Raw genomic sequence first — 144,179 nt, 5'->3', positions numbered from 1 at the left:
GGTCACGGTTTCCAGCGTTTTCCAGCTGCCATACTTTGTTGGATCAGAACTAACCACTCTTTATCAAATGCTGTTACATTAATGGTAAGAAACAAATGCCAAGTGATTGGTTAACAAGTTGCGATCATTTTCATAAAAGTCATGGTTAAAATTTAGCTTTTAGTGCTAACAACTCAAACATGAATTCGGTGACCACCATTTTTTATCATTGAGTTATGTTCGGCATGTCATGATACGTCTTTTTGCAAATTTAAAATTTTTTCTCATAGAGGTTCAGAGCCACCTTAAATTTTGAAAGTGCTGGAAACCATTTACAGCCACCTATAAACGCGCGCGACTCGTCAAGACGTGGGCTCCGTTTTAAGTGCGCGTCCCTGACGGAAAAACCGTAATAGAAGGCTGACATTCGTGTCGACGTGTGACAGTCACAGGCAATACAGAGTGCACCATGGCAAATTCCTATTCATGATTAGACTGTGCTGAGTGCGAACAGTCTCTCTTTTTGCTTTAAAATTCGTAGAACGAACGCAAAAGTAGCGAGCGAGATCGAGCGCGAAGTTCGAGCGGCGAGCCACGAGCCGCGAGTAGCGCGGGCTTCGCCGCTCGCCACTCGAACTTCGCGCTCGATCTCGCTCGCTAATTTCGCTAATTTCTCCCGAATTTGTCATTGTTATATGTTGATACTGCAAGGAAAAAATTGGAAATGAATATTATTGGGAATTACAGAAAATCGTACCCCGGACAGTCCTAAGTCCCCCCACTTTCCTCCCGAAAGCGCCGTGAAGTAAGAGCTAGAACTAAAGAGAATATTTTTTGCGAGCTGTTTTAGCTATAAGTCGTGATAAGCTACAACTTTATGAAGGTCGAGTTATGAAAAAGGCATTTTAAATTATAGATTTTGGCCTGGGGAGGGGTCCTACGCAGTTGGTGTGTGTGTGTGTGGGGGGGGGGGAGGGGGGAAGGGGCGCATATGAGCTATGAAAGTGGATTCCAAAGGATATGATTTGAGCGACGATTTACTTTTGAACCGTAATGGGTTACCTGTTTTTTAGCCAACCACGCAACCTGAGTGTTAGGCCTTCCTGAAAGGAGAGGAGGCTTTCTTTTACACCATCCGCGGTCCCAACCCGCCCGGGAGAGTTATCACAAAAATCAGCAAATCCATTGATCGGACTATTTATATCGTGCTAGTCAGTCTTCTATTAAAGATCTAGAAAGATAAGTATGTACTGTACCGTTGCTTCACAGACGCAAGGGGCAGTGAGGTCTTAAAACGGGCATGCATGGACAAAACGGCGTATTTTGGACGAAATAAAAAACCAGGATTTGGAAACCATCAGGGCCTGACCCAACGAGACAATTTTACTACAGGTGTCGGAACACCTGTGCGATTTAAAACCTTATTTTTAAACGCTAAGAAAAACGTAGCCTTTCGTATACGCAAGCTAAATTTTAAACTTCAGGAAATTTTAGGGATGGAGAAATTATTACCCGAATTTTATACGAGCCACTGTTGCCTTCTCGAAAATCGTAGCTGGCCTCTTTTCGTACCCAAAAGGACATTTTTTCTCTCTCCGAAAACAACAGGCATAACTTTCCCCATGTCACGATAGTTTGAGGTGAAGAAATCTCCACTTTTTCATTACACTTTAATCCGAAAATCGCAGGCGATTATAGGTCTTCCGGACAGATATTCACCGAAACGGTCTGTTGGGTGCCCCTGACCCATGCGACAACGGTTATAATTAGTACGGACAACGGACACTTTTTCGTGACCAAAATGCCCCCTTTTATACAAAGGTATAGTAATACAGTATCAGGATTACTTGTCACGCTTGACAACTGTCTTTCTTCCGGTGTTTGACAGGCACTACACCAAAGTGCGAGACATTTGAATCAGTAAATGAGCGTAAGGTTTCTTCGGTGAACTTCCGGGTGAACTTAAGTTAAGTACAAAGTTGCAATTAAATCCTATGTTTTAGTTTTTGATAAAACATAGTTCATTGGTTTATTCTCATAGCCCACTTACACTCTTTTTATTTCATAAGAATATAGTTCATAAGAATATCAAGGCTGAAATTTGCGAATTCTATTTTAAGAATAAATCAGGGCTGAGATTTTGAAAAGAATATCATAATTTTGAGTGGAAAATTGTTAAATATGAACCGTATAAAACGATATTTCTAGAAATAGCTGACACTAGGCTGCCCCCGAAGTTTCGACGATGTTTATCGGTTTTTCTCTGCTGTTCATCCATTTCTACAATTAATTCAGACATTTTATTAGAAATTAATTTTCTATTTTGGATGATTATTAACTATGATACGGTAAATCATTTAATTACAAGAACGCAACAGCATCTTGACATCATTTTGTCATGTTTTGCTGTGGTGGGGGATCTCAGCTAGACTCAAGCTAGACTTTAGAAAAAGTCCGTCGTCTTTATTAATTTAACACGGTCGACCTATCGCGACTTGCGTGGCTCGTTTTCGCGACTTCGTCGCTTTGAATGGGCCGCTTTGCGGGCTCGAATCTAACACGCCCGCCGCGAGTTTTAAATAATCACAATGCATCTCGAGATCTCTTTTGAATTTCTTTTCTTGATGCCGCATAAGTTTTCGCCCCACAGAAGCAGGGCCCCTTCGTCCCCCCGCCCCAAAAAAAGGCATAAAAAAAATACACAAAACACAAAAAATGGCCCTGTATTCTATAGTTTTGCTAAGTTTTCTCCATTCAAGTAGGTTGTGCCTGGTAAATCACGGTCAGTTGGACAAAGGCTTTCTTATCGTAAATCACGCTTCATGACAACGATCAGCTTTTTAAAAGGAAAGGATACCGAAAGAATTTCTCACCTTTGACAATGAAAACGCTTGACTTTCTAAAAGTCGCTCGCTTCTGGTTTCCGGTTTCGCCTGCCGCGAGTCTTAAACAATTATCTCGAGATCTTTTTTTTAAGTTTCTTGTAAATCTCGTCCGGAGATAGACTGATCAAGGCTTTTCTCCGTTCAAGTAGTTTGCGCTTGGTAAATCGCGGTTTTGGACTAAGGCTTGCTTATCGTAAATCGCAGACAAATTTGAAGATATGGCTTGATATGTTCGTACGTGTTCCTAGACATATTTCTTCTTTGGCCACTCAGATGCAAAAAATGTGGATTTTCTTACTTCTCTGCGAGTTACTTAGTTAATTATCGCGAAGTCTTTTCAACAATTGCATTGCTTTCGGCTTTTAGACATTGTGAAATGAATAGGCCTCGAATAAAACCTCAAATTATCTTTTTCAAAATTCTGCCCAACTGCAATCAACGTTTACAAGCGTCGTTTGTTTGCTTGTTGTCATCCGTGCACGTGCTCATGCTTGGGCTGTCATCATTACCCAATCATCGTTTACTTGCGTCATCATTGACCAATCACCGTATGTCGGCATTTTACAACTCCCGATACCTACTTGCGGGCTTTCAGCTTGTCGGCATTTTACAACTCCCGAGACTATTTGCGGGCAAAAATTGATCACATCGAGATTTTTCCCAGTATATACTATATATATACTCTATATTCGCGCGGATTACAATGATGCCTCCTCGGGTTTTGGCCTCTGGGCCAAAACCCTGCGAGGGCAAAAAGGCGATAAAACACGTACAAAATGTAACACGATAACTGATACCCAAATATATGACATGCTAAAACGGAAATGTCAAACAGTATTATCTAAGAATATTTTCAGTCTAAAATCGGCAGAAAAATACGAATATTCAGCCTGGGTCGGCCTTATAAAATAAAAAGAGTGTATTTAATACGGACTATTAAAAGTTCAAGCAAGCAAACCGTGTACGATCTCCTACCGGTATACGTTGGATCAACTGAGTGATCTAATCGGTTTGACACATAGAAAACTGAAATTGAAGAAGCAGAGACCGATACAACGTAGAATGAGAGAGTTAGTCTTGTACTATATTTCGGCTGGCCAAACCAGCCTTCTTCAGGTACAATGAAGTTTACATTGGCTATGTTTAAATTTATATGGTGATAATGATATCTTACGAAATACCGGAAATACGTAAAACTAAATACAGGAAATATGTAAACAGTGTGCTAGTATAAAACAGAAAATTTAAAATATGCTAAGCTTAAAAAATGACAACATAATAATATAAGTAAACAAACTAATAGGTTTCTTCGCGTATGTTAAGGCCATCGGGAACAAGTGTTCTGCCTTTTAGAATTAAAAAAGCTTCCCTGGCCTTACGGATTGAGTCTATTAGTTTGTTTACTTATATTATTATGTTGTCAATTTTTAAGCTTAGCATATTTTAAATTTTCTGTTTTATACTAGCACACTGTTTACATATTTCCTGTATTTAGTTTTACGTATTTCCGGTATTTCGTAAGGTATCATTATCACCATATAAATTTAAACATAGCCAATGTAAACTTCATTGTACCTGAAGAAGGCTGGTTTGGCCAGCCGAAATATAGTACAAGACTAACTCTCTCATTCTACGTTGTATCGGTCTCTGCTTCTTCAATTTCAGTTAATACGGACACTCGGATTAACTTTTGCATGTCCCTTTGGTGTCAAGGACGTGCGGGGAGTCATCCAGTCTCCCCCACGCTCTATTTTAACCGCAGCGCATGCGAAGAAGAGAGGGAGACCATGGTGTTGCTTTTCGCGCTCAATGAAAGAAAGCTAACGAAATCAAACGTAACATTACGTTTTTGTCACTTTTTTTTTTCTACTCCAAAACATGCTGAATTTATTTCGAAATAACAGAAAGCTCGAGACATTTTGTTTCATAGAACATTGTTAGTTTGTGACCGTAATATCGAAGTGTGTGTGACCTTTGTTTGCTCCCCGGCCGGATGACATTCTATCGATAGATATGATCCAATGCCCTTAGATCACGTACGGGAAATGATTGTGAAATCAGTACGGTACATGACAGAGTTGATTCGTTTCATTAGTACGTGCGTTTAATGCAGAGACAATTTTGCAAGCCCGGCTGAAAAGCACATATTGGCGGTATGGCAAATTCACCTTGGTTAATATGGAATTTGTTTAATTGGTTGTTAAAATTTAACATGTGTGAGCCCATAAGCTGATACGCCATTGTTTTCATAAAGCCAAAGGTCTTGGCAAACATGAATTTGGTACAAAATGCCATCTTCTGCACAAAAACCAAGCTTGGTATTCTAGCAGTTTTGGTAATCTTGGTAACGATAATTCTAGCAATCTCGCTCAGTGCCAAGGACAAAGCGGCAGAAGAAAATCTAAAGTTTGCTGACGAAAAGCTCGATTTTCCAACGCGCTACCGCGCTGTTCGAGCATTGGACTCGTATACAGAAACAATATATTTTTCAACTGATGGGGAAAGGATTGGCCACGTCCAGAAATGCATTTCATGCGAAGCGACCTGGACTAACTATTTGCTTAACAAGAAGAACGAGATTGCAGTGGTTGTAAAGAAAGAAACTTGGCCCTGGGGTGATATGTACGACATTGAAGAACAATGGAAAATCAACGCAACAAGCTACAAGATAGAATACGATTGGAGTGGGATAGGAGTAGCTGAAGAGATTTACGTGATCAAGAATTCGAACGGCGATGAAATTGCTCGCAGCGATCGTTTTCTTCTCGGAGCTAGCAAAACAATAACATTGAACGATACGAAGAGCAAAACTTTGGGAATCATCGAACGACCAGCTTTTGAGTTGTTTCCCACGTGGGAAATATCTGTAAGCAAAACAGATGTCGTGCCAACTTATTTGTACGGTGTCCTTGCGACAATAACAACAATGAAAGAGATTGATAACGATGATGACGATTAGAGTCGCGAGACGTGACTCGTGACAGGTGTTGCGTTACTCTATCGCGTTACGCGGTGTGTGGAACCAAAATCAATGTCTTCGAACAGTTCCATCGGGGGAATCAAACTAAACAGCCTGGTTTTTCTGTCTTGTTTTTAGACCCGCGTGCGCGACAGAATTATTCATTTAAAAGGGAAAGAAAATACCGAATCAAAAATATGGGAAACAATTGAATTTCTTATCAGTTTGACAAAATGTTTCTGTTCATTAAAGAAATAAACATGCGCTGAAGTAAGACAGTGTAAATTGCGCAAAATTAAGCAAATATTTTGAGATCAATCGAATAAATTTGCTTTAATCTCGACAATTTATTTGTTTAGTGTGGTTTACTAATCATTTCCTAAATGACCATAGCTATGCCCAATTTGTTTAATTCTACAATGGGAGTCGAACAGGAGAAGTGGGATGGGAGATCGAGCTTATTAACAATAAAGATATGTGAGGAACGATATTCTGTATTTTAATGATTTTTTTAAAGAAATTGTAGACAGTTCCACTTGCGCTGGCGCGGTTGTTGTTTATAGTGATAACGTTTTTATGTCACAAACTCGGCATGGATCGACAACTTTTTGTGCGGGATCAGGGATCAAAGATAACCATCGCTTTTGGGACCAAGGCTTAAAATTGTGGGTAAAAAAATGAGACAAGTTGTTTAAAATATACCTCGTTACGACCCTGATTTATTTTATTAAACAGCGTCTTCTCTAGCTTCCTACTTAGTGCTTACTTAGTACTTGTTTTGAGCGAAACGAGCTAAAGGCGGATGTTCGTCGTGGAAAACGCTTACTTAAAATGATACAATTTCATTTTTGATTTCCTTGGATTTTTCGTTTACTTAGTCCAGGAAGGGACTGCGCAGCATATTTTCGATTGGGGTAAAGGGAGGGAGGGATGGAGGGTGGAGGGGCTCAGTATTTCTCGCGCGCGTCGCAGGCGCAATCTGGCGGGGCCCGGTGGCATGCTCTCCCGGGGAATTTTTTCCGTCGCTCTCAGATTCATATTCTGTTTATAATATTCTGCGAATAATTCTAACTTGCGAAGATTGTCGGAAAATGTCCGAAGATTTCATGACGATTTCTGAATGTTGTCCAAGCCGAGCAGAGTAAAACTATACGATAAGCGAGTTTGTTGCGTTGTGCCCAACCGGTATTCCTGCCAACTCAGTCATTCTGAGAACAGATGAGTGAGATTTTTGAGTATCCGGAATTGCGAAGGTGTTTCTGACGGTTTTTTTTTATATTCTGAGATGTTCGAAGATGTTCGGTATACGACGTACAGATGTTGCCGAAGAGAAGCTTTCCGATTTATTCCGAAGTGAGAGTACCCGGAATTCCGAAGATGTTTCCGACGTTTTCCGAATATATTCTGAGTTGTACGGTTAGCGATGAACGGAAGCTGCCGAAGCTCCGCTTCACAAACAAGTTCCCAGTCCCAGAATTGGTGTGGACTAGCTGGTTAACGTTTGTAGGATTCGCTTTTTTTAGAATTTATTTTCTCGAAATTGAATCGAATAAACAAACATGCTTGGTGAGCTAGTAGTTTGGGTTTGTAAGACAGGCGTTGGGAGTTGACTTGTGCAAGTGTGATAGCGCGAGTGCAATAATTGTTTTATAAAAACAAAGTTAGTTATGACTTAAACAATGAAACCCATTGTGGCTTTGTAGCTCAGGTTGTAGAGCAGTGCACCTGAAGGTCGTGGATTAGAATCCCAGCACATAAGCCACTGTTTCTTTAGTGGTCAGGATCTACATTGTCTTTTAGTTTAGCATCATCCTCAGGCATATAAATAAGTGAATCAACTGAGAATCACTCTCGCGCACAGGCGTACGGGCACCTTCGGACCTGGGAGAGCGGAGACCTTATTGCCCGAAAAAAAAAATAACATGCATTGAAAGCTGAATAAAGAGGAATATAAAATGGACAACAAAACGTACATTGAAACAGTCGTGTATATAACCTTGCCTACTTGCTTAAAGAAAACGATAGTACTTAAATTAGTTTCGTGGCGTTGCCCACAGGTGTCAATGCACTGAATCCTTTTTCTTCAGGCGGAAATATTTTATTCATTCGCTCTAGTTCAACAAAACTTAAAGTATTTTAAGGAGCCAATTTATATTGCTTTTTTCCCCACTTGAAAGTTTAAAAGCGTGTGAGACATTCAGGGATAAATGGGTTAAAACATTTCGTTGAAAGCAAGCTAGCCCTGAGAACTTAACATTTAAGTCAAAAACATCAAAGCTGGATCCAGCGCGCGCAAACGCTCAAGCTATGGAAAAGCGGATTGCGACTGAATCAAACTGAGGGGCCACGCTGAATTTGCGAGAAACCTCGAACATGATTATAGCAAATTGCGAGAGGAAACGAAAGCAAATGAATGAGAAATTTGGATTTTTGAACCACAAAGTTCGCTATATTTCCAATACTTTTTCTGTTGATGTAATTCATTTTGAACGTAATGTTGAGAATTGTCGGCTTCTTTTCTTTTCTTTTCTTTTCTTTTCTTCAGGCTTGTTGCCCGAATTCTAAGCATTTTGCCCGAAAAAATTCGGCACTGCAACCCGATGGTTGTGGGTTCGAATCCCATCCTTTTTCTCACGCCAAAAAGTACAAACCGTTCTCGAAATGATCCCAAAATTGCAAACAAAATCGATCCGATCTCATCTTTATATGTTAGTTAGTCATATCAAGTATATATTTTATATTTAATTTTGATACTTTAGGCAAACTGACATGAATGACAGTTCGTTCTCTGACCAAATGGACACAGGCACACGCTCAGGTTCTTGCACTAGCACTGGCATGGAAGCATCACACAGTGGCTGTCATTCTGGCACTGGCTCTGTGCCATGAGGTCAGACGGAAGAAACGGCAAAATGCCGCGATATTTAAGAGGAAGCCACATCAGCCGTAGCTGGTTTTCATGCGGGCACCCTATCAAGATTAAATTGAAATTTGACTGATGTTTTTTTTTTTCAGAAGAGAGGAAAACCGGAGACCACTGAAACTACCTATCCATTTATATTCATACTTTACCTCACATAACAGTCTGGCGGGAAGCCACGGTCTTCTTCCTGTCTAATTTAATTCAGAACTAGCAAGTTAGTATACTCAACAATTATTGGCCACAAACGCGCAAATTGTTGAATATGAGATGGCCAGCTATGGTCGTTTCATAGCCAACAACATGCGTGAGTGGAATAATTGCTGTACTTATTTAAAACATCAATTCATAGCTATGCAATTTCCCTTGTTTGTATTGTTTTGTTTAGTTTAGAATCATCCACAGGCCTATATTAACAAGAACATTGAGAAGCTTGAGAAGCTTAAAATCGGGCGCTTTGCCTTGAAAAGGCAGGGTTCAGTACAGCAGAAACCACGAAGCAGTTACTTAAGTAGCACTCAGTCCGACTGTGTTTGTGTAAGTCACAGGGCTTGCATGAGCTGTATTAGTGTGCATAATATAATATCTAGAACGTTGTCGAGATTGCATTATTACTTAATGACATGATGGTTTCAATTTATAAATGTATTTCACACAATACAAATAAACGATTGAAGTAGACGACTAGAAAATGTAAAGTTTTAAGACTTAGCAAAGTGCAGTGTATTGGTAATACTGTAAGGTGCGGTTTCACCTGAAGGTCGTGTGCTTTTCGGTATTTTCCAGGCATTGCACTTTGATGGGACAGTACTACAACTGTTTACCGGGGAACTACTATTGTCAAGAAAATGATCACAACTTGTTGATGAATGATTGAACATTTGTTTCATACCATTACTGTAATAGCAATTGATGAAGGCTTTTAGTCCTGAACAAGTATAAGGACTGGGAAATACTGAAACCCATTATCAGCCACCTTAAACGGAAATATCTTGTTGGTGTTTCAAGGAATCAAAAGAAACTTCACTCATCCCATGTATCTATGTATTGCGGTATTTTGTAATTTTTTGAGTGATTTTTCGGGATGTTTGGCAGGTGATAGTTTTTTAAAAGAATTAGTAAAATTTAGACAACTAAGAAATATTGAAAATTTAATGTGAATTTAACATTGGAATTTGAAGTTAGAAATTGGCAGACGGACACCAAACAGTCCCGTTACATCCTGGAGTGTTTTTGCACGGGGGTCAACTGTGTGATGATGTTTCCATTTTTTTCTTCAATCCCCACTGATAAAGAACTGTTGTTGGTGTTATGTTGGTGTTATCACATGTCAAGCCTTTAACAAGGTATGAAAGAGCACAAGGATTTAAATTATTCTGGTGCTCAATTTTTGCGTAACTAAAATTAATGTTACTCAAATTCCTGATGGATTCTGTCTTAAACTGTTACGAGCTTAGTATTTCCAAATTATTGCATGTCAATGTAAGGCAAGACAAGACATGCCTTGGTTCTTATGTAATTCTCTTAAAAACATATAAGATATTGACTATAATTTTGTCTGTGCTATGGCAATTCACAGTGGGGTGGTCTTGATGTGTCTTTAACTTGTGGACTGGACTGGACTAGTAAAACGCGGACTAGTAAAACGCGGACTTGTAAAACGCCTCTAGACACTTCTTTGGCCACAATCATCTTACGGCTCTCTTCAATACATAATGTCTCAAAAAAACAGTAACCTCAGAAAGAAGTCAGAAGCAAATAAGGTCGAAATACCGAATTTGAACATATAACGGCAAATGTTCTAATGTCACGAACGTAGGATTCGTGTAGGCCCGTTGCCTTTATTTACCACATACTGCCCCTAAATTAAAACAGTACCCTCAGAAAGAAGTCAGAAGCAAATCAGGTCGAAAGACCGAATTTAAATATTTAACGGCAAATATTCTAATGTCACGAACGTAGGAGTCGTGTAAGCCCGTCACCTTTATTTACCATTGACTGTTGATTCCTGGACGGGCCCCGTTCTACCTCGTGCGAGCAATACAAACGAGTGCACTCAACAGACATCAAGTAGTGAAAAGAAAGAAACATATGCACACAACTCATAGCATCAATCTCGTTGTTTTAGTAGGGGTTTGCAGAACGAACATGTACTATACTGCAAAAACATCTCCACGCTAAAACAGACCATAGAGTGCTCAAAAAAGCTAGAAATATGCCGTCGAAGAAACACACAAGAGCTTCAAACACAAATTGTTTCGCTCGCTAAACCGTTTAGTTTTATCCGATTTACAAGCGCTTGTTTTACAAGTCCACGTTCTACAAGTCTGTGCTTAACAAGCCCTCCTTTTACAAGTCCGCGTTTTACAAGTCCGCGTTTTACTAGTCCGCGTTTTACAAGTCCGCGTTTTACTAGTCCGCGTTTTACTAGTCCTCCTTTTACAAGTCCGCGTTTTATCTGAGTCCGCGTTTTACTAGTCCAGTCCAGTCCTCGAAATACAGTATCCCAAAACTCCCCGCCCTCTAAAGATAAGTCCTTCACGGTTCTTGTCGTTTTTCGGTGCCTATTCATCTTCGGCATCTTTCTCATCCACCTCTCGTTCTGTCCTGTGTCTGTCATCACACGAAAGAAAAGCTGATTCTCAAAAAATCTGCCACAAAAGGAAATTGACAAAAACAATATGAAAACCATATATCGAAAGTTTCTTATTCTAAAATTTTATCATACGTCTTAATTCAGAGCTACAAAGAAGTTCCTCCTTTTGAGTTATTGATACTGTTCTTACAGTACCTCTTTCCACTAGCGAAATTTTACAAAATTCCTTCGCGGCGAAAAGGTAGCGCGAATCCAGAACAGACTCCAATCGAGAGTGGGTTAATTCTAGATTACTATTAATTAACTATTACAACATTCATTTTTAAAATAGTTTCCCAAGCCGACTAAGCTAACTTAACGTCGAGTGTATCTTTCAGTACAAAACATGCCGTTATGACGCCGGAAATCCAGCTCACGCATACTATACCCCGTGACTCACGCAAACCTCCGACTTACGTGCTACTACAGTCATTCCTTTCTAAACATTTTTTTTTTGACCACCACCGTACCTTTCTACCCAAAAAACTCATGAAACCGCCCGGTTTTAACCTGTTTTAACCTTTCAAAAATTAGAGCGTTCGAAACTAAATAAGATCCGTAATCACAAACAACATACAGCCGTTTACCAGCACTCTTTAAAACTCCTGAAACCCTTCAAAATCAGGCAAAATAAATCTTTGAAATAACCTTTATCAATGTTTGTTATTTTTTATTCAGTTCTATAAAATGCCTTTCGTACACTACTGTCAAACAAAAATTTCAATTTCCTCAAAGTTTCAAGACAAAAGAATAACAAATATTTCGTGCACAATGTAATTTGATTAAGCCAATATATCACGTCTAAAAATACTTCAAGCAATTCAGTGAAAACCCGTTTTATTTTCGTATCAACGAAAACCAGTTTCGAATAATCAATACATGAAAATAACAATAAGATCAAAAGGAAGAAAGGAACCTTTCTAATTATTTGAAGACTTTCAAAGCCGTGATATTATGCATCCAATCCGCGATAAAATTTAATTACAACAAAATCCAAGTTCTCATTTTGAAGTCCATTTTTTTCAGTTGATACCTTTATCCAACTTGTGAAAAATTCCATTCAAGTTCCTATTAATACTGTACATTCCCAATGTTTTGCTCGGGTCTTCAGAAGCGTCTTACTAACCAAATCTAAAATAATTCCAAAACATGCTGTACAAACATTCTACTCTTTGTGACAAACAACTTGACGACCAATTGTTCAGAAATGAAAATCGACACAGTTCTTCCTAAATAAAAAAAAAGTTTTACGGCGGAATCAGGCTCAAAAAATATACCGCAAGATCACACCCCCATTCATAGTCAGAAACCAGCAAACCATCTAGTTTGCTAAAAAAAAAACACTGCGTGACATCAATGACGTTACCTTTTTCATTTACAAAAATAACTTTCACTTGTCAAAGTAAGTGCAATTTCACAATGGTGAATATCAGTACAGTATGGGACCCAGTTCTCGGCCGGATCCAGTTCTCGGCCACTTTGTGTTTAACGCGTTTTTTCACACTCCAGTTGAATTAAAAGAAAAAGGTAATTCCTTCAAACGATAGACTGATTCATGTGCTTTAAGTATCTTGAGTTTGATCGTTCAATTCGATATAGAAAGCTCACACGTCGAGTTTACGCGGAGGTAGGTGAATTTGCATTCCCGAAAAATTTGTTTGTTTACGGCTCCTTAAAATTCATGGATGTAGTTAAATTCGTATTTTATCCAAAAGCCCCCACCATACCAGCTAATTTTTGGCATGTGAAACGTAGAATAATTCAGCTTTCTGCTTTAGTTAACTTTTCGTTGAACCGTTGTATTTTTTGGTCTTAATTTACTTCGAAATTTTTTCTTGCGACGTTTGCGTATTTGCCAGTTCTCGGCCACCCTGCTCGCTATCACAGCTTAGCGCTTGGTTTTTAATATAATTTCATCTGCTGCTGCCAGAATGAACGAAATAAATGTTTTAAAAATAAAGTTCAATCTTATCTCTAAGTTTTAAGCTGACTCTTGTCTTGTCTATTATTTCTACAACACTTAAATCTTTCAAGACCTTTTCACTGCAAAATAAACCATCTAAATGCACGGGTCACACAATGCGGTTTTGCCAGAACCTGCACATAAGCAACTAGGCGCGTTGAAATCCTTCTTTTCTAAAGTAAAACAAAGCCTCATAAAAATAATTTGCGATCGATATAACATAAATAGGTTTACAGAGTGATTTTATGACTATGAAAATTAATTGAGCATTTTTTTTACAGATAATTACGCACAAGCTTTTTAGTGGCCGAGAACTGGGCCAAGGTGGCCGAGAACTGCGCCCACAAATGGAGCTTTTATTTTTATTATTGCTCGGGCAAATTAATTTTTGACCGGTCGATAGCTTTACACCAAAAAGCTGAATAATGTAGCTAGCTCTGGGAGAAATTTCAAGTTCCTGCGGTTCTTCTGAGGTAAGAAATACAAGTTTACGTCAAAAATGGCCGAGAACTGGGCCAAGGTGGCCGAGAACTGGGCCCACAAATGGAGCGTTTATTTTTATTATTGCTCGGGCAAATTAATTTTTGACCGGTCGATAGCTTTACACCAAAAAGCTGAATAATGTAGCTAGCTCTAGGAGAAATTTCAAGTTCCTGCGGTTCTTCTGAGGTAAGAAATACAAGTTTACGTCAAAAGTGGCCGAGAACTGGGCCCCATACTGTACTTTGCCCATGGATGTAGTTAAATTCGTATTTTATCCAAAAGCCCCCACCATACCAGCTAATTTTTGGCATGTGAAACGTAGAATAATTCATCTTTCTGCTTTAGTTAACTTTTCGTTGAACCGTTGTATTTTTTGGTCTTAATTTACTTCGAAATTTTTTCTTGCGACGTTTGCGTATTTGCCAGTTCTCGGCCACCCTGCTCGCTATCACAGCTTAGCGCTTGGTTTTTAATATAATTTCATCTGCTGCTGCCAGAATGAAAGAAATAAATGTTTTAAAAATAAAGTTCAATCTTATCTCTAAGTTTTGAGCTGACTCTTGTCTTGTCTATTATTTCTACAACACCTAAATCTTTCAAGACCTTTTCACTGCAAAATAAACCGTCTAAATGCACGGGTCACACAATGCGGTTTTGCCAGAACCTGCACATAGGCAACTAGGCGCGTTAAAATCCTTCTTTTCTAAAGTAAAACAAAGCCTCATAAAAATAATTTGGGATCGATATAACATAAATAGGTTTACAGAGTGATTTTATGACTATGAAAATTAATTGAGCATTTTTTTACAGATAATTACGCACAAGCTTTTTAGTGGCCGAGAACTGGACCAAGGTGGCCGAGAACTGCGCCCACAAATGGAGCTTTTATTTTTATTATTGCTCGGGCAAATTAATTTTTGACCGGTCGATAGCTTTACACCAAAAAGCTGAATAATGTAGCTAGCTCTGGGAGAAATTTCAAGTTCCTGCGGTTCTTCTGAGGTAAGAAAAACAAGTTTACGTCAAAAGTGGCCGAGAACTGGGCCAAGGTGGCCGAGAACTGGGCCCACAAATGGAGCTTTTATTTTTATTATTGCTCGGGCAAATTAATTTTTGACCGGTCGATAGCTTTACACCAAAAAGCTGAATAATGTAGCTAGCTCTGGGAGAAATTTCAAGTTCCTGCGGTTCTTCTGAGGTAAGAAATACAAGTTTACGTCAAAAGTGGCCGAGAACTGGGCCCCATACTGTACTTTGCACCGTAAGCTTTTTTCTCTGTCCTTCCGCCGAAGCAAAAAAACACAACCTGATTACACATTAACCCAAAAGTCGACCAAGTGTGCCTGCAACGATTTCCTGTCAAAACTAAAATGAAAACCATTGCGGTATGCGTCACCCGTAGCGGTTTTGTAGCAACCCCGAGCTATCCCCGTCTTTTTGGCCGCGCCAGGAGACTACGCTCTAGGACGACCAAAGGGTAAACCTTAAATCGGCCACGCCCGATTAATGAGTGAATCAACTGGGATTCACTCACGCGCTGTTCCCATCATGGCTCTGAAGCTCAGATGGTAGAGCAGTAGACCTGTTACCCGAAGGTTGTGGGTTTGAATCCCAACTTAGCTCCTGTTTTGTATTTATTAGTGGTCAGGATTAACAGTGTATTTTAGTTGAGAATAATCCCCAGGCACATAAATGAGTGAATCAACAAGGAATCACTCATGCGCTGTTCCCATCATGGCTATGTAGCTCAGATGGTAGAGCAGTGGACCTGTAATCCGAAGGTTGTGGGTTTGAATCCCACCTAAGCCTCTGTTTTGTTTTAGTTGTCAGAATGTTTATGGGTATCTTAGTTTAGAATAATCCTCAGGCACATAAATCGAATTTTTCCGCGTTTTTGAAAAATTAGCGGAAAAATATTCTCTCGTCGGTATGAACTGTCTAGGGATTTGGTAGAGTATTTTAGGAGTCGTTGTATGCTAATTTCTTCATCTTGGTGTTCTTCTCTGGAGGCGACTTTATTCGTGTTGGTAGTTAGTTTTAGTCTTCGTTGATCGTATGGGAGAACAAGAAGGAGCTAGTGCCTCTATTTCGCCGGAACTAAGTGCCATTTTAGATGCACAGAGAAATGCGATATTAACGGCAGTCAACACTCAAATTCAAGGTCTTCAGACCAATTTGCTTATAGCACAGTCCGATTTAGCGGTCCAGATTGCGTCGGATCTTCAACCGGACAATTACGTCTTTAAGAAGAAAGGGAACGAGCAGCAGTTCAGCTTTAATCGCAAAGTTGTCAAGACAAGCAATTCAGCCTTGAAAGCCCTTGAAGGTGGAAATGTTCCGAAAGCCAAGGAAGAGCTGAATAGAGGTATTTCTTTGATTAATAATAGACAGAAGATTATTAAATTGGCGGATAAATCTGAATTCGGTTGGGCGACAGTCCAAGAATATGTCAACGATGATTTGGCCGACGACGAGGCCGACGCCTCAAAGATTAAAAAGGCGGAAAAAAGAGCTGGTGTTAAGATTAAATCATTGCAAGAAAAGAAGAGGAAAACCAGCCCAAAAGTTTCCTCTACTGCGCCTTCGACCTTTAGCGCTCCCAGATTTGGCGGTCCGTCTGGCTCTCCTTCAGCTTCTAATTATTTTCGCCCCCAAGGTCGATACTCCTATAACTCAATAAGAGCCTTCGACTTGTGTTATCGATGCGGGAAACGAGGGCATTGGGCCAATATGTGCAACACCAAAGATAAACCTTCGTCTTCAGGAGCAAAATCTTGATTTATTGGAGCAATCAGAATTTGAACAGGGCGTCGAAGGATCCAGCTTTTCACAGGGAAAGTTGCATGCTAACTTTTCATTTTGGCGTGATTCAGTCAAGGCCTCTGACTTTGTTCTAGACATTATTCAAAACGGTTACAAGATTATTTTCAAGGAATCTCCTTTGCCATTTTCGATTGAAAACAGATCATCAGCCCTTCGTCAGGACACCTTTGTTCGAGAAGCAATTTCAGAACTTATGGAACGTGGTTGTATACGAGAGGTCAGATACTACCCGCAATTTTTTAATCCCCTTCATGTCGCGGTTCAATCATCTGGGAAACTGCGTCTCATTTTAGATTTGTCTCATCTAAATAAGTTTATTGTTAAGAAGTCCATCAAATATGAAGACTTAAGAACTGTTCTTCAAATGTTTTCGCCTGGAATGTTTGTCTTCTCTTTCGATCTTAAATCGGCTTACCATCACATTGACATTTGTGAAGAGCATATTAAGTTTCTGTCGTTCAAATGGCCTTCGATAGACGGCCTAATGAAATTCTACGAGTTTAAGGTGTTGCCTTTTGGCCTAACTTCAGCACCTTATATTTTTACCAAAGTGATGCGCCAGTTAGTTAAGTTTTGGAGGGGTCGCGGTCATTTGGCTTTGATGTATCTCGATGATGGCATCGGGGGAAATTTGTCTTTTCAAAGTGCCAAAAACATCAGTGTTCAAGTCCGCAACGATCTTTCTTCGGCTGGTTTTACACCTAATGATGAAAAATCGAATTGGGAGCTCGTTCAGAAGTTAGTTTTTCTGGGTTCAGTTCTGGACTTTGAAACGGGTTTGATTCTTATTCCTAAAGAGCGAATACACAAACTGAAATCTTCCATTGATGTTTGCCTTCAAAGTAACAATATTTCAGCCAGAGGTCTTGCTTCTATTACAGGGCAAATTATATCGATGTCGTGTGCTGTTGGTAACATTACGAGATTGTTGACCAGAAATTGTTATGCCGCCATTGAGCAAAGAGCCTCTTGGGATCAACCTTTGTACGTGTCCCCTGAGATTCGCAATGAACTTTTATTTTGGCAAAACAATATCGACTTTATTAATGGGAAGCCTATGTCACCTAAGTCTAGTGCTGTTGGCGTTGTTTATTCTGATGCAAGTGACACTGGTTTTGGTGGTTATTTCGTTCAATGCGGTCAGGATTTAGTTTCGGGTACGTGGTCCGACAAGGAAATGCGCACGAGTTCCACTATGCGGGAGATTTTGGCTGTTAAATTTGTTCTTTTATCCTTGCTAGACCAGTTGTCGGGCTTGACTGTTAAATGGTTCACGGACAACCAGAACGTTCCTAGGATCATTTCATCTGGCAGTAGTAAAGGTCATTTGCAGTCCGAAGCTTTGTCTAGTTTTAACATTTGCTGTTCTCGCGGTATTTCGATCGAGATGGAATGGATCGGCCCAAGATCTCAGAACGACAAAGCTGATTTTCTCAGCCGCATTTATGATTCCGATGACTGGGGTCTTTCGTGGAATACATTTCAAAACATTGATTTAGTTTGGGGCCCACACTCTATCGATCGTTTTGCTAATTATTTAAATGCTAAGCTTTCTAGATTTAATTCTAGATTTTGGAATCCGGGTTCAGAAGGTATTGATTCATTTGTTATGGACTGGGCGGGGGAGAACAATTATGCGTGTCCCCCTATTTGCCTTATTCCGCGAGTGTTACTACATATGCGCAACTGCCAAGCGTCTGGGACACTTATTGTTCCTTTGTGGCATTCTGCTCCGTTCTGGCCGATGATTAGTGCCGGTGGTGATAATTTTTCTGACTTTGTTGTTGACTGGATGGACTTACCAACTGCTAAAGAAGCTTTCATTCCTGGAAGATGTAATAGTATGTTTGGTAACGAGAATTTGAATTTCAGAATGCTTGCTTTAAGAATTCATTTTGCATGCTAGGTTTTCTTCTTTTAGTATTTTGTATTTTCGTAGGTTTTTTTTTTTGTCATCCATTTCTTTCTTTGTACTCTTGGGCCGTGCGGCCTCCAGTGAGCACACAATAGCAATTAAAGTTGTGTTTATGGTTTTTTGTTTTGTGCTGTTGCGCACGGGTGGATTATATTTAGTGAATTTAGACGAGAGTGAGTGTTAACTGGGAATCACTCACGCGCGGTTCCCATCATGGCTTTGTAGCTCAGATGGTAGAGCAGTGGACCTGCATGTAGCCCGAAGGTTGTTTGCTTAAATCCCACCTAAGCCTCTGGTTTGTTTTAGTTGTCAGAATTTTTAGTGTATCTAGTAGTTTAGAATATTCCTCAGGCACATAAATGAGTGGATCAACTGGGAACCACTCACGCGCTGTTCCCATCATGGCTCTGAAGCTCAGATGGTAGAGCAGTGGACCTGCATGTAGCCCGAAGGTTGTGGGTTTGAATCCCACCCGTTCCATACACTAGGAATTACAACCCGCTCTAATTAACCCTAGATCATTTTTTAGATATTTGATTGTAGAAGATGTAATCCCCGCTTGAATACAGGCAGTCCTCTGGGGGTTAGAGCCGGTCAATTCTGCGGTAAGTACTACCTGCTGGTAGGAGACCCACCCTACTCAACATTCAGAACACATGATCAGTCCTGATTTGACTCGTATGGTACTCATGATACCTACGTGCAATATTTGAAAAATAGGGAGTGGAACCAGACAAGTACATAGTATCGAGTCCGTGCCGACTGTACCGTTCCTCGGGAGCGAGGAAGTAGACAAGCACCAAGTGGAACGCGCGAAACCCTCCACCCGGCTTGGGATTACGTAAATATCGATAGTCTGTTTTGGTAATTAATGATTCAGGATTTTTACAAGGGTGAGTTGTTACCTGAGCAGCAGAAAATATCCACGCAGTCGGACTGATGTCAGGATAAATCAGTTTTGCATCTGACGCAGAAAACGGACTTGACTCTTTTTGAATGCCACGCCTCTCGAAGGATTTCTATCTCGAGCTTTCTGTTCCTCCAGCTGCAGTATTGATGGATTTCTTTATTGTGAATCTTTTAGCTATGGTGCGGTACCAAGATACATGTAGTAAACTGTTCTGCAACCAGTTTTTCTTAAATGTTCTGATGTAAAGAAAATAATCGTCATTTAAATGCGTAAATCGCAAAGGAAAACGGTCTTATAGGTCTTGACGTTGCTTGCCACAATTTTCTTTCATAAAAGTAGAATACTTTTCTCGAATTTTAATACAAGGCCGTGAAGTGCGCGAAACTCATTTCCCGGGATACCTAAAATAGTCGTCCATCAAATTAGATTTTTTTCGAATATTTCACCATTGCCGTTTAACTGTATTGTTCTCTAACTGTCGATAACTGAGAAAAGACCAGGTTTCTACTGAATTATTTAGCTAATTTTTTACTTCTTAATTTACTGTACATAGTTTCGTTGTTTGCAATACTGCAAACTGTTATCGTGGTTAAATAAAGGTATTCATTCATTACTGCAGAGTTTTTTTTTAGCTATACCGAGTTATTTTAGCTTATTTTTATACACGTAAAAATGTTCAGAAACAGTCCTGTTCTAAAGTCTCAAAATAAAATTTACTTTTTGGTGATTATATGAGACAAGCTGAGACAAGGGTACTAAACATTTAAAATTGCCATTATAAGGCGGGCATTTTCTATTGCCTTTCCTGTCTTATCTGTGGCCACATACTTGAACTTGGTGACTGTATCCAAAGATCTTCTAAAAAAAATAAGAGAAATGTCTGTTATCCGCCAAATTTTTCGGCTAACAATAAGGATTCGTGCAGTTCAGTAGCAGTGAAATGCTGATGATTCTGAGAACCACTCGAAATGACGCCCTAAAGGGCAGAAAGATTGGGTTTTTGCTTGCATGCGCTTTGAATTACTGTCGAGCCCTAGTTACTACTCTCAGATTAGCTTTTTGAAATACAATTGACTATTAAAAATGATATAAGCAAAATTAAACTGACTACGACGTTTCGAAGTCATCTTGAGTCCATTAGAAAGATCAACGGTTGCAATTTCCAGTTTAAATACAAAGGAAGGTGACAGAGTATATTAGAATACTAAGTGTTTCGTGGTCATTAGCGTTCAAACAGTCATTAAAAATTATGTTCATAAATAGTCCTGTTTTAAAGCAAATAAAACAATTTATCTGGTGATTATCAGTATAATACAAGAATTGCAAATTTAGCTCTTAAGTTAATAATACCTCTATAGGAGGTGGGCATTTAGAGTCTTCAGTATTCCCTGCCTTTCCTGTCTTGCACACATACTTGAACTTGGTGACTACCCCAAAGATCTTCTGAAAAAATAAAAGAAATTTATATTGTTCTTCAAAGTTTGTCGGCTACCACTTAGGAATAGTGCAGGTCAGTAGTTGAAATGCTGACAGCCTGAGAAGTTCTCTTACCTGTCAAGCAGAGTTTCAGTTTCATGTCAGTAAAAGTGGACAACTTTTAAGTGGCAGTTTCTCTTAAAGCGGTCCATCGCATTTCGGGTCGGAAAAACGTTTTCCCTCAAACTTTGCCCAGTTAACTATCTTAGGTTGCAAGTAAATGCAACGACTTTAGTTTTTGGAAATACGTCAAAATATATTTTTTAGAGCTCTCAACAGTGAAGGCTGCAAAAGGCCTAATTTTGAGCTTGGCCAGACCGAGAAATTTCATAAGTTGACGAGCTCGCCGCTCAAAAACAACCAAACGCACCAAATTTTTATTATTATTCCTAAGTTAAGTGGTCCTTCAAAGGTTGGAAACGCATGTTAATTTTAATACATTTTGATTTACGGGTCCGTGAAAATTTAAATATCAGCAACCGTTAGATCGCTTTTTGTAAACATGCAAAAGTATGGTGTCTTCGCCGGCCTTTATTTCACGAGTCCAGACCAGACCATTCTAAATTCCAACTGAATCCTACTAAACAGATGTTAAGAAGCATAGAAATATAAAAATACCTTGCACTTTTTATATTCCTTTGCCACAGCGACTTCGAACATTTCGTGCTTATGTGAGTAAGTAAGCTCATTTGCATAATATGTATGAAATACTCGCGTACGCACGAAATGTTCGAAGTCGCTGTGGCCAAGGAAGATAAAAAGTGCAAGGTATTTTTATATTTCTATGCTTCCTAGCATCTGTTTAGTAGGATTCAGTTGGAATTTAGAATGGTCTGGTCTGGACTCGTGAAATAAAGGCCGGCGAAGACACCATACTTTTGCATGTTTACAAAAAGCGATCTAACGGTTGCTGATATTTAAATTTTCACGGACCCGTAAATCAAAATGTATCAAAATTAACATGCGTTTCCAACCTTTGAAGGACCACTTAACTTAGAAATAATAATAAAAATTTGGTGCGTTTGGTTGTTTTTGAGCGGCGAGCTCGTCAACTTATGAAATTTCTCGTTCTGGCCAAACTCAAAATTAGGCCTTTTGCAGCCTTCACTGTTGAGAGCTCTAAAAAATATATTTTAACGTATTTCCAAAAACTAAAGTCGTTGCATTTACTTACAACCTAAGATAGTTCACTGAGCAAAGTTTAAGGGAAAACCGTTTTTCCGACCCGAAATGCGATGGACCGCTTTAAGAGAAACTGCCACTTAAGAAGCTTGTTCCTGAAAGCGGAGTTCTCGTTTAATGTCAGCAAAACTCGCTGTATCCTTTAACCGGATTCGTTTACCTGAAGTTGCCGGAAGATCGGTAAACTAACGCAAAAATTAGGATCTAGCTTTGTCCAAATGTTTAATTTCAGTTCAAGCACCGGCACTCAAAGTCGGTTGCGAAATTTGAAATTGCAAGTTGGCTATGGTGTGCATGAATAAAATAGCCTAATTAATTTTGAATTATAATCAATCGTGCAAATTCCGAACGTGCAGCAAAGCAAAATAATACGTTATTACAAAATGCTCACATTGGCGCATGGTTCGACTCTAGTTAAAGTGTTACTTCAAGTGCGGTTACACGGAGCGAATTTTCATTTCCCTGGCGTTGGCAATCTCGAGCCCAGAGTGTCTCCCGGCTCCGCGGTCCGTCAGCGGTTGGTCAGCAGTAGGGTCGCCGGTAGACACTCTGGGAAACTGAAATGTATTTCTCTTTCTCTATTGGCCCTCACAGAACAATAGAAATCAACACGGAAGTCTGAAAATCTTCCCGGAAGTAAACCAAACCGGAAACCCTGGAAAAACATTTTTTTGTTTTCCATGGTCAAATGTTCAGAAGTATCAGCTTAATTTTGTAAAAACACCTAAGAAATCGTGATATGGCTCTAAATAAATGAAATATTTCCTAATTCTTCCCTTCTCTTTGAACGTAAAAGATACCATGAATAAAAAAGGACTTTCTTTAAACGTCGATTCTGAACGGAGTTTTTAAACAACAAACGACGGCGTCACCAAGGACAAGGTCGAATGAAAACTCAATTTATAGTTGACCTACAAATCTCGCTAGAACTACTGTTTTCATTCAAATCTCCGTTCCGGTTGAAAAACTGAATATGGCAGACAGTGCACGATTCAAAATAATTACTAATGACGCAGAATTTGAACAAAACGCGTTGTTGTTTTGCTGAAGAAAATACTTGGCTTCACACTAGAGCTTAAAGTATAGTCTAAGTGCACTTGGAACCTACTTTAAGTGTGAAGGGGTAAAACGTACTAACTTAAACTTTTCTTGGTGACCATGGAAACTTTCGTAGTTCAAAGAAGCCGAAGTACGCCGCCAAGTATGGTCTACACCACACTTGAGAACGCACTTGACCAATAGGAAATGGAAGCCAACTGAAAGCGCGCGCGTGCAGCGTTGTACCGATTCTGAAAAACAACTTGCCAGCTGAAATCAGAAGAAATTCAAAATGGACGGCTGTAGTTCGGAGGAGCAAGAGTCTTTTATGTAAGTTAACAAAGAGAGAAAAGAAAAGTCGATGCATATGGTTAAACCTATAATAAACTTATAATCCTGTTTTAACTTTCTTTTTTTCAGAGACGGCTTTAACCATCGGTTTTCATTTCTACCACAAAATGCGGTTCTTCAAAACCAGCCACACGTGCAGCCACTATTTCAACCTGGCCACTTTTTATTCTTCTTCTTCTTTCTTCTTCTTCGCGCCGACAAAATAAATAGGAAATTACAAAAAAACTATTCTCTTTTGCAAAGGCCTCATGATTTCACAAGCGTGCAATCGTGTTTGTGATAATTATGCGTGACTGATTTTACCCCGCGAAAGATGATTGACAGCTTGTACCTCAAGTAATATACTTAGTCATCAAGTGTGAAGCCAGATTTTGTAAAATACGACTTAAGATTATTAAGTGAACTTGATTCAAGTGCTGACTTGAAACTAACTTAGCTTCTAGTGTGAAGCCAAGTAATGAATTGTACAAAAATTATAACACACGTGTGCACGTGCTAAGTCGCCAAAATGCTAATTACGCCTTTTGAATAGCGTAGACCTGTGTGCGTGTAGGGCTTCCCACAAGTTGCTCGAGATTTTCCAAAAAGTTGCCCGTAATTTCTCAAAAAGTTGCTCAAAAGTTGCTCCAAAAATCCAAAAAAGTTGCTTTTGATACTAAAAGTTGCTCGAAAGTTACTCCAAAAAAATCGAAAACGCTGCTTCTAATCACTAGAATTTCTCTAAATATATCCTAATTTCCCTTTGAGAGTAAGATTTCTAAGCCGTTTTATGCAATTTTACAGCAAAAGAAGTATCTAAATAACATATTAAGGGAAAAATTACTTTAATAACAAGGATTTCTGTAGCTGAAAAAAATCGTGAAGCTATCTATGACGTCATGTTTGCTGTCGAGTTTTGTAATGTTTTAAAGAAAAATGAGCCGAAAGTTGAAATGTCTTCAGATGTTCCTCGAAAGTCTTCGGCAAACTTCGTAAATCTTCGGAAACGTTCGTATTGCCTTTGAACAACACTCGGATAATCTTCGGTCTGAAAAATTGCTCAAAATGCAGCAAGTTGCTCGAGAGGAAAAAAGTTGCTCGAAGGGGAAAAAGTTGCTCGAAGGGGAAAAAGTTGCTGGAATCATGAAAAGTTGCCAAAAAGTTGCCGAGCAACTTGTGGAAAGCCCTATGTGCGTGTGGCCTTCAACGTCTTTATTAATATCACCGCCATTCAACGAGGAAAAAATTGTTTGCTTGAAAACATGCAACCTATCCTGAAAAGATGCGCTGTTAGCGAGAAGCCTTTCCAATATACAAAAGTCGCCAAACAAAAGTATGCGAAAGTTGCCAAACAATTTTTTTTTATGAACAGAACAATAGCTTGTTTGTGCGCTGTGTATTATGTAAATTTCTTAGCTGTCCTCGGCAAAACAACAACGGACACACGCACGCAGTCTTCACGGACGGAATCCTGGAAGGCTAACAACACTATTGATTTTAAAACAAACATAGCAGAATGCTCAAGAAAGAGACTAAAGGAAATCAAAACACCAGACGCAATTTTGTTAACTCTCTCTTTTGTTAACTGCAGGACGTTATTGTTACTTTTGTTGAATCAATAAACACCAGTAATACTGTAGTTCAACTTTTTCGATTTACTTCCGTTCTGGGAAATTTACTTCCGCTTGGAACTACGAGCATGCGCAATAAAAAACGGAAGACCAAGGTTCTTCCTGAAATCGACCTTAAATTGATCTGATCGATTCCAGTTTCCCAGAGTTCATCCCATACCGCTGACCGACTGGATGGACTCTGGGCTCGAGATTGTGGCGTTGGTTCCTTTATATATCGGTATGAATTTTCATCTCTTTTTTCCTCACATATTAATTGCCATTTTGAAAATAAAAAAGTGTTTAAAATGACTCTCATTATAAACTGATTGTAAGGGTTGATACTTCGGCAAAAGGGCAGAATTTATTGGCCAATACAGGAGCCCATAACATTGTTTAAGCAGAGCTAGTCTTCTTCAGGGGCCAAAACGAAAATAAATTTAATTTTGTCTTTTTGCCTTAGTGTTAGTCTTGCATACAATTTGGTTTTATTTTCAATTAGAGTGGCTTCTGCTACGAGCATTTCCTGAGCAAGAGATCTGGTAACAGCCAAGACAGGGTGGTTTATTTATTACCGTTGCGTTTTCGGGTCCTCGGCACGGGACAAAAAGTTCTCGCGGGATCACTCGCGGGATATTTCACGCAATGCAAATGGCTGTCGCTAGTTCCAGTCTTCACTCTTCCATTAGGATGACTCATTCACCGCAAAGCATCATGCTCACATAGTTACAGACGACGCATAGTACAGGGTGAATTTCCACCAAACTTCCTGAATGTTTAGTTTATTAACTGGCTCGTCTGTGGAATTACATGATAGGATTCTCCATAAAAGACGTGCTAATGTACCTGAAGCTTTGATAAGTCAACTACAACCGTCTTGCATCAAAATAACGGCGAGAAAGCTTGTCGTATCAGACAGATTATGAGGCACAAGTTAGCTTGATCGAATTTCTTTTAGATTATTGTAAGAAGACGTACACGTGAAATTATCGTTATCGAGTGGAAAATGCCTCTGGAATCTTTCACCATCGGCAAGGTTATTGGAAAAGGAAGCTACGGGGAGGTTAATCTGGTGAAACATCGAAAGGATAGAAAGCAGGTAAGCTTTAATTTGTAAAATTTCAGCCCTACAAATGGTATTCGATTTCTGCAGATTTCTGTGACTTATACAAGTTTTTCACACCGTTTTGTTGGTTTGTTTACTTGTTAATTATAGTATGTCATGAAAAGAGTCGATCTTTCTAAAGCTTCTTCAAAAGAAAGAAAAGCTGCAGAACAGGAGGTAAAGATAACCTATCTTATTTTATAGTTAGGATAAATGTATGCTATAAAACTGATTACCCGAATTGTGGCTTGTTTTGGCCGTCTGGCTCTGTCTCAGGGGCTAAGCTTGGAGTAAACCAGTCTGGGACAGTAAAAAGCCTTGCATATTTTTTTTTATAATTTAACTGTAAGTTATAAAATTTTACACAAACCTTTTTGTTTAATTCTTTGCCATGCTTCTTCAAATTTAACCCCAATTTACACAACATCCTCCCTTTGTAAATTTTCCCTTTTTGTCGAATCTCTTTCCTCTGCCATACATCTTCCTTGATATTCACGCACAAGAAGCAACAATTGTCCGCACATGTGTGGTAGAAATTTTGGCACGCTGAGGTAGTCAGTGTATGTTAAAATTCGGATGTGCCAGTCCCAAAACAAAATGTGTGTAAATCTATGGAACTATGATAAGGTCAGAAGACATATGGGGACATGCCCTGGGGACTTGATCCAGCAAGGATGTATACACAAGGGAAAAAAATGGAAAGTGTGAAGAAAGAGGTGATTGACCCCCCCTCCTTAAAAGTAACCTTGTGATAAATAATATAACCCCCCCCCCTCTCCCGCAAAACCTTTGGAAATTGTTGTAGTATATGTACAGAACATGTTACAACCCCAAATTCTCAGAGAGTTTACTTCACCATATAAACTACTGCCACTTCCATACCCTGCTAATCTAATCATACATTATTGGCCGTTTTTATACTAGAGACAAGTTACCCGTCTAGATGAGCTTCAGTAAAAATTTTGTTGCTCGTCTGGTTATATGCGTCTCTAGTATAAAGACAGGCACAAATTAAGACATGTTACACGCTTGGACGAGCTTCTTTTTGTTATCTGTCGTTCAAAATGCATTTTGAGTACCGGTAGCTCGTCTAGACGGGTAACTCGTCTTGTGCCCTTCTTTATACTAGAGACGCATAACCAGACGAGCAACAAAATTTTTACTGAAGCTTATCCAGAAGGGTAACTTGTCTCTAGTATAAAAATGGCCATTGTATATATAGAATGGGAAGGCCCAAAATAAGTTAACAATATGAGTTTGCGTCCTTTTGCAGGCCAAGTTATTATCACAGTTGCGTCATCCCAACATTGTGTCATATCGAGAGTCATTCCAAGATGAGAAAGGGTTTCTTTACATTGTAATGAACTTTTGTGAGGGAGGCGACTTATACTCAAAGCTTAAAGAATATTCCAAAGAAGGAAAAATTCTGGAAGAGACACAAGTTGTTGAGTGGTTTGTCCAAATAGCCATGGCATTACAGGTAAACAGTAAATTCAGTGAATTAAATGAAGAAAAAAAGTCTGCCTACTGTAGAAGCTTACAGTAGGAGATGAAGGCTGTAGGTGGCTTATCATTTCAGCACTTAATATTGGTTTTCATAACATTAGGCAACTGATGGCCTAATGGTTAGTGCACTGGACTCCAGGTCGAGCAGTCTGGGTTTAAGCACTGGCTGGGGTCACTACAAATGTTGTGTTCTTGTGCAAGACACTTTACTCTCACAGTGCCTCTCTTCACCCAGGTGTATAAATGACTGCCAGCGAATCTAATGCTGGAGGGGGGGGGGGGGTGAACCCTGCAATAGACTGTTATCCCATCCTTGGTGGAGTAGAAATACTCCTAGCCACTTCATGCTATGCAAACCGGGATAAGCTCCGGTCTGGTCAACAGGTCACTAGACTTGCATGCAGACTTTACATTTACCCCCTTCACTGAATCCTTTTTGGGCAAGAGCTAATGGCCGATTCCCTCTATAGCGCGCGCCTGCAGGGAATCACGGTAGTTGTATTCATCAAACTGTGCGAGAGACTCAGCAACGATGCACGTTGCTGAGTCTCGCGCACGGTTTGATGAATACATCTACCGTGATTCCCTGCAGGCGCGCGCTATAGAGGGAATCGGCCATTAGAAACTTGGTGGATCTCATAAGGTCACAAACCCAGATGGCAAGTACTGTTAAAATTAAGTTTCAATCCCTGAAACGGTACCGTAGAATTCCGGTTATAAGCCCTGGGCTTATACAACTTCGTAAGGGTTTTTGGATAGGCTTATAAGCGGAGGGGCTTATATTCGGGAGGGGTTATAAGCGGAAGGAAAAAAATGTTTCGAAACGAGCCTCGGGAGTGTTGATCGAAATACGTTTTTAAGTTAAAAACGCACAAAAAAACAAACATTTAGCCCTGTTCAGTACTGTCATCCGGTAGAGGGGGGCTTATATCCGGGGGGCTTATAACCGGATGCATTTTTTTGTTTCCAGGTTGATGGGCCTATAACCGGGGGGGGGCTTATAAGCGGGGGGGCTTATAACCGGAATTTTACGGTATTACTAGTTACTGCTCAGGATACACCAAATGCAAATATGGCGGACCACTCGGTCGGTGCCTGGGACAAGCTGCATGAAAGCGAGGCTAGTAAGGCTTTGGTGTTTTGTTTTGACAAATGAATGCTTTCCTACAAAAGTCTTGCTTATTCGTCGATCTGGTGTGTTTCTTTTTGCTGCACCTACGAGTTGCTGTGTTTCTGAATGCCACGAGAAGTGATAGAAGTGTTCACCGTTTGCCTCTAAGGGAAAAAGTGGATCAATGCAATTTGTTGAGACGAAAGAAAGGAGTTCACAATCGCCGTGGGAACTATTGAGGTTTGTTCGCTACATTTCAAGTTAGAAGATCTAAGAAGAGCTTATGTGGTGTCTGGTGGTGTTCTAGCACAAGTTGCATGGCCAGTTCCTTCCCCAAGGTAAAGAAAAGCTGCACTTCCAAGACATCCTCTGTCTCAAAAGAAGTTGTTCATGTCCGGCTTTGTCTGCGTCTGATCCACTCGCACAGAATCGCACAAAACAAATACTAACCACGTGAATGAAATTCAACTGCCCCATGGTTAAAGCTACAAATGTAGTGAAAGCATTGAGACAAATAAGAACGACTTGTAGCTAAATGTGATCGCTCGCACATTTCTTTCGGTGATCGTGAACTCCTTTCCTTCATCTGATTTCCCTTCAGAGGTGAAAGGGGAAACTGGCCTTCAAAAGCATTGTCAATACAAAACATCGAGGCCTAACTAGCCTCGCCTTCATGCAACTCGTCCCAGGCACCGGCTGAGTGGTCCGCCATATTTGCATTCGGTGTATAGGATGCCACATGTTGGCCATCATAGATAACCCCAGCATTTTTGTCCAGTTGCAAAGACAATTTACCAGGTAACCACATACCATATAATCCTGAGCAGAGAGACTGGGACAGGTTGCTCTAGGATAGTCAGATCATTCTAATGTTTCTTGCTATTTTATTGTGCTCTTTCTTTAGGGGAAAAAGGTTGTAAGGCTGTTGGTTAATAGGAGTGGAATCAAGGCTTATCTTACAGTAAATTCAATCTTTTTTAATGTCTTAAATATTCTTTGCAGTATATGCATGAAAGAAATGTTCTTCACAGGGATCTGAAGACCCAGAACATTTTTCTGACAAAAAGCAAGATCATTAAAGTAAGTTATGGTGATGCAGTCAAATCCCACACCTGGATAAGCTCGGATACTTATACCTACCAATTTTCTCAAAGATACTTCATGTACAAGAACTTTTGAAGGTCACCTGAAGATGTTATTTCAACCATTTTGTCCAAACATGTCATGCCTGAAGATGTCAACAAGATTTCACATCTTCCAGTCTGTGACCAGTTCCACAGTTTGTTTTGCGTTCCTGAGTGGGCAAGGTGCCAAAAATGATAATTTTGACACCAATAAACAAGATGTTTTTGGTTTGAATCTTCCCACCCTTTCAGAGACTGCGGTTTAGCTTTACTACTTTGAATTCATTATGACTTATCTCTTCTGTGACTGGTGTCACACAAGACCTCAAGTTTATCTTCATACTTTAAAACTGTTGGTTTTGATATCTCTTTCCCCTCACATCCTCTTCATTATAATTTATACATGTACATACCGGTATGTTTGTTGCCCTGTTAGGTTGGTGATCTTGGTATAGCAAGAGTCCTGGAAAGCTCCTCTGACATGGCTAACACTCTAATAGGGACACCATACTACATGTCTCCAGAGCTCTTTTCTAATAAACCTTACAACCATAAGGTATTATACATGTAATGGCAGTTGAAAGAGAAAAGAGAGATTTGTTTGAAGTGGTGTACTCTCGTTCTCTTTCCATTCTTTTACTACATGTACTGGTACATAAATTTGTTTTCATCATTCTATGTCAGATTTCTTTTATGTAATGTTTAATAAATGAGCAGCAGTGTTTTATCAAGTCTAAAACACGAACTGTGAATTCATTGAACGGCTTAAAAATCTTCTGATTTTGATCAACTCATTCTTGCACTAATATTTAGATTTGGGGTTATTTTGGCCTAGAAAATTGGACGTAAAGTTTAGCCGTGTCTTTATCAGATATAAAGACACTCATTAAACATTAATTTCTTTTGTATTTTCTTTATGAATTATTAATGAGTTTTTTAATTCTAATTTAGTAGTGCTCATATACAAGAACAACTACACTGCTGACTCTGTAATGTTAAACAAAACACTCATTGAACTACTGAAATGGACCTGACCTATAATATCATAAACTGATAAACAACGTTTCACTTGACCCTGAAGATGACTTCTGCTCAGGGTTTTTTTCATGAGTAGCGTCACCTGGACCATCACACCAGGAAAATCAATGTACAGTTCCATTTTTACTGTTTTTTTTTTATTCTCTTGCTTATATTTTCAGTCTGATGTGTGGGCTTTAGGTTGCTGTTTGTATGAGATGTGCACGCTGAGACATGCCTTCAATGCGAAGGATATGAGCTCTTTGGTTTACAAGATTCTTAAAGGAAAGGTACATGAGTATGGATATTCAGTGCATAAATATAACAATTATAATGTTTCAAACATGAAAAAATGCCTACAATAATTATTTATTATAAAATTTGAAACGATCTCTGACTTAAAAACTTTAAAAATACAAGCTTTCGGCTGTTTGAACTACAGCCTTCGACGGGTAAAATGTAAAAAGGTAAAATATGCAGTGTGTGAAGTTGCGAAATAAAAATGCTAATAACTAAGAATATTTTTTAAAAAGAATGCGAAATAAAAATGCTAATAACTAAGAATATTTGTTAAAAAGAATGTTGTACTGTCCAGGTAGAGGACAGGAATTGTTATCCGCATTGGGAGTTAGCTTCGAATGCCACGCTTCCAACGTTTTTCTTGTTCTAAAGCCGCCTTTGTCAATGACAGATGCATTATCAAAGTCAATCGTGTGATTGTTGGACCAGACGTGATTGGCAATTCTTGAACCTTTTGCCGCGGTTTTTACATTTCTCAGGTGTTCTTTTTTCCTGGTGTTGAAGGAAAAAAGAACACCTGAGAAATGTAAAAACCGCGGCAAAAGGTTCAAGAATTGCCAATCACGTCTGGTCCAACAATCACGCGATTGACTTTGATAATGCATCTGTCATTGACAAAGGCGGCTTTAGAACAAGAAAAACGTTGGAAGCGTGGCATTCGAAGCTAACTCCCAATGCGGATAACAATTCCTGTCCTCTACCTGGACAGTACAACATTCTTTTTAACAAATATTCTTAGTTATTAGCATTTTTATTTCGCATTCTTTTTAAAAAATATTCTTAGTTATTAGCATTTTTATTTCGCAACTTCACACACTGCATATTTTACCTTTTTACATTTTACCCGTCGAAGGCTGTAGTTCAAACAGCCGAAAACTTGTATTTTTAAAGTTTTTAAGTCAGAGATCGTTTCAAATTTTATAATATGTTGTATCCTGGCTGCGGTCCTTCAATATTTTCAAATAATTATTTATTGTTGTAAGTTGTTTTTCAATGGGACGCTGGCAACAGTGTTTAGAAACAAAGTTGCACATAACCCAAAACATAACATCACCTTCATTGGTGGAAATCTTTCACCCCTCTTCAAGGATTTTTTGCAAGGGTCCTTGAGGAATTTTTTGGAGAATTACAGTGAAAGTATATTCTCAAGGATCTTGACAGGGTAAAAAACTTCAAAATTCTAGCTCAAGATCTTCAAGGATATTCAAGGATATTGCCAAGGATCTTGAAATTATTTGCCTGAAACAGCTTTATCTGTAACAAGACCTTTAAGGAGACCTTTAAAGTGTATATGACACAAAATCTTTTATTCGCTTTTTTCTTCCGTTGATATGCTTAGATAAAGGATTCATACCGGTAGTTAAAATTTGTCCAAAAATTTTTCCCGTCATTTTTTGCCTCCGAAATGTCGCGCGCTCAGCCATCCGCACCCCGCAATGACAAAAGGTAGACGTCTACTTGTTTGATGAATTTTCAAGATGGCTGAGAGTGTGACATTTCGGAGGCAAAAAATGACGGAAAAAAATTTTTTTGGACAAATTTTAACTATCAATCCTTTATCTAAGCATATCAACGAAAGAAAAAAGCCAATAAAAGATTTTGTGTCATATACACTTTAAGGATCCATTAAATGCTTTAGAACTTTAGATAGGTGTATGTACTGTAGGTGTAGGGGAGATGTAGGTGTCCCCAATTAGTGGTTGTCAGTGCTATTAAAGTTGAATTCCAGTCTGTACTGCGCATTATTATATGACTAGCTCTGTGAGCGGTCAAGATGAAACGAATCCCATGCTCTGATTGGCTACCCGAGCGGTCAAGATGGAGCCATCTTGACCGCTCGGGATCGCCCGCTGTGTTCCCGCAAGCAAAAAAAACTTTTCAGTTCCGTCGACGCTACTACAAAAAGCTTTTCCGTCATAAACTTAAGCTATGAAACCATTTAACGAAACAAAGCAAATATTTTCTGCCTGTTTCTAGTGAAAGAGAGTCCAATTAAAAAGAAATAGGTCTTGAAGCGAACGAGTACAAGCGTAAATTAAACAGCAAATGTTAACGAGTTTCGTGAATTTTATTTGCCACAACAACCAGCTATTAGCTTAAATACAAAAATTAAAACGCAAAGCGACTTAAACACATGATATTGGTTTTGTTCGGCGGAAAAGGGAGAGAAGTCAGTGACATACCTGAAGAATAAACAATTCGGCAAACTTGTCGTTTGTGTAAATCTTGATTGAAATCTTGATGGAAAAAGCGGTCGGCACGGCGAACCATTCATGCACTGTAACCTTTTAAAACATCCTCTCACCGAAGCCTCTAACGCTCACGTCGAAAAAGGTCGTGTCGAACATTTAAATCAATGATGTAGGAAAGTTCAAGCTCTTCCCGTGAATTTATAAGTCCCAAACGCTTTCAACAATCACAATTTCAATATTCAGCTCGTGTCACCGTGTCGGCAGGTTTGCACCACTAAAGCGCCAGAAGCGAGCAAATACTCTGCAAAACGTCCAATTATCAAAAGCTGGCGGCCAGATAGAATGGACATTCTTGTTTTAAGGCTTCAAACTCAACGTCGATTTGCAATTTTAGTATCCTTTTGAGGGTTAAAAAGAGGTGAATTTCGCTGTTGTCGCGTTGTTTTACTTCGTCTCGATTCATTCAAGAATTTGACAGTCAGTCATTAAACTTTTAAACCAATGAAATGATTTTAGCGTGCGCCATTGAATGTGCATGCAACTGGCTTCCTTTTCAGTACTCGAAAAAGTCATATAATAAATCCTTTATTGACCAAGCTTGTTAGGTCAAGATGGCAGGATATTGGCCAAGTTCTTTTTTTGCGTGTTTATGGACCTCGACTTCGTCTTGGTCCATAAACACGCAAAAAAGAACTTGGCCAATATCCTGCCATCTTGACCTCACGATTGGCCAATAACCCATATATCTCGGCTGCAATGTTTATGTGAGCCTCACACGAAGGGAATGTTTACAAGCAAAACTAAAAATTCCTCGACAAACTTACCTTTTTCTTCATTATTAACGCCAGAACCTTGACGCTATTTCAAACCGACGTTTCAGCTCATCGGAAATTCTTGAACGAAACAAACTGTAATGGCGGACTAAAAAACGTCATGTATGCTGTCACCGAAGTGTAACGTTTCAACGAATTCAAAACAAAAACGTAAACAAACCCCGAGTCTGCGCAGTACGGACTGGAAATCAGCTTTAATAAAGTTAATTATAATTATTATTATTATTATTATTATTATTATTATTATTATTAATGTATTTGTGTAATTTATTTTGTAACTGACTTACAGATTCCACCTCTGCCAACACATTACACCAGTGATCTTTGTGGAATTGTGCAAAGTATGTTGGAACTGGAGCCTGAGAAGAGGCCCAGTGCTGCACGACTTCTGCGTCATAACTACATCAAGAAACAGATTTCTCTGTTTCTTGAGGGCACGAAAAACAGGTGAGCTTGATTAAGGTATGACTGGTCAGGGGAGTTGCTTTCAGGGGTATTCTTACAATAAAGACCCTTGAAAGTGCATTGACTGTCCTCTATTTTTCCGTGAAATCGTTGAGGTCGATCGCTGAGTCCGATGAGCCACCATCATGGTTCTTGAACACGAGCAAAAACTGGGGGAGAGTGCAAAAACCCAGGGGTAGGGTTGTGGGGTGTTTATAGCGGGGAATTTTGCACTCTTTCCAGATTTCGCTTGCATTCATAAACCTAGATGGCAGCCCGTCGGACTCAACGATTGACCTCTACGATTTCACAGAAAAATTGGGGACTGTGAACATTCTAGAAAGTGCAATTTGGTAGCCCTAAATTTTGGCATTTTGTTACCGAGATACTGATACTTCTTTTGTTTTTAAACTCTTCAGGCAAAAGCAAAAAAGTTCATCAAAGGGAGAGAGAGTTTCAAGTGCTAAATCAAAGTCTTCAGAATCACGAACGTCCAAGTCAGATTCAGGCTATTCAGGTTCAGGACTAGAGTCTTCCATTGCTACAGTTTCAGCCGTGGATTGTATTTTAGAAGAAGAAAAGCCACCAAAAAAACCATCAAAGCCTTCATCGAGGAATGAACAAGGAAGATCTTCTGTAGATTCCACAAGTTCGTCGAGTGGATCTTCTGAAAAAGGAAAAATTGAGGTGAATGTTAAGAAAACTGAGGAGAAAAAAGCAGTGGACTTAAAACAAAGAGAACTGATTAAGAGACAATTGGCTGAAAGGAAAAAGTCAGCTGGTAGTGAAAAAAGTGGCAATAAACAGGCCGCAAAGCAGAGAGGTGTAGAAGATAACTATTCTGTCAGGAGATCAGCCGAGGATGTGAAAAAAGCTGCGGCTAGTGAGGAAAAGAGACCTAGCTCTGGCAAGTCAAAGACACCCAAGGCAGAGGTAAGAGTCTACCTTTTGTGTTTTTCAACAATTTTCAAGGAGTTTTGGATAGTAGATGAATTTTATTTTATTTTACAGTGTGATAAATGCAACCAAGGCCACCTAAGCAAATTCTTTGCCAGTTTACCAGTAGCATGTTTAGTGTTCAAATGATAAAAATTGTCACACTTTTATTTCTTCTATGATGTGCAGCTTGCTTAGATTGGAGGTCAATTTGTTGGGTGGCTTGGCCTGTCCAGGGTGGGGAGAACAAACTATTTTTTTTAGTATAAAATTGATAATATCAACATAAATTTTTTTTGAGTTTTAAAACTTTTGCTGTATTTTTGTGGGGAAGTTGTTTTCTTTATAACTGGCTGAGTCGTGGCAGTGGTCATTAACTTTTTGCGCATTTTTATCCAAGATAGAATGATCTTTACTCAAGTGTACAATGTATCATTTTGGTTTTGCAATTCCTTGTTCAATAGTGAGTGGTAAAAAAAAAATAAAACTTGCGCCCCTTTCTTAACCAATCAGGAGAAAAACCAAAACCAATTGTGACTAAATTGCTTCCAACATGTGTTTTGCTTTGAGGTTTGATTGGTTCATTTGATTGGGCAGGGTGTTTTACAAACAGTACTTTCGTGTTGGTTTTACGACACTCAGAATCAAATAAATTATCACTTTAAATATGTTTTGTTGTGTCATAATTAACTTAAGTTAATTGTGTCCAGAACATTCATGAAATATTGTAATCTTATTTTTTACAAATACCTACATGTACAGTAAGTACATTGCTTTCTTTCTTTTTAACACCAGTATAATCAACTTCAACGACCTTTACCACAGCCTCCTAAGGGAGGGCTCCCAGGGGGTGATTTGCCTGCATCCAGAAGCCCCAGAGCGAGGCGAAGGTACAAGGTCACGTCCAGTTCACATGCGGCGAGGTCACATCATGCCGAGGAGGAAGAAGAGGAGGAGGAGGAGGATGTGAGTGCTGCAGATTCTGAAACCAGGTATGTAAAAAATTATTGTAGCCTACCAGCTGGCTCAAATTTGGGGCGTCACTCACGAGCAGAGACATTCTCATCCCCAGAGGCGCTTGTTCTTCCTAGCTGGCTGGACCTGTGTATGCATGAGAAACAATTAGCTCTGGGGACACATGATTTGATTGGCTACATTTTAACCAAGCAAGGTTTCAAATCAAGCCAATTAAATCAACCATTTCAAACTCCAGTAAAACAAAGGGATTTTAAAACGGCTGTTTGTCCCCAGAGTAGACACAGTAGTATTAAAAGCCAGAAGCTTGTGGGGCTGTGTATTCCCGATCTAATTGAAATTTGAAGTGTTGTTTTTGAGGAGGGAGAAAAACCCTTGGAGCAAGGACGAGAACCAACAACAAACTCAACTCATGTACATGTTTGACGCCAGGTATGGGATTTGAACCCAGGCCACATTGGTGGCAGGCGAGAGCTCTTATCACCGCACCATCCCGCTCTCCAAAATGATATAACAAATCTCTCCAAACTAAGAAATAATTTGTCCACAGACTTTGGGTTCTGAGAATTTAGCAGTAGATCAAGACAGTGTCCTCTAGTTGATGATTTTCTTAATATTCTCATAACCTACCTGTTTGGAGATGTATTGATATTGTAAAAGAGAAAATTTATGTTGATCCTTTTAAAAGATTATCCCAAATTCTTTCATTTTCTGTTCTCTAGTTGCAAGTCTGTCAGTGAAAACACGCCTGTGGTAAGTATGACGTCACTCCAAACTTCTTGAATTTTTTGAAAAAAATAAAAGTTTCTAGATAGTCTAGGAGACACCCGTACGCTGGCTAGTCTTGAAAGTATAATTTTGAGTCTTCAAATCTTTAAGATGTGTGGTGATTTGTTTTACAGAGTGGTTTATCAGCCCGGGAAAGAAGACGGCTCAAACAACGACAAAAGGGCGACAAAAATGCCGTTCCCACTCCTCCCTCTGTGGCTGTACTCCCCTCCCCTAGTGAAGTGATTGCTGCCAAGGTCAAGAGATCGCAGGAGAGCTACCAAGGAGGTAAGTCAGCCATTTAGTATTTCTTTGTGAGGAATTACCTGCCTAGGGGGAGGGGGACACTCTTTATATTTTTGTGGGGGTGTGCCACCCATTGGGACTTTGAAACCCTTACCCTATACCAGACCATGTCCAGCCGATTTTGCAACCCTATACTAGATTAGACACCAATAATCCCTACCCTATTCCAGAAATGCGTCTGCTCTCGCAGGCTATATCACTATCAGTGTTATTTTTAATGGAAAACCGTCTGTTAACATCATTGCCACAATGATTTTATTTACGTTTAGGAAAGCCTCTTTCTCTTCTGAGTTTCTATTCCTATTCTGAAATTTATTCGTCATACCACAGATCAGTTTTCTGGCAAATGATACCTTATTTATAGACATAGGTGTACGGGCACCTTCGGACCTGGGGGGGCGGAGACCTTGTTGCCCGAAAAAAAAAATGCATGGGCTGAAAGCTGAATAAAGAAGCATGCGAAATGGACAACAGAACGTGCGTTAATACTTGTGTACAAACCTTGCCTGCTTGTTTAAAGGAAACGGTAGTTCTTTAATTAATCTCGTGGCGTTGTCCGAAGATGTCAATGCACTGAATCCTTTTTCTTCGGAAATATTTTATTTATTCACTTTAGTTCAGCAAAAATACAAGTATTTTTGGGAGGCAATTTACATTGTTTTTAGTTCCCCACTTGAAAGTTATTTAAATTGTGTGAAACATTCAGGAATGAATGGGTTGAAACATTTTGTTAAAATTTTTGAGCTCATCTTGAGTCAAAAGCATTAGCTTCATTATATTTGTAACCGTATCGCAGCTTTGTTTCAAGGTCTTAAACTGGGTCCACCGCGCGCAAACGTTCAAGCTATGGAATAGCTGATTGCAGCTGAATCATGCAGAATTTGCGAGAAAAATTGAATATGATCATAGCAATTTGCGAGAGGAAACGAAATGAGAAATTTGGATTTTTTGAACCACAAAGTTCGGTATATTTCCAATACTTTTTCTGTTGACATAATTCGTTTTGATTGTAATGTTGAGATTTGTCTGCTTTAATATTTTCTATTTTTTCTCTGGCTTGTTGCCCGAATTCTTAGTGTTTTGCCCGAAAAATTTTGGCACTGGGGGGGCTGCAGCCCCCCTCGCCCCCCCCCCCCTCGTACGCCTATGATTATAGACCAAAGCTCTCCGTTTTCTATGCCCTATCCCAGTCTAAACTTATTGAAAACCATACCCTTCACAGCACTTCAAAGCGGCACATACCTATATAGCTCAAACGTGGGAGCGCCCCCCCCTCCCCCCGTTCCCAGGATTACATGCCCTTTCCTAATCGTTCTGTGCTTGTTTAGCCACCCCTAGACAGGGATCAGCGGTTGGTGATCCCAGACGTCAGCTGGGCTCTGAGGGATTTGATACCCCGGATGGTGCGCGGCTCATTGTTCGGCAAGAATCAAGTGCTTCCCTCACTTCTAACGCGGTAGGTTTTCACGCTGGATTTAAAGTTACACAAACAAAATTTGACGAGAATTGACGGATAGATTTCAGTTATCATCAGCTATCATCAGTGCAAAGTCAATCGGGCTTAGTAGACATCAAACAATACTGCAACTGCTGATAATACTACGTGAAAAAGTAGACTTTGTGAGACACCAACAAATAGGGCCAGATGGCAGCCGTGGACAGCTGTTTCGTCCTTATTGGGACTCATCAGCACGGTGTAGCGAACTAAATGACGCTGTCGCAGTGATCTTGGCATCCAAAGAGCCAACGCAAATAAATTGCCAAAAAATCCGTACCCTTTATCAAGGTTCGTACTTGGAACACACTTGTCCACCGATTCACGGGCTGCTACATCGCGTGTTTCGGGGAACAAGAAGAACAAAGTGTCACGATGATGTCTCACAAAGCGAAATAACTTAAATGTGGATGGGCACAGCCATTCCAAACATTTAAGCGCATGGACACAACCATGCTTAATGAAAGCACAGCATATCGGATCTGAAAAGACCTACGGTCCAAAAATACGTAAAAGTAAAACGTTCAAACATCATCTGCTGCCGTAAAACGAGCGTTAGTTCTCTTTGACAATCGTAAAAAATGTGACCAGGTTTAAATTCGAAGAGAGTGCATGTGAGACGGCCGTCGAGCAAGAGCGAGAGTTTAAAATGGCGAATGCCGTTTTCGTTTCGTCCCGGCTTGAGAATTTTTCCTGTATTTTGATGGCCCACTAGGTCCGCAGCTACTTTATTGCTACATTGCTTGCTGGTTGCGTTTTTCTAGTTTAAAGTTTTATTTTACTGCAAAAAAAAAAAAGAAATAAATAAATAAAATTGATGAAAAAAAATAAAGGTATCAAAGAAAAGATTCTTTTCATTTGGACCTTGATAATTTCTAGACGCAAAATCCCAAACCACTGGTTGATGTGTTTACTCCTTCGTTACGCAGGAGTCAGTTGAACAGGACAGCGATGAAGATTCAGAATTGGAAGAGATCAGTTTAGATGAACCGTCAGCACAAGTTCAAAGGTGGGTGACAGCAGTTGCTGCAAGTGCGTGGCCAGCTTCTGGCACACATGCGTCTGTGGCCAGCGGCAGTCTGTGTTATGGCGCCACAATGGAGCACGCGAGTTACTGAAAACACGGCTCTGGAAGAAATAAGAAAAAAATCCGGCAGTTTTTCTCAAATTTCCACGAGATAAACTTCAAAATATTCATGTAACAGAGGTGATGCTATTACCGTCGAACCTCTCCGTACGGACACCTCATTATAACGGACAGTTCAGGTTGTATAAGTCTGCCTCTTACTACAGACAGCTTCATATACGACACTCTTCCCTGTCCCTTGGGTGCCTGATGAAAGAGGTTCGACTGTAGTTTAGTTATAAGTACAGTGTTGAACTTACTATTGCTGTAAAGCAGAAATGGAAGTAAGCTTAACTGAATACAAATCGGGCATATGTCTCTTATGGTAAAACTGCTCTTTGTCTTCTTTATCAGAAGAGGTAGAATAGGTATGGTGTAGCAGAAATGGAACGGTTTGGTGCAATGAGCAAAATGAGCGATTAAAATTTTCTGAACTCTCGTTAAAACTAATTCAAAGTTCTTTTGCCTTGGGAGAGTGGACAGCAGAATTTTGGTGACATGCAGCCTTTTCCCGAAAATTATAGGAAATAAAAAGGATAATTTAATTTTAAAAAAAACCTGAAACATAAAATTTGCAAGATTGCGGTGGTGTGACGGCAAGGATTTGCAGACCAGTTTTTTTGATGGGAATAACATGCAACGAACTTTGTCACTATAAAAAGTCATAAAAACTGAGCGTTTTTTGCTAAAATATGCCCCTTTATCATTGTAGAAAACCTCGCAGACAGAGTGACGTCACGTCGCTGATCTCTGCACTGGACACTACATTAAAAATGTCTGATGTCAGCGTTGATAGAGAATCCCCGGATGTGGAAACTGCAGCAGAAAAACACGACGAGGCAGAACCTCTTGACGTGCCTTATTATGGTGAAGAATAAATTTGTGCTTTTCAGGGTCCTCTCCAGTGCAGAATATTTTATTTTGTTATCCAACTCCGCTTAGTGGAGCACAAATAACGTGCTAAATGAATACAAATACCTCACGTTATTATTCAACAAATGCGCGCGCTGCTCATATCTGGTCAAAATGTTGACGTTATCTGTCATCGGTACATAAAAGATATCCTGCGATATACGTTGGTTGCGAAGATTCGTCCGAAGTCTTTTCAAGCGCTGCATAATTTTAGTTTTTCTATCTGCAAAATGTGTTTCATTGACAATTTGTTGAATAATAAAACAATTATTCTGCTCAATCTTGCGAAATATCGTCTGATTTTATTTTAGTATCAGGCGATATTCCGCGCGATTTCGCAGGATAATTATTAGATATCTGTACTCCGCAGACCGGTTTAATAGGTTCCATGTAGTCCGCGCGTAAGATAAAAAAAGGTGGAAAGCAATGATTTTGGTGTAAGAAAAATAAAGCGATAGATAATAATTTATATTATACCATAGCTAAGAAGATTCTCACGGGTCAGCAAGAACAGCCGGGAAGCTCAAGTATTGCAGATCTTTGGGTGTTTGTAAAACAAACAATTAACAACTCCACTCGCGCTTGTTGGATATGAGATAGTTGCAGCCATCGAGGCGCTACTATAACTATCCTATATCCAACGTGCCCTCATGAAAAAAATGTTAAATAGCAGGGAGGGTTGTAGCACCGTCTAAAAAAGTAAAAAAAAAAAAATGCAACGTCTAAAAGAGATGATACACGGACTCCAACGTGCATAGCACTCGATGCATTATGTACAGTTATTGACAATCACTTGTGTTTCAGGTGGATCGCCTACAACATCCGGAAGATTGCGAGACAGAATAGAGCGATTAAGAAGGTATGAGCTTGCCTGTGTACTATGCACACATCATTCTCGGAGGGCCAAATCTACTAGATGATTCGATTCAGCAAAATATTTGTATTATACAGTTTAACAGGAATTCTTGCGCGTATGTTCAAGTCTTTTGCAACTAGCAGCCGCCATTTTTGTTAGTAATAACCCTTTTATCAGTCTTGTGGACCCATAACTTGTTCCTAACTTGCACGTTGCGGGAAACGGGCGAAGTGGAGGGGTGCATCCGGGCGACTGAGAAAAGAAGAGAGGGGGTTGGAACTAGGAATGCCCGCTCTTCCCAGCCTCCTCTCCTTCTTTCGTTCTTGCGCGTTTATTTCGCGCGTTTCCTACAATCTGTGAACCTTGAAGCTGAAGTAAACCGAGCAGGATAGTGGACCAATCAAACTGTAAAATTAAGCGTTTATTTTTGTTCTCTTGACAGGGAATGTACACGAGGTATCGGTGAAGATATGTTGAAAAAAGCCTACAATATTATCGAGAACAAACAGGAGGACTTGGTTGAGGTATGTCATGTCATGACAGGTTGTGTGAAGTTTGCGGGATAAGCTTTGCGTGACAGAAAGAATTTAGCTATTGTCACGCAAAACGTCACGACTTTCAGGATTTCTGTCACGATATTTATGTAAATTTTTTTGATGCAGAAATTTATTTTCAAATTTAAGGAAACCTCAGAACTATATTATGTAAACCTGAGAATAATGTTATGATTATAATAGTTTTCTAAGGCAGAAATAAAAGAACTGAAGAAATAATCATAAACCAAAAAGAAGCATTTATTCTTAAGATCGATTACGAGCCACAAACTTTAGAAAATCATCTCTAGAGTAAAAATAAAAAATAAAAATTCTTATTAGTCTGAATAACATTCGTATTTTTCTATCCGCAGGACGCTCTTGTTCGTCTCATGGGAAGAGAGAACTTTGAGCGATATGGTGGACCGATTTGGCAGCTCAAGTTTATTGAAGATTTTAAAAAGTAGACTAAGCTTAGTTGTTAGGTCCTAAAAACATATTAACTCGTGTAAATATTGTACAATAGAACCTTGATATCGCGGAATTCCCGCTACCTCGATCACAAAATCATTTCCCTTGGATTTGTTTGCATTTTTTCAGTTATTTGCTGTCCGTAAAAATAAACCCGCTAAATCTCGAACTCGGTTATATCGAATTCCCCGCTCTTTCGAACAGCTTGCAGTTTTTCTTTTCCTAATTTAACCTTCGCTATTTGCGATAGTTAATACAGCCGCACTGTACTAGAGACTGCGTGAACTTCGTTTTTATTACATTTTATTTTTGAACTCTGTGATTTTACAGTTTATGTAGTCCTTTTCCTTTTCTTTTCGTTAAGAAGCGAAGTCTGAATAGTCTTTTTCTTTCTCCAGTAAAAATACAAAAACATTAAACAAGACAGCCAGCTGTTAACTTTGTGATGAAAAGTTTATTTTTATTAATACCGTACAAAGAGATTGGGAATTTCATAATACGGCTTGGTATTTTTACTAGTCATATTTTACTTTTTATAGTTTCATGCAAAAAATAAATAAAAAATAAACAAAGAAAAGAAAGAAAGATACTGATCAGTAAAAGTACCAAGCCGTATTATACAAAGTTCTACTCCTTACATCATTCTCTCCAAAATCTATGCTTTGTACAGTTTTTGTCCGTAGCGTAGGGAGGCTATCAGTGAGTGTACTATGCTTTCATATATGTTCTGGTTTTGGTGCGTATGTGCACTTTAAAATACTATTTTACATATTAATTATACAACTAAATGGTTACTTTTGATTTGATGAAAGCAAAAGAAATAATAAATAAATAAGTTATTTCACAGACCTCAGTTTATGTGATAGCCGAGGTAGGCGTGTTTGTTGTGAGTGACAGTTGCACATACCAGTACCGGGTTGTTTGCTGGAATATTTATTAAGCTCCCTACCCCACTCCCCCCGCGCTTCTCCCTTCCTCCCCCTTCTTAAAAGACACCTTGTAAATGTTCACCACCCCCAGGGGTTTAGCTTTTAATGAGCCCGTCCTAAGATGGAAGATCATTACACGTAGAAACAAAAAAAGATGGCAACTTAACGCTTTTAAATCTTTCATCCACGACAATTATTTTTTATTGTTACTATTTTGTAAAAAGATTACTACACAGCACTGGAACACTAAAAAATCCACAATATGTTTTGTTATGCATGCCCGGAATGATTCAGAAGACTAGAGAAGAGTCCAGCTCGACCTGTACGCTGATGAACCTTGGAGTAAAATAAATATAAACTCAATCGGAATCAGGTTGCCTTAAATACTGAAAAAACACATTTGTTTGCGGTAACTCCACTTGCCTTTATCATTTAAGGTTTTTGTTCTTGTCTTTAATACGCATTTGGTGACAAAACAAAAGACCATCCGTTAGTTGTGGGATAAATTATAAAGGCAGGACTGAAATGTGCCATCAGCTGACCAGCTGTTTTGCTGAACATTGAAGGTCTAAATAAAAGCTGTCAAAAATGGATTTAACAAAAACTCTAGAATGCTATAAGCTTGTATTCAAATCCGCTGTTTAGGTAAACTTGAGAATGAAGAAGTTAAAGGCCAAGTAATACGTACAACATTTTTTCAACTTGTCTCGCAACACATTTATTTCGTCAAAAAGTTTGATGATTTTCATTTGCCGTTATTTTTCTTGTTATGTTGTGAACGTTTAAAATCTGCATGCCGAAGATATATCAAAGAATGAATTCCTTGAATTTAATGATTGGTTATAAATAGCGTGGTAATTACTTAAAACACTAAACGATTTGGAAGCAAATTTCATATACTGGCTGTACTGTTACATACACAACAACTGAAATTTTATCAACCATTGGCAATTAAATTTCTTAATCTTCACAGACCCACCGAGCAGTAAATTATGCAGTGCTTCCTCTTTTTCTCTATGTTATTGTCTATTTAAATTGTTTTCACTGAATTTACTTTGTATCATTTTTTACTGATGTTTTAACCGTGGTTAAATAAAGTTTTATTCTATTCTATTCTATAACTTGTATTTGGGTTCTTTTCAACAGAAAGGCCACTTAAGCCCTTTAAAATGACGTCACGCTTGTTGTCTTTTATAACGGACACCTTAGTGACGTAATATGAAAGGACACCCTTAGGTCCGGTCCTTTTTCTGTTTTTTTTTTTTTTAATTTAATTTTTTTTTAAATTTTATTTATTTATTTATTTATCTAGGGGCAACCGCACAAACAAGATAGTGACAATCATTTTTTTGTGATTTTCGTGGTCGGTAATAACATTTAACATTATTTCACTGTTATTGACTCTCCGAGATCATCCGTTTACATGTAGTTAGAAAATACCATGAACGCCACATCCATGAAAGAGGAAAAAGAGGGCGGTACTATTTATTCGGGGAGTGTCACGGAGACAATACGGAGCGGGATATCCTCTTTGAGACGTGTGCCCGTGTAAATGTCAAATTTTGAAAGAAACATCTTCAAACTGATAATGGATACGGAGTGTCCGAAACATGTCACTCTTTGAAATTTAGAAGTGTGTTTATTTTTTCAAATGTTTAATTTCGCTCATACTTTTATGAAATTTCGCTAATATTTAGTTTAATATTAGTCTTTAACTTTTTAAACATGCACGATAGTGGCCCTACACCACTTATATATCAAACAACGTAGCTCTTAGCTTCCTAGTCAGCAAAGGATTCAAATTGTGTACAATTTTTGCTGTACGCACACACTTGGGACATTTGCCCAGCAAAATTAAGATAAAGATATAGGAACGAACATTTCGCTCGCATAGCTTGATTTCTCGGTGGTGTTTTTTTTTCTACACTACAAGCGTTCCAATTCTATTGACATCAGCGGTTGAAGTCTCACTGAAATAGCCGGCGTTCGATCTCAACATATTGAAATATAAAAATTTACCGTTGCGTTTGTTCAGCCTTTAAACTTTTAAATAAAACGGCATACTGACTTTAAAAAAAGAGAAAAATAATGGCTTCCATTTGGATTTGAACCAACGACCAAGGCATACACAACTTCTGTATAAGTGTTTTCTACCAACTGAGCTATCGTAACTTTGTATGGTACATAATAAATTATTTTGTTTTGTATATTTTAACTGATATTATATTTGGACGCGCTTTAAAAAAACATGTTTAATTACTCGGTTATGAGTAAGCAAAACACTAAAAAATTGCTTTGTTTTAGTTTGTCGTACAGAGATAATTTCCACCAAATTTATGCACTGCATGTCGCAATAATATTCAAGCGTAGCGAATGATTTAAATTTATGCAATTACAGAGCAATGTATGGGCGCGTTGCACAGAATTGCTTATTTCTCGACTCTTGAAAGATCCACACCAAAAACAAAAATGTAGGGTTATTAAGAGTCATACACAGATACTTCATGCCAAATTTTAGAATGAAAGGTGTAATATTCGAGCGAGAATTATTTAATCACAGCGATGATTTACATAATTACAGAGCAATGTATAGGTACATCACAGAATCGCAAATTTCTCAACTCTTGAAAGATTTTTGTCAAAAATCAAAACGTAGGGTTATTAAGAGTCAAACAGAGATACTTCGTGCCAAATTTTAGACTGAAAGATGTAATATTCAAGCCGTAGAATTATTTAATGGTACTTATTTCATTATCAATTGCAGAGCAATGTGTGGGCACGTTGCACAGAATCGCAAATTTCTCAACTCTTGAAAGATTTTTATCAAAAATCAAAACGTAGGGTAATTAAGAGTCAAACAGAGATACTTCGTGTCAAATTTTAGACTGAAAGGTGTAATATTCAAGCCGTAGAATTATTTAATGGTACTTATTTCATTATTAATTACAGAGCAATGTATGGGCACGTTGAACAGAATTGCTAATTTCTCGGCTCTCGAAAGATTTTCATCAAAAACAAAAATGTAGGGTTATAAAGAGTCACACAGAGATGCTTCATGCCAAATTTTAGACTGAAAGCTGTAATATTCGAGCCGTAGAATTATTTAATCGTACTTAATTATTTAATTATTTAATTTTATTTATTTTATATCTTGTTTGTGTAATTATTTATTTATTTATTTATTTATTTATTTATTTTTAAACACAATTTTTCGATCGGATTCTCTAATAATCTTTACTTTTCAACTGAATGATTACCCTTTTCAAATGTCTTCCATGTATGGGGCATGTATCAGTTATAATTTACATTCAAATGACTTAATTAAGTGTTTGTTTGTTAAGAGGAATCATGGCCCGAAAGCAAATATCAGGTATTATAAATCTTACGGGAGACAGTTTCGGACCGTAATTGACGACTAAAAACGTCATCATGAGCGCGAATTATATTTAACTTCCTTTGTTTATACAGAAACATGAATACTGGCGACATCTGCTCGATTTCATGGATCGGTTGCTGTTAGTTTTCCGCCGAAGCTTTACAACACGCAATGGAAGACATTTCACTGTGTTCGGAAAAACTCGACATTACAATCGCGCGAAAAGTTTACGATGAAACCTTTTTCACATCAACACATCTCCCCTCAAGTACTGTGAAGTCCGCGAAAGAGAAAGAGTACTTGCAGACTGTTTATCGAAAGCTTCCCTCGTGTAAATGTACTGCGTCTGGTTTGTACTCTCTCCTTAGCCGGCTCGCTCCGATTGTTCGCTGGTTGCCAAAATACAACGTAAAGAAAGACTTGTCGGCTGATATAACTGGAGGAGTAACTGTAGGAATCATGCATATTCCTCAAGGTAATATTAAAAATATTTACTGAGATATAAGCCCATAAATAGTGAAATAAATAGAGACTGGTCACATTTTATTTATTTATTTTTATTTTGTTTAGTTCAACCGTTCATTGAACGTGATTGAACAGAGAACCTTAAAAATTGTAGAATTCGGCTTAGTTTGTCAGAGCTGTAACATTTATAAAAGCGAACTACATATAACAGGAAAGTTGGCAATTTTCGTGATATAGACGTCCATTTCCCTGCGGTTACAATTTGGTATTTTTTGTCATTATTATAAAGAATTTCATTTACATTTCAATAAAGTTGTTCAGTGATTTGCTGATGGCGGAGACGATAAAAGAATATTGGCACTGAAATTATAGTTAGTCGTGTCAGCTTTTGATATTGCTTGCTTAGCTGAAGCACTGAACAAATTTTGATATTGCCGAATCATTGTCGGGAAGCAGGTCTCACTTAACAAAAACAAAGACGAATTGCAAATTGCGTTTATTGTTCACAATGTTTCCCGTTTTTGCCTCATTTGCATTTGAGAAAGATGTGATTTTATGTCACGACCACAGTACAAAGAAAAATTCCAGGCTGCCGGCGGGCATCGAAACCTTGACTCTCCCCACACCGGTCGGAACGTGCGATCAGGCGCTCTTTTTTTCGCGCCAGAAAAAAAAAACATCTGATCGCAGGTTATTCAAATCGATGCTTTAACAACCACTTGAGCACAGCGAAATAAGCCACGATTATTTGCATATTTGAAAACGCTTGATTTGTCCCGCAGTTAACTGCATGGCTCATCTTTTGTTTATTAAAACTGGTCCTCTCAGATTGCCCTGAGTGTCAGTAAATGCTACTGCTCAGCCGGCTGGCTATATACCATCGTATAGCATACGACTTTCACTGTTTGGGGCAAAAGGTATAAATTTTATAATCTTTTTTTTAATTTTTTCTATTATTTGCAGCAATTTTATTCGCCAATTAATTTCCCTAACTAATGATTGGTTCGGTGGTATGAAAAAACCCACGAAACGCTTTTCTCAAATAAAAGTAAAATTTCTTTGATAATATTGGCAGGCACTACTCAACTCAGATCGTTAGCGAAATACCACTGTTTACGTAAGCAAACTTTTTAAGTGCCAATTATGATAGATGGATATAATTGAGTCACGTGATGTTGGTTTGGTTTGACGATGGCCTTTGCTTTATCCAAAAGGAGCGATCGTCGACACTCGTGCGTTCTTGTCGACTCTCGTGCCGTTCTCGTCGACTCTTGTGCCCACGTCGCTCTCGTCGACTCTCGTGCGCTTTAGTCGACTCACGTGCGCTCTCGTCGACTCTCGTGCGCTCTCGTCGAATTGGATCGAAACCTGCTCAATTTTTTCGAAAGAATAGTCAAGAGTTTTCTCTCGTTTAGTTCAGATGCTGCGAGAGTTGAAGAAAGTTTCTCTGCACGTCAGGTGTCTAGTGCAGATCTCATCAAAAACTGTGGGTGACCTATAAAGCGTTCGCATTTATATATCCAGAAATAATTTCTTGATCGGCCCTTTTTTTTTCCGGCGTATACACGCATGCCATTTTATTTCAATTGGTCATTTGATACAAAAATTGATGTTGTCTTATCGACTGACTATATTTTAATTTTGCCTTTTGCCATGCTAAATGGTACTCGTCATCAAACGAATATTTGTTAATGCTTTGGTACTCAGCGGTGTCCTCTCGGTCTCTCTCGCCGCTGGGTGGCGCGACTCGTGTTCATTCGCACAGTTAACATCTGGAACAAACTTAACAATAATTTTAATTCCTTTAAATCGACCCCTTGCTTTAAATGTCACCTAAAAAACAAATTAACTACTAACTTTTTAAAATGAATATATAGTATTGTACTATTTTTGAAAAAGGAACATTTTTAATAATGAATTGTTAAGCCCCACTAACGGAGTGTCAATGTATTGTCTCTTTGTCACGTACCCGATGTGTGGTCACTCGTGTCAAGGAAATTAAACTTGTGCTGTTATTCGGATCTAATAGCGTTACCTCTTGTGAAAACCGTATACCTCACACTCGAGTGCTCATAGGTTCTAAAGTGACCTCTTTGCCTTAAAATAACCCATGCATAACGCCTGGGGGATGTTGTTATGGTGCCTTCCACATCCATCACTAGGTTCAGACAGAAGCATATGCTTGTAGCTGATGGTGGTTCAGCAAATTATACCGTCAGTCATTAATCGAAATGGAAGCAGCCTCAATTTATCACCAAAAATCTGACATAAATATTTCACGGACAGTTTACGATGAAACCTTTTTCATTGCAACAAGCTGGAAAGAGTCAGCAAACACGGAACAGTACTTGCGCACTGTTTGTACAAAGCTTGCTAAGTGTTTGTGTTCCGGGAATGGTTTGTACTCTCTCCTCATCCGGCTCGCTCCGATTGTTCGCTGGCTACCAAAATACAGCGTAAAGGAAGATTTGTTGGCTGATATAACTGGTGGAGCTACTGTAGGAGTCATGCATATTCCTCAAGGTACCGGTTTGTGTCTCTATGTACTCCGGTTAGCCTGAATAACGAGGGGGACATTCAGGGGTTTGCGGTATCGCGGTAGTCAGATATCTGCGAGTTGCGTATTTTTAGCGCTTTGGTCGACGATGGTCGTGTAAAATCCTCGGTTGTCCGACCATTTTCGGGTTTCTTATCGTTTATACGGAAACAAACTGAAATCAACATGCAACCTGATAGTAAAATCCCCCAGCCTGTTCACGGCTAGCTTTCAATAAGAGTTTCGGTGATTTTGTTTCGTTTCGCTCGTTTCGGTGGTTTCACTTTATGAGTTTGGGGTTTCAGTATATGCCCAGCGTCGCGGAGGGCTTATATTGAAAAAAAAAATTGCCTTTTATTAAAGGTTTATCGTTCTTAACCCGTCTAGGATTCCTCAGTCGTAATTATCCTAGCTATGTTTGTTTACTAATCGCTTCTATGGTGTTCAGGTCTTGCGTAAAAACCTTTATTGTGGGATTTCTTTCATTCTGAAAGATATCGTGACATGATTCCTTTAAGTAACTTTATAGTAAGCGGCAAAGTAAACAGACGTCAGTTCCGAAATTATGCGGTGTGTTTACTTTTTCAAATAATTTGCATTTTTTACAGACAATTAAATCGACACATTAATGGCCGGTCGTCATGATCACGCGGAGACTAGCAACGCTCACAGTTAAAAATCATATTGTACTTCACAAGGGTTCCACTCACCAGCAAAAGTGTGCGCTGGTTGCTTTATCGTTACTTTTATGGCGTTTTCCCCGTTGAAAACTATTATTTTAAGGTTTCATTTCCTTTGAAAATATTTTTTTTTACATAATATGACCTAAAATATCGGGACACACAGTCGAAGCTCTCGTAAGCCTGGTCATGCAATTATTCCAACTTAAGGCAAAATTTAGAATGCGAGTGCTGGTTGCTGCTATGAATGACCACTATAGTTTTCCTACAATGTTGTCTATCTTTTGCTTCCTGGTTGTCTTGGAGGATTTTGACGCATACCGATCAGCGAAGGTTGATGTCACAAAACTGTAACGAAAAGCTACGTCTAGCTGCTCTCTGACGCAACGCGTCAATCGCGTACTCAGGTGCTCTTTTTGGCGGGAGTTCTCTCTGGACATAGGCGGCGGAACAGGGGGGGGGGGAGGTGGGCTCTAGTCCACCCCCAAACAAAAACTTTGAGGGGCTTAGTCTCCCTCCCCCCACGTTTCAGTGCCGAAAGTATTGTTAGGTTTATCAAGATATTCAGTCTTGTGATCTTTTCACAAATCGTTTCGTCAGGAGCGTGCTTGGCGAAATAATATGGTGTAGAACGAAACTCCTCTCCCCAAAATGCTACCAGGAGAGGTCCCAAGCTGTAAGGCTGCTATTTGTCATTGCCTGTGGCATCATAGTTAGTTACTAACTATAGTGGCATCGCCGACTTCAGAGCGTACATTTTCTGCCCTCCGAGGACTAAAAAAATACCCAAAAAGCACGATGAAGCAGGATCGTCTGAACTGTCAACTACGCAAAAGACATTTTCCGCCCCTAGGGGTGGAGGTGGCACTTAGCTTGGTGTAAGATGAAGACGCCCCCCCCCCCCTCCCGTTTCAAAACGCTCCGCCGCCTCTGCTGGACCATAGAAGAGTGAAGGTTTTTAGCTGCTAAAAACTTCTTGTCGCATAACTTACGTCGGCATTTCTATTTTACAGGTCTGGCGTTTGCTCTGCTGGCCTCCCTGCCTCCTGTCACGGGACTTTATACCGCTCTAATACCAGTGTTGGTTTACATGATTATGGGTACATCACGACATTTGTCAGTAGGTACGGTACAGTTTATTAGTCGCACTTATGTCCAGGATTGAACGCAAGTATTGTTTAATTTAATAGGTACTTGATGTTTGACTGTGTTATTTGACATTTCCATATTACTTCATAATTGACAAAATTTGGTGTGTTTTGGTGAACTTTTGTTAATGAGGACACTTTGTGATGCCTGTCACGAGGAAGGTGCATCTCATTGGTGTTCAATCCTGGACATACCGTATTCCGGTTCCCCCCCCCCCCCTTTCCCCCCCGTTGCCCTCCCCATTCTCCGTTGCCCCCCGATTCCCCCTCTCCCCCGTTCTTGTGCGTTTCTCTTCTCCCTCCGGCTCGTTTCGACGTTTCCTTCCCCCTCCCTTCCCCTCCCCCCACCCACCCTACAGTTTTGCCCAGGGCTTCCGATCTACGGTATCTGAAGTAAATTATTTCCTGAAGGAGGCCAGTGAAACAGGTCTAAACGTTGGATTTTAGAAGATCGTTTTCAACCTCAGAAAGATCCCGAAAAAAAAAGGACGTTATTTACTTTATTTTAAATTTTTTCTCGATACTGATGGGCTTTTGCTGTTGTCACGTGACAGGTAGTTTCGCGGTCATTTGTTTGATGGTGGCGCAGGTGGTCGACCGTGAAGTGGGTTCTCTATCATTAGAACCTAGTCCTACTCCTGGAAATGTTTCAGTGTCCAGTCCTACTCCAACAGATACCAGCAGTGGCTTATGGACACCCATCGAGTCAGTGAAAATAGAAATAGCTATTTCCCTTTCGTTGCTTGTCGGCATTATCCAGGTGATGTATTTCCACGAACTTTATCTTAGATCATTGGTAACTTATTTTCACCCCGCCCAACGGTCCCCACCTTTTCTCATAATCTTCGTGAACCGGCCGTTGTACATAAGGCAATGACCAATAACGGTAACTACCAACTCATGCAAAACGCTTGCCCATAGAATAATTGTTAATTAACCTCTGGCGGCTTACAACGCAATTCTGTCACAATTATAAACAAAATGCGCAGTTTCATTATGTGTGCTCAAGAAAAAAAATCCCTTGCGAAAGGGAAAGGTATTCGGGGTAGAAACCTTTTTTAACGTTTCGCGCCCCATAAGCTGTATAAGTTTTTTTCTCGTGAGTAAATAAAAGTTGCATTTCTTTTGTAATGTTGTTGACTTACAACAGTAAGTGCATTTCACAACTTTCTTTCATCGATATCGTACACGGTATTTAAGTTTTTACATCTAAAGATGCCACAACTGAAAAATAACCAGAAAAACGCTTCTCCTTAGGTTGCTATGGGAGCGGCCAAGCTGGGTTTTGTGGCGACGTTCCTGTCAGATCCTCTGATCAGCGGTTTCACTACAGGGTCAGCGGTATTTGTGGTGGTCAGTCAATTGAAGCATATCCTTGGACTAACAATTCCGCAGATCACGGGACCACTTGCTTCGGTTAAGGTACGGACCTGCAGGGCGTTCTGGGGCCCATTTCTCGAATGTCCCGAAGGACTATTGCACACGGGAAGCCATAGCAAAATCTCAAACCTCATGTTTTCAGGGCTCACTTTTATTCGCATATTTTTAATATGAACAGAGGTTTCCTTCATACGAAGTTTCAGGCCTATAAACTTCTCTTTTTTTAAGATACTGATAACTATTTAACAATCGAGTGTTTCTGTCGGGCTCGGCTGATGTGCCCCGCTTTGTGTTCTTAAACAAATTTGCCGAGGCGGCTTCGGGTGCTGCATCATTCGGCTGCCGATGTTCCGAGACCTCTTCTCTTCCCCCCCCCGCATGTTTTCTTTTCGGTCTCATGCCGAATCAGCGCCCCCGTGTGTGCTCGCGCACAGTCACGGGCGGGCACTTCGATCCGGGCATTTCACGGGAGGGCGTGGCGTGGCCCTCCGGCGACGCACATCCGTCGTCCCATCGATCGGAGAAGTGTGAACTATAAGGGCCCAAATAGATTCCTTTCGAGAAACAGGCCCCATGAATGAATTTACAGTATTCTGTTTTCTCAACGGTCAGCTGAAAGTTTGTGCTTAGTTGTTTTTTATAGGTGATTGGTGTTTTCCTTGGCTACGTTAGTTTGATACTGCAAGGTTATTTAGTTGGACTTGAATGTTGATTTGGTCTTGTTTCAATTTTTTTTAACTTAGCGTCCCATAAATAAGCTGGCATCTTAGTTCCATTTTCATAGCGTGAAGTGTCTAGAAGTGTTGTCAATCCCCTCTGAACATGTCTGAAAAACCGGCAATTTTGCCAGGTTTCATTCCAACAGTTCTCAAGATTTCATTTATGTTCCAGCAAGGCGGAGAATGGCATTACTAAAGCACTTACTATCTCCTCTTGCCTAACAAACACATCACAAAGAACCACCAACCCAGACCCAAGAATAGAAGAAAATAAAACGCCACCTTTTTCAATGAATAGTAAAATGTATTTTTTTTTGCTTTTAGATCACGATTTTTATGCTAAAAAACATCACTTCAGCGAACGTTGGAGCCATTATCACTGGCGTGCTCTGTCTTCTGGTGTTGATTGGACTAAAACAAGTAAATGAGAGATGCAGAAACAGATTAAAGATTCCTATACCAGCGGAACTTCTTGTGGTAATAATTTTTCATTGTTGGGATTTCTTTGCAAGGTGGTCTCTCTCTCTCTCTCTCTCTCTCTCCCCCCCTCTCCCTCCCCCTCTCTCTCTCTCCCCCTCTCTCCTGCGCAGAGACTCCTTCAGTGGAGAGGGGAAGGGGCAAAAAATCACGAAAAATGAAAAATTGGGGGAGCGCAGTGGACAAGGGGAAAGGCCCCCGCGCGCGCTTTCGTTGCTATTCTCCCCAGGCTCCGCAACCTCTCTTTTCACCACTCCCCATTCCCCTGCACGTACAAAAAACGAGGCCTTTGCGGAGGAAAGAGGGGTGGTGTCGTGTACTTGGCTTATTCTAAAACACATTAATTGTTATATTGTTGTTTAAAAGACAATAGGGGAAAGCCAGTCTTCAGCTCTCCAGTCGCACTTTTTGTTGAGCACGTCGAGAGCCCGACGTTTTGAGGACGCAAGAACAAATGCCATTTCAGACACATTTTCCCTTCGGTTTCTTTTAGCGCAAAATATCTTTCGCTTAACCCAGATTCTCCCGTTATAGGCACAAAAACAAAGGGAGAATGCATTTAATTCAACTACAGTGGAACCTCGATTTAACGAACCTCTATATAACGAAGTCCTCGGTTTAACGAACGATTTTCTTCAGCCCGTCCAAAGTTACAGTAAAATGTATGGAACAGGACCTCGATATAACGAACCTCGATATAACGAAATCCTCGTTATAACAAACACAATCCAGGGACCCAAACATAAAATGTACCTCGATATTACGAATAAATGTCAACACGCAACAAAAGATGAATGTGGAACAGACCAACAAAGATGAGAATCCTTTAATCCTGTAACAAGAGACTGAACAAGTTCAAGTACATATGCTCATATTTATGTGCATATATTAGGCATTATAAATGTTATTTTCAGAACTCGTCAATATCCGAAAATGCTGGGTTCGTATTGCAGCGTAAAATTGTTAAAAATTGATTAACTATACCTCGATATAACGAACATTTTGGTTGTTTTTCCGCGAATTCGTTATATCGAGGTTTTCGATATAACGAACCCTCGATGTAACGAACAAATTTCCTCAGTCCCTTGGCACTTCGTTAAATCGAGGTTCCACTGTAGAAAGGTCATATTGAATGGTTATGTGCTGGCAATGTATAAGGAAAGACTACTGTTAAAAACAATTTTTTTTGTTTTTGTCTCTTCTTTGGACAGGTGATAGTTGGAACTGCTATCTCGTATGGTGCCGCAATAAATGCGAATTTCGCTGTATCTATCATAGGAGAAATACCAAAGGGGTAAGGCTACTGTTTTTTTAACAATGAATTCTAGATTGCAGTTTTTACTTTCCGTCGTAGTTCGTGAATCGAGAAGAAAACGAGCGGGAAAAATAACCGGAAAAGTGACTCCCCGTCCCCAATTTTCGGGCTTCCATTTTTCAGGCATCGCTTTTCAGGCTTCTGCTTACAACTCTTTTTTAATGAATTATGAGGTCCACAGATTTCTATGAGGGAATAGTGAGTCAACGAGGTCAGCCAAATTGACTATTCCACCCCTCTGTAACAGAACCAGTGGAATCTTTAACTTCACCGGGTTTTCGGGAAAAAGTCACTGGGTTGGCCAATTTTCCACTGGGTCGGCTTATTTGGGCTCGTTTATTAAATAGGTTTATTCAACGAAAGTCACACCGCACAGTCACTGGGGAAGCATAAAAATAGGCGGGTAAAATCAAAATATTTGCTGGGTACCGGGGAGACTAAATTTTCACTGAGTAGGGGTAAAAAAATCCACTGGGTCGGGTTCCACTGGGTCTGTTACAGAGGGGTGTACTATTGCTCATAGAAAACGAGGGCGAGAAGTCTAATTGTTTTAGTAGACACACTAAAGGATTGCAGTCCAAACCCTACCAATTTAATTTGATGTAATTTTAAGCCGAAAATTGCAAATACTTTTCGATTTTAAGAGCAACAAACGCGCTTTTGTGTTCTACCAGCGAGTAAAAAGACTTAGAGTGGAAGAACTAAACAGATTCGTGAAATTTCCATTGGAACACACTGAGTGTCTACTAAGTTAGATTCAACTGAATACTAATTCGTCAACACTTGATGCTTTTCTGTTCCATTTTAGGTTGCCCCCGTTGAGTGTGCCATCATTTTCACGACTATCGAAAATTTTCCCAGACGCCTTTGTTATCGCAGTGGTGATTTTTGCCACAAACATCTCACTGGCGAAGATGTTTGCTAAGAAGCGAGGCTATTCAGTTGATCCGAACCAGGTTTGTTTAATCTGAAAGTGTAACCGTTGTCAAACTTTCTAGTTGAGAAGACTTTTTTTACTTGGTCGCTAATTTTTTTTTTCGGCTCTTTCCATTTCAGGAGCTGATATCGTACGGAGCAGGAAATATTGCAGGCTCGTTCTTTTCTTGTTTTCCGATTTGTAATGCGTTGGCGAGAACAGCGGTCCAGGAAAACCTCGCAAACACACAGGTAATATTTTTAAAACACTAAATGACTTCAGACGGGCTGTTGTAATACGCAAAACTTGACTCTATTTTTATATTCCTCTATTCCACAGCTGTGCAGTGTGGTTGTGATTGGTTTGATTCTCCTGGTGTTACTCTTCATCGCGCCCCTTTTCTTCCATCTTCCCAAGGTAAGGAACATTGTTGTTGAAATGAACACTCAAATCCTAATACCCACCCCTCCCCTGCCTATATTTATAGCTACTCACTCGATTTGGCGCAAAATTTATGATCTAATTGAATGAAATTCGTAACCCTTACCTGTACTTAGTGCTTGCCCGCGAGAGAAAGAGAAAGACTTGAGAGGCTGGGGGTCGGCTGGGATACAGTTTCTTGAAAAGTTGACGCTCTTTTCACCAGCGTAGGTCGTGTTTCCACGTCCAACATAAGCAGCATTTTGTACCCGTTTATACGCCCAGTTCGTGTCTTATTTCTGTTTTCTCGTATAATAGCCCTATGAGGTTTCCGCGTCGTATTTCGTTTCAACCGTAAAGCCTCCAACTTGCATGCCAGGTAAACAACATGGCTGCATCTCCTCTAGGTCACGGCGGGCGCATTCTTATTTATAATTTCTTTTTTTTTTTCGTGTTAAAATTAACTTTCATTGTTCATGCATATTTCTTGTATCTTTCTAGGCCATCTTAGCCGCAGTGGTGATTGCTAATCTCATTGGCCTTCTCAGGCAGTTTTCAAGGTTAAAAGACTTGTGGAAGATACATAAACCGGATGCGGTGAGATACAGTTTTGTTACATTTAATATAAGTATCTCCCAGCGAATTTAAACCAATCGATTTGTTTTTTTTTTTGTTTTTTTTTTTTCAAACCGATTTGTTTAGCGTCCTGTTCCCGTACATGAATTGTTGATTTTTTTCTTTGCAGAACATTTAAATTCAGTGAAAACATTTTATGCTAATTTTGTTTATGCTACGTTGCAACCTCACTGACCGGTTAAGCGACATTCGTGGGCTCCATCGAGTTTTAGCAGTCAAATTTCACGTCAGGAATGGTGAAGGGAGACACGACCACTGGACAAACTGTTTAGCACGTCAATAATGCGTTTCTTTTCTTTTGCGTTTTTCCAGGTAGTATGGTTTTTCACCTGTTTTGGTGTGATACTGCTAGGAGTTGATGTAGGATTGGGTGTTGGAGTGATTTGTGCGTTGTTTGCAGTCGTTTTAACTCTCTCCAGGTAAACACCTCTTTGCACTTTGCCGAATTTAAAGCCAACTCTAAGTAGAAATTTCCGTTACAGTAAGCGACTAGGAGTATTTCTGTTTTTCCCTGAATGGGATGCTCAGTCCATCGCACTGTTACCACCAACATTAAATTCGCCGGTACCCATTTAAACCCCCGGGTGCATGACACGTAGAGAGGCACTACGAGAGTAAAGTGTCTTGCCTGAGAACACAACAGTGACCCAGGTCACCCAGGTCAGGGCCGGTTCGAACCCGGACTGCTCGATCCGGACTCCAGTGCGCTAACAATTAGGCCACCGCGCCTCCCACGGACCATGTTATACGAAGCATATGTTAAGAGTTGGTCGTCTCAGTTCCCCGTAGGGGGAAACAAATGTTTAGCTAGCTAGAGAAAAGTATGCTGCCCCTTTCAGTCTAACGTTTTGTTGTATTTTTTTGTCAGGTCAAAACACTCCATTCTTGGAAAAGTGAAAGAAACCGAACTGTACCGTGACATTAAACAATGCCCTCTGGTATGCTCTTTTACAAACATTACGCTTATCTTTGTAACTGACGATACTGAATTTAAACGTTTTTAAGTTTTCTCGGCTCGCGGAGTGGGGAACTTTTTTATAATGAATCGTGCTTAGGAAATTATGCTCTGGGAGGCTGGGGAGCGGAAACTGTTAAGCGCGCGGTGGACGACGGGCATTAGCCTGTCTCTCCTTACGATTTTAGTTTAGTCTTCCCATACCCTCCACGGAGGAGAGGGGTAAATTTTTGTTCAGCGTCAATGGTAAAGACAGAGATGACATGTATACATATATTATCTCTTTATAGGCCTTCGAGGTCCCTGGAGTGAAGGTGCTGAGACTTGAGTCTCCTCTTTACTTTGGTAACGTGGAGCGTTTTAGAAGTGCGCTTGTGGCCGCCGCTGGCCTGGACCCTAGTACCCAACAGCAACCGCGCAAAGAGGTCAAACTTGCTAATAATGACTCTGACGAGAAAGACGAGCTACTAGAGAATGAAAACGGCGCGGACTCTAACTATAATGGAGAGATCCCTAATGGAGTAAGTAAAAAAAAAAACAAATTCTTTTTACATGTACTTGTTCTCGTAACTCTGTTGCCGAATTTAACTTCCATGCATGAGACTCTTAATCGTTTGTGTTTTTAAACAGAAACTGATGCCAATGATAAACGGAAACGGACCCGTGACAGATGCTGTTGAAATTGAGGAGACACAAGATCGCGTTCACACTATTGTTATCGACTGCAGCAGTTTTACGTTTATTGATTCTGTGGGACTGCACGCGCTACCATCTGTAAGTATGAACAATGCAACCTTACTTTTCCATCACGAGTTGAGGTCTGTTCATCGCCTTCATGATAATGACCGGCAGTAACTGAAGCGTTCGAAACATGGTGCTTTATATCAGATTTTAGTAGGAACTCAGCCGTGTTCTATTGGAAATCCGCGAATCTGATTGGTTTTCTCATTGTTTTCTATTCGCTGAAAGAACACGATCGTGCACGAGTTGCTCGTTCCTCGTTAAGGGTACAATTTTTCTTGATTTTTGGTTTAAAAGTACATGAATTGTAGGTTTTGGACTGCCATTCTTTAGAGTTTCTACTTAATCTATAAGACTACTCGCGTTTGTTTTCTGTGAGCAATAGTCACCAGGCCTGCTTCTCGTTGATTATATACTGATTTTCGGGCTCTTCTTCTTTCTTTTAAGTTAGGAGCCCCGCCGAAAGGCAGGGCGACGAAAAATTAGTCTATAGACTCATTCAGTTGTTCTCCTCCACGGAAATCTTTAGTAAAAGGCGAAAGATTTATGCGTGTTGAAGGAAAACCAGAGTTGCCCACAAATGTAAAAGCCAGGCGCTTTGTTGAATGTCACGCCACAAAGCATGTGGGACAATTAATCTTATGACTTCCTTAAATACGCATGCGCAAATAAAAGAAATGCAAATTATTATCATTGCAACTTTTGTATGGATTTCCATTTTATTTTGATAAATAATGTCTTCTCACTCGATGAAAACATCACGAAAGTGAATCACGAGTTTGACAATCCCGTTTACATCTTATCACGGCAAAATGCAGATAGTAGATGAGATCCTTTTATAAAGTGACAACACTGCAGACATTTTGTTTTATGACAGTTTTTAGCGTTTTCTTTCACAAAATCGATTTTTCTGAATCGAGCTGCGTGACTTGTTGAATTGCAGCCGCGGGTGCAAGCGTGGCCGAGTGGTTTAGGGCGCTGGTATTGTAATCCGTGAGGTCCCCGGTTCAAGACTTGCCCTGGCCACTAGCTGGATTTGTTTCTCGGCTGTCCCGAGTTCAAATCCTCGACCACGCTTTCCCCCCCCCCCCCCCCAAAAAAAAAAAAAACCAAAAAACCCCCCGTATATAGCCAACTGGTCTGCCTCCTGCCAGTTGGGATTTTTAACCTTGTTATGTTCATTTCAAAATATTTGTTTCCCTCCTGCCTTTCAGTGGTTTCATGCCTGCTAAACTAGCTATCTCGTAGAGATATGAAGCTAAGTGCATGACCACTATGAACACCATTTAATTTTTTTTAAATTTTAATTAACAGATAATTTGTTATGTTTTTACTATTTCAGCTCGTTACCGAGTTTAAGAAAGCTGGAGTTCATATACACTTGGCGGGGTGTTCATGTGAGTATTTCATGTACTGCAAAATTCCGATAATACCCTCCCCGCAATCTTAGACGAATCTTGATAGACAAAAATCTCCTTCAAATAAAAAGCCTCCAGTCGATAGCCCTACCCCGAATGTAAGCCCATGGGCTTAACTATATAATTAACTTTAGCTCTCCAAGAACACTGAATTTTCTACAGATTATCCAGCCTCCGGCTGTTGGAGTTATTTTGTGGAACTTAGGGGTATCGATTGGTCTTTGCGAGCATGCGAGCACAGCGTTTTTCTTTGCAAGCACGAGCATTGACATAAGTTAGTCTTGCCAGCAACGAGCACTTTTCAAAAACTATCTCTACTAAAAACCGAGCATGCAAGCACTTGTAAATTTATGCTAGCATGAGCAAACGAGCATCCATTAAAATTTTGCGAGCATTCCGTGCAGAAGCCTAATTTTTCGAGCACTGCAAAATTTTGATAGACCATTCATGACCCCTGATCTTGGTTTGTGTTTCAGATCGTTGTGTTTCGAGAGTTTCAATATGCAAAACATCTTATGTGCACCTAAACATTTCTTGACGCTATGTCCCTTCCAATATAAGCCCACCATTTTAAAAACACAAAAAAATCTCTCCGAAAATGAGCTAACCAAAAAGCGAAGTGTACAAAAATTTGCTCAAGATCTATTTCCACTAGGGTTTATTGGCACTAGCCGATAAACAATAATTACTAAATTTCTTTTTTCCCAACCGATTGTTTTACAGCAAATCTAATTAGGAGGCTTGCAAATTCCTCTGGGAAGGCCGCCATAGGCGCAGTTCCACGTCACGTGATGTTTCCATCAATACACGACGCTGTTGTATCCGCCGTTCGAGCACGTGACTATGCGGTAAGATAAATTCTCACAACAAATGAAAAGTAAAGTCATAACATAACATGAAGGGAAGGAGGTGGGTGGGGGAGAAAGAATATAGGATAGAAGAACCCCTTTATGGTTACATGATGGCGGGATGGGGTGGGGGGGGGGGGGGGAGAAAGTAAATTTAAACTTCTATAGATCCACTGCAACATATTAGTTTTGTCAAGAAGGCCATTAAGGTAATAGGTCGTAGGTCATAGGAAGATTTTCAGTATGGGATCAATCCTTCTCGATTTTTAGAATGTCGCCTCCATGATGGCAAAAAAGGTATGACTTGACTTGCGCGTGACATTCGCGCCATTTTAGTGACCAGCTCTCGCGGGGTCATAAAGCTTTTGGGATTAGGGATCCACAGGGATCCACCTTGCATTTTCCTGCTTGATCATTTATGATAAAGACGATTTAACAAGTTTTTAAGGAAGTAATGTAAATTATTGAAGATCAAATGTCAGGATAGAATACACTGATGCTTCATGCAGCAGTGGATCTAATTAAAACAACCAGGCAAAATCAGGTTTTTATTTTTTCTGGTAGATTTGGACGGAAGATGTGGAAAAGGAGACGTGTTTGTAAAACTTCACAGGCTTGACCCAACTGCCACACGCCTTTTCTCTTTCTGAAGACCGAGTTGCTGGCAATTCCTATTCATCTGTTGGAACTGGACGCTACTGTGGCGCCCGAGGGATGCGCGAATAATGAATGGCGATATAAAACATAAAGCATCAGTTACTGATCCATGGAAAATTAAAGTCACATTCTCCAAAAAGGATTTTTTCCCACAAACTGTTACTAGTCATCGCACAATTAAGCAAACGGATTGTATTGCGATTTCAAGCATTTTATGACCCCAAGAGAGACCCTCCATACCGCACTCCTGAACAAAATAACGAAGCCATGCAAGCTAAGGAGACGTCTAACAAAGAAAGCTAATTGTTTACATATACTTTTTGGCTTTTTACCTTGCCCCTTTCAGTCCTTGCAATTGGCGAAGCTGCAAGAGAATCAGAGGCCAGTGAATGAATTTTGTAAGTTTAGCAGTTGAGTAGAATTTTGTACAAAAGGAACATTTTGCAGTATATATTTTGTCATCTTAATACATTGAAGAACTGTATTTTATTTATCCTTTTTTAATAAAAAGGAAAGCGAATTTGTAAACAAACGTTGCCTAGTTGTTATAGTTTCTCCGATTTCGAAATTTGAGCTTCTTTTTGACACACCTTTCTCTTCCCATGGGACACCTAAGGTCTCAACCTACATTACCGCCCAATTCTGTTAATGCACTTCGGATCCAGGACCCGGTTGCAACTGTTCTCTGTAGTCCAAAAGAGTTTTTCGCAACGGCATTGTGTGTCCCACAGTTTTCAAACCACTTTCCGCTGATTTATCCACCATAGGGTGCAAGAAGACCTTCGAGACAACAAGGAATGGTTGCAGAAAATTCTACTTATTCTTAAGTTGCTTCATGCAACCGGGCCCTGAAGACAGCGTTTTGGCTCACAGACTCCCTCGAGGTTTTGACAGTAAGTGTCATGCTACCATCCATGGAAAAGTCCTCCCTCTAGTGACCCACAATATTCCACTGCAAAGTTTTTGTTTCGGTTTCTGTGGTCATAAATTGAGTGTGACTACTACCCCCCTCCCCCTACCCCCTTGCACACTTGCCATAGACCCTACCTGCCAACTTGTTCAGGGTTCCTGCAAGCTCTTTACAGTTACCCTAGCTGAGGGTCTGAATGGGGCTTAGTGTTAAGTGTTATTTGCCCATAATTTTTAGTGTTTGCTGTTAAATTGGCCAATTTTTTTTAATGTTTAGTGATTCCGGAGAAAATACTCTTAAGTGTTTAGAGGGTTTTTCGTGAAAGAAAATTAGAATTGTAAATTCTTTTCTGCTCCTCAAAATCGGATAAAATCACTTACGAACTTAGAGGAAATTTTCGGATTTCCCCTCGGACATCCTCGGTAGTCTTCGGACATCTTCGGTAGTCATCGTAAATCTTCGGTAGTCCGGAAATATTCCGAAATGATCGGAAATCGCCGAAAACCTCTTCACTTACTAAACAAAATGATATTGGCCTTTTTTGAGCCCTTTTTGTTTCTTTCTGGATAAATTTTACTGCTACAGTGAATTTTTTACTGTTAGTGTTTAATTGCCTAAAATTTATTGGGTTTTATTTTACAAAGCAAAAAAATTAAGTGTTTATTGTTATCGAGGTACCCCCATTGAGACCCTCGTAGCTGTCCCTGGACTATACGTCCCACTGTGCCTTACCCTACCAGGTAGTCCCCCACTCCATAGCAGTTAGTCTTTGGGAGACGCATTTCATGATCAATTCACCGTCATTACTAATTCCCTCCCGTACGGCATTTGTGAACAGATCGACAATAGGGAGGATATTCATTTGACGCAGAAAAAACGTTCCTCATTTTTCTTTCCTCAAGCAAAGCAGCAACAACAACAACAACAACAAAAACCAATCCAAAATTAGCACAGCAACTAAGTGATTTTTTTTTTTTAATTTTTCTTCAGTAAATAAAGCATCGGACTGTTGTAGACATGTTTGTAGGGGTCATGAATGGTCCATCAAAATTTTGCAGTGCGCGCAAAATTAGGCATCTGCTCGGAAAACTCGAAAAATTTTAGTGGGTGCTCGTTTGCTCGGGTTTTAGTGAAGGTTGCTTTCTTGAAAGTGCTCGTTGCTCGTAAGCCTAACTTTTGTCAATGCTCGTGCTCGCAAAGAAAAACACCGGCTGTGCTCGCATGCTCGCAAATGCCACAAAGACCATTCGATAACCCTTGTTGTTATTGTTATTTGTATAGCAAAGATGGGTAACATAAATGAATTTAGTTCTTATTACAAAGGTAAATACCGAGAATAACATTAACTGATCTTTTGTGGCTGGTCACAGCACAGTACAAACATAAGCTCTATCTCGCCTTGGTTTTACAAGGTCAGGGTAGCCTGAACTGTGAATAATATTTTCGAGAGAGAAAAAAAGGCGAATATGAGATAGACTTTTTTTCAAAACTAACCCTTTATTACAAGTAAATCGGTCTCATGTAAAATGGGCGATGACGTCATTACGTTGCTATGGTAACTCCGATTTTGATAAAACTTACCTCATTGGAATCTTTGATCTTTCTTTTCTTGCTGTATTGATCGATTTTCAGTTGGATTATTTATGGAAGCATACGCGTTGCTCAAACGTCAAAGTTGAAAGGTATCAGTTACTCAAAAATCCGATCGAGCCACCTTAATTACGGTATGTTTTCAGTTTGCATATTGAAAAACCCTTCTGCGGGGCAAGAAGAAAAGAATGAACCATTGAATCACATTTCTTTTCTAGCCTCAGCAGAAGGTTTCAGTTTTTACACAAACGGAAATATCTAAATGCATTTTAGCATAGCCTGCGTAGCAGGCGCCTGTGTAGTTTCTTGCGCGCGTATGGGAAACGCAAAAGGCGCGAGACGGCCCTAATGGCCGTCTCTCGCCTTTCGCGTTTTCCAAACTGCAAAAAATACGCGCCCAAAACTACACAGGCGCCTGCCACGCTGGCTTAGATTTTAGCAGCATGAAGTAAGTCGCGCAAGACATCACGTGCATGATATTGCACGTTCGACTCGCGGGAAACCCGTGCTCACATGAATGCCTCGCGCGTGAAAATGGTGATGTTATGTCTATTGTTGAAGGCAGGTGCGCTATTGAGGGTGATGTATTTGGATAAAACAAACTAATTTAACGAGTTATTTAATTTTTCTTGTTTTATTTTTATTCTGTACACTTTTCGCGAAAAATTGTAGTGTTGGACTCGTTGTTTACTGTTACACGCCGTGGGTAGTCGCTACGAGGATCAGCGGTGTACTTTTTTGCGAACAAATCGCCGGGAGCTGAGTTTATGGTAATCCCAGCATATTTATTCCGTTATTGATCACGAATACCCGTGAACTGAACGCTAAAAGGCACAAGATAAAAGAGAAAAAGGCAATGCAAGCAGTATGGAGATGTCGAGGGACCATGTAAGGAGAAACGAGAGTTGTGGTACAAAATTTTCGATCGCCGGCTCGCGTCATTTCGTCAGCACTTCGATCATTTGAGAGCAACATCGAGTAACAGCTGGGCATAAACTTAACTGAAAAGCGCAAGAAAAAGTTGAATTTAATTAATCAACTCAAGTAAAGGATTCCAAGAGAGATCACCATGCGGGATTCGGAACTATCAGATATTCAAGCTTCAAGGAACCGTCGGCGCCGAAGACGTTACAGGATTAATCTCTCCCGCCGTGTCTACAACGAACAAGAGTTCACCGAGTCGTTTATTAAACATGAAGAGTATGTCTCGAGCTCTGAAATTGAGCCTTCTTCGCTTGCTAAGACGTTCAAGCGACATTTCTTTCCAACCAGATGTGCGTGCAAAAGTGTGTTGCAGTCTTGGTTTCCCATTGTGGAATGGCTGCCTGGTTACGATATTCGGCGTGACTTGGCACACGATGTAGCGGGTGGGTTAACAGTGGCTGTTATGCATATTCCCCAAGGTGAGAAAAAGATCTGCAGTCATTTTACACTGAGGGTGAACTAGCCTGTGAAATATTTTAGTGACAGTGACTTAGAAAATGTAAAGTGCAAGGTGATTATATTTCAGTCTGCTGTTACCCAAATTTAAAAGCGAGGGGGGAGGGGTACCCTTAAAAATTTGTTGTCACATGGGTGATGCAATGTGCATTCACAAGAAAAAGTGAAAATTCTCTTATCTTGTGTTTTCACTTATTCTCACGGTTGTGGTTGCGTCATTCTGTTTTACAAGATATATTTTTCGAATAATTATTTCTGTGCTTATAATGTGACCTGTGCAGTTACTGTATATTAGGAATTCATTACTGGGGCATGCAACTACTGTATATTGGATTCATGTCAACATTTTACAGCAAACTCCTATGGTATTAAATGTAAGTGACACCACATGACGCATGCCAAATTTTTTCTGTATCATATTTATTCATGCTTTCCCAAGAAAATGGAGTGTAGCTTGGACTGTGAAAATGTAGCCTCCCACGCTGACATTCTTAGGGCTCGTCACATGTTTCTCCCTCACATGGGGGAGAAACGTGTGATAAGCCCTAAGAACGTTTGCGAAGGGGGCTATGAAAATGGAGTCACAAAGGAGCAGTATGTTGAATAGTGTGATCGTCCAGGTGAGAGAAGTTCTGAAAAGAACTGTCGTTGGTGGCTGGCATTTTGACAACTTGAGTGGAATTCATCTTTAGAGTGAAGTGAAATGTTGTTGTCAGTCAATTATGTTATAAGTCTGGTCAAATTGTTAGTCAAATTAAGTTGTTCTGTTTCAGTTTGCAGCCATTTGTGAATAAGTCGTTTGTAAGGTGACGGAAGGCATTTGTTCTAAGAACTTGTTGTCCTGGTTATATTATTACATGTATCTTCTTACTTGAGTCCCACAAATCCTGTGAAACTGTATAGATACATGTAGTGTTAATAAAGTGACATAACTACTTACCCATTTCTTGTAAATTCGGCCGTGAAAGCCGCAAATGCAGCCTCTCGCGATGCAACTTCGATTGCCGCCATCTTCTTTTCGTGAACAGCACGCCTCTTGTGAAAAAGACCGCTATCTATAATAATATTGTGCATTCTCAACTTCTTCCCTAACAACCGACCCAAATCCTTCCTCGGTTGATGGAACCGACTTCCGGTAAAAATGCGAACTTTGCCTGGTAAAAAAAAAAACGCTACTAGTACTGTATAGCAGGATAAAAACATATTTTTTGGATATAAGGTCACATAATCTATAAGTAAGATTGAAAATTATTTGTTTCTAAGAACATGAAAATTTCCCTGGGCGGGTACTTTAAAAGTTGCTGTGTTTGATGCATGATATACAAAATTATAATACTATGACCTTATAAATGTTGTCTTTCTAGGTCTGGCATATGCACTACTGGCGTCACTCCCTGCTGTTACAGGATTGTACACAGCTTTTGTTCCTATCCTTGTTTACATGGCAATGGGAACATCCAGACACATATCATTAGGTAAATGAAAACAGCTGGTTTTACTCAGCTCGATTAGAGCAGTTTTCAATTGAGTGTCGTAAAACCAAAACCAATGTAATTACTTCGGCCAATCACAAAAGACACGGACAATCCAGTGAACCAATCAAAACTCGAAGCAAATACATGTAACCAGCACAAACCGCGGGAAAACGTGCGCGAGCGAGTCACGATTGGTTTTGGTTTTAGTTCTGATTGGCTGAGAAAGTGGCGCGAGATTTTAACAACAACAACAACAACAACAACAACAACAACTTTATTTGCACCTATTCATTCAATTATTAGCAAAACAATAAATAAAATAAATAGAGTTAAGTGCATGGCTGCCCAGAATAACCACGATTGGCTAACAAGATTGGGCAGCCATACTTAGTTTTTATCACAATAATTTATAAAAAGGTCAGGTATATTTAATATTTACATAGCAAACTATACAACACACAAACACACAAAAACAAAACTAAGTAGGCTTAAAGAAAAATTAATGGAAGAAAGATGGAAAATGACGTATTATAGTTTTAAATATAAAAGGTTCAGTTGATAGCTTGTGATAATGCTTAATTTATATTTTTTCTTAAATTGTTTAAGTGACAGAAGCTTAATGTCATCACTGATAGCATTCCAGATTTTAGCACCCTGATATCTAATATTAAAGATTCCATAATTTGTTCTGGTTTTGGGTAAAGCATAAGTCATTCTAGAAGAAAATCTTGTATTGTAACCATGAGTTTCTTTTGCCGAAGTGAAAAAAACATCAAAATTAGAAGGGAGAAGTTGGTTTTTAAATTTGTACATAAAAACAGCAATGTGAAAAGTTACTTCATCAAATAATTTGATAACATTTAAATCTTTGAAAAGTGGACTTGTATGTTCAGAAAAGCTAGAGAAAGTTATAATTCTAATGGCTTTTTTTTGTAATACAAAAAGAGGTTGCAAAGAAGTTTGATAAGTATTACCCCAAGCTATTAAACAATATGTTAAAAATGGATAAACAAGAGCATAATAAAGGTCCAGCAAGGTTTTACTGTTAAGATAATAGCGACACTGAGCGTAGTAATTCAAAACCAAAGCAAACGCAATGTACTTTCGACACTCAAGTGAAAACCGCTCTAGTTATTCTGAGTAAAATTACCTATTTTTGTTTTAATATATGTTTGAATTGTAAATCTTATTTTAATAAAGCGTGTGTTGTTGTTGTTGTTTTTACAGTCAACTCTCTATAAATTTGACACCGTCGGGACCGGCTTCAACTGTCCGTCTTAGAGAGGTGTCCATCTTATAGGGAGTTTAGTTACAGTACAATGACTGAAAAGTGGTAAGAATGGATCAAAACTAGGTGTCAGTCTTATAGAGGTGTCCGTTAAGGGAGAGTTGATTGTGATCATGTAATTTTATTGTTAAGTGGAGAATTATTTAAAAATTGCCTCGTATTTATTAGTTGATTTATTTATTTTATCTATTAACTTATTTATTTACTGCAAACATTTTCTCACAGGGACTTTTGCTGTGGTTTGTCTAATGGTTGGTTCAGTTGTTGAGAGAGAAGTAGAATCATCTATCTCACAAACTGCTACAACAAGTCCCACTAATCGGCCACCCGGAAGTTCAGGTGGTGCTGCCCTACGTAGCTCAATATATAAACAGGAGACAAATGGCAGTTTTCCAAGCGAGGAGGACTTGTTGGATGAAAAGAAGTTAGAAGTGGCTGTTGCCCTTTCAATGCTTGTTGGTCTTTTCCAGGTTGGTTTCATGTGCACTTTTTTTTCTTACAATTGTGACCTCACCTGGGTTTGAATTTTTTTTCCAACCAGCTCTGGCTTATTTGGTCCAGGAAAAGTCCTCCAGTCCTTCACATATTAAATGCCAGGGCTTTTGTTTGGTTTAGGAATTAATTTCCTGCCTGTGATTGGACATGTGGGAGGTGCGGTGGCCTAATGGTTAGTGCACTCGACTCGGAGTCGAACGGCCCGGGTTCGAGCCCTGGCCAGGGTGCTGCGTTGTGTTCTTGGGCAAAACATTTTTCTTTCACAGTTCCTCTCTTCACCCAGGTGTATAAGTTGGTACTGGCAAATTTACTGGGGGGTAGGGAGTAGCAATACTCATAGTCGCTTAATGCTACAGAAGCCGGGATAAGCTCTGGCTATATGGGCCACTTGGGTGGATGCAGACTCTTACCTTACCTAGTATGTGATTGGGCATAATCTTATTTCTTTTTTTTTATTATTTACACATTCCATATATACATGCCTATGTAGAGGATGTGTGGCTGAGTGTCTATTATATAATAATAATTATGGTATAATAATTATCAACGGAAGAATAAAGTAAAAATCGCCTGTTAATAAACTGTCACTCTGCACGGACTGTAAACTCCATACATAATAACATAAGATCTACAGTGTACATTGTTGTCTCTGTCTAATCTAATTAAAGGATATTATTTTAGTATTTTGTCTAGTTTTCTACAATATCAACATGAATACATTGCTTGGCACAAGATGAAGAATGATTTTATTTGTTTGTTTTGTCGTAGTTTGTAATGGGCCTTCTCAAGCTTGGTTTTGTGGCTGTGTATTTATCTGATCCAATCATTAGTGGTTTTACAACTGGTGCCGCCATTTTGGTCCTCACCAGTCAAGTGAAACACATCCTTGGTTTGACTGTTCCACGATATTCAGGAGCTTTTGCTGTAGTCAAGGTTTGCAGACATTTCTCTTGCATTCTATCCTGGCTTGTTTATTTGCATTATTTTATGGATAAAATTTGTACTGAAATTTTAATTAGTACACTTTTTTAAAACCAAAAAAAGAACCTAGCAAAGTGCTTATCATCCTGTCAAATTGATTTCATGGTTATTAGCTTCTTATGAGAGACGCAGTGGTCTAATGGTTACTAGTGCACTGGACTCTGGATAGAGCAGTCCGGGTTCGAGCCCTGGCTGGGGTCCTTGTGTTGTGTTCTTGGGAAAGACAACTTACTCTCATAGTGCCTCTCTCTACCCAGGTGATGGGTACCGGCGACATAATACTGGGGGGATTGGGGGGCATAGAACTCCTCCTATTAAACTACTCCCCCAATTTTAGCTGTCTGAAAACATAAAAAAATCCTATTTTAGTCTAGAAGTAAGGGGAGTCAAGTTTTTTGTGTAGCCATGCTTTGAAATACTTTTTCCTAGTCTATTAGCTAATAATAATTATTATCAAAAAGGTTGTCTGGTCTGGCATTAAAGGTCACAACATTGCAATTGGTACTTGAAACACACTCCTTTTATTATGTCTGTTTTGACTAGCTGCCCCAAAGATTCCTGCTTGCAATGATTCAGTTATCTTTGTCTAAAAATGTTTTCTTTTTATCACAGACGTACATATTTATGTTCAAGAACATAACTCTGTCTGTGCCAGGAGCTATCATCACTGGAGTTGTCTGCATCCTTCTACTAGTTACACTCAAGTATATCAGTGAAAAGTTGAAGCACAAAATGAAATTTCCCATACCTGCTGAGTTAATAGCGGTATGTAAAAGCCTTTTACTTAAAACAAGTTTACTTACTAGGGTTTTAATTACAGTGTGAGAAAAAATGAATGCAGTCTCAAACTTAGACTTTCAATAAAGTCCTTCGTCTTCGCGACTTGGTCACTCGATCTCGCGACTTCGTCGCTCGCACGGCCGTTTCGCGACCTAAAAGGCTCGCTTCGCTCGCTTATTCACTGTGAAAACTTGTGAGGTCGACTTGTGGCAAGTCTATCTCAAACTCTGCTATTTGAAAATTAGTCAAGCTTTCAGGATCATACATTTGAGATTTGTTACAAACACTACATTTTGAACCTCCTGGCACCTCTCTTAAGTTATGTGGTACTTTTGTACTTTTTCTGGTCCCAAGGGTTACATGTAGCCTACAAAAGTAATTATGTTGCAAGGTCTACTATTATTTGATTTCAATATATTTGTTAATGTAATATCTTGCAAGAAAGTCTGTTTTAAAAGTAATTAATCTAAACCATAACTTGACTAGCTACCTACATACGATTGTAAGCCTACAGTATGAGTTTACGTTTGTTCATAATTAGAGCAGTTTTCAATTGAGTATCGTAAAACCAAAACAAAAGTAATCACTCTGGCCAATCACAAAGAACACAGACAATCCAGTGAACCAATCAAAACTTGAAGCAAATACATGTAGCTGGCACGAAGCGCGGGAAAACGTGCGCAAGCGAGTCACGATTGGTTTTGGTTTTAGTTCTGCTTGGCTGAGAAAGTGGCGCGAGATTTTTTAGCCAATCTGTAAGCGTAGTATTACAAAACCAAAGCAAATGCAATTAACTTTCGACACTCAAGTGAAAACCGCTCTAATTTGTAATGAGTATTTACATTGACTGTATTATGTACCATTTGCCCACTTGGGCTATTCTGGTTAATGGTAGAACATCGCAGTCAAGCAATAATTATTTACATAATTTACGAATTTTGATATTTTTTTTATTGCAGGTTGTTCTTGGAACAGTGGTGTCATATTTTGTTGGATTGAATGAAAAATTTCAAGTGGCAGTTTTAGGTGACATTCCCAAAGGGTAGGTCAGAATATATATTTATTTACAAAATTGGTTAATGTACACAGAAGCCTGTATTGTAACTTGTCCCAGATTGTCTCAAAAAAATATGTTTGAGCCACTTGTTTGATGCCAAAAATACCATCTTGAGAAACAGACCTGGTTGTTTTTATCATCACTGGTTAATAAACAACATCCTTGCTCCAATATAATAGCAGCCAACCAACATGCTACAAATAAGGACACATAAACCAAGGATGTCACTTAGGGCTGGCTGTCGGCTTATTTCACTGGCTAAAAGAGAACTTAAATCTGGCTGAAATTTCACATGAAAACAAAGACTAAGGTAAACTTTTAGAGCTGCCAAGGCTAGAAAAGTCAGCTGGGCTTGTTGATGAGCTGGCTTAGTGTTTTCTTAGCTACATCCCTGATAAACAATCTACCTTACCACCTGATAAAGACTAACAGTATAGCAGTCAAAATGTCAATGAAAGTGATTTTAATTAATCGTTAGACAAATGAATAAACTACATTGTATCACCCTTCCAATCTTACACCACGATGAGTAATCAACATGCATCTTTAATGACATCCTTGCTTTTGTTCATTGTAGGTTGCGAGTACCCTCGGCACCATCTTTTAAGCTGATGGGAAGCATTGTTCCAGATGCTCTAGTTATTGCTATTGTTATATTTGCTACAAATGTCTCTTTGGCCAAGACGTTTGCCAAGAGGAACAACTACGTTATCGATTCAAATCAGGTGTGAATGGAAGAGTGATCTGTATAATTATGTCTGGCTTGATAAAATGTACTGTCTGGTAAATCTAAAGGTGAAGGTTAAGTCTGCATGCTGGCTAAAGCAGCCCACAGTAAGTTTTGGAACTGGTAGGGTTTGGTTGCATGATTATTGATTTAAAGAATTGAATGCTGCTGTACGTCACTCTGTGGGATGCTACACATAGTTCACTGGAGATGACTCTAAACAGTTTTGTCAGGTTGTACTTATATTTGACCATTTCAAGCAAATATTATGTATTTAAGGGGTGTCAAATGGTAAATGCAAGACTTTGCGAGATGGGGAGACTGATATCTTTTCTGTGGGCCCAAAGGGACACTACCATGGGGATTTATTATGCTTTTCGGTAAAAAGTACTAAAATTGGCAAATAGGTCTTCTCGTACATGAAATGCACCTAGTACATCAAGATAGAGATATAAAGTAAATTGTTGTTGAAAGAAGAAGGGAGCTATAATAATTTTTAGGTGTTTTTCCAGTCCAAAATGACAAATCTTGAAAAAATCAGTCTTACTTTTTCAAGTTGAGATCTTAATTTCCAGATGGCATGGCATCGCAGGCCATTTGCAGCCCTGCATCACAATCATTGCAATGTTTATCGCTTCAGTACACTTGCACGGAGAGAGAACTGGACGCAGCACAAAACAGGAGGCATTAGGGGGTGGGTTGCTTTGCTCGCCCCATCCCCGCCCCCTCCCTAATTAGAAAATAAAAACAGCCGACAAGAAATGGCATGGTAAAACAAGTATCTACCAGTTAAAACATTTCCAGTATCCACATCTCAAAGAAAAGAAAATGGCATGAATTTTTTCCCTCCAGCTTACTTACAATGTTGTACAAAATGCTTACAATGTTGTACAAAATGTTAGAGTTGTCTGACCATGCGCATAATTTATTTTATGTCACTAGGAGCTTATTGCTTGTGGGTCAGCAAACATCCTTGGGTCATTCTTTTCATGTTTCCCTGTGAGTGGTTCACTTTCAAGATCCGTCATTCAAGAAAGCATTGCAAGAACACAGGTATGGACAGAATATAGAGGATATTACATGGTTGCGCGGAGATATGAAATTTATCTTCGAGTGTTTAAATCTATATCTCACGAGTGAGCGCAGCGAACGAGTGAGATATCGGTTTTGAACACGAGAAGATAAATTTCATATCTCCAAGCAACCATGTAATATTCTGTTTATTATATAGACCAACTAATTACCGTAAAGTTCCGTGTATAAGCCGCACCTTTTTCCTCTAATTTCAAGTCAAAAATCGGGGGTGCGGCTTATCTACGGAAACATTTCTGGTTGGAGTTCTCAAAGGCCTAATTAATATTCATAAAAAACCTCTCAAGACGTCATTGAATAAACATATATCAACCTGAAAACTTTGTTGATGTTCACTACCTTTTAGTTCCTCTGCAAAGCTGTTTGCAGTGAAGCCTGCCAGTCACTTCGAATCATGTCTTTTCGCTACGTGCGAGAAGGCACCAACTGACCAAGATAAACGCAAATACTCACAAGGCAAATGGCCGATCGCTTCGTTTTTTTATTGACTTTCACAGCAAATACATCTGCTGGATTAACAAACTCTTATTCTGTATGAAGTTTTTATCCTGTTGCGGGTAGCAGTTTTCAAGAATCTTGAAATAAAAACGTGGTTTCTTCCGAAGGAAATGCCGCCATGTTTGTTTTTAATGCCCAGACTCCTCTCTACAATTCAGAGCTTGGCTACTAAGCATTCATAAATCATAATTCGCGAACGATTCGAACGAATTACAAGTGTTTCAGGAGTGTTTAGAAGTGATAATCTCGAAAAAATGATATCAAGAGAGCATCCAAGTTTAAGATATTGTGAACTCAAACTAAAAAGGAGGTATGACAAGTGAAATTTAGCTTTCGTAACACTTAATTTATATTAAACATTGCAACAACCACCGTGTCAGTGTCTCGAAACTGTGCTTGTTTGCCCTTGATTGTTTACCAGTAGAACTTCACTTGAACTTCAAACTTTATGGTCTGTATATATTTTTTTCCAAAATTTGAGCTTTCAAATCGGGGGTGCGGCTTATCTACGGGTGCGGCTTATACACGGAACTTTACGGTACGATGTTTTTGGCGATTTTCCGAAGATTTCCGAGGATTTTCCGAAGATTTCCGAAGATTTTCAAAATGTTGTCTGAAGGTCGTACGAATGTTTCCGAACATTTTCCGAAAATTTCCGAAGATTTCCGAAGCTAAACGAAGATTGCCGAGGAAGATCCGAAGATGTTTCGACTTAATATCGATAAACTTTGGCTCATTGAGCTATGAAACGTGGCAAACTGCGAGATGATTGGTCAAGAATGATATCCACACGTGTGGATACCATTGATATCCACACATGTGTGGATACCATTTTTCTCGCTTTGCTACCACTCGCTAAAGCACTGCATTCTATATAATAAAATAACATAGTACTAACCCTTGTAAAATTTTTGCCGACCTCATTAAGATTCGTGGCAAGTTTTGGTACCCAAGATTTTCAAATCTCAGCCAGATCCATGCCAAGCTCTGAGCTGAGATGACACCATGATTGCAAAATCTTTGCAGCCAGAAACGTGTCAAGAATCAAGAAGAGTTAATTTGTGTTTGGTTGTGGTGCTCTGTTAGGATAATTGTTTTTACTTTTCATTTTCATAGTACATACCTGTTTTTGTTTTTGTTTTCTCTTTTTTGGCAGCTCTGTAGCATTCCTGTTGTAGTAGTCATTATTCTGGTTTTGCTGTTTATAGCTCCTCTTTTCTTTCATTTGCCAAAGGTAAGTAAATGTACATGTATGTACTTTGCGTGTTGCTTACAAAGCATGGTTCATATCATTGTATGACTACTAAAGCTATAGTATCAGAGTTCGCATGGGTCATGAAAAACCTGGAAAGTCACGTGTGGGTCATAGATAGTCTTGGATTGATTGTACAAAATAAATAAGGCAGGTTAGTTTTTGTAAAGAAAAGGGTAAACCGTACCCGAAATCAAGATAACTTTTGAAAATTTCCAAGAAAATGGTAAAATGTTAGGTCACTGAAAACATATCATTGAAAAGTCATGGAAAAGGTAATGGAAAGTCTTGGAATTTCAAAAGCTCAAAAAAGTACAAAACCTGTTGTATGCTTATTGGTTGTTTTGGTATCTTTTGTGTTAGGCAATACTAGCTGCTGTGGTAGTTGTTGCCCTCAAAGGCCTGTTCCGTCAGTTTAGCAGACTTGTACAGCTCTGGAGGATTTGTAAACCTGATGCTGTAAGTGCAGTTCCTTGGTTAGCTTGTAACTCAGTTGTTTTGAAATCAAGTGCACCTTATGACTCGGTTTGTCATGAATGCATGTTTTACTTGTAAATATCCGTTTTTTAAATTTTTAGAGTTTTTAACTTTTTAACATCATTTTATTAATATTTTTTATTGTAAAGGGCCATGAGCAATTAGTGGATTTTGGCGCTATAAAAATACTTAAATTTATTTAGTTATTTTTTATTTCAATTTTTTATTTTACTGCTGTCAAATTTGTGATAATTCACCAGCAAAATTATCTTGGCCTAATAATATTATTGTGACTTTGTTGTCAACCCTGGAAACTCTGAGAGCTACCTTAAGGTTACTATTTCACTACTAGTTTAAGCAATTTTTTCAGAGCAAGATTTAGCGACTATTTAATTTGAAAAGTTAGTGATATTGTGTAAACCAGTTTTTATTGAACGGTCGTATAGCTTAGATAGAAATAAATGTTCAGTAAAAGAACAAACTCACTTGCAATTGAACAAATATTTTCATTGCCAGAAAGAACGAAGCTAGCGGCGTCTATTTTTTGTTTGCAAGTTGACTATGCTTAATTTTATTTCCCTTTAGGGTGGGGGGGGGGGGTATATTTACATTTAACAAGTATTAAATTTGACGGAGACAAATTTTAGCGAGCACTAAATCTAGGGATTTTTACCCAACTCGCTAAAATCGCTAAAACTAGTTGCCGCTAACAATAGTAACCTTAAGGGAGCCGAAGTTTTCATATAAATCTCTGATTGTTTACCTTTCTTATTATGCACCAGGTGCATGAGGCCATAAATTTTTGTGACAGATAAAACATGTTCTTATTTTCATGCTAATCACTTATTGCTTTGAACACCTTTTTATTTACCATCTTTTAAATTTTCTGTTGTATCATTGTCCGTGTTTACTCATCCTTGCTATTCTGATAGTGTTCCACAATGCTGTCAGTAAATAAGGGACAAATTAATTTTGTTTGTTCAGGTTGTTTGGTTTGCGACATGGTTAGGTGTGGTGTTGCTTGGTATTGACATCGGCTTGGGATTCGGCGTAGTTATGGCACTTGTAGTAGTAATTTGGAAGTCATCAAGGTCAGAATAAAAAAAAAATGTCCTTTGTCACTGTTAAAGATCTAGTAGGCCCATCAGGGGCTTTAATTGACCTAAAATATACAGTCAAGTAGTTGTCTATATTTACTCTGATAAAACATCAAGTAAGCTGTTTAGCCAATGATGGCAAGCACTGATCCCAATTTATGTTGTTATAATTATGTTAAATAAATAAAAATAAATAAATAAATATGTTTATAGTGGTCATGCACTTAGCTTCATATCTCAACGAGATAGCTAGTTTACAGGCATGCCACTGAAACAGAGGAAACAAATAATTTTAAAATGAACATAACAAGGTTAAAAATCCCAACTGGCAAGAGGCAAACCAGTTGGCTATATACAAAGCGTGGTTGAGAATTTGAACTCGGGACAACTGAGAAACAAATCCAGCTAGTGGCAGGGGCAGGTCTTGAACTGGGGACCTCCAGATGACAACACCAGCGCCCCAAACCACTCGGTCACGCTTGCCTCCTGTCATGTTACTATTTATGATTTTCATTTTGGGTTTAACTGAAGGGTTAACATGTTGAATGTTTCAGACCACCAGCAGCACTGCTTGGTCAAATTCCTAACACAGGAATTTACAGAGACCTTCATAGGATACCTTCGGTAAGTGGTGGTGACTAAACTTATTTTCTATAGGAGCAATAAGGTCAGCTTCGAGCCAAAGTGGCGCATACTGCCGGAGCTTATCCCGGTTTCCTTAGCATTAAGCAGCTAGGAGTATTTCTACTCCCCCCTGGATGGGATGCTAGTCCATCGCAGGGAACCCCCCAGCATTATTTCGCCGGTACCCATTTATACACCTGGGTGGAGAGAGGCACTATGAGAGTTAAGTGTCTTGCCCAAGAACACGATACAAGTGACCCTGGCCAGGGCTCGAACCCGGAACGCTCGCTCCGGAGTCCGGCGCGCTAACCATTAGGCCATCGCGCCTAATGGAGCAAGGGTGGAGTAAAAGGAATTGATAGTTGGGGGGGGGGGGGGGTAAATTTAATAGCACTTTTCTATTACCAGTTTTCCTTTCCTAGTCCTTAACCCAAATACCTGTTTTTGTAAACTGTGCTACCATGACAACATTACTTTGTGGTGCATAAAATAAAGTGTTTTCGGTTGGACAGGTTAGGAAGGAAGTGAAAGTAGTTGTTCAAAGCATAATTTAAGAAGTTGAAGTATTAATGGGTATATTTTTGAGTGTTAAAAACATGGCTTCATTCACACCTCCCTTCTTCTTTGTTTTCATGGGTTTTGAAGTCACAACAAACTTAAGATGGTTTCCGCCCAGCATTCGAGCAATACGGGCAAAAATAAAGTTACCAAAAAGACCTCTTAGCATGGTAACAGTTTAAGTACAGCTAACAAAAACCTGCCAAAAATTTAGCACTCAAGCTGACCCCGCGAGAGAAAAATGGATTTGAAATTGTCAATATTTCAGTTAAAACAGACGTTTCACGCCAGTTCAAAACAAAATGGCGCGCGTTATAAACATTTTTACAAGGTTTGACTTTAATTTTCTCGAGAATGCTTTAGAATTTAATTACGGGGTCACTAAGACAAACGAATTTCGATAAGATCTTTTAAATAGTATACAAAATGTTGCTGTACAATGAGCAGATTTTTGGTACTTAATTTTCGCACTCGTTGCTCGAACTTTCAGCGGAATCCGTCTTAATTTGCTGATCCATGTGATTGACAGGTATGGCATGTTTCTTTCAGGCGAAGCCAATTCCTGGAGTGAAGATTTTTAGATTTGAGTCTGCAATGTTTTATGCCAACTCAGAATACTTCCGTAGCACTTTGATAGAAATGACTGGTGTTGATCCTCAAAATCCACACAAGCAAAGTAGCATTGGCAATTCTGTGTACTACAGGAGCACTGGTAGCCCAGACGATGCTGGGAGCCCCACAATAGAAATAACAAGGGGTTCTACTATTGCAATTAACAGAGCTCTGGAGAATGGGGTAACTGTGGCACTTTGGTATTAATAGAAATTTGTCATGATCTAGGGCTCAGTTAAGATGCTGCACAAATGTACTGTGAAATAAGTGAACAGTCAAGATGGCTGGCAAGTGAAATGTGTTTGTTCCTTGTGCTCAGTCACGTGACATTCATCAGCATATGGTGTCTAGCTAGGGATGGGAGAGTCTTACTTCACACATTTAATTATAACATGTGCTAATTACAAAAAATTGAATTTTTTGAATTACGACGTGAAGTAAACATCTGAATCTGATTGAATTCAGATTGACTCAGCTGTTCTTCTCACCTGAATGAGCTGAAATAATGACCGTGGGCTGGCTTTGATTCAGACATGAAAATAATTTCACATTAATTTTTTAGCTTTATATATCAAATGCATAATCTAATAATTTAATTTCAATCCAAAAGCATAACTTTTTGCTACGGAAGCAAGTTTAGCTGATCATTTTGCATTTAAATCAATTTTGGTTCAGCCGAAATTTAAATTTGAATTGGCTCCTACCTGTATGACATAATTATGGCATCTGAACCAAATTTTTAACTGAACTTATTCAGGATACAGGTACATTATTACACTGCAGTGCTTGTTATTGTATAATGCAAAGTCACATTCTTTGTTTTTTTAATGGCATCTGAACCAAATTTTTAACTAATTAATGTTATGATAATAACATTAATTGATGTTATGACATGTTTTTCAGGATGTAGAGGTTTCCTTGAATGATGTTGCAAGCTCTGACAATGCATCTGGGGAACAGCAGTCTGTGCCGGTTCATGCCATTATTGTTGACGCCAGTACATTTAATTTTATCGACACTCAAGGTGTTAACACCTTATTGCAGGTAAGAATTTGTTTGTTACCGTCAACTGGTTAGCTCAGTTGGTAGAGCACTGAACTGCTGTGCTGAAGGTCTCGATTCGAGTGCCAGACTGGACCAACACTCAGGGTCTTAAAATAACTGAGAAGAATATGCTGCCTTTGCAATGAAATCTGGAAATGGTTAGATATTCTAGTCTTCTAGGATGAGGATGATAAATCATAGGCCCCGTCTCCTGCATTTTCAGTGTTATGGTTAGCAGGGGGCATAAAAGAACCCACAGACTTATCGTAAAGAGTAGGGCATGGAGTTCCCGGCGTTGTGCTTTGGTCTTTGCTCATCGTGCTGTGTACTGTTAAAATGCTAGGAGATATAAGCTGTACAAGCTACTCTGAAATACGAGGGTAAAAAACATGATGATGATGATGATGATGAGAACCAGAATGGAATGAGACTTTCTATGGAGAGCTTAACAGCCTTTTTTTTATTTTTTATTCCCACAAAATTAAACCCACTTAGTTTTTTGTTTTGGTAATTTTTTAAAAATTTTATGTTGGTAAATAAAATATTAATATTTGTTTGAAGTTTGTTGTAGTTTCAATCATTGGACTTGTCATTTTTAAGATAATCTGCTGAAAAAACTTCAGAGAGTATTGGAAGTTATTGAATCTATGTATTACATGAACAAACACAATGGCATTCGTTGTTTTTTTTAATTTTGGAATTTATATTAATGTTGATTTGTCTTTTTATAGCTTGGTGTAGAATATGAAAAGATTGGAGTAAAATTCTACTTGGCACACTGTCGGTGTAAGTAAAAAATTATTTTCCATTGTCTGTTTGAGATGTATATTCATTTGATTGAAATTCTTTTACCGGGTAATGTGTTGTCTTTTGCTTTTGTTTTATTGTGCTGTGGTTAAGTCACTGGTATCACGTGTCAGTGACAGTTTAGCTAAATCCATTTTTTAACTGTTATGTACTAGACTACATACGAGAAATGTTGGAGAGAGCTGGCTTTACAGCAAGAATAGGAACAGAGCATCTGTTTGTGTCTGTACATGATGCAGTAATACATGCTGTTGGAATTCACTCTGAGGTAGGCAGAACAACATACGGTAACTGAAATCTGCTACTATAATTTTATATGCAACTGAAAGATAAAATTTCAAATTTTAGCACTTGACTCTCCTTCCCCTTATTATTATTGCATTGTACAAAGAATTACCCGTTAAATGGTTCCAGAAAATATCCATATATACCCACTCAATAGAGGGTCACTGGAGGGGAAGAAGGAGGGATGTGGCGGAGGAGGATGGAGTCTTGAAAGCCAAAGATTTTAATTTTACTGGAAGTACAGGGCTCGAAAAAAACTTGAATTCCAACTTGCCCATAGGGCAAGAAACTCTCAAATTTTGCTTGCCCAGGCACTTTCCCCCTTGCCCAGGTTCTCAAACTTATTAATAATTCATGAAATTAAGTTAATTGATGGTTTGCCAGGGCCCTTGCCCGTCGGGCAAGTGAGCATGAAAAGTCACTTGCCCGGCAGGAAAACCTACTTGTCACGGACGACCGGACAGGGGTTTTGGTGAGCCCTGAAGTATAAACTTAAGCTAAACTTGAATTTGCAGAGGAGTGGGGGGCTCAAAACAAAAACCCTTTTGATGGGAGGGGTATGGGTTATTTTCTTAAACAATAACATGAGGCTTGATCCTATACTGTAAGAGAGGAGGGCATATCCAAGTGGTAATATGTAAATAATTATTGTGTATTGTTTTGTTTATAATCTCCCAGTAGCTTGTGTACAACTTATAATTAATTAATTGTGGAATATTGTTGAAAGCCTGTACATGTAAAGATAGATATTTGACAACCCTCCAAGTTTATGTTTTTCCTTAGTGGCCATTTGGCTGCACTGACTGCTCAAGATTGGTAATGAAAAATTTTAGTCGCTAATTTAAGCTCACGCTTTCAATCTTTTTTCTCAATTTTAGTCGCCAGGCGGGCAACTTAAGTTCCAATTTACTGTAGTCGCCAGCTCCAAAATTTTAGTTGCCATGGTGACTAAAAATGGTCTTAACTTGGAAGGTTGTTTGAAGGATTGTCTGGCCATGTACAAGTACTAGTTCAAGTCTTGTGTCATGTTAACTTCGTTAGTTATGGCATTCATTGTCTGTGCATCTCGTCTTTTAGGATGCGTCATATACCTCACCTGTGATGAGTGATACTGAATCAGCCAACATGACATTAGAGGCTGGAACCTCTAACCCGCAGGTTTGTAAAACCTCTCTCTTAAAATGAACCCTGCTCAATAGATCATTTTCGTATTCTCGGTATTGGACTGGAACTAGCTTGCAATGGAGGCTAATGCGGGTAATCTTTTCAAATGCAAATGACATGACACTCATTTTAATGATATTCCCCCGCATCAGCCTCCATTGCAAGCTAGTTCCAGTCCAATGGCGAGAATACGAAAATGGTCTATTTGTTAAGCAGCAAGTAAAATTATTAATGGTGATGCAGCCACTTCCAAGTTGTTTCACATAGTTCTTATACCATTTCTGCATTGTTAATGTTGCTTTAATATAGTTTGTTAGGTAGGATGGTCAGTTGTAGATTTCTTGGCTGATTATTTTGATCATTATCATCATCATCATCATCATCATCATCATTATATTTTTATTATTTTCAAGTATGACCATTATTATTTTATTGATTTATTTGCTATTTTTTAAGTAGTTACAGTTTCTTTTGCTTTCTTTAGGTAGAAGACACTAGTTTTTAGATGGTCATCATGATGGTCGAGATCTACAACAACATGGATAAGAAGGTTTACATCTGAACCACCTTGGGAAATGTGCTAGCCGTGTAAAGTTGCAGCCAAAGACAAGTGACGCACTTGCTTGTAAGAAAATTATCGGTTCGAGCAATGCAAAAGTTCTCCCGATCTTCATGCTCCAGTGAGATCCAGGGAAGGTAACAAAACAAAACAGTTCAGTGTGCCTGAAAGATTCAGACAAACCAGATACACAATAGAGTATCATTAAGTGATTGCTCTGAATTTGTCCTCTATAACTGTTTTTAAACTGCTAAATTGAGAGATTGCAGATGATTTATCCAGAAAGATATCTAGAATAGGGAGGGGAGTGTTAAGTGTGGTATGAGTGTGCAGAATGTTTCAAGGGAGTATTGAACAAGTAGCATCTTCTTCTGTAATTTTGAAAGGTTTTGAAAACTAAAAATTATTAGCCCAGGGTAGATTGTATAATGTAATAAATTACAGACGCATAAATTTTGCAAAAAATAAGTCTCTCAAGAAGCCTTCTGTAAATTAAATGAATAAGCCCTTGAGCACAAATAAGAAATAGTTTATATTATTATAATAAAAGAATATTATAATAATAGAAAGACCCTGCTAGTGCTTACTTTGTATTCTATGTTGTTAGAGTATAGGCTCAGTCAGAGTCTGACTTGTAATGCTCATTCAAAGACTGTTAGTAGGACTTTATATTGTTATGTTTATAGAGTTTTACAATTTACGTACCATGTTGTATTCTTTCTTGTCAGTGTTTAGGGCTAAAAATTGTCAGATGAAGTAACCCTCAAAATGCAATCCCAAACATCATTTAAATGCAAAATATGCCCCCAACTTTGATTCCCCTCTCCCCACCTAAAAGAGTCATCGAGCAAAAAAATAATGAGCCATTTAGAGCTTATTTTCAGAGCTTTACTTGAGATACAAGGTGATAATTACTGGTAGTAATAAAAGTAAGGAAAGTCTTTATAATTTTTATTTAAGATTATTTTTATGTTACAAAACTGGCAGTAATGAGAGTAGAGTTGATTTATTCAGCAAACTGTTCCTAATTATTAATAATCTTGAACATTTGTCAGCAAACAGGACTGGTTCAAAACAAGGTTGCTGTAATGATCTGACAAAGCTTATAATGAAGCAATTATTGTGTATAGTGAAATTGTACATGTAGGTCTGAAGTGACATGTTAAATTACTTATCAAAGCTTTTGAAGCAAGAATATTTTTTACTTTGATACAAATGCATATGTCAGACAGCTAAGTATTTTTAGAATAATTTCCCAAATAAAGGTTATGATAAGTGTGTGTGTGCAATTATTTTATTGTATGATAAAAAGAACAGCGTCAGTGAATAAAGTTTTGGAGAATCCAAAAAACCTGTTTATCATAGTCAAGTATTGTTGCTCGTATAATGAAAACTCTTGCCACAATAATTTTGTGTAATAAACCAGGCACTAATATAAGTGTTGAGATTTGATTGAAAAAAAAAGATATTTTTACACTGGGCCCTTCAATGGCTAAGCCTATAGCCTTGACCAGGGTTGCGACGCAGGCTATTTTTCTTTTTACAGGACCCCTTTGATAACAGTACTCATGTACTGAAGGGTCATCCTGTTTAAAAATTCGTTATTATTATTATTTATTCAATGGCCAGTTCCCTCTGTGAGACATGCCTTCAGGGAATAAAATATGGTACAGCTAAAACATTTTTGAGACTTGGCAATGCTGAATACAGCAACCCTGCAGACATGTCTCAGAGGGAATTGGTCATTGATCAAGATTAGTATCTGCATTTGGGGAAGTTTTAGCTTGCTTGCACTCTCGTTCCCTTTCTCCTCCCTCCCCCCCCCCCCCCCAGCTCATGCCTACCCTACGCTTTTGAAATTCCATGACCTTAAATTACATGAATTTTCAAAACATTCCTGATGACCAGTGAATTTGACCATTTTTCTTGGAAATTTTTTAAAAATTGTCTTGATTTCGGGTACATTTTTACCCTTTTCCTCACCAAAAATAACCTGCCTACTTTATTTTGTACCATCAATACCATTTTCCTAACTTTCTACGACCCACACGTAAATTCCATGACTTTCCAGGCCGGGAAAATGAAATTCTAATTAAAAATTCCATGACTTTCCAGGTTTTCTGCCATGACCTCTACCTCATACCCTCTACTAGACTTGCCCTAAACACTGCCAAGTTTTTGTTCCAAGCCTTCATGGTCAACTCATTATGGTGACGTCAGAAGGACAGGGTGTAAAAAAAATTGAATTTTCCAGCTTGAGCCAACCTGTAGCGAGGATGTATTAGCCTGAAAGTCTTTTTTACTAGCCCCAAAAATTCTCATAAGCAAGATGCTTGCAAAGCTTAACTTGTCTGTCAGGCAAGTGATGGATTAGTCCACTAGCCCGACTACAAAAACCACTCCCCCAGGCCAGCGGACAAACATGAACTTCTTTTAATTGCTGCCAGAATGAAGAAGTATCCTGAAATGCATTGACTGGTCTGAGGATCAAGATTAAGGGGCCTAGCAATTAATATTATTTTGGAAGCAAAATGGAAAGCAGGCTTTCAGAATATTTTATTTTTCTTGTCAATTTCCTTTTGACAAGGAAGATATCTGTAATAAATAAAGGTCAATACTGCTAGAAGATAGTAAATATCTACTAAGTCTTCTACTATCTTCTTATACTACCAAAATGTTGAATCTGATTTTCACAACTGGTAAATGCATGAAAACACAAGATTCAAAACGACCATTAATTTGCAAAGAAACAATACTTTCGTGTTTATGTACAACACCATCCAATCAGCAGACCAAATTGTTCCACAGTGAAAAAAAAAATCATTAAAAATAAGTTGAAAATTGTCAAGAAAGAACAGACAGTCTATCACATTCAATCTAATTTTCTCATAGTTATCTGCCTTATATACTACTTTAATACTAAAATTAATTAAATATTGAGCCTGTTGCTTTGTTGGGTATCACGAACACATCATCAATTTAATATATGATGTAAACTCATGTTTTTTTTACATGCTCATCCATGGAGGAATCTTTGTTTTCAATATTTGCCTCATGCTTCAGTTCAGTGATCTACAAACAAAACTATCAGTTTTGAATAATTACTGAAATAACACAACCAATTATAAACTTGCACTTGATGAATTAAAATTATACTTCTGTACATGAGGATTAAAAAATTAAACTTTTAAGCCTGTGTACAGCTGTCCCGCTTTTTTGAGCAGAGCGGGACGGCTGTACACAGGCTAAAAATTTCACACCCAGAAATTAAATCTATCTTAAGTTTATACTAAAACAGTGGATAGTGTTGTTGATGTGTGCTGATTGGCTACTCCAACATGGGATATCCCATGCTATTAACCTCCAAGTATAAACTAAAACAAATTAAATATCCACCACTAGCCACCTTGTTAAATATATATAAATTGGGGGGGGGGGGGGGGTCTTGCAAAGGGGAACACCCATCAACGCAAGACATTGAAAAAGAAAAGAAAGAAAGTCAAGGGTTTGGTTTGCTTTCTTAACCTTACTAGCAATGTGAATCTCCATCAATATTTCAACAGCTAAAAATTTAACCGATTATTGGGGAGGGGGGCGGGTGGGGGTGGTTGACCACACATTGTCACAAATTGAGATTTTGGTGTTGCCTCTCATTGATGTTAGCTGGTCCTAGGGGCATACACTCCTTGTGTTACTTCAGCATAAGAAGGGGGAGGCTGTTCACTCGCTGTCATTGTTTCAGGGTTGTATGGTGGTGGAGGATTGGTCATGTGCAGCTGTTGCTGTCCATACTGTACTGGGGGGTAGTGTGGGTAGCCCGGTTGGTAGCTTACCGACGGTGGAACCTGTCCTGGGTGGGGTGGGTTACTCTGTATATTTGCACCAGTGGTGGTGACAGTAGTTGCTGTGATACCTCTGCCGTGACAACCTCGTCCGCGAAGACGTGCTCTCTGCCGATGGCGAGAGACGACACATGACACGAAAATCACCACAAAGAAAGCGACTGAGGCAACTACTGATCCAACAATTACGCCGCTAGAACGAGAACAGATATCATACGAGCATTTTCCGTCACAACAGTTTTCCAAATATCCGCAATCAGAGTCGGTGGAACAAGAAGACCCCAAGCAATTGGAGCGAGACTTGCATTTGTTGCTGCAACAACTCTCCCCGGTGGCACAATCGTCATTAGACGAACAGTGACGACCGACACAACTTGAACTGGAAACGCATGAACTGCTGCAACAACTCTCCCCGCTAGAACAATCATGACTATACGTACAAGACTGACCGACACAGTTTGATCCGTAAACACATTCACTATTACAACAACTCTCTCCGTTGGAACAACGGGAATCAGAATAACAAGACTGGCCGACACAACTTGAGCCGTAAACACATCTGTAATCGCAGCAGACTTGATTCACACCGCAGTCACTCTCGTAAGTACACCCATCGCTTATAGCAACTAACGAGAAAGCGATCAGGCCAACCAGTACCGCGTATCTGAAGGCAACTTCGAAAGAAAAAGCTGCCATATTCAACTCTACCGACGGCTTCCTTTCCTTCGTATTTTTGTTTGTAACAGGTTCGTATTTATGGTTACAAAAGTACTAGGGCCTGGGAACGAAGTTAACGTGGGAGTTATTGTTGTGACGTCACAATATCGCGTGACTAAAGGTAATCTTTATTTTTACACGGATCACCAGCGTTTAAAAATTAATTACCTATAATCCTAATTTACATAAATACTTCAATTCTAAGATGATAAACTATTATAAAGAAAAAGCTGCTTTCCACGAAAGCCATGCTTTAACTGTACTTGTTTCAGTAAACCTTTTTAAAAATTGCCGAAGGGACTCTGGTTGTCTTACGTTGGAAGGAAGACTGTTTCATATTAGATTGCGCCGCTATAGGTAAAGCAATTTATGCAATAGTTAGTGCGCGGTAGTGGAACATTGAGGTTGTTCTCAGAGTTCCTTAGGTTGTATGCGGTTTCTCGTTTACCGTATTTATTCGATTAAGCGCCCAACCTCGAATAAGCGCCCACCTCGAATAAGCGCCCACCCTGTAGGAAGGAAAAGTTAATAAGCGCCCAGCCTCGAATAAGCGCCCACCCCCATCCCCTAAAAAACTGAATTGCACGAAAGGCGTGAAATGAGAGGAGTGAAATTGACTAATTACTACTGAGAGACTACCCGAAGTGACCGAGCTTTCTCAGTTATTTTACAGGAACTTTCAATGAACAGTTTACATTTAGCTTTAGCACATCTTCACGTTTTGTTATTATTTATTGTTTTCTTGAAAAGTAAGAGTACTACATGCTAAAAATGGTAAATATTTAACAAGCGCCCAGCCTCGAATAAGCGCCCACCTCGAATAAGCGCCCACTCTCAAGGTCCAAAAATTTAATAAGCGCCCAGGGCGCTTACTCGAATAAATACGGTAACCTAGAATTTCGAATAAATCACCAGCGTGCGCGTCATAGTCAGGCGCGTAGCTGAGGTTTTAGGAAGGGTCTTCGTATTGACAGGAATATTTATTAGGGGGTTATTAAATACGAGCGCCGAAGGAGAGGCGCGAGCCTCTAGGGGGGTCTGGGGGCATGTCCCCCAGAATATTTTGAAATCTAGAGGCCCGGAAATGCTATTTTCAGCATTGTGCACGTCAATATTTCAAACTCGATGGAGTGTAAAATAACACTTATTTTTAGTCATAACAACAATATTTCCGGCGTTTTTTTAACTTGATACATTCATACATACATACCGGCTTAGTACACTAAACGTTTTACAAAAGCTTTACTTGTGGTACAAAGGCATCTCAGGGTAAAAGCTTAAGCCCCCCAGACCCCGGCTCCACCGTCAATGTACTAAACGCAGCGTCAAAGCGTCAATTAGCCTGCGTAGCAGGCGTCGAAAGGGGAGGGAGGGGGAGTTGGGAAGAGGGAGAGAAAGGGGGAAAAACGGAGAGGGAGTTTTTACCTTTTTACGCCTGCCACGCAGGCTAAGCGTCAATATGCACTAAATACACGTATCACCTGGGTCCCCCGAAATTGTATTTCCCGCCTTTCGTCTGTTGATACTCCATTTAACTAATTCCGAACGCCTGTTAATTAAGGAAATATTTTTCAACGGTGGGATTATTTTGACTACATATAATACTAGGTCACTAGGATATATTCAAACTTGACAATTGCATCATCCTCGGGTGGAGGCCATGAGAGCCAGTGAGGAGAGCCCATTCTCCTGACAATTTAATACTTTCCCGATACTTTTTGCGTTTTCTTGCAGGGTAATTTAAAAGCTGCAACACTTAAAGTTTGTTTTCCATTCCCCCACTATCTGCTAAAAGCTTAAAATCACCAGTTTGTGTTTTCAGTCCTCCATTATTGACCTCCAAAGGGGGTTCGTTCGAACCCCTCGAACCCCCCTTCCTACGCGCCTGATAGTAGCCCCACTCCCCCCTCCTTTTTCCCTCTCTCTTCTCTCTTCCCAACTCCCCCTCCCTCCCCTTTCGACGCCTGCTACGCAGGCTACGTCATAGTTTGAGAAGGTCAAAACACGGGCTGCTTCTTATACCTAATCGTACCTTTTTGGTACGCTTCGGCGGCATATCAGGCGAGTTTGGTCGAGCCATGGTTCGTATTTTGGCGAGACGCAGTCGAGCCAAAATACCCATGGCGAGACCAAACGAGCCTGATATGCAGCCGAAGCGTACCAAAAAGGTTCGATTAGGTATTTACCGTACCCAAATTCAGCGAAAAATCCGGTTATATTTATCGCGCTACTGAAGCCATGCTTGCAAGGTCCGTACTGCAACTTGTGTGTATAGTGAAATTGTACATGTAGGTCTGAAGTGACATTTTAAATTACTTATCAAAGCTTTTGAAGCAAGAATATTTTTTACTTTGATTCAAATGCATATGTCAGACAGCTAAGTATTTTTAGAATAATTTCCCAAATAAAGGTTATGATAAGTGTGTGTGTGCAATTATTTTATTACTCCGGCTGGAGGCCAGGAGTAGTAAAATGGGCTTGATTTCTTTATAGTCACAAATCTGCAAAATTGCGCAATCGAGTGACGTAATCCCATTGTGCTTTGCGTACCATCTGCTTGACCTCGACAGGGAAAAGTCGCCATTGCAAGTTAAGTCTTGATGCGGAGTCTTTTGTTCCACGGAACGGATTACAAACTTTCAAGGTCTTGTTTGTTATGCTAAACACGTAAACTTCCCTCTCTGGGGCAAGTGCAGATTGCTAAAACCTTGGTAGTGTTAAGAAATCCATCTTTCTTTCGGGGCCGCGAAGACTGTGTCGCGACGCACTGTGTTTTGAATACAAATCATGGACTTGATCAAGGACTTTCTGCGGCATCTCGAGACTTCAGAAAGCAAATGTTATGTATATTATTGCTTTGAATTTTAGATGGCATTTTTAGAAGGATCAGTAAAATTAGTCAAGTAAAAAATTATAATGCAAAAGCCGTCCGCTGCAGTACAAGAAATGCTTTTGCGTGAATAAATTTAATTAAGCGTGCAAGGGTTGTTTCACGAGTTTTAAAATTGACGCTTTTGAGACCTTTTGAATACATTTCGTTGCTTCATCTTCTGTGAAAATTAATCTGAAATAACGTTTCTTTCAAGTTCCTTTCATTTGTTCATCTTTGGGATAAACTATATGTACAGTTAGGATCGCAGTTAGGATTGCAGTTAGGATTGCAGTTAGGATTGCAGTTAGGATCGCAGTTAGGATCGCAGTTAGGATCTATTTCGAGGATCCCCCCCCAAAAAAAAAAATAAAGAAATAAAATAAAAAAGATGAAAGTAAAAAAAATAAAAAGATTGTAATAAAAATAAATAAAAAGATTGTAATAATTCGCCACCTTTGCCAAAAATTAGGTCGAAACATCTTCGAATCTTCCTCGGCAATCTTCGGAAAAGGTCGGAAATTTTCTTATTAACTTCGGACAGCATTATAAAAAATCTTCGGACTTCTTCGGAAGATGGTCGGAAATCTTCGGAAAAGATCGGAAATATTTTTATTTCCCTCGGACGTGAAATTAACAATAAAATAAAAATTAAATCAAAATGAAATAAAAAGATTGTAATAATTCGCCAAAAATTAAGTCGAAACATCTTCGAATATTCCTCGGCAATCTTCGGCTATCTTCGGCAAAGGTCGGAAATATTCTTATTACCTTCGGACAACATTATAAAAATCTTCGAACATCTTCGGAAGATGGTCGGAAATCTTCGGAAAAATCTTCAAAAACCTCGTTATTAGTATGTTTTATATATTAAATAAAATAATACGTGGTTGTTAGGAGATATGAAATTTCTCTTATCGTGCACAGATCGATATCAAGTTGAATTTCATATACCGTAAAATTCCGGTTATAAGCCTCCCCCGCTTATAAGCCCCCCGGTTATAGGCCCATCTACCTGCAAACAAAAAAATAAATCCTATTATAAGCCCCCCGGATATAAGCCCCCCTCTGCCGGATGACAGTACTGAACAGGGCTAAATGTTGCTTTATTATGCGTTTTTAACTTAAAAACGTATTTCGATCAACACTCCCCTGTTTCGTTTCGAAACGTTTTTTTTTATTCCACTTATAAGCCCTCCCGGATATAAGCCCCTCCGCTTATAAGCAAAATAACAAAGAAGAATAATAACCTTGAAAGTTCAAAATCACATTGTACTCCGTATTGCTCAATCTTACCTCATCGGAGCTTGAGTCGAGGCACAATTTGTCTTCTGACTTCAAACTAAGCGATACTTGCACTTCACTGTCTGGAGACTTTTTCTCATAGTCAAAAATACTGTATTCCAAATCGGAGCTTGATTTTCCGCTCTCAGATTGCAGATCTTCTCTTAAGTCCATGGGGATGTCCGACCAAGAAACGTCCAGTGCCTATGACTGTAGCTAGTGTACTTTGATATGTCAAGACGCGGACAACGTGAAAAAAGGTGCGCTTATATCCCATGACCACTTGCCAAACCTTGCCAAACCTTGCGAAACGACTACTGCCCTTGCGAAACTGCTGCTGACGTAACAGTTTATTTTTTGTCCCGTTGTAATAAAAGGTGACATTATTTTTCTTTGTTCGTCTGTAACCAAGTAACAATGAACCAAACAAAATGACTCATGAGAACAGAAGAATTGCGAACTCATATGGCGCGCGTTAACTCGGTTACGGGTATTAAGCCTGGGGAGTAATAAATAGAGGATATGGTTCGCTGCGCTCACTCGTGAAATATCGATTTGCACACTCGAATAAGATAAATTTCATATCTCCAGGCAACCATGTATTATTCTGTTTATTATATAAACCTACTAATAACGAGGTTTTTGACGATTGTCCGAAGATTTCCGACCATTTTCCGAAGATTTCCGAAGATTTTCAAAATCTTGCCCGAAGTTCGTACGAATACTTCCGAACATTTTTCGAACTTTCCCGAAAATTTCCGAAGTTGTCCGAATGTTTCCGAAGATTGCCGAGTAAGATCCGAAGATGTTTCGACTTAATATCGATAAACTTTGGCTCATTCAGCATTGAAACAGGGCAAACATATCTTCACATTTGAACATGTTTTTCTCAATCTCTATATCGATTTGAACATGAGACGAGAAATTTCATATCTCCTAACAACCACGTATTATTTTGTTTATTATATAAAACCTACTAATAAAGAGGGTTTTGGAGATTTTCAGAAGATTTCCGACCATATTCCGAAGATGTACGAAAATTTTTAAAATGTTGTCCGAAGGTTATACGAATATTTCCGAACTTTTCCGAAAATTTCCGTAGATTGCCGAAGAAAATTCGAAGATGTTTCGACTTAATATGTGATGAATGTGGCGAATAATTACCATCTTTTTATTTTATTTTTTTTAATTACCATTTTTTATTGTTATTTTTTAAGTTTATTTTTTATTTTCCATCATTTTATATTTTATTTTTTTTTGTGGGGGATCCTTGAGATAGATCCTAACTGCGATCCTAACTGCAATCCTAACTGCGATCCTAACTGCGATCCTAACTGCATAAATAGCTAACCTCTTCATCTTTAGTTCGGTATTTTAGGTTTTGAAGGGTCATCGATCTTTGTTTCGAGACAGACGCGGTGTTATCTGATCATCTTTCAACGGCGACCAGACTTTGGTTTTGTGTTTTATAAAAGATTTAAAAAATTACTCCAGTACTCCAGAAAAATGCAAACAAGTAGTTTCATTAATAGTTAAGTAAATGAAGAAAGTATTACCAATTCAGTTTTTGGAAGGAACCATATAGTTTCAGAGTTGTGTAATATTCTAGTCTCTTTCGCAGCCGCTATCTGGTGGTCACGCAACGCTTCCGTGATTCATAAATAACTCCCGAAAAACGCTTTTCTGCACCAAGAAGTACCACATTGAGATGGTTTCATATTTTGACAAGTCTTCATTAGCGAGTCCTTACTACAGCGGAACGAAATCCCGGTTTAAGACGTTTAACGATTCCCCGATATAACGATATGGTTTCGCCAGTCCCTTGGTACATCGTTTATATATCGGGGTTCCACAGTATTGTCTAAGTTTATTGGTCATTTTGTTTATTTGTTTGCATTTAAGTCTTCACACTGTAAAACCACGTCTATATTCCTAGTTTTATCTAGGCAATCAATCAATCAAAACCTTTATTTATACACGATGAGATAAAAAAAGCTACATAGCTTGTGGGGTCGTGCAGCTTTTCTTTATTCTTTATAGGGAAGATATTTGTTTACAAACATTGTCTTTGTTATTTAAATGTTCGATTAATGTCCAACAAGTTAAACAAAAGAACTCTTTGTTTCACTAGCCAATAGGTCTCTGGTTGGCACATTAATAACAATAGGTGTATTTTATGTTTTATTTTAGCCTCTTATACCCGGGAGTTGCGATACGTACCCAATCCCCTCCCTAATCCTCCACCCCTATGTCACTTCCAGGGCCGGAGTGAACGCTCTGCTAGCGTCTTGTTGTATGATAAAAAGAACAGCGTCAGTGAATAAAGTTTTGGAGAATCCAAAAAACCTGTTTATCATAGTCAAGTATTGTTACTCGTATAATGAAAACTCTTGCCACAATTTTTGTGTAATAAACCAGGCACTAATATAAGTGTTGAGATTTGATTGAAAAAAAAAAGATATTTTTACACTGGGCCCTTCAATGGCTAAGCCTATAGCCTTGACCAGGGTTGCGACGCAGTCTATTTTTCTTTTTACAGGACCCCTTTGATAACAGTACTCATGTACTGAAGGGTCATCCTGTTTAAAAATTCGTTATTATTATTATTATTTATTCAATGGCCAGTTCCCTCTGTGAGACCTGCCTTCAGGGAATAAAATATGGTACAGCTAAAACATTTTTGAGACTTGGCAATGCTGAATACAGCAACCCTGCAGACATGTCTCAGAGGGAATTGGTCATTGATCAAGATTAGTATCTGCATTTGGAGAAGTTTTAGCTTGCTTGCACTCTCGTTCCCTTTCTCCTCCCCCCCCCCCCCCCCAGCTCATGCCTACCCTACGCTTTTGAAATTCCATGACCTGAATTTGACCGTTTTTCTTAGAAATTTTTTAAAAATTGTCTTGATTTCGGGTACATTTTTACCCTTTTCCTCACCAAAAATAACCTGCCTACTTTATTTTGTACCATCAATACCATTTTCCTAACTTTCCATGACCCACACGTAAATTCCATGACTTTCCAGGCCGGGAAAATGAAATTCTAATTAAAAATTCCATGACTTTCCAGGTTTTCTGCCATGACCTCTTCCTCATACGTATACCCTCTGTAGACTTGCCCTAAACACTGCCAAGTTTTTGTTCCAAGCCTTCATGGTCAACTCATTATGGTGACGTCAGAAGGATAGGGTGTAAAGAAATTGAATTTTCCAGCTTGAGCCAACCTGTAGCGAGGATGTTTTAGCCTGAAAGTCTTTTTTACTAGCTAGCCCCAAAAATTCTCATAAGCAAGATGCTTGCAATGCTTCACTTGCCAGCTGTCAGGCAAGTGATGGATTAGTCCACTAGCCCGACTACAAAAACCACTCCCCCAGGCCAGCGGACAAACATGAACTTCTTTTAATTGCTGCCAGAATGAAGAAGTATCCTGAAATGCATTGGCTGGTCTGAGGATCAAGATTACGGGGCCTAGCAATTAATATTATTTTGGAAGCAAAATGGACAGCAGGCTTTCAGAATATTTTATTTTTCTTGTCAATTTCCTTTTGACAAGGAAGATACCTGTTATAAATAAAGGTTAATACTGCTAGAAGATAGTAATTATCTCCTAAGTCTTCTACTATCTTCTTATACTACCAAAATGTTGAATCTGATTTTCACTACTACCGGTAAATGCATGAAAACACAAGATTCAAAACGACCATTAATTTGCAAAGAAACAATACTTTCCTGTTTATGTACAACACCATCCAATCAGCAGACCACATTGTTCCACAGTGAAAAAAAAAATCATTAAAAGTAAGTTGAAAATTGTCAACTGAAGAACAGACAGTCTATCACATTCAATCTACTTTCCTCACAGTTATCTGCCTTATATACTACTTTAATCCCGGGGGGGGGGGGGGACTCCCATATGAGAGTGACGGGGATGCTCGTCGTCTCGCTTAGGGGTATAAATTTCGGACTTTGGGTCTCGCTTAGGGTGTTCTGGGGAAAATGCACGAAAATGACAATATTTGTAGCCGTCAGGGTCTCCTTTAGGGTTGCACACGAAGAAATATACAAATACATGTATAAGTTCTTTTTCTCAGAATTTTGGTATCTTTTAGGGGTCTAAAATAGCTTGAGCCACGCCCAGATTGGTCTCTTTAGGGGTTCTTTTCAAAATTTCCGACGAGCATCCCCGTCCCTTTAATATGGGAGTCCCCCCCCGGGACTTTAATACTAAAATTAATTAAATATTGAGCCTGTTGCTTTGTTGGGTATCACGAACACATCATCAATTTAACATATGATGTAAACTCATGTTTTTTTACATGCTCATCCATGGAGGGATCTTTGTTTTCAATATTTGCCTCATGCACAAATGCTTCAGTTCAGTGATCTACAAACAAAACTATATCAGTTTTGAATAATTACTGAAATAACACAACCAATTATAAACTTGCACTTGATGAATTAAAATTATACTTCTGTACATGAGGTTTGAAAACTCAAACTTTTAAGCCTGTGTACAGCCGTCCCGCTTTTTTGAGCAGAGCGGGACGGCTGTACACAGGCTAAAAATTTCACACCCAGAAATTTTGCAATTTCAGTGGATAGCATTGTTGATGTGTGCTGATTGGCTACTCGAACATGGGATATCCCATACTATTAACCTCCAAGTATAAACAAAAAAAAATTAAATATCCACCACTAGCCACCATGTTAAATATATATAAATTGGGGGGGGGGGGGGGTGGGGGGTCTTGCAAAGGGGAACACCCATCAACGCAAGACATTGAAAAAGAAAAGAAAGAAAGTCAAGGGTTTGGTTTGCTTTCTTAACTTACTAGCAATGTGAATCTCCTTCAATATTTGAACAGCTAAAAAATTTAACCGATTATTGGGAAGGGGGGGGGGTGGGGGTGGTTTACCACACATTGTCACAAATTGAGATTTTGGTGTTGCCTCTCATTGATGTTGGCTGGTCGTAGGGGTATACACTCCTTGTGTTACTTCAGCATAAGAAGGGGGAGGCTGTTCACTCGCTGTCATTGTTTCAGGGTTGTATGGTGGTGGAGGATTGGTCATGTGCAGCTGTTGCTGTCCATACTGTACTGGGGGGTAGTGTGGGTAGCCCGGTTGGTAGCTTACCGACGGTGGAACCTGTCCTGGGTGGGGTGGGTTACTCTGTATATTTGCACCAGTGGTGGTGACAGTAGTTGCTGTAATAACTCTGCCGTGACAACCTCGTCCGTGAAGACGTGCTCTCTGCCGATGGCGAGAGACAGCACATGACACGAAAATCACAACAAAGAAAGCGACTGAGGCAACTACTGATCCAACAATTACGCCGGAAGAACCAAAACAGCTATCATACGTGCATTTTCCGTCACAACAGTTCAACCAAGTCCCGCAATCAGAGTCGGTGGAACAAGAAGTCCCTTCGCAACTGGATCCAGATTTGCATTTGTTGCTGCAACAATTTTCTGAGGTGGAACAATCGTCATCAGACGAACAGTGACGACCGACACAACTTGAACTGGAAACGCATGAACGGCTACAACAACTCTCCCCGCCAGAACAATCGGAATCATACGTACAGGACTGACCGACACAACTTGAACCGTAAACACATCTGTAGTTACAACAACTTTCCCCTCTGGAACAACGGGAATCAGAATAACAAGACTGACCGACACAACTTGAACCGTCAACACATTTGTAATCGCAGCAGACTTGATTGAAACTGCAGTCACTCTCGTAAGTACACCCATCGCTTACAGCAACTAACGAGAAAGCGATCAGGGCAACCAGTGACACGTATTTGAAGGCAATTTCGAAAGAAAAAGCTGCCATATTCAACTCTACCGACGGCTTCCTTTCCTTCGTATTTTTGTTTGTAACAGGTTCGTATTTTTGGTTACAAAAGTACTAGGGCCTGGGAACGAAGTTAACGTGGGAGTTATTGTTGTGACGTCACAATACCGCTCGACTAAAGGTAATCTTTATTTTTACACGGATAAATCATCAGCGTTTTAAAATGTATTACATATAATCCTAATTTACATAAATACTTTAATTCTAAGATGAATTTCGGATAAATCACCAGCGTGCGCGTCATAGTTTGAGAAGGTCAAAACACGGGCTGCCTCTTTACGATATCGCGTGACTTTTCCACCTACGTAGCTACTGCATAGAAGCGGGAAGCAACTCGAAGACTGATGAAAATTTAATGATCTTCGTCAGCGCCCGTTTTAACATTTCATCGCAGCTTACTTGCGAAAACCGGAATATTACATCATGATTTATTTGAATTGGCGATCATTTGTATCATTTAGCAAATGCCCAGCTTCCCGTACCTTTATCTCCCACTTTGTTGAAACCTTTTACTGGATCATGGACTGGTCATTTTTTTTTTAGAAAATCTGCTAAAAAAAATTCAGGGAGTCTCGGAATTATCAATTGTCTAATGAATCTAATTGTATCTTCATCATGCACATGGACATACACAACGAGGTTCCGGGGGGTACTCCCTATAATGGCCTATACGGGGAGGCTCCGACCGAAATGGGTACCTTTTTCAGGCTTTAAGTATATAAAAGGGTAGGGATTTCACGAGTTTAAGTATATGAAAGGGTATGGAAATCTGTCATTTGGCTATTTAAAAGGGCCTTTTATTAAAATATTTCGAACAGACGCAATTTATGGCTGTATTATTTTTATTTATTAAGCGCTACATAAAAATGACAAGAAAACGTCCTATTTTAAGTACACGCCATGTCTCTTAGCTATATGAAAGGGGTACCTTTTTTCAGTTAAAGGTATACGAAAGGGGTACAATTTCTGTCAAAAATGGTATATAAAAGGGTAAGGGGTTAGAACTTGGGGCGGAGCCTTCCCGTATAAAACTTTTTTGAGTACCCCCCCGGGAACGAGGTTCTGGTACAGTCAACTCCCACCTTGCTGATCACCTTGCTATCACGGACACCCCGTATTCAGCGGACACGAGTTGAAGTCTCGGTGCAATACGAACTCTTCCCGTCAATGTGCAGACGAAATCGTTGATCTTGCGCGCGTGGTCGAGCAAGGAGGTATCTCGACAGCCATCTCCAGTATTACTACTCGAGCAGATGACCCTGAGCTTTCTAAACAAGCTACAGAGGCCAACAAGATGCTTAGCAAGTTTTGCCGACAAAATGATTGGGTTTTTATCGAGCACAACAACATTGTCGCCAACAAGCACCTTAATCGAAGCCGACTGCAATGATCTGAATAGAGCCGGAACCAATCTCTTGATCCCGAACTTAATATCTTATATTAATAGTCATTAGTAGAAACTCAGCTGTGTTCTATTGGAAATCCGCGAATCTGATTGGTTCTCCCACTGTTTTCTATTCGCCGATAGAAAACAGTCGCGCGCGAGTAGCTTTTTAAGCCGTAAATTTTCTTGATTTTCGTCTTCAAAGTGCACAATATTGTAGGTTTCGGACTGCAATCCTTTAGAGTTTCTACTAAAACAATTAGACTACTTGCCCTCGTTTTCTATGAGCGATAGTCAACTCGGCTGCGCCTCGTTGACTATTTGCTCATAGAAAACTCGGGCTCGTAGTCTAATTGTTAATTAGAAACTTGCCGTTGGGGAGCCCGAGGAAACCAAGGGTTCTGTGCTGTCTGGCGATAATCGTAAGTTCACTATTTTTAATTGTGGTCTAGTTATTGCTTGCTTAAATCTGCACACGTTGACGAGTTAAGAGTCATTATGGAAGACTCAAAAATTGATATTCTTGCCATAAACGAATCCAAATTAGATGATACGATTAATGACGATCGGATGAACTCTACCGTACTAGGTTTTGAAATCGTACGAAAAGTCAGGATGTTAAAACGGCTGTAATGGTGGCAGGGTTTGCCTTACGAGAAGATCTTACTATCGATAAGCTGGATTAAAACTTCGAGTAGTAATCATTTTGGCCTCGCCAAAATTGGTATTTTGCGTTTTTTGAATTAAGTAAATAAGGGAGTGGTCGCTGATCCCTAAGGGCACAACTGCTAATCTAACTATTTTATCAGTTTATTAGTTAAACACAGAAAAATTAGTAACTGGGATTGACCTGTTACCCTCGTTGCCTCTTTGATTAACTGTTTAACGCTGTAGATATCACAAACGCTGCGGAGTTTTGGAGAGTTGCCGTCTTCGGCGCCCGGTAACATATTTATGTTATTAAAAATCGCCCACGAGATAAAGCTCCAGGTTTAGACCGTCAATTTTGCCAATTAAGTTTTCAAAATCGTTGAGAGTATCAGGCGGAGAATTTGGAGGTCAATACCAGGTACTAACAAGAAATGGTCGCGAGCGGGCTTTGGTTATTTCGACAGTTAAACTTCAACAAGGAGGATTTTCTTAGAGACGTAGCTCAAAGACCATGGGATGACGTAAGTCAATTTTCAGATCCCAACGAAATGTGGGACTGAGTTTTGGAAGAATTAATTACCTTATTACATGAAATTTTCGCGACACTTTAATTTCGCGAATTTCGCGATTCTAAAAAAATCGCAAAATTAAAGTGATGCGAACAATATTTGTCGCGAACTGATAACATGACGCGAATATTAAGTGACTCGCATATGTCACTAATCAATGTAAATGGATGTTGTCGTCAATTGACTCACTTATAGACATTGCATAGTGAGAACTGCTCTGTTGTTGCTATTGCCGAGATTAAGTCCCCCCCTGCGTTTTTGTTAATTTTGACGTTATTGTTCCTTCGATGAAGTCGTTTTATATAATTCAAAGGCATGTCAAAATATATTGCCAAGGAAATGTAAATTGTGTCTCACTTTAAAAACGCGAAATTTAAGTGATTCAAAATACAAAATTTTCGCAAATGATCGCGAAATTTAAGTGTCGCGAAATATGCGCACCTCAAAATCGCGAAATTAACGTGTCGCGAAAATTTCATGTATAGATAAACATGCCCCCTGCCTCCAAATCAAGAAGAATTAGGAACAAGAATTCGCCTTGGATCCCTTACGAATTAATTCGTAAAATTAAATGCGTAAAAAGGACTTCCTGAAAAAGAAGGCGGAGCAAACTTATGATCAGTCTCACTGGGCGGATTTCAAAGCCGCCAGAAATCAAGTTAACAATTCTATTAAGTACCGTATTAAACGCCTCCCTCGAATAAACGCCGCCCTCGAATAAACACCGCACATAAGGGCAGAAATATTAATAAACGCCGCCCTCGAATAAACGCCACATCATGATGCGGCGTTTATTCCAATTATAGGGTCAAACAGCAAATACAGTACTTAGTATTCAAGTTAAGGCAAGCCTTAAAAGAAGTTTTTCCTCGATTGTAACAATGTTTTAAGATATTGTAAATGCCCTTTCAGACCTTTCAGTCAAGCAATCAAACATTTTTCTGTTTTTAAAGTTTAATTGATCAATTACCATGCATACTATTGTTAGAAAGAAATAAATTGAATTTTTAATAAACGCCGCACTCGAATCACGAAAAATTTAATAAACGCCGCGGCGTTTAATCGAATAAATACAGTATGCTAAACGCAGATATTTGAATGAAAACCTTGATGGCAACAAAAAGGATCCCCGATAGACTTGGCAACTTATCAATGAACTAAATTCTTGTCATCACAAGAGGAAAACTATTGCTCATATCGAAATTGGTGATAACAAGATAAGTTCTGCAGCTGACATGGCAGAGGCCTTTAATCATCATTTTGCGAAAATTGGCCATGATTCGGCAAGAGGAATACCTCTGGTAAATGCCCACCAGAAAGCTTTCTCATCTCTGCTAACAAGACCTTTACTTTCGGCAGTTGTTGTATGAGTGAAGTCCTGAAATTACTTGAAAAACTAGAAGTTAATAAGGCGACTGGCCTGGACAATTTACCATCCAAGTTTCTCAAATTAGCGGCCAATACCGTATTTACTCGAAAAAGCGCCGCCCCCGAATAACCGCCGCCCTCGAATAAGCGCCGCATTTGGGACAAAAAAGTTAATAAGCGCCGCCCCCGAATAAGCGCCGCAGTCCCGATGCGGCGCTTATTTGATTAATTTTGTTGAACTAAAAATGTCACTACAAATCAACTCTAAAACAAGCTTGAACATTATTTTGTTCTCATCAAGAGTGATGTTTTTCAGTTCAAAGTGATTGTTTTACCGCTCGCCCATTAGTTTTTCTATTCAAACATTCTTACAATACGTAGTTCTGTGAATGTTGTGAACGCCGCAAACTTTGCCAGGGCAGCTAGCGCCACTTCAATCTCAGCAAGAGACGAATACTGACAATCAAAAGACGCTTTTAACAATTACTGTTAAAAGATAATATTTTTGTGGCGTCCAAATCTTAAATAAGCGCCGCCCTCAAATAAGCGCCTCCCTCGAATAAGCGCCGCACTTGACGTGCGAAAAATCAAAAATTTAATAAGCGCCGCGGCGCTTATTCGAGTAAATACGGTATTCTTGCACCATCCCTAACATTTATGTTCAAATAATCGATCTCCTCCGGTATTATTCCTACTAAATGGAAATTAGCTAGGGTTACGCCAATTTTTAAAAAGGGAGCAAGACAGGATGTTAATAATTACCGACTGATTTCGATTATTCCTGCTGTTGCTAAGATTTTTGAACAAATAATATACAATCAACTTTATGAGTATCTTAACGTAAACGATCTTCTAGCTAACTGTCAATCCGGCTTTAGATCCATACATCCTTGCTTGAAGCCACTAACAGCTGGTCTGTAATATAGACAACGGTTTTATTAATGGTGTAGTATTTACAGATTTTAAAAAAAGGCTTTTGACACAATAGACCACAAGATTCTTTTGCGAAAGTTAGCTTGCTATGGAGTTGATCATAAGTCCCTAAGGTGGTTTGACTCTGTTGACTCTTATCTCAGTGACCGCCAACAAAAGTGTCTAGTTACTGATGGTGAACTATCTGGCGCGCGCCCTGTTACTTGTGGCGTCCCACAGGGAAGTTGGGCCTCTCCTTTTCTTGATATATATCAACGATCTGCCGAATTGTCTGAGTAAAGCCTCCCCCTCAGATGTACGCTTATGATACCAGCATAAGTATTGCCGCCAATAGCTTACCCGAAGTAGAACATTCAATAAATGACAAACTTGTCAACCTTCACGAATGGCTGACGGTAAATAAATTAAGTTTAAATATTGCTAAAATCGAGCTTATGTTTATTGGCTCGCGTTAGATATAGATGCTTTCAAATACCGCCGACCATTCAATAAACATACATAAAGAAGGCTAACAGATTTATAGAGTTTGCCACACTAAATCCCCGGGAATCCACACTGACCAAAATTTGTCATGGACCAAACATGTCAATGAGATTGCTAGAGTTGTTTCCTCTGGTATAGGTGCTCTCTCCTCCGCAGAGACTCCTCAGAGAGGTTTTCGGTGGGGAGAGTCCGCTACACGAAAAGAGTGCTCGAGTGCGCCTGCACTCACCTTGCCCAGTGGATTTTTACAACGACCGCCCCATCGGGAACCTCTGCGGAGGAGAGAGGTATACGTGCTCTTAAAATGCTGAGGCCATTCATTTGCGAACTCAAGATTCAGTTTTTTTCCTATATTGAGCTCTCGTTGAGCCGTATTTCGACTATTATATTATTGCTGTCCTGTGTAGCAAATCCACTAGCCTGCGTACAAAATTTCACGGCTAGCCCAGGCTTATGCTAATGAAGTCTTTGCACACTGCCAGAATGAAGGAAGTAACCTGAAGGGAAGGAAAATAAAAGGGCCTAGCAATTTATATTATTTTAGAAGCAAAATGGACAGCAGGCTTTCAGAATATTTATTTTTGTTGTCAGTTTACTTCTGACAAGGAAGATATCTGATATAAATTAAGGTCAAGAATGCTAGAAAATAATAATTAACTTAAGAAGAGGGGTCTTGCAAAGGGGGACACCTATCACTCCTGGTTAACCTTACTGTCAATGTGAATCTCCTTCAATATTACACTAACCTGCAATCAGGCGTTTTTTCGTAGTAGGGAGGGAGGTCATGATTTTATGTTTAATAAATGAGCAGCAGTGTTTTATCAAGTTTAAAACACGAGGCGCAGTCGAGTATTTTAGACTTGATAAAACACGAACTGCGAATTTATTGAACGGCTTAAAAATCTTCAGATGTAGATCAACTCATTCTTGCACTTATATTTAGATTTGGGTTATTTTGGCCTAGAAAATTGGACGTAAAGTTTAGCCGTGTCTTTATCTGAGATATAAAGACACTCATTAAACATTATTTTTTTTTTTTTGTATTTTCTTTATGAATTATTAATGAGTTCTTTAATCCAGGTTAATGTTATACACAAGCAGGAGCCCATGACGCCAACAGTTGGAAATTTTACCGATTATTGGGGGAGGGGGGGGGGGGGGGAGGTGGTTGACCACACATTGTCACAAATTGAGATTTTTGTGTTGCCTCTCATTGATGCTAGTTGGTCCTAGGGGCGTACACTCCTTGTGTTGCTTCAGTGTAAGAAGGAGGAGGCTGTTCACTCGCTGTCATTGTTTCAGGGTTGTATGGTGGTGGAGGATTGGTCATGTGCAGCTGTTGCTGTCCATACTGTACTGGGGGGTAGTGTGGGTAGCCCGGTTGGTAGCTTACTGACGGTGGAACCTGTCCTGGGTGGGGTGGGTTACTCTGTATATTTGAACCAGTGGTGGTGACAGTAGTTGCTGTGACACCTCTGCCGTGACAACCTCGTCCGCGAAGACGTGCTCTCTGCCGATGGCGAGAGACAGCACATGACACGAAAATCACCACAAAGAAAGCGACTAAGGCAACTACTGATCCAATAATTACGGCGGTAGTATCAGCACAATTATCATACGTGCATTTTCCGTCACAACATTCTAACCAAGTTCCGCAATCAGAGTCGGTGGAACAAGAAGAACCTACGCAAGAGGTTTTGCATTTGTTGCTACAACAATTTTCCGAGAAGGAACAATCGGAATCAGACGAACAGTGACGACCGACACAACTTGAACTGGAAACGCATGAACGTCTACAACAACTCTCCCCGCTAGAACAATCGGAATCATACGTACAAGACTGACCGACACAACTTGAACCGTAAACACATCTATAGTGGCAGCAGACTTGATTCACTTCGCAGTCACTCTTGAAAGTACACCCATCGCTTACAACAAGTAACGAGAAAGCAATCAGAGCAAACAGTGCCACGTACCTGAAGAGAATTTCGAAAGAAAAAGCGGCCATATTTAACTCGTAAATAGGTTACAACGTGCACGTGGGAGTTATTGTTGTGACGTCACGATATCGCGTGACTAAGTAATCTTTATTTTTACACGGATAATCCTAATTTACATAAATAATTCTAAGATGATATACTATTTTTTAAAAAAAGCTGCTTTCCACGAATGTCGTGCCTTAACTGGCCTTGTTTTAGTTAACCTTTAAATTGCCGAAGGGACTCTGCTCATGCTTGTTTCACGTTGGAAGGAAGACTGTTCGATATTAAAAGATTGCGCCGCTATAGGTAAAACTATTAATGAACTATTTTTGTAATAGTAAGTGCACGGTAGTGAAACATTGAGTTTGTTCTCGGAGTCCCTTAGGTTCAGTATGCGGTTTCTCGTTTTTCCAAGAATTTCGAATAAATCACTAGCCTGCGTGGCCGGCGTTCAAAGGGGAAGGAGAAGGGGAGTTCGAGCGCGAGGTGCGAGGAGATCGAGAGAGCGCCCCCTTCTCCGATCGCGCTTCGCGCTCTCTCCTCGCACCTCGCGCTTCGCGCTCGAACTCCCCGTCTCCTTCTCCTTTGAACGCCGGCTACGCAGGCTAATAAATCACCAGCGTGCGCGTCATATTATGTAAAAGTTAAAACACTGGCTGCTTCTTTTACGTTATCGCGTGACTTTTCCACCGCATAGAAGCGGAAGAAACTTGACGACTGATGAAAAATTTAATTATCTCCGTCAGCGCCCGTTTTAACATTTCATCACAGATTACCTGCGAAACCGGAATATTACATCATGACTTTTTTGGAGACCGTTGATATACTATTTTTTAAAAAAAGCTACTTTCCACGAATGTCGTGCCTTAACTGGCCTTGTTTTAGTTAACCTTTAAATTGCCGAAGGGACTCTGCTCATGCTTGTTTCACGTTGGAAGGAAGACTGTTCGATATTAAAAGATTGCGCCGCTATAGGTAAAACTATTAATGAACTATTTTTGTAATAGTAAGTGCACGGTAGTGAAACATTGAGTTTGTTCTCGGAGTCCCTTAGGTTCAGTATGCGGTTTCTCGTTTTTCCAAGAATTTCGAATAAATCACTAGCCTGCGTGGCCGGCGTTCAAAGGGGAAGGAGAAGGGGAGTTCGAGCGCGAGGTGCGAGGAGATCGAGAGAGCGCCCCCTTCTCCGATCGCGCTTCGCGCTCTCTCCTCGCACCTCGCGCTTCGCGCTCGAACTCCCCGTCTCCTTCTCCTTTGAACGCCGGCTACGCAGGCTAATAAATCACCAGCGTGCGCGTCATATTATGTAAAAGTTAAAACACTGGCTGCTTCTTTTACGTTATCGCGTGACTTTTCCACCGCATAGAAGCGAAAGAAACTTGACGACTGATGAAAAATTTAATTATCTCCGTCAGCGCCCGTTTTAACATTTCATCACAGATTACCTGCGAAACCGGAATATTACATCATGACTTTTTTGGAGACCGTTTGTATCATTCAGCAAATTTCAGAAAATCAGAACAGTTATGATCATACGTGCATTTTCCGTCACAACAGTTTACCCAAGTCCCGCAATCATAATCGGTGGAACAAGAAGACCCCACACATTCGGAGCCAGATTTGCATTTGTTGCTGTAACAACCTTCCGAGGTAACTGGAAACGCATGAACGTCTACAACAACTCTGCCCGCTCGAACAATCGGAATCAGGCGTACAGGACTGACCGACACAACTTGAACCTTAAACACATTCACTATTACAAAAAAACTCTCAACGAGCTGAGTAGTTACAAACTGATTAAATTGCTATGACTGGGCTGTACATGATTAAAGAGAGAAGATGAAAGAAAAATAAGATAAGACAAGTAATATTTACTGGTCAGGAGTGAAATAAATACGAGATATACAACACTTTCGAGTGGTATACTAGGGAATATCCCACAAGTCACTTGTATTTCAGTCTAGGAATACACATGAGCCTTTAAGTGAGTGTGTATACCGAGAAAATTCAAGTGAGAAGTGGCATATTCAATATTATTAAAAATCAACAATGGTATATTGCAATTCCTGAGTTTTGATTGGTTAACAGGCAATGGTATATATGAGCTCATATACCATTGACCACAAATATAGTAGCCAATACACTTCAACGAAAACAGCTGGGGAGCTCAAAAATTGTAATTCTTTGGACGTTTTTAATAAAACAATTATTCCACTCACGCTTGTTGGATATGAGATCGTTATAGCCAAATTGACGCTACGCGCCTCGTTGAAGGCTATCTACCATCTCATATCCAATGTGCGCTCGTGGAATAATTGTTAAGTATACCATGAGAAAGTGTTGTGCAACTATTTTAAACCATGCCAAAGAAAATACGCTTACTGAATTTCATCGAAAATATAATTGCAGTGCACGATGGGAAGGATGGGTTCAATACCGTTGAATATACAACAGCTTTCCTGTATTTTGATTGGCTGTATTTTTTATGGCATGGCATAAAGGGGCCTAGCAACTAGGCAACAATAAACATATTTGACATGAATATTATTTTGGAAGCAAAATAAACAGCAGGCTTTCAGAATGTTATGTTTTTGTCACTTTACTTCTGACAAGGAAGATATCTGCTATAAATTATTGCTAGAAGATATTTATAAGTCTTCTTATATCTTCTAATATTACCAAAATGTTGAATAAGCTTTTCACAACTATATGAAAACATAAGATTAAAAAAAACCACATTGCTAAAGAAACATCACTATCTTGTTTATGTACACCATTTAAATATTAGCAGACAAAATTGTACCAGGGTAGAAAAAAAATGTTGAAATTTGTCAAGTAAAGAGCAGGCAGTCTATCATGTATTTCCTTGCAGTTCCACTTTGTGAAGAGATTACTCAAGTTAAGTTGTAAATATTGAGCCGGTATACATCATCATCATCATCATCATCATCATCATCATCATCATCATCATCATCATCATCATCATCATCAAATTAGTACAGCATAACCACATGTTTTCTCATATATGTTTATCTATACGGGAATTTTTGTTTACAATACTTGCATTATTAGCATAAGTGCTACACTAGTTTGTGATTTAGCTTCAAAACTATAAATTCTGAATGTTGAAAGAATCTTACCACCCGATTAGTAAATTTCACTACAAACTTGCACCTGTTCTGTACATGGGTTTGAAAACTCAAAATCTTACTACGAATGTATGGGCTAAGCACTTTTGCCCCCCCCCCCACCCCTGGAAATTTTGCAATGTTTAAAAGTTAATATATACATGCAAAGAGCTAAACATTACGCCAATGCCGATTCCCTCCATGGTGTCCGCCTGCAGGGAATCATGGTAATTGTATTCATCAAACCATGCGCAAGACTTAGCAATGATGAATTCTGTACTACCATGATTCCCGACAGGCTCACGCCATAGAGGGAATCAGGCATTGTGAGGTTTCAAAAGCTCTATAAAATATGAAGTCAATTTGTATCTTTATTATTCCACTATTGCACCATTTTACCATATTAGGGCAAAAGAATGCGCAAATATGCCACGTTATTACACAGTAGAACAGGGCAAAAATACGGGCTGACAAACTTACGGAATTCTGGCCCAAACAAAGTGAAAAAATTAGTGGAATAATAAATCCGTTATTCGATGGTTTAACATATAATATGAGCGGACGTATTTGCTTGTATTTTTCTATGCAACTCATAAAATATCCGCAGGTATTATATGTTAAACCATCGAATAAGGTGTATGTATAGCATATGTAAAGTCAGTCTCAGTGCAGAGTCATTTGCTTATGAGACAAAATGCAAATAATATGGCATCGACAAAGATCGCCCTACAGGAAATACCAACATCAACTCCAAGGACAGTTACAGCAAGGCGCCCAAATGTGTGACCACTTTTAATTTATTCACATTCTTTCGTGCAGATTTAATCCAATCAGAAGTCAACTGCAAGCTATCCACGGCTTTTGATTGGATTAAATCTGCACGAAAGAATGTGAATAAATTAAAAGTGGTCACACATTTGGGTGCCTTGCTGTAAGGTCACTGCATATTGATCCCTAGGGGAAGAGCGGTTTCAAAACCTTGTGTCTGAAGCTACAATCTGAGATTTCCCTCTGTTGTTTATCATTAATGTTAATATTGATAGTTGGTCCCACGAGCATATACTCCCTGTGTTGCTTCAGTGTAAGAAGGGGGAGGCTGTTCCCTTGCTGTCGTTGTTCCAGGGTTGTACGGTGAAGGATTGGTCATGTGCAGCTGTTGCTGTTCATACTGTGCTGGGGGGTAGTGTGGGTAGCCCGGTTGGTAGCTAACGGGCGGTGGAACCTGTCCCGGGTGGGGTGGGTTGCTCTGTATATTTGCACTAGTGGTGGTGAGAGTAGTTGCTGTTGCTCTCTGTCCTACAATTACTCTGCCGTGAAGAAGTGCTCTCTGCCGACGGCGAGCGAAGACAATGCACGCGATGATCATGGTGAAGAAAATGAACGATCCAACTATTGATCCAATAATGGCGGCGGTAGTATCAGCACAATCATCATACGTGCATTTCCCGTCACAACAGTTTAACCAAGTTTCGGCGCAATCAGAATCGGTGGAACAAGAAAACCCCAAGCAACCGCCATACTTGCACTTGCTGTTACAACAAGTTTGCGAGCGAGAACAATCGGAATCAGACGAACAGTGACGACCGTCACAACTTGAACTGGAAACGCATGAACTGCTACAACAACTCTCCCCGCTAGAACAACGGGAATCATACGTACAGGACTGACCGACACAACTTGATCCGTGAAGACATTTGTGGTTGCAGCAGACTTCGTTCACTTCGCATTCACTATCGTAATAACAGCAATCGCTAACAGCAAGCAACGAGAAAGCAATCAGGGCAACCAGTGCCGCGTATTTGTAGAGAATTTCGAGAGAAAAAGCCGCCATATTTAACTGTTTATCGACAGCTGATGCCCTAATATTCTCGTCCCCATAGCCCTTTCGTTTCTCTTAGCCGGCTGGGCCTTGGCACGAGAAAACGAAGGGCTCTGGGACGACAGGGCTGAATAACGTCTGCGCATGTGCGGGATATTATGGCGCGCGCGGCCTAAGTACCACAACAACCCTTATCAAAATGGCGGCTTTTTTAAAATATTTCGTGTAGCCCCCGGCTTTTCACAAAAAAGGAGAGTTAAACTGAAAACAGTAGCTTATTTTTTTTTAAACTAAGCCCGTCGAAGATAAACCATGGCATAGCTTTTTGTACAAAAGGGTTTAAAGTTTGTACAAGAGGTGAAAAGAGATCGTAAACACGATAGTTCACTCGCAAAATTTTAGAGGTATCGGAGATGACTGGTTACGCCGTATTATTATGGTGGGCTACGTTCACCTTAATGTTTTTGGCAACAACTGCAAGACCTACCGAGCGGGTTTGCTGGTTTACGAAACGGACCCGAGCTGGAGAAGAGTGTCAAGGTCCCCTGAGGCAGTTTGACGAGGCCATTGCCCGATTCGTGGATGGAAATTTGAATTGTTGGGCCTGCACTCGGCACTGGGCCAGAGCTACTCGTGAAGCGAACGAATGCTGCGCCTCGCCACTACTAGAACACTCTGCTGAGCTCTCGAAAAGAAATATTCCGAGGAGGTTTTACTGCTTATTTGACAGGTTAGGGGCTAACATCCCTAATTATCGGTCAGGAACACGCTGGTGTAATAAATGTGCTTCGATCGCAGACAGTGTCTTCTTAAATGAGCCAGACTACATTCCTCCTGTGAAAGTAAGTGCATTTTTAGAATTTCATCGCACTCTGAGTCTGAGAAAGGACTTGAAATAGATAAGGGGGGATGGAAATAATTATTTAGCTATCGTAAACAGGAGCCCATCAACTGGAGCCTCCATACGTACTGTACCCTTGAGTCAACCCTTTCCCGTATATTTTTATTTTTAGAAACACATTTCCCGCGAAAACATTGCTCCTGTGGTCAGACCACATGCAGCGTAGCTAGGGCGACGATGTAAAAAAAAAAATAATGGCGGCCAATGTCGTACACACATTCCCTGTCCCGTTTTCCTTTATAATTTTGCTTCTTTCCTGATTTTACAGCCGAGAGAGCCTGGTTTACTCGTGAATGAATAACGGTTAAAAGTTAATTTATAAACCACTTTTTTGTCCTTGAAAACGCGTGTTCTTTGATACGGCGACGAACACTACAAACGTGATGACTTCGATGCACATTTTGACTATCCGTATGCTCCAAGATCCAGCCAATATAAGATCATCATGCTTCGAATAAAACCTCAGGAAAATGATATGTGTTTGTTTCTTCTAAAGTTGCAACTGGAATTATGGCAGAGATCGTTGAGTCGCTGTTGCAGAGGTGAGATATTGCGCATCTTACAATTTTAAAAATATACGCGTACAGGCCAACGGCCTGAATGTCACATCTTTCTTCGGTTAGAGACCGTGTGATCCGCTTATTTTAATCCCAGTACATTTCTTTCGCTTTGTATGTTTCCAAAGAGAACTCTATGCCTGTACTATCTAAAGCCGAATGGGTCGTTTAGCCGGAACGGCTGTTTAGATTTTTATTCTAATGTTTGTGTCTTCGCCACGAAGGGTTCACAAGCTAGCGCTTGTCTGAATTTTATTGTCACTCAGAGTTTTGAATGTCTTGTAGAATTTGATTTGCAATGTGTTGGTACAGGCCAAAGTGCGTACCTTGTTTATAAATTTATACCATTGATACGTTCGTTTAGTGTGAATGTTTACAACCCAGTAAAATTTATTGTTCACAACAACGATTAGAATCGATCAACCTTTTATCAAGCTGCCTTCTTATCGGAAAAATTATACGGCAAATAATATTGACCGATCTGTTGCGCCTATCCATCCTCTTTTCAAAATATATTCGTAATTTCGCAGTTGCGAGATCGGTCTCGGCGCCTTTCGATTCGAATAATTGTTCTTACTTTTTTGACAGACCTGTACAAAACTCCGCAGTTTTTTAGTCATAGCATTACTTGATGTCTTCCTTCGAAGAAATACTGAATTTAGAGGACGACAAGGAACAACATTCTGCAGTCTTTCCTTCTCGTTTCGCTATTGTTTTAGATATCACAGCTTGCGTAGCCACAGCGGAATGCGACAAAAGATTGACAGAGGTGCGAAATCTCCCGCGCGAGACCCCGGGAGATTAGTTCTAAAAATAAATTAATACGGGAAAGGGTTGACTCCAAGGGTTAGTATGGGAGATGAAGGCTCCAGTTGATGGGCTCCTGTCGTAAATAAATAAATGAATGAAAAGAAGACAGAGAACAAACGTTTGTAGCCATGTTTTTGTGTGTTTATTTATTTGGTCTTTTAATTAATAAAAGTATTTTTTTAAAAAAAGTGGCATGCATTTTTTTTCGACCCCGTAACAAAAATATTATGGCTATCTACTTTTTCATTTCAGAGACAGGCTAAAAGCTCCACCTACTCCACTGCTAAAATCAGTACACAATCATCTGACAAAGACCAGGTAAAGTAGAAACAATAACAATTATTTATTTATTTCTATTTAAAGTCTTGAAAAGAACTTGGAATAATTTTCTTTGTAAAAAACTTCTTAGGATAATGCTTCAAACAACTCCAATCGGCTTGACACAACCCTACAAAGCAAAGAATCAACATCTTCAGGTAATTTAGGTACATGTACACTATCTTCCACAAATGTACCACTCTTGTGGTATTTATGTATTTGCTTGAATGAATACACCACTTTGTAGTACATTAATTTCAGTTTTGGTATTTCATCAATGGAATGGGGATAAGAGGATGGCTTTTAAACTAGAAAAGGTATTTACCTTTTGAATACAAATAATCAAACTACACACATACACGGTATTTTTCAGACCTTACCTTTGACCAGCTTGTGACTCAGTGCCAAACAGCTATGTTCAAGTACTATGACACCAGACCAGATGTACCACTCTATGACCCAGCTGTTATGAGGGACTTTTGTGAGAAGAATGCTCCTGGCCTATTTGACCTTCTGCTAAGATCAATCACAAGAGATGATAACAGAGTATCATCTGATAGGGAGTCTCTGCAAAGGCAAAGAACAGTGTCACTAATACACATTCTATCTTACTTCAGGTTTGTAGTTTAAAATTAATATTATTCAAGGTGTTAAAGGTACATGTACATGTACTTGTAAAAGACTGTGGTTACATGTATTTATTAAGACATTAGCACACTGTATCTTAACAATTTTATTGTTTATAGAATTTCACAAACACTGCTATAAATAGATGCAACAAGTCTAATAATTTCAGTTGTTTCAAAATTAAAGGTCACAGAAGACATGCCAGCTGCAAAAAGACAGTGGTCTGTATTCATCACTTGGTGGATTATCGTTACAGGGATTGTCTCCTGGACCAGTGCTAGGCTTCTCAGTTAATCCAAGAACAGTCCAGAATATGAAGAAGGGCATGGCTAAAACCCACAACGAGCATGTTACTAAACAGCTACAACAAGTTGTTGCTGTAAGTCAAATTAAACCACATTCTTTAATTAACTGTCTTTAAAAACACACAAGATGCATGTCAGATTATAAATACACTTGCAGAAAATAATGTGCACTAATTTTGGCTTAGGACACAATTCAAGGGTGAAAATTTTTGAATACATTATTTTTCAGCTCAACTGCTTCATGATCAACTTTCTGGATGATTATCATAATATTCACACTAGACATGTTCCAACTGACCTGCAAAAAACCAGTGTTGCACACATGGCCTCCTCGATGTTAGACATACATCCACACATCCCTGCAGTAAAGAGGACCACTGTTAGTCCACATAGAAAAGTTAAAGTTAGCATCAAGGGCGAAGACAAGATCTGCCTTGGAGGAGTGGACAGTTCTGCTGTATTATTGTACATCAACAGAGGGCTAAAAGACATGAAAAACCACTTCATCGATCAGCTTCCAGCTCAAATGAAAAATCTGAATCCTGGGAATTTCCATAACTTGGTGCAAAATTTTAGGTAAATATTATTGGCTTTTGTTATTTGAAGACAGGTCCACTTATAAGTCGACAGGTGTATGCAAAAGTGTGATCAATAGTACGTGTATAATAATAATAATAAATTATGATGTTGCACTGTCACAGGAATTTCATAACTGACTGAAAAACTACTCATAATATAAACCTTTAAAGTAATGCAAGCTACTGTTTTGTATGTTTCTCAGGGTTTACAGCCAGCCATATGAACAAGATATTGAAAGCCTACAATCTTGCCAGCTATTGGATGAGTTCGAACAAGACTTGAAAAGTCTTAAGAATTATAAAGACTCTTTAGACCGTGTGATGACAGAATACCCAGACATACAAACGTACCTGGAGAGAAATCTTCTTCCTTTCCCTGCAGACTGGCCTGGCTGGTATTATCCCAAAAAACTTAAAGCTAACAACTGCAGTGGAAAGTACAATTCATTAATACCAGAGCAAGGTCAGTTCCATGTTGCCTTAAATGCTGTGGAGGATACTGTCATTATTTTTATGCACTTTTTTGAAAAATTGTTCTCCCATTTATTTGGTGGTACTTTGCCAAAGAAGCCACGGCCATATCAATCGTCACTATGTGTAACTGCAGCTTTACTTGGCTGGCTAATGGTACGTGATAAAGTCTTGAAGAAGTTTACATTATGCAAGAGCCATGAGTTTGTATCAACACTTTACCTGCTGGATGACGTTATACCGCTGGTTTATTTCCAGTATCAAATATTTAGAACAGGAAACTTGGAACTCTATATGTCTGTGATGGCACAGATGGCCATCCTTTTTAGCATTTGGCGCAGGAAACACTATGACAAATCAACCCTCTCATTCCTCAGTGACTCTGACTACCAAAAGAACTTTCTTCCTGAATACTGGCAATGCAAACAACAATGGCTCTACTTATTTGTCGAAAAGAAAGTCGAAATCTGGCATTCAATTCTACGAGCAAACACACAAAGCCATGATGATGCTTCCAGCATCTCAAGAGTAGCCAAGACCATTGCATCAAGTGCATTTCTCACTAACTTCTGTGGTACATTCGTATTAGGATACATGCGAGGTCTATCACATTAAATTTTTGGCTCATTGCTGGGAAATCTGCTGAGTTTATTCTTAAACTCTTTTCTGAAATAGCAAAAAACACCAGGAGAGCTCATGTGGTAAGTATTACTACAACAGAAAAATCTTAAATGCTAAATTGAATACAAGTACAAAATTACTGTATAAAAATGAACCTCATGGTATGCAACTAATAAGAAATTACAGTACTCAGAATAATTTGATTAAAATTAGTTCCGCTTTCAGTGTTACGAGCATAGCTGTGTATAGCAGGTTTCTATTAACGTCCATCTTTCAACGAAAGAAAGCAAATGTAATGCACTTTGAGAAATTAAAACAAAAACACTTGATAAAATGCACTTCTCAAAGGTTCTCAACCTAATAAAAACCTGACAATCCAAACCTGGAATAGTTATGTCACTTTTTTGTTTCAATAATGATAATACTCTTGTACATTCCAGATCCCAAGTGAATGCTATGGCAATGGAAAACCAAAAAGCTGGCCTAAATACAAGTTTCCAACATATGGCATAGAAGCCGAAACCAAGTGCATGCCTCTCTCATACAATCTTAGTATGACATTAGGAAAGGAGCCAAAGCCGCTTTCCCTGTATCGTGTCATGACAGAGAAAATTAGGTACGGACCAGTCAAAAAATCGGTCCAGACCAGGTCGCTTTTGTAGAGAAACAGTCAAATCAAAACGGGGCCATAGGCGCCTATGGCCCCGTTTTGATTTGACTGTTTCTCTACAAAAGTGGTCAGGTCCGGACCGATTTTTTGACGGGTCCGTACCCAAATGTTTCTGTCGTGTAAACGCGCCTTTCAAATGGCGGTGTTTTCCAAAATTTCCGGAAAAGAGGTTAAGGGCCCATTACAGTATCTCGTTGCCAAGCTACGCGGTTGCCACGCAAGTGCAATTTTATTTCCGGTTTTCTCAGCTTAGCGGCAAAATTTTACGCGAGTTTTAATAGTTCCCTTTTAGCTTTCGGTTAGAATCATATTCCAATCACGGAAATTTGTTCTACAGTAACAGAAACTGGGTAAATTGAACTAAAAAAAAGTTTGTCGTACTAAATGATTTCAAAACATATACGAAGCCTGAAGCAAGTATCCGAAACCGCCGTAATATTTTTCAAAGTAGTGCCGATGCGTTAGAAAACATGCGAATGTGCGGCGCTACCGTATTTTCATCAGTTTCCCCTTTAGCTCACTGAAGAAATCTGTGAAAGCTAACTGTCACTAGAACTAAACGAAGCTCGAAAAAAAAAACAGCGACTCATTTCGTTCGCGAAACAAAGGTAAGATAATTTTTACGCACGCAGAAATATAGGAATGAACTCGATTTATCTGCCGTAAATTGCTTGCAGAAACTACTGATTAAGATTCGTACAGCAGTCTAGCCACAGGACAAATTCAGTAAGGTACAAAACTGCGAAAACTGAACTATATAAAACACCTGTACATGTATAAAAACATTTTAGCTTACAAACGTTAACTATTTATTCAACCGAACTATGAATTGCAGCCTTCTTGCTCAAAACACGATAACGCCGTTTACGCTAATTCGCAAATTACAAGCCGAAAATAAAGAAACTCACACTAAACTCTTTTTAATACTTACGACCGCCTTTGTTTACATTTGTCTTAGCCTCTACATGTTACTTGAGCGACAGTAAACGTTGTTGAAGCTGTCCGAATACAAGCAAGAAGTAAAGTTTGCCGTGTCGAAAAATTATGCACCAGTCAAAGTAAACCCCGACCCCCCCCCCACCCCGGGATATAGGTGGGGATTGGTTCTGAATAGCGTACAAAAAGTGACAAATGCCCCACCATGTGGAGAAACATTTTGTGGAAAATAGCAGTAGATGCCCCACCCCCTGGGGCAACTAAAGATTTTGCTTTATATAAATTTTCCTTTGCAAAATTTCACAAAGCAGCAGAATTTAATATGCCAGTTTGCTGTGAGCTTGAGAGCACTATTCACAATAATATTGTTACAGTTATGTTAGCCTAGGGCAGGCACAGTTCATTTCACATACAATGTATAAAGCTGCTTTCTTCTGCTATACCAATACCTAATGTTTGCATTGTTGGCAGTACCAAGAACCATCGGGAACACTTTCTTCAGATAGACCAACACAATTGACATGGAACCAAAAAATTGGACAATTTTCTCCATCACAGGATATCATCAACCCACGTTCACCTTCGCCATACGTACCACGTGCTTTCCGCAGCCATCTTGGATTGCACATGCAGTAATATACCCAGAGATCTTTGCAAGAACAATGGCCGCCATCTTGGATTGCCCGGAGATCTTTGCAGGAAGAATGGCCGCCATCTTGGATTTACGTGTGCACGATTCAAACGAATCCCCTACCAATGCCCCACATTCCTGCGGACAGGAACCACAAAACGCGCGAATCCCCCACCTACTTGGGACTCAAAGAGCTGCCAATAAGGTAATAAATCCCCACCAAAGCCCCACATATCCCGGGGTGGGGGGGGGGGGGGGTCGGGGTTTACTTTGACTGGTGCATTATAGTTTTTGAAGCGTACGTGAGCGGGGGGTAAGCCAACTAAGTGCAGCAATGTCAATTACGATGATTTCAACCAATCATTCACCGTACTGAATTTTACTTCCGGTACGAACAAAAATGCGAGTTTTTCTCGGAAGGAAAAAACCGTACCTTCTGTTTTTTGCAGTAAATCCACAGGGAGCCCAGGCTCACGCTCTGACAACTCGGTCAAAATGGCGGCGTGAAAATTATAAGGATTTGTATGAAACTTTAGGGGAAAAATGTTATCATACGAAAATATAATAAACCGCTAGTAAAGTTCACATTTAACATTATATGTTGTCTATGTGACGTTTCTTGACTGTTTTAAAGCATTTAAACCCTATTTAACCGATATTTTTAATTTTAGTTTACTCATACCTAAATATATGCAAGGGTGAACACTTCCGACGCTAGATAAACACCACTGTTCGACAAAAGTGAGCCAAAACTTGCTTTTAATTTGGTCCACTCACTCCAAAAACTCGCATGGGCATAGTTCGAAGACCATTCTTTCACTGCTGCAAATTTTTGATTCGCCTGCCCCTCTTCGTGATTTAAGAATACGGGAAAAATAACCATGTTCTGCAAAATTTTAGCTTTCTCCAACACCTTGAACCAGAGAGAGTGGACGCATTTTTAATTAGCCTTGCCTTTCACGTGCAGCCTCACGCTATGATTGGGCGATGGTTGTCAGGGCGACGACACTCATTTCCCGTAGGGGAGGGAGGAAAACGAGACCGTCAAGGGTGTTCTGCCTTACTCATGTACACTGGCCTGATAATAATAGTAGTTTACGCTAACCTTTTGACTTTTTATTACATAAGCGGACATTTTGATCGAACGCTCTGAGCTATTGCCCTTTGCTTTGTTACATTGTTGATGATGTTGCTGTAGTCGCTTGTTATTTTGTGAAGTGTGACGAATTTAATTCACAAGGGATTTACAAAATTCACTCTCGGTACACCTGTGAGTCTAGAATTTTTTGTGAGGCAAAATCACCCTGTGGGAGCTCAGGCCAGTGTACAGGCAGAGCACCCTCGACGGTCTCGTTTGCCTCCCTCCCCTACGGGAAAAAAAGTATCGTCGCCCTGACAACTGTCGCCCAATCATAGCGTGAGGCTGCACGTGAAAGGCAAGGCTAATTAAAAATGCGTCCACTCTCTCTGGTTCAAGGTGTTGGAGAAAGCTAAAAGTTTGCAGAACATGGTTATATTTCCCGTATTCTTTAATCGCGAAGAGAGGCAGGCGAATCAAAAATTTGCTGCAGTAAAAGAATGGTCTTCGAACTATGCCCATGCGAGGTTTTGGAGAAAGTGGATCAAATTAAAAGCAAGTTCTGGCTCATTTTTGTCGAACAGTGGTGTTTATCTAGCGTCGGAAGTGTGCACCCTTGCATATATTTAGGTATGAGTAAACTAAAATTAAAAATATCGGTTTAATAGGGTTTAAATGCTTTAAAACAGTCAAGAAACGTCACATAGACAACATATAATGTTAAATGTGAACTTTACTAGCGGTTTATTATATTTTCGTACGATAACATTTTTTCCCCTAAAGTTTCATACAAATCCTTATAATTTTCACGCCGCCATTTTGACGAGTTGTCAGAGCGTGAGCCTGGGCTCCCTGTGGTAAATCGAAAGAAAATACATTTTTCTTTAAACGTAAGCATGCGTTTTCGGAAAATCAAAACAACATTAAAGTTGTGTTCAAAAACGTGGTCAAAAGAACACATTTTCTTTACTTATTTTTCAAGTTTTTGTGCTAACGGAAAACGCATGCTTACATTTTTTAAGATAAACGTACTGATTGACATAATACTACAAACTATGAATGAGACCGTAAGTTTCTTGCGTAAAACTCAGTTTTTTGTTCTGGGTCACGTGACATTAGACGTGAACCGATGACGGCATCAACTGACTTGCAGTCGTACTCTAAAACGCCTGTCTAAATTCGGTTAAATAAAAGCAAAGATATATTAAGGTCGCGCAGGACTCTTGCTCATTAATATATTCATTAGCCAAATTTCTTGTTGGAGTGCTGTCTTGTAAAGCTTATATCGATTCCTCTAAAATTTAATAAGGATACCCAGGGATGATGGAATTACATCATGATTGTCCTTTTACTGAGAGATGACCGTTATCTGTGATGTTACAAGCCCTTAAAAGTTTAACTGAAGATAATGCGATTTTGTGTCCAAGTTTTCAGCTAGCACAGCGCACCAAATTAAATGATTATATAGCCTAGTGATAAATCGTAACTTCTTTTGTGTTCCCACTAGAACGAAATTTTCGATTTCAAAAACTGCTACAAGTTAATGGCTTCTAAGAGAGTAAAAATGTGAAATCTAAACTTTGAAACATGCTATCTTCATTTTGAGAAGGAAATTTAAAAATTCGCTCTAGCCAGAACACAATAGAGTACACCAAGTTTATGTTCCTCGCGAATCATCTCTTGAAATTCTATATCGGCGGAGAAAACTTGGAAACAAAATTGCAGGTTTTGAGGCTTCCGAAGACCTTCCGAGTCGATGTTTACAACGTGTGCTTTATTTAAAGCTGTGAATCTAATTATGATAATTCGCTATGTTCCAGCGCACGGGATGCGAGGCTGAGAACAATACCGTGTAATTACTTGTACAAAGAACTCTGAGAAAAAAAATTCTCATGAATATTTCGTTTGTTGTCGGCTTCAGTCGTCGCAGTTCGTGCATACTCTTTAAATAAATACATACATAATGATTTCAAGGGTCCTGCGCGACCTTAAGTTACAGCCAATTGAAATCTCCCTAGCAACGGCCCCAAAAGATACTGTAATGGGCCCTTAACCTCGAAAGGTAGACCCATATTTCCGAAAACGATTTCCCGGAAATTTCAGTTCCATTCGATTTTGCTCCTGGAATTTCCGGGATTTTGGGTTGTTAAGCAAAAAACGGGCAGTCAAACATATATTTCCTTTTATTATTCCACTATTGCGCCATTTTACCATATCAGGGCAAAAGAACGCGCAAAATATGACAGGTTATTACACAGTAGAACAGGGCAAAAATACGGGCGGACAAACTTACGGAATAATGGCCCAAACAAAGTGGAAAAATTAGTGGAATAATAAATCCCTTATTCGATGGTTAACATATAATACGCGCGGACATTTTGCTCATTGCTCGTATTTTTCCTCGCCCCTACGGACTCGGAAAAACACTACGCAACTCGCAAAATATCCGCGCGTATTATATGTTAAACCATCGAATAAGGTGTATCTAGTCAGCCACCTTATGAGGTAGTTAGTAAACTTCATTTGTAAATATTGAGCCTGTTGTTTTGTTGTGTATCATGGACACATGTCTAATGATAATAAGTTGTTTCTACTGATCATTGATATTGATATTGATAGTTGGTCCCGATTGCACTGCACCATGAGAGGGTCTAGGAGCATATACTCCCCTCGGTACTTTCTGTGGAGCGGCAGTGTAAGGGGGAGGCGGTTTATTTGCTGTCGATGTTCCAGGATTGTATGGTGGGGGAGGATTGGTCGTGTGTTGTTGCTGTTCATACTGCGGTGGGGGGTAGGATGGGTAGCCTTTTTGGTAGGTAACGGACGATGGCACCTGCCCCGGGTGGGGTTGGTTGCTCGGTATTGCACCAGTGGTGGTGTCAGTAGTTGCTGTTGTGCGCTGTCCTACTCTTAGGGCCTGTTTACAAGCACGTAGGGTAACCCTAGTGCTAGGGTTACCCTAGCAAGAGGGTTAGAAGATAGCCCGGGTTTACAAGCAAAAATTCGCAGGTAGGGTAACCCTACTACCCCGGGTCAACTTACACCGGTTACGCTTTAGTTAACCTTGTAAATATAGCATGTTACGGGTAATAATCTTAGCGCCAAAACCGATTTTCGTTTTAGTTACGCAATTTATCAGTTCCAGTAAAATCATTTTTCAATTTCCAAGCTCATTAACGTCTCAAGCACAATTTTTTTTATAGTTGGAACGCGTTTGACGGAGAAAATATAAATACTTATGTTATGGAATGACCTCACATATGCACCGCCAAACATTTTTACACAAACTTTGTCGTAAGAAGCTGGTATTCGAAAATAATTCCGTTCCAGTGCAAAAATACGACAAATTGTGAATGAACACGATGTTTCTTGGTCACAATTCGCTGTTTTTGTCGGTATTTTTAAACATATTTAGCTTCTTGGAGGGTTACCCTAGGTGCTAGGGTAACCCTAACTGCCTTGTAAACACGTCGATGAAAAAAGGAAGAAATGTGGGAGCGCTAGGGTAACCCTCCTGCTAGGGTAACCCTAGCACCAGGGTTACCCTACCTGCTTGTAAACAGGCCCTTTACTCTGCCGTAACGAAGTGTTCTGTGCCGACGGCGAGCGTAGAAAATACACATAGAGATCATGCAGACAAGAACTAGTGAGCCTGGTGAGCCAATTAGGGACCGGTCATTATTTATCGCCTAGGGGGGAGCGGAGGATTTTGGGGTGGATCACTTGAATTATAGATGAACAGAAGGGGGGATCAGTCGCGACTGAGAGCCCAAAAGGGGGATCATTGAAAATTATGGGAGGAATCAGATGCAGGACAACTCAAATCTGTTTGGATAATGCAAGTTTGAGAGCATACAAAATACGCTGTGGAATGTGTACATTTCAATTTATATCTAGAACGTTTTGACTTTAAAAACGTGCTTAGCTAATATTCATCTTTGAACATGACAGGTGAATTCTAAATTGTGAGCCGTAACCCCTGATAACAGAAACATTGTGAAATAGGAGCAATGTCACGGCAGTCTACGTAATTTTTTTGATTACTTCCAAACGGAAGGAAACCTCAAAATAATAGTTTTCTAACATAGAAAAACAACAAAGGAGTAATAAAAATGCGAAAATAACCGAGGTTGGTTTCGACAGACGAAGATTACGACGGATTACAAACAACAAACTTGCCAATTTTTTTCAATATGGGGACTGCGTTGTCCGCGACTTAGCTGCTTTAAACATGAAGCATTTGTCGCCTCTCCTAGAGATTGGTCCGGCTCTTGTAAACCTATATAGTAGCGGACTGAGGTTCCGGGTACAGGCTTCTCAGGTTTCGGGTACTAAATAGGCGAACCTATCGCCTTCGAATACAACTCTTTATTATGCCTGAAATGAACTTATTAATGTTTTGGTACACTCCGTATTTTTCACTTTTTAGGAAAACTATTCGCTTTGTTTGACAGCTCCTCTAGATCTATGTTTAGCATGTTTAGCGCCCATCGCATTTGCTGTTCAGTGTTCAAGCAGCTAGTTCCTGAACCCAGATTACTTGCGACGAAACACAGAGTCGTTAATCTGTTGGCTATGCTGTTACAAAAAATCTTCAATTTCACGGAGTGTTGGTTTGGCAGAAGATATTTTTGTCAGGGCTCCATAACTGGAAACTGAATATGCAATGGGTGCAAAGACATCGAAGGGGGGGGGGGGGGGGATCACGAAAGTTATCAATAGTAATGAGGGGGGATCACTTCATGGAATAACGTTTAAAAGGGGGGATCACCTAAATTTCACCATGTTTATCCCAAAATCCTCCGCTCGCCCACAGGCGATAAATAATGACCGGTCCCTTACTGCACCAACAAATACGGCGGCAGAATCATAACAATCATCGTACGAGTACTGGTATTTTCCGTTACAACAGGTTTTCATATCTGAGCAGTCAGAGTCTATATATGGAACAAGAATCCCCCAAGCAGTCGGTGACATCTAAGCATATGTTGCTACAGCAACTCTCCCCGCTTGAACAACCGTCCTCATTTGAACAAATACGACCGAGACAACTTGAACCGTAAACAAATTGAGTATTACAACATTTCTCTCCGGTAGAACAGCCAGAACGTGACGCATTAGAACTAATTAAGTAATCTCTGTTTTACGTTATGTCGCAGCTTACTTGCGAGACCGGAATATTTTATCATGACTGTTTTGGAGATCGTTTGTATAAATTACTAATTTATCGAGCCTTTTCGATAATGACTCACAGCATATTAATTCAGAAAAGTAAGACTAAAACTGCAAGGGACCGCAAACGATAATGCTGCTATCAATTCTAGTCGTGTTTATGTCTCGCAGAGTCTACTTTTCACGTAATATGATCAGCCTTGCTTGCAGTTGTTCTTAATTCAGGCTAGCTTGTCGTTTCATGGCAACTCCAAAGCTGCATACTAAGTACCTTGGGTGTGTCTGTCGTTAATTCTTTATCCCATAATACATTGAAGGAGGGAGGTTGGGGTACCCTGGGTACCAGAGGATTTTTTTGCACATGTCCGACACCAGAAGCCGCGCAACAAAAACCTCTGGCACCTAGGGTAGGGTTGGGGTAACTGGGAATAATCACTTTTCATTTTATAAATAACCTCTGAAATAACGAGATATGGACTACAATATAATAAGAATCAGCAGTAGAGTTAGTATGTGGTACAGTTTATTTATGCCTTTTATTAGAAGCTACATGTATTATAATTCAATTTTATTGCTTCTTTTTCTTTTGTTATCTTTCAAATATGCTATACGATGCTTGGGATAACTGGGGTGCATGCACACAGGCTGCCAATCATTTTGGTCAGCTGAGAGCGGTTCTTGTTCAGCATATATTGGCTGTTCCCAGAGCCCTTACAATAACATTCTGGTGTTTCCAGTAAACCAATCAAAACTCGAAGCAAATACATGTAGCTGGCACAAAGCGCGGGAAAACGTGCACGAGCGAGTTACGATTGGTTTTGGTTTTACTGCTGATTGGCTGAGAAAGTGGCGCGAGATTTTTAAGCCAATCACTAAGCGTAAGTCTAGTAATGCAAAACCAAAGCAAACGCAATTAACTTTCGACACTCAAGTGAAAACCGCTCTATTGTACTAATTTATCATTGTGATAATACTTTTTAACTCATTTTATTTTATTTACAAGGTTCAGAACAAACACAATGCTAAAAATTTACAATTCTGTTTTTGTGTACAGTACTTCATTTAATCGACAGACCTAATTGTATCACCCTGGAAAATAAAATCATAAATTATGCTGCGAATTGTCAAGCAAAGAACAAGATTTCTTTTGTATATTTAGCGAGATTGATAGAGATAAATAGATCAATTTATTAGAGTGGCAAAGCCTTGTAGCCTGGAATGTTCCCATACTTATTGGGGGATACAAATTAAAAACTAGAATGTTACCACGACAGAAGTTAGTTATCTGTGGTTTTAACGTTGCTCACGGTTTCTGTCCTTTATAGTGTAGCCTGCGTAGCTGGCGGTGTTGTTGTACAAGAGGGGACCTAAAAAGCTTCCACTATAACTGCCACAAACTGAGATTTCCACTCTGTTGCTAGTCATTCATTGATATTGATACGACAGTTAGTCTTAGGAGCAGAAACTTGCTGCGTTGCTTCAAAGTAAGAAGGAGGAGTCTGTTCATTCGCTGTCTTCATTACAGGGTGAGTCAGGTGTTCTTTTCTTCACTCTCCCTTTAAAAATAAGAACGCCTGATCGCAGATTAGGGGTGAACACACTTTGTCACAATCTGAAATATTAATTTCGATCTGTTGCTACTCATTGATATTGATATGACAGTTTGTCTTAGGAACAGAAACTTGCTGCGTTGCTTCAAAGTAAGAAGGAGGAGGCTGTTTATTCACTGTCTTCATTACAGGGTTAAAAGGTGGAGGATTTGTCGTGTGCTGATGCTGTAGACCCTGTGGTGGGAGGTAGTATAGGTAGCCCGGTTGGTAGCCAACCGACGGTGGAACTTGTCCAGGGTAGGGTGGGTTGCCCTGTACTGCACCAGTGGTAGTGACAGTTGTCGCTGTTGCTCTTCGTCTCACTGGTACTCTGCCGTGATCAAGTGTTCTCTGATGACGGCAAGCATAGGCAATACACGTGATCACCATGCTGATGGAAAAGATTGTGCCAACTACTGATCCAATAATTCTGGCGGAATTACGATCAGAGCAATCACTATGATACGAGCATTTTTCGTCGCAACATTTTAACGTCGAAATTCCGCAATCATAGTCGGTGGAACAAGAAGACCCAACGCAATCGGAGGCATATTTGCATTTGTTGTTACAACAAATCGCTCCGGCACAGTCGAAATAAGACGAACAGTGATGACCGACACAACTCGAGCCGTGAACACATTCATAATCACAACAACTTTCCCCGCTAGCACAATCGACAGCAAACGAACAAGACTGACCGACACAACTTGAGCCGTCAACACAGGCAGAGTTGCAGCAGACTTGATACACTCCGCAGTCACTCTTAGTTGTACACCCTGCATCGCTTACAGACGAGTAAGCAATCAAGGCAACCAATGCTGCGTATTTGAAGAGAATTGCGAAAGAAAATTCTGCCATATTTAACTTCTTATCGACGGCTTTCAGTTCTCCCTTTCTGTAATGTTATGTAGTTATCTTCCAACGTCACAAGTAAAGATCGATCACGATTTATTGGTGAGACGTTGTCACCTATATTTATTATTTTACTGTTGTTGTCGAGACTTTGTCGCGTGCCTTTTTTCACGATCTGTATCGCGTGACTTTTTTTACGATTTTCGCGTGACCTTTTTTCACGCTATCGCGTGACTCAGTCAATTGTCAACTCAGAAGCTGCATTCTGTGTCAGTTGAGGTATCTGTGTTATGAATCCTTTTTTCTATAAAATATAGGTAAAGGAGGGGGCGGCATATCTTGGAATAATCGCTCTCATGATTTGTAAATGTTATTCAGCAATAGTTTTGAATGAATTATATACAGCTACATATGATAATTAGCAATAGTTTAAGTAGAATTGAAGGAGTATTCGGGTGAGCAATTTCGAGATAAGAAATAACACGACGCCAATTTTGAAATTACGAGTTTGATTACTCCCTGAATTATACATGTATACAAATTGTAAGTATGCCACTAATGTACTAATTAATCATTGTGATAATAAATTTTATTAAGTCATTTCATTTTATTTACAAGGTTCAAAACAACCACAATGCTAGAAAATTACAATTCTGTTTTTGTGTACTTCATTTAATCCACAGACCTAATTGCATGATTGTACCACCCTGGAAAAAAAATCAGTAAAAAAATGCTGAAAAACGGCAAGCAATTACAATATGTCTTCTGTATATTTAGAGAGATAGATGGAGATAGATAAATCATTTTTATTGGTGGGGCAAAGCCTTGTAGCTTGGGATGTACACATACTTATTAGGGGACACGACTAAAAAACTAATGTTATCCACATTATGAACTAGTTACAAAAATTCCTTTGTAAATATTGAGCTTGTTGTTTTGTAGTGTATCATGTACACATGTCTAATGATCAGCCTTAGTACAGTGCAATCTTGTGTTTTAATTTATGATTCATGTTCATCTATTGTGCAGTTCCAGGAAACTGATAGGCCATATCAACTCGAAGGAAGGTCATTGGAAATTCTTTGGGGGAGGTGGGTTTCAAAACTCAAAGTCTAAAGCTAAGTTGTAACTTCTGAACAGGGACGGCGGAGCAGTTTTCCAGGTGGGGGGGGGGGGGCTGACTAGTGACTTTAAGTGGGGAGGGGGGCTTAAGAGACTCTTCTCTTAATAAGTCTTTATTTTTTCGGAAAAAGTGGGGGGGTAAAGCCCCCCCCCCCCAGCACCCCCGGCTCCGCCATCCCTGCTGAAGGGTTGGGATGGAGGGTTTGGAGTTGACCACACATTGTCACAAACTGAGACTTCACTACTTTGCTACTCACTGATATTGAAATTAATAGTTGGCCCTGATTAAACTGCACCATATGTGGGTTTAGGAGCATATACTCCCCCTGATATACCCTGTGGTGCTGCAGTGTAAGGGGGAGGCTCTTCACTTGCTGTCGTTGCTCCAGGGTTGTATGGTGGTGGAGGATTGGCCGTGTGTTGCTGCTGTTCATACTGCGGTGGGGGGTAGCCTTGTTGGTAACTAACGGGCGGTGGTACCTGACCCGGGTGGGGTGGATTGCTCTGTATTGCACCAGTGGTGGTGACAGTAGTTGCTGTTACCCTCTGTCTTACTATAACTCTGCCGTAACGAACTGTTCTCTGCCGTCGGCGAGCGTAGAAAATGCACATAGAGATCATGCAAAGGAAAATGAGTGAGCCAATTACTGCACCAGCAATGACGGCGGTAGTATCATAACAGTCATCGTACGAATACTGGCATTTTCCGTTACAACAGCTTTCCCAGTTTCCGCAATCAGAGTTGAAGGAACAAGAAGAACCAAAGCAATCGGAGCCATATCTGCATTTGCTGCCACAGCAAGTTTCCTCGCTTGAACAATCGGAATCAGACGAACAGGACTGACCGACACAACTTGAACTGGAAACGCATAAACGGCTACAACAACTCTCCCCGCTAGAACAATCGGAATCAGACGAACAGGACTGACCGACACAACTTGAACTGGAAACGCATGAACCGCTACAACAACTCTCTCCGCTAGAACAATCGGGATCAGACGAACAGAACTGACCGGCACAACTTGAACTGGAAACACATTTACTATTACAACAACTCTCTCCGCTAGAACAATCGGGATCAGACGAACAGTATCGACCGACACAACTTGAACCGTAAATACATTGAGTATCACAACAACTCTCCCCGGTAGAACAGCCAGAATCAGACGAACAATAATGATCGAGACAACTTGATCCATTAACACATCTGTAGTTGCAGCAGACTTGATTCACTTCGCAGTCACTCTTGGAAGTACACCCATCGCTTACAGCAACCAACGAGAAAGCAATCAGGGCAACCAGTGCTGCGTATCTGAAGAGTATTGCAAAAGAAAATGCTGCCATATTTAACTCTCTATCGACGGCTTTTCTTTCTTCCGCCTAAGTTGTGGTTAAATTGGAACGTCGCAAGTTAAGATCTATCACGAGTTATTGCTGTGACGTCATACCATGTTTTCCTCCGCGAGTTGTCACGATATCGCGTGACTTTTCTACCCACAACAATAAAGCAGCCGGACAACTGATTAGAACTATGACTTTCGAAGATCATTTGTATCATTCAGCAAATCACTAATTTATCAGCCAAGTAGATAATGTCAGTGTCTCAAGGAGCACTAATTGTTGTTTTATGGCAACTTTAAGGTAGCTTGGGTGTCCTATAAAATATTGAAGGTGGGGGTGGGGTATCTGGGAATTATCACTCTTATTTTAGAAATTACCTCTGAAATAATCAGATATGGACTACAAAATTTAATAAGTATTGGCAGTACAGCTAGTATGTAATACAGTTTATTAATGACTTTTATGTGGAGCTACATATAATCCTAATCTAAAGGTTGCTTTTGTGTATGTAAAGAGATTCTAGTGTATTCCTTTGGACTTCCCTTAAAATGGAATGCATATATCTAACTGGATTTGAAAAACGTGGCCAACGAAAAGTGACCTGAGTGTTTTTGACCACGTACATTTCACTGCGATATGGCTATAAACATGCCCAGAAAGAAAAAAAAAATGAACAACGGCGCTGAAAGGTAGATAGGAAAGAAGAGAAGAGAAAAAAAGACTGACATTCACTTGAGTTTTTATATCGTTTACTTTGGAGATAAAACCACAAGTAAAAGCGACTAAAATTATGCAGTAATTAGCAAGGTCAAGCACTTAATTAATAGTAAACAAACTAACCAATGTTACATTGCCAGAAACAGTTTTTTTCATGCCGCTCTCCAATCTCAACTGAAACTTGCTCCTATTTAAACCAGAGTAAACAAGGGGGAACAGTTAAGTTTTTTGCGTACTAAGTAATTAACGTGTTGTGCTGCCAAACCGTAAAAATATATTTTCTTGCGTATAGTAAAACGCTGCGGCCTGTGCTAATTATGGCATCTTAAAGCTATAAGCTTGAATTACCCGATTAAAACAATCAACCGAAAGGTAACCACAAAAACTTACTGTTGCTACGAACGCATTTTAGCAATGAGACGTAGTTTGTTCTCACACATAGAATTAAACCAGAAAATTCCTGAACACAAAATTAAAAAACGAAACGGCAAAATCTCAGCGTCTCTAGAAATACTGAAAAAATAAAATGTGTCTAGTGACACACAGATTTAGTTAGGTCAGGCTTTTATAATATAAGTTATGACTCTTCTCTTTAAAACTATAAATCGCTCTAGTGTCCAAAACAGGTTGTTTTAAAGGATGGTGAGCATTAAAAACATCAATGTGACTTTTACACCACTTCCTTACTCACAGTTTGTTTTAAATAAAGTTCCTGGCAAGGGTAGAATTGCCTTGATTTCTGCCGCTTTCTTCCTCCCCGAGAAGAATTTAAAAACGAACTCATATCGCGAACAGCGGGATAATTGAGCCTAGGGTAGAATTCCATCACTTTACCAGTGCTGTTGCTAGACAGGGGGTGCTAATGGTATAGCACCATAAGAAGGTTTAGGAGCATAAACTCCCCCTGATACTCCCTGTGGTGCTGCATTGTAAGGGGGAGGCTGTTCACTCGCTGTCGTTATTTCAGGGTAGTGTGGTGGAGGATTGGTCATGTGTTGCTGTTGTTCATTCTGCAGTGGGGGGTAGTGCGGGGAGCCCTGTTGGTAGCTACCGGGCATTGGAACCTGTCCTGGGTGGGGTGCGTTTCTCTGTATTGCACTTGCGGTGGTGATGGTGGTTATTGTTGCTCTCGATCTCTGTCTCAAACGGCAAGCAACGACAACAATCATGCAGACAAAAACTAGCGAGCCAACTACAGCACCAACAATGATACCAATGGTGGCAGCAGAAGTGCATTTTTCCGAGCATTTTCCGTTACAGCAGTATTCCCCGTTTCCGCAATCAGAGTCTTTGGAACAAGGATACCCCACGCAGTCGCGGTTATCTCTGCATTTGCTGCTACAGCAAATTTCTAGGTTAGAACAATCGTCATCAGACGAACAGGGACGACCGACACAACTTGAACTGGAAACGCATGAACGGCTGCAACAACTCTCCCCGCTAGAACAATGGGAATCATACGTACAGGACTGACGGACACAACTTGATCCTTTAACACATTTGTGGCTACAGCAACTTTCTGAAATATCCCGGGAAGAACAACCACATTCAAGCACGGGTGACCGACACAATTTGATCGCTTAAAGGGAAACAAGGGTCTAGAAAAATTTTACCTTAAATGAAAGTTCATACGATGAAATTACTGAAAATAGTAATTATTTGCTTTGAAATCCAATTTGTTGTCAATAATCGGGACAGCAAAATAGTCATTTTGCTGCCGCGAGCGGCCATCTTGTTTTTCCCATCATGCAAGCGAGGCTATGACGTTTCATTAGTCAAGGATTTAGTGGGGTTTTATAGTGAACAGCAAAAGTGAGTCGTGCTTGTCCCAGAAATCAAGTCAGATAGAGCCATAAACCTGCCCACAATACGACATGTCCTTCGAGGAAGAAGTTGACTCGAGCCGATTGCTCATCAAGAAGCTTCAAGATCAACCTGTAATAGTGGAATGCGACGCCGACGGTCCTACACAATCGCATCTTGGCAATCGCGACCGGTGTAGCTGCAACAATTTCCAAGTTTGGCCCACAAAAACAGAAAGGAGATGGACATTCTGGGTTTAATACCGCCTGGTCCTCGAAGGTTTAAATTGAACCTTTCGAACTTTTTGATCTTTTACTCAAAGGTAAACATTTTAATACAGAGATTACGGAACCAGCACGCAAGCCACTTGTCAGTTCACAAATGCGACTTAAATGGTGAGTTGTTGTTGTTGTTTTTTTTATTTGTAAAAGACAACTCGAGAAAAAAGTAAAACATTGCAATTTTTCTTTCAGTGGTAAAATCACCAATAAATTCTACGCGACGTAAAACATTTTTTTAGACAAATGCCTGCGATGCGAGACAAAAAACTAATTAAATTAATGCAAGTCGCGGTGGATTTTCTCGGAAATCCTACAACTTGTAGCTGCTATTTTAGGCCACTAACTCATCCTAAAAATGGTAAAAGGTTTACCGCGTTGGAAATGAGAAGAAAAACTTGCTTGAAAAAAGTAGAACAACATGCTATGGCAACATTCACTTATCGCGAAGTTTAATTAAGTCTTCGCGTTGTCTCCAAAGCCTATTATAATTATTTGCACGCACGGCAACTCAGATGTTTTATTTTTGCTCACATTTCTACATTGGCTACAGAGCTTGAATGAGATTTTTCTTCATCGAGTTTCGGTCAGACAGATATCACTGTGATATCAAATTAGAGTAGTGTAGAAGTTTCATTGAGCATCGTCGTAACTTTGATGGCCTTAGCTTCGCAAAAATTTAATATTGTGTTTTGATTTCACCTGAGTATAAATATTTCCAGGGAAATATTTTCGCCTGGTCAGAGTCTAAAGTGTCTTTATTTTCTTCTTGTCTTGCAGTTTTCGTAAACGTAAAACTTTGCGACTCTACCATCCCGGGCGCTAGAGGTTTGTTATTCTACGTGAAAAATATAAATAAAGCCATCGCAAACCATTCGCCGATCGGCTCATGGTCGCTCATGTTCAGTGATATGTATGGTGGCCCATCAGTGCCATAGTATTTTACGCTGTATTTTACACAATTTTTTCTTTTTTATATTTATATTTTTATTCTCTTATTCATTTTTTAGTTTTATTTTATTTTATTTTATTTATTTTGATTATTATTTTTTTTTTCATTTTTCTTCTTGTTTTTTATTTTTATTTTTTATTTTACTTTAATTTCATTTTATATTTTATTTTTATACTTTTTTATTTTTTTGATCAGCAAAAAAAAAAAAAAAAAAAAAAAAAACTATGGTGGCCCATCAGTGCCATAGTATTTTACGCTGTATTTTACACAATTTTTTCTTTTTTATATTTATATTTTTATTCTCTTATTCTTTTTTTTTAGTTTTATTTTATTTTATTTTATTTATTTTGATGATTATTTTTTTTTTCATTTTTCTTCTTGTTTTTTATTTTTATTTTTTATTTTACTTTTATTTCATTTTATATTTTATTTTTATACTTTTTTATTTTTTTGATCAGCAAAAAAAAAAAAAAAAAAAAAAAAAAAAAAAAAAAACGTCCGTGGCCCACGAGTGCCATAGCAAAAAAAAAAAAAAAAAAAAAAAAAAACAGCCGTGGCCCAGGAGTGCCATAGACCATGATGCATTGAGAAGGAGTAGTTAAGCAACATGGCGGCTCGAACAAGGAAAGATACCTGGAAAGAAGATGAAGAACTAACGCAGGACTTAGGGCAATATCTGAAACAGGGGCTGAAAAGACATTTTGGCATAGAAAAAGCAGGTGACAGGCCTACACAGAATACTTCGTTCGTGACATTTGTACATTTGCCGTTCTGTAGTGGATTTGGTCGGCCAATTTATTTTTGCTTCTCACTCGTTTATAAAGGGCACTATACGCTGTCAGCTGTTTTATTAGGAGTCATTTTAAGTTAAATAGAGTCGTAAGACTTCAGCCGCCCAGCAAATGTGCAGAAGACATAGGACATGTGTCGGTAAGTTTATGTTTATGTGTTTCTTGCATCAATTTGATCGAGCGTTAAGTCGTTTGATATCGATCGATGTTAATGTTTTTACCTCCCTTTTTCGTTGTGTGACATTCTTGCACCAAACGTTTAAATTTAGTTTGACTGCATATTTACAACACGCAAGTTTGTTTTTTGTGTGTTGTGTATACCACCATATCTTGCAAATATGAATGAGCCAAGATACATGACAAATTTAATACAGAGGTGTCAAAATCTACTTACGGGAAACCGTGCAGTCCTACATCCTCTGCACATTTGCAGGCGTATATATAGTGCCCTTTCTAAAGAAGTGAGAAGCAAAAAGTCAATTGGCCGACCAAATCAAATACAAAATGGCAAATGTTCAAATGTCACGAACGAAGTATTCTGTGTAGGCCTGTCACCTGCTTTTTCTATGCCAAAATGTCATCTCTTTTCAGCCCCTGTTTCAGGTATTGCCCAAAGTCCTGCGTAAGTTCTTCATCTTCTTTCCAGGTATCTTTCCTTGTTCGAGCCGCCATGTTGTTTAACTACTCCTTCTCAATGCATCATGGTCTATGGCACTCCTGGGCCACGGCCGTTTTTTTTTTTTTTTTTTTTTTGCTATGGCACTCGTGGGCCACGGACGTATGATAGATATGTGCCTGATTTTTAAAACGATTGCTAGCTCAATACTAGCTTGACGGACTCTATTTTCCGAAGTGTAGCTGAAAATGCTAGGAATAGCTTCCTCATTTAGTGGCGGTTTTTTTCCTTTTGATCCAAGTAGCTCCGTCTGTAAGGAAATACATGTACCAGTCAGTAATATTGGTAATATCAACTGCGTGACACAAGGATCAGAAAGGCGATGATAACAATAAACAGTGTAACATCCCTAAGAGATGGGAGGATTCCTTAGAATTAGCAACTATTCCTGAGACAAAATAAAATAAAACACTGGCTGATTGTGTGTGCTGTGGCTTTTTTCGTGAACAAATCGATAACAATTACATCGCCGCTTACGGTCAGAAAATTCGCGCTGATTTCAGGAACAAATTTAGCATATCCACTTAAAAATAAATGTTATAAACTCGGAATACCGCACACTACCTTTCATGAGGATGCAAAATATAAATTACATGTAAACAATTTACGTACCTGGAAATCTTGCTCGAAGTCATTTTATAATTAGTGTAAAATGATCGGATCAGAGAAAACAGTTCCCGCGCTTCGGTCATTTACAGCATTTACCCTCTCGTTTATATGTCTTGGCGTGCCACTTTTTCGATTTTTTCACCCTCAGGAACTTGTGAAGAGTGACCCATCCCTTAGTTTTTTGTATGTGTTGCTACAGCCAGCATCCAAGCAGCGAACCATAATATTCTGGGCTTTATTAGATATTACTTTTGCACCGAAGATCTGGGTCATTGCAAAACCAGCTTTGACTAATGCTACGTCATAGCCTACGTCATTCAAGATGGCGGCCGTCGGTGTTCGAAAGCGGTGATTTTGAACGATTTCAAAGCCCTCTTGCTAAAATTCAAGGCGGCGCTTTACCAAACGACAACTATTTTTGAAGTCCTGAACACATGGGCTTTCATTTAAGGTAAATTTTTTCTAGACCCTTGTTTCCCTTTAAGACATTTGAAGTTGCAACAACTCTCCCCGCTAGAGCATTCCAAAACAAGATAACAAAATCGACCGACGCAACTCGATCCATTAACACATCTGTAGTTGCATCATACTTGATTTACTTCGCAGTCACTCTTGGAAGTACACGAATTATCGCCAACAACAACCAGTGGCAAAGTAATCAGGGCAACCAGTGCCGCGTATTTGAAGAGAATTTCGAAATGAAATGCTGCCATATTTAACTCTTTATCGACGGCTTTCTTCCTTCTGTAATGTGGTTAACTTCGAAAGTCGCAAGTCAAGATTGATCACGGGTTAATGCTGAGAGGTTGTCACAATATTTATTATTATATTGCTTTTGCTATGATGGTGTCGCGTGCCTTTTTTCACGATCTGGATCGCGTGCTTTTTTTCTCAACATCGCGTGACTTTTCCATCAGCAAAGGACCTTAACAACTGATTAAAAATTCTGGTTATCTCCATCAGCGCCCGTTTTTACGCTGCATCGCAGCTTATTTGCGAAAACCGGAGCATAATTACATTGTGATTTTTCCACCAAGCAGAGGACCTTGACGAAATTTGGTAAAGTACGTATATACATCAGCGTCCAGGGTTTCTTCAAATCTAGACATTAAGACATTGGCTAGTTAGGGCCCAAGCGGGGAGCCTGTTTGTATAGTTGGACGTTGAAGAGTCTTGTTGCCCCTTCTAAGAGATCGACTACAATCCCGGACAAACCAGTTAAGACAAGCGCATTTCACAGATTTTTCGCGAATGTTTTGCCTAGCAAGCTTGTTAAAAACATGTTATCCCCCTCTAGATCTCCCCCCACCCAATGTTGTTTTATGGGGTTTGCAATTCACCAGGCTTTGTTTCCATAAAACGACAACATTGACAACATTGAAATAGGGGAGGGGGGATTGACAAAAATGAGCTGTAGTACCAAAATTGCAGGTGAAAATTCAACCATTTTTGCCGGGATTGTATAGGTCCTGCTTACTGAGATTAAATGACAAGGCATAAAAATTGGCAAGTTTTTCAAGTTTTTCAATCATCATCTGTCTTAATATTCGTCAGTAGAAACCATCCTTGGTTATTCTTCGCTTTTTTATTACTTCTTGGTTGCTTTTCTATGTTAGAATGCATTGTACCGTTATTTTGAGGTTTCCTTCAACCCGTTACAGGAGGCATGTGGATGACTAAGTTGTAGTTATCCTGTTGTAGTTATTTGACGCTGCAATTCATTTTGTGCTACGTTCTTTTATTTTATCAAACCATTTCTTATACAAATCTTTAAACAATAACTTATTCTCAAGAAACTTATTCAACAGGCTTTGACTAGTACTGCTGGGCTGGGTTACTCTGTATTGTGCCCGCGCTGCTGTTACTTTTTGTCCTTTTTTACTATTGAATACTACGGCGGACGTACTTTTACTGACTGTCACTTTTACTAGAGTCTTACCAGGACAGACATTACCAGTGGTGGTAACGCTGCTGTCAGTGCCCTTCGTACTTTTACTGTAACAAACCTGAACTGTAACAATTTTCCTCTGTTGCTACGTTCGGTAAACGTATCGAGCAGCAATGGATCAGAAACTAGAGAGGCTCAATGACCTTTCAAAGTTTTACAGGAAGACACTATGCATTGATATTAATATGACAGTTAGTCTTAGGAACATATATTCCCTGTGTCGCTTCAGTGTAAGGGGGAGGCTGTTCACTCGCTGTCGTTGCTCCAGGGTTGTACGGTGGAGGATTAGTGGGGTCCATACTGTGCTGGGGGGTAGTGTGGGTAGCCCGGTTGGTAGCTAACGGACGGTGGAACCTGTCCCGGGTGGAGTGGGTTGCTCTGTATATTTGCACCAGTGGTGGTGACATTAGTTGCTGTTGCTCTCTGTCCTACTATTACTCTGCCGTGATGAAGTGCTCTCTGTCGACGGTAAGCGACGACAATACACACAGAGATCATGATAATGAAAGCGACTGAGCCGACAACTGATCCAACAATTACGGCGGTAGAATCAGAACAATATTCATACGAGCATTTTCCGGAACAACAGTTCAACCAAATTCCGCAATCAGAGTCGGTAGAACAAGAAGACCCCAAGCAATCGGAGCCATATTTGCATTTGTTGTCACAACAACTTTCCGAGCTGGAACAATCGGAATCAGACGAACAGTGACGACCGACACAAGTTGAACTGGAAACGCATGAACGGCTACAACAACTCTCCCCGGTAGAACAATGCGAATCATACGTACAGGACTGACCGACACAACTTGAACCGTAAACACATCTACTATTACAACAACTCTCCCCTCTGGAACAACGGGAATCAGACAAACAAGACCGACCGACACAACTTGAACCTTCAACACATTCTCTGCTACAACAACTCTCCCCGGTAGAACAACTGGAATCAGACGAACAGAAGTGACCGACACAACCTGAACCGTTTACACATCTGTAGTCACAACAACTCTCCCCGTTGAAGCAACCGGAATCAGACGAACAAGACTGACCGACACAACTTGATCCATGAACACATCTGTAGTCGCAGCAGACTTCATCCGCTTTGCAGTCACTCTTGGAATTACACCCATCGCTTACAGCAAGCAACGAGAAAGCAATCAAGGTAACATGTGCCGCGTATTTGAAGAGACTTGCGAAAGAAGATGCTGCCATGGTTAACGGCGTTTTTCCTTTCTTAATGTGGGTAACTTCGAACGTCGCAAGTAAAGATCGATCACGAGTTATTGCTGAGACGTTGTCACAATATTCATTATTATATTGTTATTACTGAGAGGTTGTCGCGTGCCTTTTTTCACGATCTGTGTCGCGTGCTGTATCGCGTGACTTTTTTCACTATATCGCGTGACGTTTCCATTTAGCAAAGGACCTTGACGACTGATTAAAATTTGGTAAAGCTCGTCAGCGTCTATGGTTACGTTGCATCGCAGCTTACTTGCAAAAACCGCATTTTTTTTGTAAAAAGTTTTAAAGCCGTGAAATTCTGGATGCGGCATGTTCAAATTACACTGTAATTATTCACGCTAAATTAAACGAGGGTTCGAGTTATCGGGAGTTGAGAACAAATGTACGGAAATAAGGCAAAACGGTGTTTACGGTTTTCTGTTCATACAATGTACATTTTAAACAAATTTAGAGTATAGAGAATTCGAGTGAAAATGGAACAAAACATTTCTAAATTACTGTATGAGTCATAACGTAACGAAATGGAAAGAAAACAAAGGGTACTGCGAACTTTGCAGGTTTCAAAGAGAACAACGTCGGGCTACTGCTACAGAGTTCTGGCGATTTACTTTCAATACACCCTGACGCTTCTCAACTAATCTAATACTATCGATTATCTTTGAAAGTTTTCTAAGGTTGGTTTTATAAAAATGGATATCAACTTCCACCAACAAACTAAACGTCTGTAGCACGTCAATGGTGTGGCACAGTTCGTGTTTTGAGGGGCGAGTTCTGACTCGTGTACGTATTTATTTCAAAATAAATTCAGAGTTTTTGACTACAGTACACTGTTTGCTTTGACTTGTCACGTATTGACAGACATGGTTCGAGTTATCGAGGGAAAAATTATATAGAAAATGACCTGAAGGAAAACGAAAATTGGTTCGAGTTAGCGGGAGGTTCGAGTTATCAGGGGTTCGAGTTACCGAGGGTAAAATTACAGTAAATGTATGACGGAAATCCAGGGGAAATCGATCTTGGTTCGAGTTAGCGCGAGGTTCGTTTAAGCGAGGGTTCGAGTTCTCGGGAGTGGACTGTTTCTTACAGACAGCGGTTGCTATCGAGCTGAAAACCCTCAATAAGATACATATTAAGGACGTCTTATAGCCAGTGAAGGATAAAAAGGCAGGGATCTCGCGATTCTGGATTTTTTTAAATTTTGATGATGGCATCTTTCCTTCACAATCTAGAGTTTCTTCAATGCTAGACATAAAGACATTGGCTATTAAGGGCCAAAGCTGGGAGCCCATAACGACACCGTCTGTCTGTTCGTATAGTTGGACGTTGAAGAGGAAAAATTGATCTCTTATCGCCCCTTCTAAGAGATCGACTACAGGTCCTGCTGATCGAAAGCAGTAAATCTCCGCTAAAGCAAAAGCTCTTCACTCACTGTCGTTATTTCAGGGTTGTATGGTGAAGGATTGGTCGTGTCCTGTTGCTGTTCATACTGTGCTGGGGGGGGGGGGGGGGGGGCAGGAGGGATAGTGTGGGTAGCCTTGTTAGTAGCTATAGGACGGTGTAGCCTGTCCCAGACTGGGTGTGTTGCTCTGTATTGTGCCTGCGTACTTTTACTAGAATCTTAGCAGGACAGGCGTTGCCATCCATGGCGGTAACGCTGCTGTTACTGTCCATCGTACTGTCACAAACCTGAATTGAGATTTCCCTCTGTTGCTACGTTCGGTAAACGTATCGAGCAGCAATGGATCAGAAACTACTGCCAGGCTGAATGACCATATTGATGTTACAGTTAGCTCAAGGAGCATATACTCCCTGTGTTGCTTCAGTGTAAGAAGGGGGAGGCTGTTCACTCGCTGTCATTGTTTCAGGGTCGTATGGTGGAGGATCAGTCGTGTCCTGTTGCTGTTCATACTGTGCTGGGGGGTGGTGTGGGTAGCCTTGTTGGAAGCTAACGAACGGTACCGGTGGAACCTGTCCCGGGTGGGATGGGTTGCTCGGTATTGCGCCTATGGTGGTGTCAGTAGTTGCTGTTGTGCTCTGTCGCGCTATTACTCTGCCGTCAGGAGGTCTCCTCTGTCGATCGCAAACGCGAACTAGTATGCGAACTAGTAGGCAAACTAGTATGAAAACTGGTATGCCAAATGGTATTAACATTAATTGAATGTAAGTGGCCCATTGGAAGGTGGCATCATTATCACATTCTTCATTCGTGCATTTTCCGTTACAACAGGTTTCCCTGTTTCCGCAATCAGAGTCTTTAGAACAAGAAGACCCCACGCAATCTGAGTCATCTCTGTATGCGCTGCTACAGCAAGTCTCCCCGCTTAAACAATCGGAATCAGACGAACAAGACTGACCGACACAACATGAGCCGTTAACACATCCGTAGTTACAGCAGACTTCTCCCGCTTTGCAATAACTCTTGGAAGCACACCAATCGCTTACAGCAACTAACGGCAAAGCAATCAGGGCAACCAGTGCCGCGTATTTGAAGAGAATTGCGAAAGAAAATGCTGCCATATTTAACTCTTTATCGACGGTTTTCTTCCTTCAGTTCTTCCTTCAGTTATGACGTCAAAACACGTCTTTCTCTGCGAGTATATATGGCGTGCCTTTTTTCACGTCGCGATATGTATATTTTAAAAGACTTGCGAAAGACAACACTGCCATATTTAACTTTTTATCGACGGTTTTCTTCCTTCCGTAATGTGGTTAACTTCGAACGTCGCAAGTGAAGATCGATCACGACTTATTGCTGAGACGTCATAATATTTATTATATTGTTATTGCTGAGACGTTGTCGCGTTCCGTTTTTCACGATCTGAATCGCGTGACTTTTTTCACGATATCGCGTGACTGACGACTAGTTAAAATTTGGTTGTTTCCCATTTGTACTTATTTTCTTGTGCTCGCAAACTTTTTTTTTCATATGTGTTTGACAGGAGGTCATGGGCTCCTGGTTTTTGACTAACAGCCACACTTTTAGTATACGGCAGAGAGATTTTCATCCACCTAGATTTAACACTGTCACGTATGGAAAACATTCAATTCGATATCTAGGCCCAAGACTTTGGGGCAAGTCATGAAAAAAGAACGATCGGCCGTCGGTCTCAAGCATTTCAAGACCCAGAGCAGGCTTGATTTAAGTAACATCTTAGATGGATGTAGTGGCTGCTATCATGGCAATTTATAATTTTAATTTTTCTTACATGTGTGTGTTTATTGACATAATGTGATTTGCGCGATGCAGTCGTTGTGTCACCCACAAATGACCACTTCTCACCATTAGAGTTCTCAGTAGCTCAGTGGTTGGAGCGTCCGACTAGTGTACGGAAGGTCGTGGGTTCGAGTCCCATCTGTGAACTCAGAATTGTTTTCTGAGTTCTTTCTCTCCACACATCAATCCATTATTATTATTAATTTTTCTTACATGATTTTTTTTATATCATTTGTAAAGCTCTTTCAAAATTATGCTATTTATTATCTGTTTTCAATTTCGATTTTTTATTCATTTTAGAGATAGTTCTAGTTAGTTGTTCCCTGTTAGGAGTAGGGATTCCCAATCCCCACTGCAAGATGTAATTGACGCAGTAATAAAGTCATTATCATGATGATGATGATGATGATGATGATGATGATGACGATGATGAAGATAATGATGATGATGATGATGATGATAATGATAATGATGATGATGATGATGATGATGATGATGATAATGATGATTATGAGAAGAAGAGATTTTGTAAAGCATATACATGCTAAAATAATAGTTATCTGTCGACTTTTCGGCATCATCTTGACGCCATTCCCAAGACTAACAATAATATAGATTTAGGCACGCCTAAAAGCGGAGCTCCCCATTTATTTAATTTTCACTGGAGCTTACAATGTTTTCATTCTAGTGAATAAGCGGCCAAAGTACTAATGTTTATGGCGGTTTATAGGTGCAAGACAAATTTAAATAGCTCACGGTTAAACTGAATGTCAGCAGTACGACAAAAATAATAATCTTAAAGCGGGGCAAAATCATTGCTCATGGCACGAAAAATTACTTTAGACAGTAAATTACCTGCTTTCTAGCAATAGAAAATAGTTTCGCGATCCTGTTATAGTTTCGCAGCAGTTTAGTAGACTCCACAATATCTATTACATTGATATAGGATATATTCAACGTGCATCGTAGTGTCTGTCGGATTAGCTCAATCGGGTCCCAATATTACCAGTTTAGACAACACGCTCTTGTTCAGACATTGGATTACATCTGGTGTCACGCAAGTGCGTGACATCTGTTACCTCGCTATCCCCGGCTTACTCCCTGCCCGCGCTATATGCGAACTCCTCCCGGACACCCCACCGGAACAGGTTTTACGGGAACTGCAGACCATCCAAGCAGCCCTCCCTGACGCGTGGTCCCGCCTAATCTCCACACAGTGTACATTCCACCGCGCCACCACCCCAGTTACTTTTATCCTTAACACCCCGCGGACTCCACTTGCTAACCTCACTACACGACTCTTCTACCTTATACTCACGAAAGACTCAAACACGGAGGCCCACGGCCTACAGTACTGGAAACGGAACCTTCACCCCACTCCGAACTTCAATGCTTCCTTTTGGAAGTCATTATACTGCCCCCTGCTCCCCAATAAGTACGGGGACATTGCTTGGAAAATAGCCCACCGTGTACTCCTCACGGCCTACTCACTCTTTAAAATAAACGTCTACCACACGATTACTTGCCACAACTGCACTGCAACTGAAACAATAGACCACCTGTTCTTACAGTGTCCAACAGTACTGCCTTTCTGGTCAACAGTAAAGGCTTATATCAGTGACATCTCAGACAAAACGATTACTTTGACAGACCAAATTATCCTCTTTGGAATTCAACTTAAGAAATCAAATAAGCACATAAGGAATAAGATCCATTTAATCAACTTTCTATTACATATGGCAAGGTATGCCATTCAAAAATCTGCGGTAGAATACCGTATTCATAGCAACATTCTTCCTATCTCAGCAATTTTTAAGTCTATGATTAAACAAATTATAGCTCAAGATTTTAAATTACACAACGCGAAAGGAACACAGTATCTTTTCCCTTTCAAATGGTGTATCAATAACACAATCGTGACTGTAGTTAATGATAAGCTATGTTTTAACATTTAATGTAAGAATCTCTCTTTAGTAGTCCTTAGTGGTTACCAATAAGCTGACTTTCTGTTCAACCTGTAAAACAACGAAAAACACTGCTGTAAGTAATCTGTAGAAATAGCAATAACGAATACAAACTTAATGTACTCGCTCTGAAAACTATCAAGTTAAGTATTAAAATTGTAAATAAACAGCTCACAACAGAGCTGTCTTAGCAGAAATAAAAAAAAAAAAGGTGCCGGTCTGCGGATCGGGAGGTCGCGAGTTCAAAACCCCAGAGGGTCAAGCTGTTTTTTTTTTTGTTTTTTTTGTTTTTTTTTTTTTTTACTACCCCGTTGCAATAAAATCGTTTGTTTATTATATCAACCCGATTTAGCTTTCGAATGCTCCTTTATGTACGATGCTGGCTTTACAGATAGACACGAAAGTCATCGATCGATTATGGCTCTCAATGTCCACTTTTTTGGCGGTCGATTACTTTCTACACGTAATTTTCAGCCACATTTTGTTTCATTGCTTCTTGTTTTTCTTTTCAAACCTCTTTAAATTTTACAAGCCGCCTTTATACGGCCGCCTTTATACGGCCTTCTTGCTTCACTATTTCTACCATCAAACTATGGCGGCCATGTTGCGCGACTCCGTACGCCGTTCGTACGCGCCCGCGAACCATGCCGCTATCCATGTTGACCATGAAAACTGAGAGGCAAGGTTTTCCTGCATTTGTGCTTTTTTTCTTATTTTATTTTGCTTTTTTATGGGTATGGGGCTCCGCTCTGCGGCCCTGCGGGCCGCTAAGGAAGGAGCTCCGCTAAAATAAAATATGCGATGTCGGTAAAGAGTTTCAAAATTTGCATAAAGCAACAATTCCTAGATGTATACTTTTGCACGGACAGAGTCCGTTTGCTCGTTAAGGATTGGTCGCAGCTTGCGGATGAAAAGCATCTCTTTGATTAGGCAATCCATTTTGTTCTTACACTTTGCAAGCACGTGA

General features: G+C 39.6%; 5 protein-coding genes and 1 non-coding gene across 8 annotated transcripts; 3 read left to right on the top strand and 3 right to left on the bottom strand.

Moving 5' to 3' along the window:
- The first annotated feature begins 25,818 nt into the window (after positions 1-25,818).
- Positions 25,819-43,966, top strand: LOC144653835 (uncharacterized). Its single transcript, XM_078513939.1, has 17 exons — positions 25,819-26,207; positions 26,325-26,390; positions 27,487-27,693; positions 29,833-29,910; positions 30,391-30,510; positions 31,154-31,261; positions 34,586-34,743; positions 35,160-35,673; positions 36,472-36,668; positions 37,374-37,404; positions 37,554-37,707; positions 39,054-39,181; positions 40,150-40,229; positions 41,059-41,213; positions 42,063-42,117; positions 42,557-42,638; positions 43,022-43,966. Exons 1-17 carry the CDS (start codon positions 26,115-26,117, stop codon positions 43,112-43,114), a joined length of 2,319 nt encoding a protein of 772 aa, XP_078370065.1. The 5' UTR covers positions 25,819-26,114; the 3' UTR covers positions 43,115-43,966.
- Positions 43,967-47,369: 3,403 nt separating this feature from the next.
- On the top strand, positions 47,370-63,193 carry LOC144653838 (prestin-like). 3 transcript variants are annotated; one of them, XM_078513944.1, is made up of 18 exons: positions 47,382-47,417; positions 47,516-47,898; positions 52,118-52,228; positions 52,807-53,012; positions 53,510-53,674; positions 54,676-54,828; positions 56,040-56,122; positions 56,952-57,099; positions 57,200-57,310; positions 57,399-57,476; positions 57,981-58,076; positions 58,428-58,534; positions 58,984-59,053; positions 59,361-59,591; positions 59,701-59,844; positions 61,154-61,208; positions 61,953-62,077; positions 62,642-63,193. In XM_078513944.1, the coding sequence occupies exons 2-18, from the start codon at positions 47,595-47,597 to the stop codon at positions 62,678-62,680; spliced, it is 2,226 nt and encodes a 741-aa protein (XP_078370070.1). In that variant the 5' UTR covers positions 47,382-47,417; positions 47,516-47,594; the 3' UTR covers positions 62,681-63,193. The 3 variants fall into 3 exon arrangements, with proteins under 3 accessions (XP_078370068.1, XP_078370070.1, XP_078370071.1); XM_078513942.1 differs by having other exon boundaries at positions 47,370-47,898; XM_078513945.1 differs by lacking the exons at positions 47,382-47,417; positions 47,516-47,898 and adding an exon at positions 50,059-50,411.
- LOC144655745 (U5 spliceosomal RNA) lies at positions 60,264-60,384 on the bottom strand. The gene has a single exon (XR_013571201.1). It is a non-coding gene; the product is annotated as a U5 spliceosomal RNA (small nuclear RNA).
- A 2,606-nt stretch (positions 63,194-65,799) lies between the features above and the next one.
- LOC144653834 (prestin-like) lies at positions 65,800-84,902 on the top strand. Its single transcript, XM_078513938.1, has 18 exons — positions 65,800-66,637; positions 68,039-68,149; positions 69,663-69,907; positions 70,701-70,865; positions 71,526-71,678; positions 72,653-72,735; positions 73,328-73,475; positions 74,420-74,530; positions 76,224-76,301; positions 76,683-76,778; positions 77,781-77,887; positions 78,448-78,517; positions 79,625-79,870; positions 80,591-80,731; positions 81,463-81,517; positions 81,694-81,806; positions 82,901-82,981; positions 83,472-84,902. The coding sequence occupies exons 1-18, from the start codon at positions 66,304-66,306 to the stop codon at positions 83,490-83,492; spliced, it is 2,358 nt and encodes a 785-aa protein (XP_078370064.1). The 5' UTR covers positions 65,800-66,303; the 3' UTR covers positions 83,493-84,902.
- A 42,221-nt stretch (positions 84,903-127,123) lies between these two features.
- LOC144653886 (uncharacterized) lies at positions 127,124-129,123 on the bottom strand. The gene is made up of 2 exons (XM_078514014.1): positions 127,932-129,123; positions 127,124-127,259 (listed from the first exon to the last, which is right to left on the bottom strand). The coding sequence occupies exon 1, from the start codon at positions 129,016-129,018 to the stop codon at positions 127,960-127,962; it is 1,059 nt and encodes a 352-aa protein (XP_078370140.1). The 5' UTR covers positions 129,019-129,123; the 3' UTR covers positions 127,124-127,259; positions 127,932-127,959.
- A 7,920-nt stretch (positions 129,124-137,043) lies between these two features.
- Positions 137,044-138,128, bottom strand: LOC144653897 (uncharacterized). Its single transcript, XM_078514032.1, has one exon. It carries the CDS (start codon positions 138,002-138,004, stop codon positions 137,075-137,077), a length of 930 nt encoding a protein of 309 aa, XP_078370158.1. The 5' UTR covers positions 138,005-138,128; the 3' UTR covers positions 137,044-137,074.
- Positions 138,129-144,179: the final 6,051 nt, after the last annotated feature.

This window comes from Oculina patagonica, chromosome 5 (assembly GCF_052425735.1).
Source record: "Oculina patagonica isolate OP01 chromosome 5, crgOcupat, whole genome shotgun sequence".
Lineage (NCBI taxonomy): Eukaryota > Metazoa > Cnidaria > Anthozoa > Scleractinia > Oculinidae > Oculina > Oculina patagonica.
This window is presented reverse-complemented; position numbering and strand designations above follow the sequence as displayed.

Bases quoted from the DNA above. Each gene is read 5' to 3' on its own strand.
- LOC144653835 (XM_078513939.1), top strand. From the start codon at position 26,115: ATGCCTCTGGAATCTTTCACCATCGGCAAGGTTATTGGAAAAGGAAGC. The intron at 37,708-39,053 runs GTAAGTCAGCCA...GTGCTTGTTTAG, and splicing joins GCAGGAGAGCTACCAAGGAG to CCACCCCTAGACAGGGATCA. The intron at 41,214-42,062 runs GTGAAGAATAAA...CTTGTGTTTCAG, and splicing joins TCTTGACGTGCCTTATTATG to GTGGATCGCCTACAACATCC.
- LOC144653838 (XM_078513942.1), top strand. From the start codon at position 47,595: ATGGAAGACATTTCACTGTGTTCGGAAAAACTCGACATTACAATCGCG. The intron at 53,013-53,509 runs GTGATGTATTTC...GCTTCTCCTTAG, and splicing joins TGCTTGTCGGCATTATCCAG to GTTGCTATGGGAGCGGCCAA. The intron at 54,829-56,039 runs GTAATAATTTTT...TTCTTTGGACAG, and splicing joins TACCAGCGGAACTTCTTGTG to GTGATAGTTGGAACTGCTAT.
- LOC144653834 (XM_078513938.1), top strand. From the start codon at position 66,304: ATGCGGGATTCGGAACTATCAGATATTCAAGCTTCAAGGAACCGTCGG. The intron at 74,531-76,223 runs GTATGGACAGAA...CTTTTTTGGCAG, and splicing joins AAAGCATTGCAAGAACACAG to CTCTGTAGCATTCCTGTTGT. The intron at 76,302-76,682 runs GTAAGTAAATGT...CTTTTGTGTTAG, and splicing joins TTTTCTTTCATTTGCCAAAG to GCAATACTAGCTGCTGTGGT.
- LOC144653886 (XM_078514014.1), bottom strand. From the start codon at position 129,018: ATGGCAGCATTTTCTTTTGCAATACTCTTCAGATACGCAGCACTGGTT.
- LOC144653897 (XM_078514032.1), bottom strand. From the start codon at position 138,004: ATGGCAGCATCTTCTTTCGCAAGTCTCTTCAAATACGCGGCACATGTT.